Source organism: Ischnura elegans, chromosome 1, assembly GCF_921293095.1.
Source record: "Ischnura elegans chromosome 1, ioIscEleg1.1, whole genome shotgun sequence".
Taxonomy (NCBI): Eukaryota; Metazoa; Arthropoda; class Insecta; order Odonata; family Coenagrionidae; genus Ischnura; species Ischnura elegans.
The window spans coordinates 99340956-99461665 of NC_060246.1; the positions used below are offsets into that span (position 1 = coordinate 99340956).

General features: G+C 38.4%; 1 protein-coding gene across 2 annotated transcripts; it reads left to right on the plus strand.

Annotated features, from left to right (window-relative positions):
* Positions 1-9619: 9619 nt before the first annotated feature.
* Positions 9620-112359, plus strand: LOC124167101 (elongation of very long chain fatty acids protein AAEL008004-like). 2 transcript variants are annotated; one of them, XM_046544900.1, is made up of 9 exons: positions 9620-9986; positions 64546-64660; positions 95777-95845; positions 103486-103676; positions 104178-104258; positions 105638-105694; positions 106424-106529; positions 108626-108762; positions 110973-112359. In XM_046544900.1, exons 3-9 carry the CDS (start codon positions 95785-95787, stop codon positions 111138-111140), a joined length of 801 nt encoding a protein of 266 aa, XP_046400856.1. In that variant the 5' UTR covers positions 9620-9986; positions 64546-64660; positions 95777-95784; the 3' UTR covers positions 111141-112359. The 2 variants fall into 2 exon arrangements, with proteins under 2 accessions (XP_046400856.1, XP_046400850.1); XM_046544894.1 differs by having other exon boundaries at positions 64546-64656.
* Positions 112360-120710: the final 8351 nt, after the last annotated feature.

Sequence of the window (120710 nt, forward strand, 5' to 3'; positions counted from 1 at the left end):
CTAATACTGGGGTGTCTGGGGGTGTGGAATACCCGCCAGCGTAAGCGGGAGGTGCGGGGGCACTCCTTTAGAAAATTTTCAAGATAAAGCGTTCAAAATGGTGAGTTTTACGGCTTTCGGAGGGATATTTTATTAATATTTACACCATTCTGTAAGTAATATTAATCCAATTAAGTAAAATGGATTAAACTTTAAAACATTTCTGAGCTCTGAGGGGGGGGGGGGTTTATACCCCAAACCCCCCCCCCTCGCTGCGCCACTGCTGGTTAGAGTTGGGGAGGAAAGAACACCACTGAGAACTGTAACGAGCAGAAAAGGGAATTTGATAGGGCATGTTTTTGAGATGGAAGGGAATTTTAAATGCAGCCGTCGAGGGAACAGTGGAAGGAGAAAAGAAGGCTGAAGATGACGGACGCGGTGAGGTTAGGAAGACGCTACAGGGAAACTAAAGGGGGGGCCTTGGACAGAGCGAGATGGAGACGACCTTGGTGTTTGGGACCTGCCAGTGAAGAGCAGAAAACCATCTGATGATGATGACGAGGAAGTTGTAAATGGATGAATTAAAGTGACGGAAAAGCCACGCTTAGGCATGCTTTCTTATTCCGGTAACGTTTATATAGGTTTAATAACCTCCCAATTAAAAAAGCGAGAAATATAATCGCAATAAGCCTTTTTTATTACGTTCACCAGATGCATCGGTGATAAAATATAAATAATGTGGCGACTTAGGTGGCATTTTATTCTCTTGACTCCGGAAGAAGTCGTTTTATAAGTGGTTTTATATGAGCACTGTGATTTTTTTTGCTGAAAAATATTGAGGTTGAGCACTTTTTTAATAATTTATATATTAATTTATGTCAGTATTTTTGAGTTCTTGAAAATGCTACTTTGCAGTATGGACACAGTTTACATGATTGCGGTTAATAATTTACGAAAGTGTTAGAAAAATTGAAAATTATGATGAAATATGCTATTTTACATTAACATATGCATATTGTTGTACATAGCACTAGTTCTATTTTGTAATATTGAATGAAAAATGTTTTTTTTCGGGGCACCCAATGACGGCATCGTTAAAAATTTTTATAGCGACAAATTTGTGGTGGGAATTCAATCGTCACGTTAGGGATTAGGTAATTAGCATTAGGAAGCACTACAACTAAGGCAAGGGTTTTAAAACATGTAAAGCAGGGATGCGAATCGAAACTAAACGAAAGTAAAAAACCAGTAAAATTTCAATACTTTCGTTCCCGAGAGCGAAATGTATTTAAACCCGGGGAGCTAAACTCAGGGTCGAAACGAAATCGGAGTCAAAACTACTTCGGGTCGGAGCTAAACTAAAACTCAGACAAAACGAAACGCAGATAATGTTTCGCAGTGGAGGGACCTCGTGCTTCACCTTCAAACAGTTTAATTTCGACCCACACACTGAGTACGAAGTATGGTTCAATGAAGTAGAGGTTTGGCCTACCGCCTTTAGATGCATGGGGCACTCATATTCTTACCAAAAACAGGAGAATGGTGAACGCAAACTAGCTATTTGATTTTTAAGCTCAATGTTTTAACCTCTCTACACGTATGTCGAACGTATTGGGTCGAAATTATTCCTCTTATTCCCCTCCACTCAACTTTTGGGATCGAAACTCAACTATGAGCAGCGGAGTTTCGATTAATTTACTTTCATTCCCGGGATTAAAATTTCGTCTTGAGTCGAAAATAAACTCATTGGATTTTAATTCCGTCCATTAATGAAACTAAACTCATGTCTCATATTTTCGTTTCCCTCCGTTTGGAAACTAAACATTTTCGTTTCGTTTCACCTGCCATTCCTGATTAAAAGTAATGCTTCAACTACATATTTTTCTTAATTTGGGTGATCTTGGAGCTTCGCTTGGCGGCATGAATCGAGCGGATGATGGACGATTCCAGCACGGAACATGTTTACCTAGTTTCACGAGACTCCTTGAAGTCTTATGTCAAATTCTGTGATGCAACAGGTAAGACCTTGTATGGTGATTTGTACAAAATAAAATAACAATGCCGTATTTTTTGTTTCCGTGCATTGTCTTAAAACTTCGATTTGTTCAAACTGGGATGGAGAAATTCTATTTGTAAAGAAATTTGAATTTATTGGGAGTATGTGCTACATTGAAAGCAACGAATCTCGATATCTTAACTATCGTCGTGAGTGATGCTAATTGTGCGAAATAATAAAAATACTCCATTTGGATTATTCTTCATTATTTAAAAAAATCTACCAATAGTTCTGTTAGCTATCACAAATTTTTTTAAAGTAAAGAAAACTTCGTAAATTGGAGTAACTATGAAAATCAGTTTCGTAGGTGGAGGCTTGTTGCTGCCAGCATATCTGCACGGAAGAGAGTGTATTTAATTAAATTCCATTTCTATTTGATAATCAATGGTAATATGTATAAATGTTTGAATTGCGTGGATTTTTCTTCTGCATTTTTTCATAAGTTTATAAGGTTCTAAATATTTACATATAACATGTGTCATCCCAAAATAAAGATATCATATGTTGTTTTTTAATATTAACCCTCCTGTTATTTACTTAACTTATATTTACCGGTATATATTTTACCGCCACTGCAATAACATGAACTAGTATATTTGTTATACTATTCGTATTAAAGGTCATGAAATCGTATTCGGTAACAGGCGATAAAAAATTTTGATGTGTGAAAATATCGCAGTCACAGGGAGTGACTATTAATTCTTCATGACCCCTAACCTGAAAGCTATACGGAAATGAAATTCAAGTTTATAATTAAATAAAAAACTACTTTGAAAGAAGGTCAAATTCAGGCTAAAAAAGCTTTTGACTTGGAATATAAGCCTTTATGGCTGGTTTTTATTCCTATTTAGCTGGCCGATTATTGATGAAGAAAGCCCACAACCAATATTAAAAAAAAAAAAAAAACGGTGCAGCTCCTGCCGTTCAAAGACCTTATAATTATCTATTTTTGCACTTAAATAATTTTTCACGCATGCTGGTATTTTATTTTGTACCCAGATGACATTCATATCTCTCTCGTCTCCACAGCTTCTAGGTTTTTAAAGGGGAAATTCGACCCATGTTATAAATTGAATAGGGTTTAAAATTAGCTGCCTACTTTTCTGAAAATCCAGGTATGAAGTTTGCATAATCTCTTAAATACGAAATTTCGTCTTGAGTCGAAAATTAACTCCTTGGATTTTAATTTCGTGCATTAATGAAACTAAAATCGTGCCTCATATTTTCATTTCCCTCCGTTTGGAAACTAAACATTTCCGTTTCGTTTCACTTGCCATTCTTGATTAAAAGTAATACTTCAACTACATGTTTGATTTGCTCAAACTGGGATAGAGACATACTATTTGTAAAGAAATTTGAATTTATTGGGAGTATGTGCTACATTGAAAGCAACGAATCTCGATATCTCAACTATCGTCTTGAGTGATGCTAATTGTGCATAATAATACTCCATTTGGATTATTCTTCATTATTAAAAAAAATCTACCAATAGTTCTGTAGGTAGTACAAAATCAAAAATCAGCTGCCTCTTATCTGAAGATTTGGTCATTAAAATTATTTAATATTTAATAGCACATAATACAACATTAAATACTACCAAACAAAGTTATAATCACCAAATATTAACCGTTTGAGCAATACAAAGGCATCAGCATCAATAGTACCTACTGATAATCTTCATGCATTCAATTATTTTTAATATAAGTTATATGGATCGATTTAATAATGAAAGAGGATTTTGATTCCTAAGAGGAAGTAGCTTATCGTAATCATCAGAAAACATTCTTTGAGTGATTTTTAGAATTTTTTACTCGTTTACCAATATCGATTTTAGCTGAATACATTTTTAAGTTTTTAAGCAAGTTTCAGGATGGACTTGTGGTAAAAACAATTGCCGATCCTAAAATGTTCTTACCCACTTTCGAGACTGGCAGCTGGGTGGTAACACCTGCAAGGCTTGCGATTTATCCGGTATTCAACGCACTGCTAGTGACGTCGGCGAATGCATTTAACCTGTTCTACCTACTTCAATTGAAACCGGTAGATTTACCCTCACTATCGAAATAATTGGAGCCCTACTAGCCTTCATTTGGGAACCGAAAATTCCGTGATAAAACGAAAGATGGGGTTTTGTTTGCACTCGCGCTGGCTCTAGAGTGACGAGGGGTGAGGGAACAGACATTCACGGTGACTCAAGAGCCGTGGAAAATGTATGAGGTAGAGTGTGTATGACTGGTTCCTGTGGAAATCATAATCCCTAGGGTGATCCCGACATGAATGGCCATATCTGAATACATACTTCGAGTGAAAATTGTAAAATATTATAGTATAAAAGAAGTTTTCATTACCTGTGGCGTTTTTCTCGCGACAATTTTTCAATAAAATTTGCTATACAGAAATTGTTGCCATGATTTCCTACCACTCTACTTCACGCCGTAATTGGTGTTTGGTGGCCATTTTTTCAACTAATCTCCATATCTACTGTTAAATTCTGAAAAAATCAAGATGCAGTTCCAATTATAATAGAAGCATTAAAATATTGCTTATCCATCTGGTTCTGAGTTATCCAGAAATTTTCAACTCTGTAAGTAATCGGAAAGTTGGTTAAAATTGAGTTTCAAGGTTTCAAGGTTTTTGATCCGGAAAAGACGACAAACAACAAAGCGAGTTCATAAAAACTTGAAAAAACATGTCCTTTTATGGATGGCATTCATGTTAGAAGTCAAAGTAAATGTATGCGGAACGTAGACAATACTTATACTTAAAGGTTTATCGTTTTTCCAGCCTTCAGAGCCATCAGCGCCATTTTCATGAAATTAAAGTGATTTGCCTTCAAATACCCGAATTTATTTGATAATAATGAAAAAAATTATCTGAAGACGAGTCCAAGTTTGTATGCATGGTGATCACTACACAATGACGCATCTAGTAAAACTTTGACACCTGCGTAGACAAGTAACACTATAAGGTCTTGTATAAAAACGCTGACTTTACAATGTGTTTTTGAAAAAAAAACTTATAAAGACCACTCTATCGTCAGTCGATGAAGTACTAAGAATTCGATGAAGGAGAAAATACTCAGAAATACTTTTAAGAATGAGATTTCCTTCTATTCTTGGTGGATGCAACATTCCCACTTAACGGAGCGTGATTCATTTCTTTTTCGTGACGTATCCGTCATATAATACGTACCATTGTATTACTACCTTAAATTTCAGGTTGAATAGGACAAATCTTTGCTGACATTTGCAATAATATCAGGAACAAAAATTTTACGTCGGAGAAATTACCGCGATGAAATTTCCAAATTTGATGCACGGATAATGCTGGCAGGTCCTCTTTTAAGCATTCGCTTTGTTTGGTGCATAAAGCACACACGCGGTCATCGACTTCCCCCCGCGGGAATGGAGCTCAAGTGTGCCCGTCTGGAAGTCAAATAGCCGTGAATCCGTGTTTTGATAATCGGTGGTGGAGAATGCCCACTCGTCTGGATGCTCTAAACAAAGGAAGTCGAAGGCGTGGTGCAGTCCAGAAGGGAGAGGGAAGGGAGAAAACAACGGGAAAGGAGGCTGGTCCTCCTCCGGAAAGAAGCGGTCAGGCCCGTCCGTGAACGAGGCCACACACTGAGGGAAAAAAGGGGGACACAAAATTAAGAACGGGTGGAAGGTGAAAGGTTTTGGGGGTTAAGTGGGCAGGCGAGTGTGTAGGTATGTTCCATGGGCAAGTTTTACTTTCGACTTTCGATGGCATAAATTCATGTATGACCTCCCGCAATGTCGATGAAACGATGTTTAGATTTCGCCTATCGTGTGCTGTCAGCAATCTTTGCGATTGAAGAAAAATTTCTCGGGATTCCCACCGGGTGTGGTATTGGGTTAATTCTCCTAACCTTTCAATGGCTAAGTCTGCCATCGTCTTCAGGGGTTCACTTGTAATGGTACTTCTTACGGTACCTACTTATTTATTTATTGATATCCCTGGTTGCCGTTATTGTTGAGTGCGGATATATCGATTTATTATGGCATTCCAGGTACTGCTCAGTTGGAAGCCTTTATCTTTATTTAAGCTCTTCTCCTCAAGGTTAATAGCAATTGCCTCCTTTACAATTCTATCCCAATAGTTAGAAGTGCGGCACAAAACCTTCGTATTTTTAAAGTCCATCCTATGACCCAGGTCCAAGCAATGCTCCGCTACCGCTGACTTTAGCGGATAAAACAGGCGTATGCATCTTTCATGCTCCGTCAGACGTTTTTCTATTGTGCGGCCAGTTTCCCCAATGTAAACGTGACCGCACTCACACGAGACGCAGTACACTCCCGATCATTGCGGTTGATCTCCATTGCTGCCGATTTGTGATAGTTTTGAATGGATACCGATTTTTTTCGATCGTCAAAGGTGTCGACGAACGTACCTTATTGAATATATTATCTTCTGCCTATGATTTTTGATGGTCGCCGATTTTGGTCAAACTTAAAATTCTTTTTTCGCCGAGTATTGTGTCGTTTTCGATGGCTGAGGATCGTCGATTGCCATTTAGGTATTATTCCTTCACAGAAAATTGTTGTCGTCCTCAACCTTCAAACTTAGTGACCTACAAATTCAGTCGAAAATCGACAACCACGGGTAATAAATGATCATAAGTAAAAGCAGTGGTGTGAGTAATAGTGTAATATCTAAGAAAACTGATTATAGATCATCTCAAATGAAGAAGTCGTTTCGTGTCATCTAAGTCAAAAGCGAGTGAGTTTGTGAATGGCCAGAACCATCGACGAGGGCTTCTATCTATGCAACTATTAAAAGAGCAGAAGCGGCGTGTCGGCGCCAAAAATCCACAGTGCAGTGAAAGAGCATGAAAACGGGAGTAGGGGATAAATGGGGCGCGCATTGAGGAGAGAAAGTGAGATGAGAGATCGCGTTTATATGCAATGGCAGCGGGGTTTGTCGGGGAAGGGGTCAAACTGGTTCCATGGTGATTGGTGGTTCCAAGTTCATCATGACCCAAACAGATACCTTATTTCGCCTGGTTGATGCAGTCTGGCGAGCTCTGACTCTCCGATCCCAATGCGTGGAGAGGATGAAGAAAAATATACCGTAGACTGGGGTGACTTTGTGACTGGTGGGGCGACCTTGTAACAAGGGGTCTATTTTTCGTATTTTTCATTTCGCGCCGTGACCGCTCGTCTCATGAAAAAGATGTACTAGGCATTTCATTTGTCAGACATGCCGCGACATGTTTCGGCAGCCAGATGGAGCTTCTTAGCACGTATAGTTCTTTCTGACGCCATTGTCTAGCAATACTATTTTTTACTCTTTCGGAAAAGGAGGGAAACTTTGTACTGTGAAAACGTTTCTGTTAAAGAAACATCTAAAACAGGCATGCAAATTTATTTATGAATATGTTGGGCAAATTATTCCAGAATATCAATTAAATGAAGCCGTTTTTGTTGAAAATATGAGACAAAAACTGGAATGCATGCACTTCGTGTGGTGACTTTGTGACACGTAAGCTTGTCAAAAAGTCACCCCGCCATGATTTTAGGGAAAATTTTATCATGTTTCTTTTGCCTTTGCAACACTGAGAGGAAGATAAAAAGAAGTGGGGTGGAGAGGAGAGAAGAGAAGTGGAGAGGAAGAAAAAAGACCTATAAAAAGAAGTTGGGTGCAAGGGCCTATAGAAATTACCGCAACCACTAAATGTCGCCATATTTAGAGTGCTAAAACTTATTTGGCGTGCAATTTTGTTGGATTGGTAGCAATAAACGTCCAGTAACCGGTGCACGTCCGTTAAAAAAGACGAACTTCCTAGTCTGTTAAAGAATATTGTGGACAAGCTGCAGGAAAACAGTAAAAATATCTCCAGTCAGGATGTAGGAGGACAGGAATTATTCCGCTCAAAAATGGAATTTTTCTGAAGACTTTCGAAGGCCGTCTTGGAAGAGAGCCTGCCTTCAGCACCAGAAGTGGCTGGTAAGATCTTCACAGAAGAGCTAAACATTTATATAGAAGGGGTTACAGGATGCCGTGCGCCCAAGAGAAGGAGAAGCGGGGGTCCTTTAGGTGAAAAATATCAATTAGGAAACACTCAATTCATCGCTTGCAAGAATTCCATGGCTTTGCCAAAGCATAAAACACTTGTAAATTAAGTAAATATAGTTTTTTATTTGCCGAAATTGTGACACTATTCTCTTAGCGTACTTAATAACCCCCAAAAAAATTTGTCATAGTTTTCCCTTTATATAGTTGTTCAAATTAAAGATTCAGATTTTTTGAGGACATTATCTTTGAAAAGAACGTTGAAACTATCATATGACGTCATCCGTTTCAGTTTATGTTAAAAATTGATCTGTGTACGAGCGAAAACATGAAAAACTTGTCACAAAGTCACCGCATTCTACGGTAATTGAAAAGAAGGAGCGTTGGAAAATCGCCTGCTTGATTAGTGGGGAATGAAAACAAAAAATATGGGTCAGGACCCTGTGGTACACTAAAATGTATTTGCAGTGGAATGAAGAGTGTTATTGCAACTGATGGAACCCAAAACGAACTCCGGACATATCCTTTGAATTGAAATCCTTTTTTAAAGTCCCCCGATCGATTTTTGCCACAAGAACTGTCCGAATGCAGTTTTAACGTGTAAAATATTGCTACGGATCAAAATAAAATTAAGAATGTAAATTGATGGTTTACGAAGGAAAAAATTATTTTTTTTCAGATTTATCTGGAATGAACATAGGTAACTTAAACTTGTAGAAACATTTATATGTCTTTGTTTGAATTGCCCAGTAACTTCAAAGATGAAGACGTACTAAAGTTTTAAATTCATAGCCTCTCGCCTTTACATTTACCATATCAGTGAGCTACAGTTACCAAAAACACATGCAAGACATGGGTTGATCTTGTTTCTGTCATAAAAAAATGATTTCGGACCAAGATATACCTTTCGTGGAATTAACTCATTGTGTGACGGTAATCCATCGGTAATACAGTTCTCGTTTCACTCTCGCTAGTAGCGTGCAATAAATCACGATGCATCTCTTCTTCTCAAGTATTTTGACCATAACTACTAACCGAGGTTGAAATCCGTGTTCGCCGCGCCAGCAGAACAAGTGAAAAAAAGCTGATCGAAATTTTCCATTGAAATTCAGTTGGGAAACTAATAGAAAATAATGCACAGGTGCGTATAATTTCCGCTCCAACTCTTGTCGAGAATATGCTGAATTGAGAGTTGATTAATGCCTACCTTTTCATTTTCTCTCTCTCCCTCCCGTAAGTCCTTTCTCGTATCCCAAATTCCCGACAATGATTGTTCCCTTTTACTCTTACAGCGCAAGCCTTCGGAATCTTAAAACCTCTTATCGTATATGTCTTATTATGCTCTGCTTAACGCAAAATTTATTTGATGAAAAAAATCCTTCCAAGTGTATCGTCTTATACATCGTCGTTGGCCGCGCTTAGTCCGACCAATCAACGCGCAGGGTGTGCGGGAGGGGATTGGGATGACGGCGGAGCGGGAGTGGGGGAGGCGTGCGTGGCAGGAGAGGGGTGGGGGTATGAATTGGTCGTCCCTCGAGGAACACCGCGGAAAGCTCAGATCATCGCCGTCGCTGAAGCAGACAGGGCGCCCTAGCGCTTTCGGCTCCTCCCCGTTCGTCGTCTACTCCCCCCGCGAAGTACCCCGAAGTCGACCCTGGCCTCCTTTTCCACTCGCCGCCGCCAGTTGAAGTCTCCACCGAACACTGTAGTTTCTCCACGTGCTCCGGTCGCCGCAGCCGAAATAATCCGTGGCTTTACCCATCCAGAAAGAAGGAAGGATTTCTTGGCCCTTGGACTGTATCCGAGGGAAGCAAGAGACTCTTCGGGGGTCGTCGGAAGGCTGCTCAGGGGATTCCAGGAGAGATAGCTGACCACTTCCCGGGCCGTTTTGCGTTGAAGGTTTTATTTCATTGGAGAGGTAAGTTAGATCAGATAGCTGCGAGGCTGTTTGGCCTAGTCTCTACGGGGCGAAAGGCTCTTTGGAAGTTTACTGCTGTCGCATTTAACGGGATTTGGGTGGATAACGTCGATGAACAGGGCATAGTCCACGGTATCAGTAGTGAGGTGTGCAATTAGGATCTCATGGTAGGATATTTTCGTACAGTTTTATGAACTGGAAAAAGTTATAGAATGGAGTAGTTTGGGATGTCTTTTATGAAGAAAACATCTTTTTGAGAACGATTTCTCGCGTAGATCCAACGTGATGATTATTTTTTATTCATGAAGAACCTAAATCATCTATTTTTTTCTATACTGCAACGCTAACAGTGAAAGAATCATCAGATAAATTTATGAAGCCAATTTTTTGAACTGATCCAATATGAAATTTGTTGTTCATCTGGTCTAGGGTACTATCTTATATTTTATAAATTTGAGTTTTTTTTTCTCTTAAAATCTCATCGAGTATTCTTTCAGCCTGGCTAACTCGGCGTCATCCTCCCTCCTGAATTTTTATTGATGTCGCAGTGTCAGTAGGCTTCACTGCCCTTTCCTCGCTCATTCCATTGAAGGTACGAATCCAGTTTCAGGACCTGCTTTTGAGTTGACCCAGAGAGAGAGAAAAAAAAAACACATTTTATACGCAATGTTTCGCAAGGCACAAAGCCGGTATGGTATATCACCATGAATTTTGTAACATATTTGGTATTCCTTGAATTTATAATCGGTTATAATTTAATTTTGACCGAAAGTTGTCGACTATCTAATCCATCTAATCTTTTTTGAGTCGTAACTTGAGTCACTAGAGCGATATCCCTAAAATATTTCTTAAAAAAATACATTCTTGGGAGTTTTCAATGCAGCGGAGTGCATATGTGTTTCATTGCCTCATATGCGGTTAACCACTTTTGTCAAAGGATTAACGCGAAGGAGGTGGTGAGGACTAGCGAAAAATCTTCGAAGAGCTTCGCGCAACTGTCTTTCGATATTGAGATGGGTTACTTAATGGCAGTTTCGATCTGTTTCGAAATATCGCAGAGTCTCACTTGGCGCTAACCGTGGGAGTAAGCGGGACATCCATCCGAACGCGTGGTTACCCATGGAAATGACTATTTCACTATTTATTGATCCTTACATGTCGTCGCTCTTTGTTTCCTGAGTATCTGTGTGCTCTTTCTGGATACCCTTGGCCGTCACATGAACATGCCGTCGTGGTTTAGGATCATATATGTCTATCTGGAGACCTTGATTTTCCTCTCTCTCCCCTTTCTTTCCAAACTCTCCAGCATATTTCCAAAGGATGCCACTAAGTTGTGTCCGAGGTTCCTCCGTCACAAGGTCGAAGTTTCTCTTTTCGAAATGTGGTAACTCTTAAAGGTCCTCTAGTGGAACACGCCGAAAAAAACTCGAATCTAAAGTGTCTGTGACGGGGAGGATTTGTGATTTCATTTTTTTCTCGTCTTGAAAAATAAGCGTGACGAGTCTTTAATCGTGTTTTAGGGGCGTTTCACAATCCCATAGACGGAGTGATTTAATGGCAATGGCCCAATAAGAGCGCGTTCTATATACGATTGATCTAGTTAACGTTTATTTTACAAGTATCGGCATGAGTTTATCCACGATTTATTTCCGTAATCTCAGTGCTTTACGCTGGCTTGCATAGTCACAGTTTATGTTTCCACCTAAATTGAAGTCATTGAGGAAAGGCTAGAATGAAGGTCTCGTTCTAAGATTATGATGATTATATTTCACAACCTAAAGCGAAAGAAGCATGAATTCGCACGAAAAATCAAGAGTTCCATGGATTGTGTTGATGCTACACTTTCTCTTCAAATGAAAAAATAATAATTTGAATTAAAGATTGTATATGAATAGTTACGACGCATGATATATTCAGGCTCATGTATCTAGGGAAGTTGTTAATTTCAATTCATTGGATCTGCAACAGAAATGCGTTAGTATCAGAAAATTTGAGTTCCTGTGAACTTTTAATAACTTGAAATTGAAATATATGATATTTTAACATTATGAACGTTATGACATTGAGCGTGGACCGGATTAAATTCAGTGTTCTCGAAGTCGGATTGAGAGATATAATTCCTATTCATGCATTTGCACTTTGCGACACCTCAGTATTACGTCGCAACTTTCCCTCGCACTCCGTGTTGTTCTAGCAATACTTTGGCTCCGTCCGACGCACGTGGCTTTTTTATCCGTTAGAGGGTTTAGTGCCGGTGTGTTACCGCTGCATTCCATGCTCACTATGCGCAAGGACTCGTGTCCATAATACGATCTCAAGCACGCGGTGACCGGAAAAGAGAATGAAATATCCGAGTGGACAGTCATCGTGCATCATACCGCGGCGGAGGCGCGACGGTGTTTACTTATTTTGAAAAGGCATTTGACCTCCACTCGCTGACTTACTGCTGGCCACATTCCCAACGCATGTTTTTCCATTTTTTTTTCTTTTATTTTCCCTCTCTCACTCACAGAGTCAGATAGTATTAGAGTGATCACATCGAATACTGTTCAAAGCCCAGTATCTATTATAGATTAATAGGTTTTCTTGCTGCCAAGAGCGTCTGTTAGTTTGTTGAAGCCTTCAGGCTCTGTTGCCCATTCATCAAAGACTAGCCGCGGCATCTCGAGGGTTTAGCAGTTCTCCCCTGAGTATTTTTTCATAGTTAATTCTGAGTGATGACGTAATTATGAACGGCTATACATATGATTTTATTAGCACCTAACCTGGTAATATATATTATCTTTATACCACAAATTTGATTTTCAATAGTTTTTCTTGACCCTCCTTTGCCGGCATCGGTGGCGCCGGGGTAAAGTCCCCGACTGCTAACCTAGAGGTCGCGGGTTCGAATCCCGCCTTGGTGGCTTGATCACCATCCAGGGCATGGATGTATGTGATTGTCGAACAAGTTAATTGTAAGACAGGACTATCTAGTCCTAAATTCGCTTGTGAAATAGAGACGACATTATTATTATTATTACGAAAGATCATACCCAGGATCAAAACTACTAGGGGGGGATGGATTAAAGCCGTGGTCGTTCATGTGGTAACAAGAACGAAGAAACAAGGTTAATGAAACTAAAATTTTAGAGAAAATTAAGACAGTGATTTATTAGTTTTTACTATTATTTGCTTGAAAAAAATAATGATTTAATGTTAGTTCCTTGTGTGATACGAATATAATTTTTCTTCAAAAGAATATTTGTTCAAAACTTTCGTTGTAAACTAAATTTATAATCACTTCTAAGGGGGGGGGGGCAGCTGCCCCCTCCTTACCCCTGTTGGGTACGCCCATGTCTTCACGACTTACACACAGAACATATAATTGGTATCATTTCCAGTTTGAAAAAAGTATTTTCATATTGTCTTGTTTTAATGCGCTAGTATGTGGGCAAATGCCTTTTTCACAGAAATATTTTACCGAATAGCATATTCTTTTTTTCGATTCAGTAATTCAGCCGGGCTTGGTCGAGAGTATTTATGCACAACCCATAACTTATGTTATACGTTCCATTTTTTTCACTCCAACTCAAAACTATTACGTCACAAAACATTGAGTGCAGAAGGTTGAAGTGAAGAGAGAATTCTGACCCGCGTATTCGTTGCCTGTTTTCTCCGTGGCTCCTATCACCTTTTATTCCCTGGGTGTCAGTGATCTTATGGCAGATTTTTATTCAGGGCTGGTATTTTATTTCATTTTATAGATGCCCTTTTGCTAAGTGTGTGTTAGCCTCATGGTTTCGTGGAGCTAATTTACTAGGATCGGCTTTCACTTTTTGCTCCGCCTATATATTAATCCTCTTTAAAGAGCCTGGCATTACTCTTGTTACGTGGAAAGTCCCTTCATGTGTGAAAATGCTCACCGATTTGTGTCAATAAATGCGGATACATTTTATCTATTCCGGCAAGGCTATATTTTACTTGACAAAGTGCGCAAAGAACCTATTGCTTCATTGTCGGGCAAAACTTCCAGGGGAAAATGTTTATCAGTAACTCAGTACACGTAACCTTCCACCGAGTTTAAAAAAAGTGGTTTGCGATATTATTTTTTATCTTTTAAACCACTTCCTGAATGATTACTTTGTATTCGATTTGGTTACTTCAATTCGATAGTGGGTTTAAATATTTCTAGTAATAATTGCAAGCGTACATCCGTGTAGTTCGCGATCCTTCAGGGCGTGCGTTGTTACCGACGTCCCCACTTGAGTGCCAATTTGAACAGCTAAATGCATTAAAACTAACCCTATGCTCTCATACAGCTGATAAGTCGCTTATGCACTGGCGAAACGTTGATTTTGTGAAGGTATTCGTCGTTCAGATTTTTCCAGTCCTCGACGTGAATTCATCCATGCACTTGAGTGCCAATTTGAATAGCTAAATGCATTACAACTAACCCTATGCTCTCATACAGCTGATAAGTCGCTTATGCACTGGTGAAACGTTGATTTTGTTAAGGTATTCGTCGTTGAGATTTTTCCAGTCCTCGACGTGAATTCATCCATGCACTTGAGTGCCAATTTGAACAGCTAAATGCATTACAACTAACCCTATGCTCTCATACAGCTGATAAGTCGCTTATGCACTGGCGAAACGTTGATTTTGTGAAGGTATTCGTCGTTCAGATTTTTCCAGTCCTCGACGTGAATTCATCCATGCATGTAAATTCATTAATGCAGTGGTTAAAAATACAGGCTCTGCAGACCGTGCATTCCGTTTCGATGTTTATCGCAGCAGGGATTTTTCAGGGGCATGGCGGCGAAATGGCTGGTTCCTTTATTTCAGGGTTGTGTTCAGTTTACGCCACCGTAATGACGTCACGGGCTGGTGCTAATTTTTGATCGAGGTTAGATAAGAGGAACGGGAAATCTCGGGCTGCTTAGAAGGTTCCGATTTCGGCTTAACTATTCTCACGCGACAGTAGTCTTTCGTATTTCAACGGTATCCTTTCGTCATCTTGAAAGCGTAAAAGGGAATCAGGAAGAAACTAAAAATGCTTCCTCTTTTTTGCGAAGAAACAAAGGGAAGAGTGTTTTTCCCTTCAAATTCATATGGGAAATAAGAAATGCTGCCAATGGTTAGGTTTAAAATTATGTTCAATGAATAACACGGAGAAAATGTTCTTTTGTTTACAAAATTTGACGATACAGTGAGAGTTTTCAACTATGGAATTGTGATCCATAAAAAAACTCTTTAGTCCCATAGTTACGAAAATTGAGCCCTGTAGTAATACGTCAGCTAAGTTGGGTTCTGAACAGGTCATATCACCAATGCCTTTCATAATTAAAAATCTTAGGACAAACATTTACCCTTTTGCCTTGCGAAAAATGTGGATGAAACGGAGGACGAAAGATGAAAATTACCCTCTCCATTGACGGTTTCCCAATGTTGCCACTCTGATGTAAGTATGCTTATAATTGGAACATTCTGTCCCAGTTCAGCGACTCAAAAGAGGTTTCTCTTCTTTACCTTTTCCTCTGAAATTGATCAGGTTTTTTTTTAAATTTTTGACCACTCTCTTTGTTGAATTTCGGTATCCTAAACTTGAAAGAAAAGCATTAGAAGGGAAACTACGGAATTACTGCGGCCGTAGCATGATTCACAGTACTTTTAAATGCCACTTAAACTTATATAGTCTTAAAGAAGTCCTACATTGATGGAAGATTCATTTATCTCTGACACTGTTTTTCACTTTCAATTAAGGTATTGTGATCCATACAAAAATCTTTAGCCCATAGTTAAGAAAAAATTGGGCCCTTTGAGTGATACGTCAGCTCAGTATTGTTCTGAACGGGCCATGTCACCTATGTTTCGAAAATTCTTCGAAATGTCACTTAATCTTACGTAGTCTTAAAGAAACCCTATATTGATGGAGGAGTCAATACTCCCTGTCACTGTTTTTCACTTTCTCCGAAACACAATGGTTTGGGTACACAGAAAGCACTCGGATGCTAAAAAAATAATGCATGGTCCTGTTAAGGGCGAAAAGTGCGCAAATATGCTACGGTACATCGACAATTGCGCAAAGACCCGCTCGGAATTCTTTTCCTAGCCGGAGTGCCTGCCTTCTCTATGCAGAAGAGGGCAGGTCTGGGGCTAACGCTCGGCCTGTTTTTTCCTTTGCGCAACTTGAGCATTCTGGATGTGACTGCGACAGAAGACGATAGGCAAGGTAATTGACCGCAACAATGGCAACCAAAATATTGGCGCGACTGGATGAGATGCCGAGATTTTGGGCACATCCATGTTAACAAGATAAGAAAAAGAGTGTATGTGACGCTCTAAATAATTTTTCAAACGATAAAATAAAATATTTTTCAATTTCCATACACGGAACTGAAATTATTGCAATAGTTCAGGCACGTTCAATGTTCTTGGAAAGAATTAATTAGGTCTAAATTCAAAGGCATACTGTCAGCTACAGATAATACAGTGCGGGAGTGACATTCATTTACACTCTATGTACCAAGACCTTCACTGAGTTAGTGATTCAAGCTCGTATACGTTTTGTATTGTGACGTGTAATCAAAATTAAAAACCCCTGAATTTTATTGACTTGTCAAGAAATTTTTTTTGTAAGTGACGTTTAGTCCATTGTAATTGTGAAACTTAACATATTTTCATGGCGACTTTAGTTTTCCCTGAAAAGGTTGGTTTTTTTGTGAGTGGCACTTATGGATACCCATATCGCGAAAATCTTTGTTTCGGGCACCGGATGGCTTTACCCGAACTTGAACTCGATGCCTAACACTCTATCCTTGAGGTCAACTCGCTTTCCAAATTTCGAGGTGACTCTATCTTTATCTTTATTCACTCCAAACTGTGCAGAGTTTGACAGAAAAGTATTCGATGCATCAGGGGCGCAGCTAGGAATTAATGCTCGGGGGGAAAGATCTGAGGTTTTCCCGGCGTATGATGTTGTTGAAATTTATTCGGGATTGCCACCGGATAAGGTTCTCCATCTCTGCCGACGTTTCGATGGCCGAGTCGTCCATCGTCATCAGGGCTTGACGATGGACGACTCGGCCATCGAAACGTCGGCAGAGATGGAGAACCTTATCCGGTGGCAATCCCGAATAAACTTCAACAACAATGCTCGGGGGGGTTTTGGGCGCAAAACACTGGGGTGTTGAATACCCGCCAGGTTAAGCGGGAGGTGCGGGGGCCCTCCCCTAGAAAAATTTTCTGATAAATGATTCAAAATGGTGAGTAAAAGGCCTTCTGAGGGATATTTTATCAATATTTACGCAATTCTATAAGTAATTATAATCCAATTATCTGAAATGGATTTAACTTAAAAATTTCTCTGAACCCCCCTTGCTGCGCCACTGCGATGCATGGATTATTGTTTGCCGTATTTAATTTTTATCTCACCATCACAGTAAGTTCGACCGATTCCGGCGCGATATAGAGGGAAAGTTCGACATATTGAAAAATAGTCGCACTTTTCCACAATTATATGATGCATACGACGCATTTCGGTTTACAGAATCATCTGATACAAAACTGAGCAGGTAAAGACAACCATAAGAATGTAGGTCTTGTACCAAATGATGGCTCTGTGAGCCGAAACCTGTCGTACGCATTAAATAATTGTCGAAAGTTGAACACAATTATCATAATTCTGATATTGATGATGAAGTTCCATGGCATTGAAGGAAATACGAGTGGAGAAAATCTTTCAATCATAGCCTTTGTATCGACTGTGGGTCAGGGACTCAGATCATCGCGAAAGGAGGAAGTTAAGCGGATCCTTGAGTTGGATGCGGATGTAAGGGATAGCATGGAATGATAGAGTAAAGACAGAATTATGAGATGACCGGGAAAATTGCTGTCTGTCTGCAGTGAAGTGCGACTACAGGCTCCTTGGTATTGGCTTAGTAATCTATAAACTACCACTCTGTACCTTTATTTTTGAATAAAAATAAGGACAAGTGCGCAAATCTTATTAGCTGGATATTATTAGCTCCTAAGCGATTCTACTTTCCGTTTTGCTATACCGCGTGGTAGTTTTATTGAGGTCTTATCTACCTACATTCTGAAAGACGAAAGACTTTTTTGCCTGAATAAATAATAAATATGGATTAATTAGCTTTTACAGTCATTGTCCTTCAATGGTTATTGCGGCCTTGAGGAGAGGTCATGATAGAGTTACCGCTGAGAGTCTGAGCGTGTCTGCTTGCTCAACTTTGAAAATATAAACGTTTTAGCGTGAGATTCTATTGCTTTTCATTGATATATTCTGTTTTTATTATTTGGTGCCCAAGAGGTGCCCAACCGAATTGATGTGTTTTTTAAATGATTCGTGGGAATTGAAAGATTAGCGCAGATTTTATAGTCGAGACTTTATTGCTATAAATGTAATAAATTGTGTTATTCCCATTTAGGAATGCCACACGATAGAAATTTTTATCAGTTCATTCTTTTCCGCCAAATTATGTTGGTGATATTTTCTTCGGCTTACCCGTAATAGGCCCTCTGGCTTGAATTTTACTATTATTATTACATATTGCTGCAAGTAGGCTATTTCCTGGTGGCAGCATTAAGTTTACACGCACGAATAACAAGTCTATGTATTAACAAAGTAAGAAACAGAAAAGGCACCTATAATAAAAAAATAATACATTAATTCTAATATCATACAAATAACAAATTAACATTCACCCAAACAACCCAAAATAAAACTCTCCATAATAAACCACTATGTCATCAACCAAGAAATGATGCACACTTATCCCTAAAAATTTTGGAATTTGTGGGGAAGATCTAAAAATATCTTCAAGTAAGTCTTTCTACCCCTTTATTCCTCTGTGTAGGAGGGAGTTTTTCAAAATGTCTGTTTTCTGCTTCTTGAACATAATTTTGAATTTATGATCTTTCCTTCCTATGCAGCAGGATGAGTCCTTTTTAGACCTATTTTCTTCCAATCCAGCTCTTTTGTAAAGGCTTCGTCGACCCCTGTTTATGGTTCTCATCACTTTTAAAGGTTTCCAGCCATATTTGTTGGGATTGTGAGATTTAAGTCACCGTGGTACATATATATGTGTGTGTGTCGCAGTTGGTTGATCATGTGGTTATCTTCTCGGAAATTTTCGAATACCCTTGGGTGCAGAAAACAGCTCTTGTCTGACCGGTGAGTCTCGTGGAGAATCCATTTTCATTATTCCAGCCTCCCATTCTCCTTTGAACCCCTTTCTAGTTAACAGGTGAACCAAATCCGAGACTTAATTGGGTAAAATGAGTTGTGCGATGCAAGAGATAAAATCCATTTTTTTTCTTTCCGATCGCAATGAAACAGCGAGATTCTCGTGCGATCGTAAATCAATCGAGGTTTTCCACACAAATGACCACGACGAGAGATTACGTTTACGCCGCCGGGGCGTGAGGTCGTGGTGATTTCTTATTCGCTGAATTTCATCGAAGGTTATTCCTCCCGTCGAAACACTTGACCCCTCACGCGCATCGAACCTTTATCACTCCGAAGAGATTTTCGTGTCTTTCTCCCTTTCGGCGACAGCTGTGACTCGAGGGAGAGCGCCGAGGAAACCTCGATGAGGTGAGCGAGCGAGCTCATGAGGGGAGAGATTGCAAGATTGGGAGATTGCATTCGCCACGAGGATCTGCCCTCGCCAGGTTGCGCAGTCCGAAAAAAGAAAATAGCGGCGGACGCAACGAAACTATTGCGAGCCACTCATCGTGTGTGTTTGTGTCACGCCCACACTACCTTCATCTCACGCGGCTTCTCCTCCCTTCTTTTGTTTTTTTTTATTTCGCTAAGTCTTCAAAGAACGAATATTACAATAGAGGATCCTCAAGTCGGCCTCATAATGTGTTGTGGCCAACCGCGTATTTAAACCCGGGTTTACAGAAGTCGCTGACGGACAAATTGATCCGAGTTTCATGGGGAAATAAGGTATAGTTAGGAGTGTCAACCAACATTTACAATCATGATGGTGTTATTTATCAATTTCATAACTCTTCAATGTTTTTCCTCTCAATCACAAATATCGTGCTGCAAAGTATTGGATGAAAATGGATCGCATTGCACTCGTCACCGCGCCGCGGACATTTTTGAAAACCGATTAAAATGCGACCGAAGTGGCAACAGATATCAACCTTCTGTGGGATGGAATTGGGCCTCCTCTATACGGTCCCCTTGCTTCAAAGGGTGGAATCAGGGCTCCAACCCCGCTGAAACACTCGGAATAATTTAAATAAATGTCTTTGTATTATCCACTCTTCTAAGAGAAAACATTCTGCGGAATCTCAATGGAAAAAACACTTTGGGCGCTGGCGGGTTAATTTTCGGGAAAACCCTGTCGATTTTCCTGCGATGAAATGCCACGTTTTACAAATGGAGAAATCTATAATTTTCTCTCGCAAATATGGAAATCTTAAGTGACTAATCAGTGAATAAAGAAATGCCACTGAACCCGAAAAATGATGGAGAAAGGCATTTAAAAAAATAAGTGCAAACTCTCAATCGAGGAAAATTCATCTACATTTTCACCAAACTTTTCCATGCGTGAAATATGTCATGAACTTTTGTACGCGATATAGCTCTTTCAAGTTTAAAAATGGCATATGACTGGTCCCTGCGACTGCTTGCTTATAACCGTCTCCCTTTGTAACCCGTGTAATGTGTACTCGCTCCTTTGCCAATGGTCCGTCCGTCCCACTTCATCAATGGAGCGGAGTCGCCCCGGGCTCTCGTGTCGGTCACACTGCCTCCAGCTTTCGTAGTGACATTGATTCACGATGTGAAACGTGCACAGCTGGCCGGACAGCTTCCTTTATGGCCGCGAAACAGAAATAAGGAGAATACCGTATTGCTATGATACTGGAAAAAACGACTAAGTCCATCCATTCCCTCGTAAATTGATATCCAAAAGAGCTGTGAAAAAAAATCGAGGTGCTCCCATTATTATGGGAAATATTTCCTTCTAGAGTAGACCATCCCTCTCGGAGAAATTCATTTGACTAAAATTCCTTTGAGATTTTTCAATTAAAATAGTATCTCAATGCCATAGAACACAACTATTACAATGTCGTAACAGCAAAACTTTGCAATGATTATTTTCACCTTTGCTATGGAAATACTTTCTCAAAGATGTTAGAGCAGAGGGCTATTATGTGTCGGGATATTAGTACTGAGAAAAATCTGTGCTCAGGGATTGTATACTTAATATAAGTAGTTGAGGTTATTTGCGTTCTATTAAAATATATTGAAATTTCAGTCACTCTAGTCATTGTAGCCAGTGCCAAACCAACACGGTTGGTGTTCCCAGGTGAGAACTTAGTAGCGTTGAACTTCTGGATTCCATTCCTACTTAGGCAAGATTGGAATCTGCTTGTCGAAGAGGAAAAATATGCATGGCATAACGACGCTATTTCCCCACCCGCGCTTAGCAATGAAAAATCAAGGGAGAACTATATTTGTTTCGGTGAATGACTAAGTGGTCACCCAACAAAAGGGAATTTTCTGTTTTGGCAAGGGAGAAAAATCCTCTTAGAAAATGTGAGTGTTCAAATCAGATTGAATTTCCTTTTGCATGCTAAACGAAACGATGCAATTATCTATTTCTAGAGAGGTCATACATTCCTATTGCTCATTTACGATTTAAACGAATTTAATCAATTATTATTTCGTATGCTTTATATGTGCTGCTGAAAAATACTCTTACATAAAACCTACGTTATACCCATCGAGCTACAATTAGGGTACATGGTATCCTATTGTAACGTACTTGAAAGCTGAGGGAACGTCAGCGATTTGTGGTCAACTGAGGAACTAAAAAATCATAGAACTTTGGTTGAAGAATGATTTGGAGATACAAATTATAATTTCGGCATTCATATCAAATCAATACTACTTTTATTTTTAACACACTTTCAAAAGCTTAGCGCCAGGTTGACTGAGCATACGAGTTGCAACTGTAAATGCCTATCGGTAATTCAAGCAGACTCTCTTGAACGTAATGATGCTTGAATGCTTGTGACATTGTTTGCTAATGGATTGCTGAAAAATTGCTTTACTTTTATTACTTGATCACCTCTACTTCCGTAAATGATTTACAGAAAAATACCCTGGCAAAGAGACCGAAGAAATGAGTTCATTTTCATATCGCTCCTCAGCGCCTCACTCCCAGCAAGGGTGGATTTGCTCTTCAAGAGCCTTTCTTGTACCACAAGAGTGTCGCTCGCTGCTGAAGTAGATGTGTTCGTTCCATCATTGCAGCAAGGCGCGACATTCGAGCGAGCAGCAGTGGGCCCGGCGCGCGTTATTTGTGGCTCAAGGTGGGCATGCGATAGTGGGACGATGCTGTTTTCGCTGTGAATGTATTTACGTAGGCGTGGGCGAAAAGAAATAACTATCACTCTTACACCCACGTGGTTTTTATCTTAATCTCTCTTCGCGTCGAACGATTCATCTTACCATATGATTCTTTCAAATTTTGAAGCTCATCGCAATTATACCATCAACTTGTCTACTTCAACGTAGTGGTTCATTTGGATCTTCTTTATGGTACATCCTTATACTTTTAATACTGTTTGTCATCTTTCTTGGAGTTTATCGTCTAAATCACGCTGCTATAATTTTTAAATGCTCATTTTCTAGTTGTAGCCATGATAAAACGTCTAATCGTTTCTAGTCAATAGTTATGATTGATTTTGATATGGCATTAACAATTTTTTCGTATAAATTTGTTAATGATCGATTCAAAATTTATTATAGAGCGCTAGTGTTGAACCATATATCTCTTGCCAAAGTTACTTAGTGGTTGGCTAATGCAAAACTGGGTGGGTATGATATTTCCTCGTCAAAGCTCATATTCCTCAGTCAGAGGGTAAAGAGTAAATTAAATGGATGCTGTGATTTTTTATATTGTTCTCACTTACGGTACCGGAAACAGAATCAAACAAAATTACTGAAAAAATATGAAAGAATCATGCGCTGTTTAACTTCACTTAGCCTAAACTCCTTGAAGAGTTGATTAAGTTGTCAGTCACAGAAATAGATGCTATGGATTCCAAAACGGCACTAGGCCATTTGGTGAGGATTGGAGATGAGCAGTTAACATTTGTATTTTTGGAAGTGTTAAAGCTATGGCCTCGATTTTTTCATGAACATGCTAACAAAATTTTTAATATATCTATTAAGGGTGAAAAGTCAAAGTCATGGATTCTATGGCTTCGAAGAAGTGCTGAAAAAGTATCAAAACTTCACTGTATAGACTTGTGTTGTATTGGAATCCGCGATATAAATTTAGAGTTTTGTAAAACATTTCCTTAAGTAATAGCCTTATTTGGGATAAATACTTACCGAAATATACCGAAGAAGTTATTAATAGAGGTGAATTAATGGAAGTACTTATTAATTTATTTTTATTTTTTAATCTCCATAACCCCGAAAAGAGCACAAGGAGGTCTTCACATGAACATCATGATAATAAGTGACAAAAAAAACGATCATAAGCGTCTATGCTGTTGATACTGGCAAGTTTTATAATGTAACTGTGACATACTTTCCTAGGTGGGACTCGAACCCACGACCATCGGCAGGAGAGGGCTGCACCCGTTGCCACCGAGGCTGACAATCACTTTACCGACCACTTTATTCGACTGCTTTAGAATTTCGAATCCTATTCCTGCTTCCCGAACTTGAATAGGGTTCAAGGATGTAGCAAATGAAAGAGAAATAAGAAGAAAGAATGGTTATTATCGCTCCGAGTTGCCCAGCTACCCCGAACGGAGGCTCGTGTCATCAGAGTTGGCAGTCTCCTCGCATGAACGTCGCGCGTGTGTGCAAATGTCCTCGCCGCTGTCGCTTCTCATTTCTTCCACTTTCCCTGACTCACTCGTCGGCCAAACCCAACTCCTCCTGACCCCGCCTCACTTGCTCTTTTCCTGCTTCGGACACCGTCCTCCACCACACAATGACAATCCTTCCTCTTACTCGGGTTACTCAACCGCGGCGTGTGGCACATGAGTCGGAATAGTCGGTTAATATTGAAGAGGTGGGACGAAGCCGTGTGGGAAGTTTAAAAAAGTGTTACATAATCTCTTTCTTCGGGGGGCCGAAGGTACCTACAGATGTGGATGTTCACTATGAACGAACTGGGATATAAAGCAGTTATCACATTTGAATAAAATATTTTAACTTAAAATGAGTATGAAGTGATGACTCTACATATTGTGTGTAAAAAAAAGTTTTACTATTCCCGTGCAAATAACGTTTCTTCCAGTCTTTGCTTCATGGAGAAGTTTATCACAGTCATTTGGCCTCAAATATTTTGTTCACTGCCTACGGAATCGCTGGTTTTTATGTATCAGAATGAATTGTTTCCCTCTGCCTCAATTGTGACTCGAGGGAGAAATATGGTAGACCATTCTGCAGTTCCTGATATTAAAAGGATTTTTCTTTATGGGTTTTATAAATGCGGTATAATATTCTCTACTATCACGATTTCCATATCAATCAATTGCAGCAATAGAAAATAATTGACCAACAAAGGAGAGTTAGAAAATTTGAAAATCTCGAGAAGAAACAGTCCGTGAAATCGCCCACATGCAGTGGCTGAATATCGGTGGATATTCGTAGCCGTACGGTGAAAAAGACAATTATCTGCTGTGATAGCTTTCCTTTACATATTTTTACGATTTTTTAAATCAATTCTATGTCAGATTAGGCGTTGGCTTAGTATGATGCAGCGTTGGAGACCTGGCAAAATAACCTGCGTTTAACGTGGCACTCACTGGAAAATAGGAAAGTGCTTGTGTATGGGAACATCACGAGAAAAAATCGTGCTTTTGTCGAATATGGTGCGAGCTTTATTGTATCATAATGTGTTTTTTGGAGGTGACGCGAAGTAAATAAGGTATATGTCGGTGAGACAGACCTCCAGCCGACTGCGAGTGAATGCTTCAGAAAAATAAAATACTACTTTAGCCGGCGATAGTTTGAAAGGGCAACGCCCTCATACCGGGGCTAGAGAAAATCTACAAAGAAAGCAGATTTGAAAGTTTTATGAAACGATTTATTTGAGCCCTTTTGCAAAAATAGATCAATGTTTATGGTAATATACATGCAAGGAGATATTTTCATCCGCGAAATAATTTTAATATTTTAGTTATAGCTTCTGGGAAGCAATCGCTAATTGCTTCTTTTTATTCTGAGTTTTCACTCGCGACAGAAGTTGCAGATCTAGTGTCCGCGTTTTAACGTTATTCACGCACCAGCAAATGCTAAAATATAGTCTTTTTGCGGGTATATACGAGGTAAAACCATGTATGGAATGTAAGGAAAGCGGATACAAGGGATAAGAAAGGAAGGCGTTCATGGGAACAACACTTCAGCACTCCATCCCCGAGAGAATGATATTGGTCTTCCTGTACACGCTTTCTTCTCTAAATTCCATACTTTTCCTTAACCACGCTCTCTCTCATTTGTTATTTACAAGTGGTGACCTATCAGGTACCCTCCATCATTCCCTTGACCTTGCAATATCCTTCTGGTCAGTAACGCGATGTTTTTTCTCTTCTCTTATTCGCCAATCTTCCTCCTCCAATCCCTTTATTCATCCATCGTAAATCTTTCCCTCTTCCTTCCCCGTCCTTGCACTCCCACGAATGACTCCCACGCGTGGCCTTCGCAATCGTCACCTCCTGGTTAGGACGAGACATGGCTTTCGTGGTGAAGGATTTCCCCTGCACCTGTGATACTGTGTAGTGTTTGAGGTAGGCAACCGAGAGTTGTGGTCCTTAATGGCACGAGGGTTAGGGAAGGAGGAGTAGAGAGAGGCCCTGATTTGGTGCTCTGAGAAGATACTTCAAATAGAGTGCTCTATCCATTTTGTGGCTCCTTGAGCTGCTACACATATGTATCTATATCTATTTTATTAATTACGATACAAATGGCATTTGTGGAAAATGTAAGTTTTTTTAGGAAGTTCCGTCTTTGGGATTGGTGTATGATTGTTGAAAACTAACCCCTGTGCGAGCAATTGTGGTAGCACCTACTTGTTGCTGACAATGAGTATATGCCGGCATTGCTCGCCCCCCTGCGGTACACGCAAGAGATGGCTTGCAGACTATCATGTAGATCTAAGGGTAACAGAGATTTGAATTAAAAAAAATGGAAGTATTTATAGTACGAAATAAATCACTTTGTAATGTTTCACAAAAATTTATTATTCCGACCGTGAGCTTAAACTAGTAGATAGTCATTTTTAAGGTATATATTGTTGTGATTATATTGTAGTTGACATTCAGGGTCGGAATAATAAAGTTTTGTGGAACATTGAAAAGTGATTTTTTTCGCACTATATACATGTGGTTCCATTAAGTGAAGCCCGAGCACTTAACATATAATGGTAGTATTGCATTTCTTTCGCAGCTTCTTTCAAGTAGCCAATTAAATTCGCTAATTAGAAGCAAGGCATTTTTCTCTTCCCTCCGCCTGTCGTCTCTCGAATACATCCGTCCATCTCCATGCACTCTTTGAGCGATTGACCTTATTTTTCGGGCCCGCGATGCACCGTGCCCCTCGCCCGCGGCTGCTCCTTCTCGCATAACCACCTTCTATTTCTCCCCTGAGGACGGACACAAACACTCACACATTCCCTTCCTCCGCTGGGCTCCCATCAATTTCTTTCCCTCTGTTCACCGTTACTCTCGTCTCGAGATTTCGGCCGCTTGAATTTCGGGTGGCCATGCGTGGATGGTTGCGGGAACTGGGTTGGATAGAAGCGGACGGGGGAGTGGGCGATGTGCGACCTTATTTGCGTGCTCAAGATAGGGGAGCTGAGATTTGCCGGAAAGAGTCGTGCAGAGATAACTGTTCTGGTGGAGTGGAAGATGGTGTGGTATACGTGTGTAAGCAAAGTGCGCTCACGGTCTGGTATTCGAGCTTGAAAATGAAAATCGACTACCCAAATAAGTACTCATGTAGACAAACAAGTTACTTAGCTCTTTATCTGCATGCTCTCTTTCCAGGTATCGAATGCATGCCGTAGTGAATAGTTAAGAGTTATTATGAGATGCGTGCCCTAAGATAACTTTTAAGAATGACGTATGGTTGAAAATTACGTGTCTGATATCTATCGGGAACATCCAAGCGTATCATAATATGAAAAATAAAATTGAAATATTATTTTATCATTACAAGGTGTTAGTGAGTATAAATGTGCATCCAGTACTGAATAGGTGAGAAGGGTAGTGGATGAAATACGATTATTTATTCATTTTTGACGTAGTGGACTTGGTTAGTGCTGGACAGAACTTAAGCAACGAGCATTAATTCGGCCCTTAGCTTTACGCGTTTAAAACATAGTCAAATTAGGGGATCGAGGCATGTATTTGACACGCACTTACAATTATCAGAAAACCACAACACTGGAATCGCAAGGGAAAAGGCGTAAAAAGTTTTCAATCACATGTGCCTCGAATTGTACGGTCATTGTCCCAGCTTTCGACCATCTTGGCTGGTATATTTTCCTCGTGGTTCCTTCTCTGTTGAGCCACTGGTAATCAGATTGCTCCAGCCAACTCCCTGTAAAATATCATTATTAAAATCTGGAGTATTGAGTCACTAATTTATCCATACCCACGATGGTTATTTGATGTATTAAATCAGCCATGCGGCACTACACTCTCATTTCACCGTTGAGATTTTCACGTAATTGGAGCAGATTGCCTATGGTTTATATGTGAAACGGTTGCGTCACAGTCTAATTGGAGTTTTTGCCCAACGAAGCATTTACGGCTTATGCATGAATGAGGCCTCATTAACAATTTTCGAGCTGAGCTGTAAAATGCTTTAAATGCTTGGATTCTTAAAGAAATAATGATAATGCGAAGGTAGAAACTCGTCCCACAACCCTTATGTATAAATTGCACGTGCCTAGGTGTTGGAACTAGTTCAGATAGGTAATCACCGATCTTCTATCAACTTTCGAAGAGTATAATGAGATAATGATTTTAATAATTGTTTTCCTACTAAACTGCTACGTAAAAAGTATAAGGCGGCATCATGGTAGACATATTTTACGTCGTAATTAGGGAATTTAGATATTGAAATATAAAAAAATTGGTTGCGTCGTAGATTTTTTATTGCTACTGTTTTGCCCTTGATGGCGTAAGCACGTGCCTCTTGGTATCTATTATATTATTATTCAGTTTAAATTTGGTTGAAATGGTATCACGTAGTTTTTTCTTTATACTTTATGAAGTCTCTCGCAAATAAGTTGTAGGTGAGTTAAATATTCATCTATAATTTGGGTTTTCGAGGTTAGCTTTCTGTACTTAGGAGACGAACTGTACTTCCTTCCGACTAAACTTCTTCCCTTCCCCATGGTCAGTTTCATTCGCTAAGTTTTCGACTAAATTTCTATTCTTGAATCAACGATCGTTGAAAATAAATTATCTACTCTTTTTATACATTTTCTTTGGACCAAATGGACTAGAAGTAAGGTGACCAGATTCCCAACGTACCATCCAAAGTGTTCTAGTATTGAACGTATATAGTGTGAAAACCTAACTAGGGTTTGTATTGCACCTGAAAAAGTACCGTCTTGAGTTTTGGACTGGGGTGTGAACCTCGTATGTGTTACGTCATTACTCCCGCCATCGCTCTAATTTGACAGCCTCTTTACGTTCTTTTGTGTTGCCCGATGTGAAAATGCTTTATCCGTTCCAATTAGTCTTGCTCGCCCTCTCTGTGTCCGGTCTTGTCCTCGGCGGCTTGAGCGACCTCAGCATTACGTCACTTCCCCAATTATACTCCTCTTCAGCTTTGCAACGTCGCTGCATGTGAGTCTGTCGACCGCAAAAGTCGTTGGCCCCCATTGTTTTCGTGGATCCTTTGTGGGTGTTTTCGGAGTGGGGCGAAATTGTGAGGACTTCGCGTAAAGAGAGGTAGTCGCTGCTGCCTTGGCTTGCGGTCCACTTGCAGCTCCGAACGCATGCAGTCCTCATGCTAAAAGCGCTCGAAAACAAGAGGTCCACTTGGCGCTCATGATTCTTTGGTGATTTCCTTGCATGTTCAAGTGGATCGGTTTTTGAGGATAGGGTTTTTGAGCATGGCGTCAGGGGACATCATTGGCAGGAGATAGGAATGAAAAGACCGTTTAATTGCTGTTTTATGAGGTATAACCATTGATTCAATAATGATTATGGCAAACTGATGGATCGTGAATAATAATGTTACGAAGAAAGAGTTACCAAAATTTCGGCACTCAACACACATTGAAGGTTTAGAGTGAAATTAAGAACATATTGCGAAAGTATCAATCCATTTATCCAAAAAAGTTTATTTGGATTCTTAGACTCTATAGCACCACAAAGTACAGAATTATCGTGCATAATTCACAGTGTCCGGCGATATCTGGTGGAAATGTTTTATATCTATGAGAATAAACTAAAATGGTAATCTTCCACACAACTTTAATTACTAAAGTACCGACCCGGTTTCGATGCGTAGTGTCATTATCATGGTACAAATTTGGCTTTCAAAGTTCTATATATACCGTCCAGCAAGAGAAGGGGGGGGGGGGGTGGAAAGGATAGCAAAGGAGGGGGGAGACAGTTTGACTAAAAGGATGGGTAATAGGCAAAGTCTTTGAGACCGGGTCGGTACTCTAGTAAATAAAGTTGTGTGGAAGTTTACCATTTTAGTTTATTATCATGGATACAGAATTATCGGTTTAAAAGTTATTAATGATACGGTATATAAGCTAATTAAAGCATTTTTTAAAAATATCTTCATTATATTTGGAGTGAATCATGGGATCAAAGTAAAAACAACTAAATGCGCAAGAGCGATGGCGGATAAAAAAAATGAACCTTTTTTTTTAAACGAATTTCGCCCATATTATGAAGTACTTCCAATTAATTTGGTTATTATTGCATATTGCCATTCGCCATTTCTCGGAACAAGCATATTCTCTGTTAACTCATATTGATTGAGCCAAGGCTGAGGAGAATGATAGAGAAGAAACTTGAACAGACATTTTTTCATTGAAAGCCGGAAAAATAACTATTCTATAACGCATGGTTAAACCATGTGGGATTGCACGGTTGTATCGTCTCTCCATGATATCAAGGAATTCTTCAGAGCGAAGTTGAGCGGAGTGAAAATTGTCAACTTTTCAGCTAATATTAAGCTTATTATTTTTAGTTATGATTTCAGGGACAATGTAACCGCACTTTAGCAGCATTATTCTGGAAATTATAAGTGAAATAAGTCTCATAAACTTCGTGTACCTATATTTTTCTAAGTATTTTGAACGGTGGCTGGAATAATTGTATCCACTAGTATTGACTCCGTGCCAGCGTGGTATACAGTTGGATTGACTGATGTAATTATCTGCCGACGAGGATAATTATATTTACATTGAAATATCGTGACGGGTGACCCACATTATTCATGATTGAAATACGCTTGTGGATGTTTCTGATTCATTACTTTCGTATTTTGTCTTCCGAAATGCGTATTATCTGTTGAAACCGCGTTGCATTCCCTTCACTCTAAAATTAATGATTGGAGTCAAAAAATACGATTTGATTCTCTGCCGCCATTAATATATAGGCATGACGAGTGTATACAGTGATGAAAAAATCTTTTCCAGTGACAACGTCGTGAACATGAGTTCATATAATGATGTTTAAGGTCCCCTAATTATTTTAACAAACAAAATTTAAGGAAAGGCATTGAGAATAATTGTTCTCATAGCAAAATTAACACCAATGGTTTATAGTGCCACAGCCAATAGTTCGCAGTTACAATTCAATTTCAATAAAGGTTTATTTCCATACTGCAAGTTTCACATGAATATTTACATAGTGAGGTACAGTATTATAATACATATATACAGTAGTTCCCCATTCTGGGAATATGTCCTCTTCAGGGCATGTCATAATTTGTTATTATTCATACATTGTTTGTGAGCATACACGTGGTTATTGAATATACCCTTTCCATATGTATGAAAATAACTCCTCTATTGCATTATATGAACACTTATTTTGTGATTATGAGTTAAAATATGCCAATTGCATAGTGTCTGATATATTTCCGTCCCAATATAGAACCATTCCTTCCTTCATCTTTCATTCTGGTTAATGGATTCACGTGAGCGCCGATGAAGAAATAATTACCATTGCTTAAGCTCGGGCCGAATTTAAAAAACAAAAGCATATGCACCAAGCATTTTGATAAACTTCTGTTGGTAATAATGTAAATTTGGAATAGCAATGCCACGGGTCAGTACCCACTGTCTCTGTCTGTTTCATAAATGTAATATTTAGTTGTTGCTCATTACCTATCGACGTTCAGCCCTTGGAATCCTCCATTTATCTTATTTGGCTGATTCCCCATAGAACATTCAGAATACCGGGACAATATTTAGCATATTTATCATTTCCTCCCTCTAAAAAGTAAGCGATAATCGAATATTGTATCGTATGTTTGACTATGTGATAGTCGTTGTTATTGTACAATGATAAATGAAGAGCAAACTCAGTGCATGACACAGTAATTTATTTGGTACGACGCGTTTCAGCGACCTTACTTCGCTATCATCAGGTACAATATAGGATTTTTTGTACCTGATGATAGCGAAGTAAGGTCGCTGAAACGCGTCGTACCAAATAAATTACTGTGGACATGCACTAAGTTTGCTCTTCATTTATCATTGTATCATTATGTTCCACAACATCTCGCCGAACACCGTTGAATACAGTTGTTATTGTATTTAAATTTCTGGGAAGATTAAAAAAAGGCCAAGAGACTTGCAGCTACTTTAGTGGCCTGACAGAAATTTATATCATTTCCCATAAACCTGAAAAGGACCTAGTTTTTCCTGAACTAATTTTTTTACATTGGCTTGATGTTTATTCTCATCAACAATTACAACAACAACAACAACTTTGCGAAACAGCCAAGTGTACAACCTTTATTCACCCACCCTACATTTGCATGTACATTGTACACGGACCACGGAATGTTTTCGGGTCACTATCAAGAAGCAAATATAAGTTGAAGTTGAAGTTTAAATTCGGTGGAATAGAATCGATACTTCTTTTGACTATATGTATAATGACATAACTATATATATATATATATATATTTATAATATATATAACTATATATTTATTTAATATAACTATAATTTACTTCTCTTGATTTTTTGAAGGCATATACCCAACATTATTAAGTAGAGAACAGTGATTTATTTCGAAATTGGAACTTTGTATGTAGACGGGAAAGTTAAAAAAATATTTCTTTATATGGTGTAGTACCGGAGTTATGTATCGTGGATCCTACTATAAAATCTAGCGGGTCAAATTTAGTTTCAAAATGATTTTTCTTGCTGAACATTGAGTCAAGTATCTGAAAAACTGAAATATTTTAGATATTCATGAAACTTGTGTGTCTATTTTTTATGCTGTTTAGCAATATATGAAAAATAAATATCAGATTCTCGGTGAGGATAGATAATCAAAGTTATGGTTCCCATTTGAAATAACCCACAAATTATTCCATTCGAATTTGCTATGTATTGACATTTATTTCTTTAATAAAATACTGTAATTACTTTTAGGTGAAATTAAAAAAAAACTGCGTTCCTGCACTTGACGTATACCTATATTTACAAAGTACGCGAAATAACCTAAGTCATCTTACGAAGTGTAGGGCTACCTGAAGCCGAAGTTCAATGCATGAGCTGAAGGAGAGGTGGAAATTTGCTAAAATAAACTCTGAGATAATGCAAATATGGCGTATTTCTACACGTGAGACACAAACCCGCCACCTCGGCTCTCTAGACGATGCGATGGTTACGAAGATATGATAGATGTGGAGATTAAATACAAGGATTCCATTTTCTCCGCGAAATTTAATAACGTTTAACTTTGGGCAATGTATATGTCAGGTGAAGAAATTTGTATTTGTAAAAAAAAACAATTTTATTGCAATGAACGATGACTGATTGATGTTATTCTTTATTTTCAGGTGAGCTAACAGTTTATGGGTATACTCTCCTAGCCTCCTGGGAAAAAGTGGTATGTGATGATTATTGTCTTTTTATTGATTATGCTGTTGTTTATAGTATGCACGTAAGGGATATAGGTTTTTTCTCTGTGTATTAGAAGGCTTCAGCATTCGTGGTAACGCCACTGAATCGTCGTTAATAATACGATAGAATTCAACTCCTAGATTCATCATTAATCCAGGAAAAGCACTTTTAAATTCTCATTTTTAAATAAAAACCTTTTAACCAATTACAGTAGTTTCGAATATCAAATCATATACATTTAGCGAATAAATTTTTGAAGATAGTTCTGTTAGTTATTCTTTAAGTCGTCATAGAGGCCTTTTTGCTACCTTGATATTATCATGACATCGCCCATTCAAACGACTTTGCCCTTCTTCGAGTGGCAATAATGCCATCGGTCCATAATTTAACCGGTTTCACTGGTAATAGGCTAGAGTAATAGTTTCTTCGGCATCCGAGAAGGACAATTTTCTTGGAACCGCATGGATTGTGAAAATAGGAAAAAAAATGTCTCAGCGATCTGTAAATGGCAATGTCAGAATCGTAGGTTGGGTTAAGGATGGGAGAAAAAATAAATGGGCATATGAGGGGCATTAGTTCCATAAGAAAGCGATACAGCGTGAGCTATTAGGTTGATCTGTAGTGAAGTGTCGTCATACTGCGATTAGATTTTCCCTTTCCTCGGCGAACGTCGATCCGTACGGAATGCATTTAATTTTTCTAAGCGTACGGGAGGGGAGAACCTGCCAGTAAATAGGTTCCCCCTCCCGCATTACTAAATCAGTTGGCTCAAAGATTACTTGTCTGTTTATAATTTGCCATATGCGCTATTCCCTCCACGATCATCCATGTTGACGAAGGTGACATGGAAGTTGGGAAAGAATGTTAACACAAAGTTTTGAGCATGTACTCACATTATTCTAGTTCTCGATCTGTGGGAGTGAAACGATTCTTCAATGATATTTACTGACTCATTTCCGCTTGCCGCGAGGGCTCTACCCCAGCCCCTTCCCCCCTCCCCCCCCAGGGAAAAGACCTGCCGCCTTTTGTGGTCATTCTGCCAGTTCCTACAATTTTTGCTGAACCCTATGACGCAACACCGTATCTTCCTCCGTTGTTGAGATAATAATTCTCGAATTTGTGGAATTGCACGATTCGGTCAAAATTAAAATTTCTACGATCGGTCTGAAAATTGGTTTCTCGAAGTATCACGTGGTCTAAATTCGAAAATTGACATTTTTGAAAATAGATTTTTTGACTCCAAAATGCCTCCTAAAAGTGGATAGATAGAAAATCTAGTGTTTCGACAATTTTTATTATGGAGTAAATTTTATGACTTTTTGTCGTATCTCGTCTCGTTCACCCGAAAAAAATTATGAATCAGTCTGTGGTTGGAAGTGGGTTATAAAATATTTAGATGTGCCCAATGTGCTGTAAGGATCAGTATTTCATATTTATTTTCGGTGTAATGCATCAAATGAAAAATTGCCCTTTTTTGCTTCAATTGGAGATAGCTATTATATTCAACCCTCTCTATCAAGGAGTCCTTAATTACTTATCAAGTAGCCGAACGATGATATCCAGAGTTTCTGTCCATCGAGTTTGAGAGCGACTCGACTGGAACTACACACTCTCGCGGATAAGAAATCAGTCATAGGTCTATAGCCTTTCGAGTGATTATGCCTCGGCTACGCCCTTATTTCCCCGCCATCCCCTCCTCCCCGATCGACACCTTCTAATCCTCCAATTTCCAATCCTTGCGGAACGCTCGTCGTACACGTATGCTGGCGCGGCGCTGTCGAAACAACATTTAAGAACTTAGACGGGCAGTGCGCGAAATTCCCTCCACGATTTCGGACGCTAAGACGCATTCACCCTGCGATGCAACCATAATCTCACGATACCGCTGAACGACAACTCCATGTCGATGAAGCTGAAATAGAACTTCGGAAACGCAAATTTTTGTGAAAGTACTCGGATAAATCTAGATAAGTTTGCTGGAAAGGTAAGTCAATCATATACGCTGATGTGCCGAACATGCTTTAAGAATCAGTATTTCTTAATTATTATTTTTTTTTAATTTTATTACTAATCTACCGACAACAGTACTTAAATTAGCCTTTACATCGTAGTTTATAACTTGTTAACAATTAAAAGTACAAGAAGACCCATGTCCAGGTTAGAGGCGACGTCCTCAGGCGGGACTTGAACAATCGATCGACCTTTGGGTTGGTTGGCAGGCAAGGTCTTTACCCGCCACCCACGAGGTCAATAATGTTCGGTGTAGTGTATCAAATGAAAAATAGTGAAGCTTTCATTGAAAAATGTTCTTTTTTTATGCTTCGATTGGAGAATCTAGCTTTTCCTCTTCGTCAAGGAGCCCTTACTTTTCCTCAAGCATTGCCACAAGTAACACGCAAGTGTATAGTACTATGTCTGAGAAACGTAAGAGGAGAACTCATACACCTTTTTTATCGAAACAGAATTCGCCAATCATTGTTAATTATTCGAGAAATACTCCTCACTACTGAATATAGACGAGTTTCAGAGCATTTGTGGCAAGGTTGTGGATTCTATGTTCTCGTTAACATCTAGTTAAAGATTTTACCATCAGATATATTTCCCCTTGGTTACTGACGTCATCTCAACGCATCCACGGCCCAATGAGGGTGTGATCTTGGCTGAAAAAAGTAACTGCAGCTCTGACAGTTCTCACTGCACGCGCCCTGGTTCTTCTCACGAACCCTGACATACTCCCACTTCACTGTCTCTCTCTCTCTCACACACACTCTGTATTGCACCGGCTTCACCGACGCACAGTTGGTGGGGATGATTGAGCCCGATGCGAGGTTGCGCAAATGCACGGGGATTGGTATAAAAAAAAAAGCGTGCTAGAGAAGTCGTCTTTATAAACCGTTCTCCGGTCGCTTTTGTATGTTCGAGATCTTTCAGCCCCGCGGAGGAAATTCGCTCGCTGAATAATTTTCGCGGAAAAGAGAAATTTTTCGTCGCCGAGGATTTTCAATGCCTCGCGGGCTGGAAATGAAATATGTGTGCACTTACGAGGCATGCGCTCTGTTCTATTGGTGGTACGTAAACACTATTGCCCACTCTTCGCTCCTTCTCGTCATGCTCCTCGGAACGAAGTTGGGGCACCGATCGCAATGCGCCTGCCGGAAACCAATTCAAGTCCGCTCCGCAAGGCGTTGAGTAACGTTTTCTCTCCTTGAGTAATTGTTTTGTGCCCGTACTAGGATTACTCTCGCCTATTAAGCGTTCGGGCGATTACACTGAATCTCCATTTGACTCACTTTCAACACGCTAAGGGCCCTGCTTGCATCGCATGGTGTTTGAAGTGGTGATGCGTGGAGACTGTGTCACAATCCATATGAGAAAGTATAAGCAGATGGCATAGTCCAAGCTCCTAGAGGAAGAGCGGCATTAATTATGGTAAAGATTATCCGTTCAATCTCAGCAAATAGTACGTGAATTCTTTGTTGCAGGTCTAGAATTGGTGCATTGACTCGCCAACTATTGCGTAATTTATCTACTTTGCCCTCAAATTGAACAATTTTAAATCATAAAAAAATATATATATATAATAAGGGGTCGTGAAGTATAAAGTTTGAAAAAAAATGAATTCAATTGGTATTTATCCCAAATATTGTTGCACCTCGGGGAACTTAAAAAAGGCAGTAAAAGTCAAAATTTCTTAAATGATTCTCGTAACTATTGGGATTATTAGGTTAAATAATGAAAGATACACTTAATAAATGGCAAGCTAGTGAGGAACTATTAAGAAAATGTATTTTCAGGCATAGCGATATCATAAACATCTTTAAATTATTCACGTTTCCTTCAATCGCCAATTAACGGGTATTTTAATGTGAAATGCGGTACATTTCCCGGAAGTGAAACTTCAATGGGTTTTCGAATAGTAATTTAAGAATACCAGGACTAGCCACGGTGATATCTTTACGGAGTCACCCGCAATGCACCAATTGTGCGAAAAATCCACGCACAAAAAATCATTCGCCTCGACCAGGATGTCAGGATCAGATGGTGATGATTTTTTCTCCGTGAATTTTTCACGCAATTTTCAAATAGTGCCTGGTCTTTTCTTTCTCGTCCATTCGTTCAAATCTCCGACAGTGGCTGGTCATGGAAATATTTTTTTTCCGCTCTTTTCTTTTAGTAAGCCATTTTTCTCAACAGAGAAGAGTGGGGGGTGGAGCTATCTATTGTATTCGCATGAAAACTATCCTATTTCATTTAATGCCAACCTCGATTCTAATCGGATTTCCCCACGAGCGCTACCTTTTATGCGTTAAAGGGTCTCTATCCTTTCAGTCGCCACTCTCAGTGATCGTGAGAGAGATTTTTTTTCGCAGGACATAAATGCTTCCCCACCTTCTCCCGCGAGCAATTTGAGTCGTCCCATGAAATCGACGGCCCTTAAATGGATTACATACCTCCAGCAGATGTACGCAAGTCTGCTTACAACATCTTTCTGCTCGCCGCCAGTAAATTCTCACTCGGCCGATGCCCTTTCATCGCTGATACACTAGACCACGTGCGTTGCGCTGATTTTCGATAGGACCTTTCAGCGCCTCCGTCCATCGTGGCATAATCAGTTTTGAGGAAACCGTGCAGTTATCCAATCTAGCCATTTGATTGTGGTCGCTGAGCGCCTGGAGTGCTCGTACTCTTATCGTTGACCTGGGTGAAGTCCGCCCAGACAATACCGTTCCCTCCTAGTCCTTTGTGAAAGATTCAGATCGTATTTCTTGTGCTGAGGTAGAGAAAATACAATTAAGATACTCAGCTTTCATCGCCTGAATGTGCGGAGAAGATGTAAGCGTTATTGCCGATAAGGAAGGCTAATGGTGCACTGTAATCTAAGGTTTCCACTTTATGTGTTATGTTGTAATTCTCATGAGCGACAGTTCTCGCGAAATCAAGTACAAGCATGTGCTCCTGCTTATACATTCCATAAAATGGATGCATGATAGTTTCTCATTAATATCTTATGCTTTCGTCATTATCGAAGAATAGAATTAGCCGCCCATTTGGTTGAATCATTTGTTTTTGGGTATGAAATCCTCTAAATTCCATAGCAAACATGAAACCATTGACTCACCGATTACAGAATAAATGCGTTTGCTTAATTATTATGCAGGGCTTAGCTGACGATACATCATGCTAAAACACCTCATTACTTTCCTCAGTATTTCCAAATATCAGAATTCCGCATCTTACGTGAAAATATTTTATTTTTCCCCAGCGGTTGGAAGCGATTTTTAGATTCGTTTTATTTTACTGGATTGTGGAAAAACTTTAATGTCAGGTTATTTAATGATTTAGTTTCACCTCTTAGGCTCGGTGCTGATGATAACTCTATGCTTTTGATTTCGTTCATAAAACTTGCGATGAATATTTACGGTGAAAATCATCTTGGTTAATGCTAAAAATTCTGATAATGGTTTTAATTTGCATTTTGCTCGCACAGTATGAAATTTCTATAGCCTGCGTAGACTGCTGATGGATATTAGAGAACGATTAACAATAATTGATTAAATAACATATCGTTATTAGCGATATCATGACTTTCCTGGACAGTGGTAACTTCCTCCATGGCTGTCAGCACGGCTTCCGGAAAGGTAGAACATGCGACACAGCTCGCGCTCTTTTTCACGACGTCCTAAAATTTGGTGAATCGAAAAGACAAGTTGACGCATTATTTCTAGATGTTAAGAAATCTTTCGACACGGTACCTCACAAAAAAACTTTCATGCAAACTAAAGACACACCGATTAAACGAAACAATACTATACTGGACACTCGACTTTCAGAGTAAGAGTAATCAAAGGTAGTTGGTGAGAAAATAAACTCTGATACAGTTAAAGTGACCAAAGATATTTCACAAGGAAGCCTGGAATAAACTACAACGTCCCCATTTTTTCAATGCATATTTCAATGGCGAATTAGCATTGAGATACATTTATTTACTTTCGACACAGTCATCTATCGCAAAATTAGTGATCACTCCGACTTTTAAATTCTATCATCGAATTTTATTTACGTTCATGCGTGAACCCGAGAGCGGGGACTAGAACTTAATCGGAGCAAATTTATGGCGAAGATAAATTATAAGGTATGTTTTTCCGAACGGATAGGTACAAGAATTTGTTTTTACCCCGAAAAATGAAGGACTTAGATAAACTCTAAGAGGAACCTCGCCGGGGCATTTCCTTTTTATTTCATAACGGCTGATGTCCTAACACCTCCTATTAAGGTAGCTTGCGGGATATTAAGTAGACGTTGATATGATTCCAGTGAGAGAAACTGATAAATTATAATGCTACTAAGAGTACTTTGAGTCTTTTAACTACTGGCCGCTGACTGGCGGTAACTTCCTCTCCATAGGCAGCCTTGAGCAGTGACCAGCTTTCGCTTGCTTAGTCCCACGATTTTTTTCGCTGGTAAGCCCTATGTCTTCCAAAAAGCAACTCATTGATGATGTCACGGGAGGTCACCTTTGGTGCAAATATTCTTCAATGTCGGAATATTTCTCTCCGTTTGCTATTTGAAAAAAAATGACGGTCTGCTTCGAACAGCTACCCCGTAATCTATCCTCTGTTTCAAAAAATTGTAAAATTTGATTAATACTTAAAAAAAACAATCACTTATCATTTTTTAGCTTTTTGGATTGCTCAAAAATGTGAGGGATAGGACATAAGTGATTAATGGCGCTTTTCTTCGAGCTTTTATCGCGCGCTCATTGTAATCAGGTTTCCTAAATTGATAGCTGAAAAGAACATTTAGGAAATGATGAGTTTATCTTCGCTTACCACTCAGGCCTCTATCTGGAGAAAAACGAACTAGTCAGGAAAAGGTGAAAATATCAGTAGTCATATATTTGAAAATGCCGGGAGAACCTATGGATGATAATGTCAACGACGAAACCTGTTCTGTCCATGCTACACTTTGAAATACCTATAAGATTAAGCTGACGCAGAGTAATCACCATGGGATGACATATCTTTTTAAGGACTAGGCTATCAATGTAAATTATGAGGGCACTCCCATTCCTTCGATTGTTATCCCTGCATGAATTATCCTTTGAGTTCAAAACGGATATTTTCAACCTCGAAATACAATTCGGAGGTGGAACAAATCCTCCTCATCAGCTCAAATGATGATGTATGACATCCCACTATATGCAGTGTGTAACGTCGCGTCCTTGATGTTGGATGATGATCCTACTGTTTTTGAGTTTTATGCATTTATTTTTTTAATTGTATTTTTTTTGTATTTATGTTTATGTTTATATTGCTGTTTTGGGGGTTGAGGGCGCTATAGTGATGGGAGTGTAAATGGTTGATTGTTATGAGGAGAGCCATATTGGAGGCTGCAGAGAAAATAAAGCTCCAGAGAGGATAAAGGTCTTTTATTGTTAGAAATATAAAAAAAAGGGCTGCGACATCACAAGTGCAACTCAGCAGTTCATCAGCAGAATCCTCTTGCATCTGATGGATTTCAATCGTAAGAAACTCAAGCGAGGAATGTAACGGCATTCGGCACACAATAGTTTTGCGCCATACACCGAACCTAACGACCTTACATCCCAAGGGGAAGCAGCGTACACAAAAATCAAGATATACTTTTGATTGAAGGCCAAAGAAATAATTATTTATGGGAGAAACTTAATGACTCAGGGTGGAAAGTCCTGTCTTTGGAAAAATTATCAGGGATCCCAGGGGATATCATGATCATTGATCGCCCGCATGTTCTGAAGGTGAAAAGGAGAGAGCTCATTTATACGTAGAAGTAATAGGGCGGTTCCCTAATTGAGGCAAATTTGCAGAATCAACATGCGTATTTTCCCTTCGTAAGCGTACATGATTATCGTGATGGTGTAGAAAATCTGCGCACTTAATCTGAATTTCCCAAGTGCGGCTATTTTCCTGCTCTAGATTTGGTTCAAACGATATAATGTTGTAATATGGGTGCTAATTTACTTGCGCATTAACTCCACTCTTATATGCAACTGTTTATTTGAGAATAAAAAACAGTAATTCGTATTCTGCTGTATTATTACCGTAAATATACGCGAAACATCTATTAGTCCTGGTTGCATGAAAACTTATGTTCACAATTTTAGGTGATTACTCAAAGCACAAGTTCGTTCATTTTGTGATGGAATTTTTACACGAAGGGTATGTTTTAGTAATCCAATTCGTGAATTGCTGCTAACATTTTAAGAATGATATTTCTGTTCATAATTTTATATTTATTTAATTAAATATAAAATTATGAACAGAAAACTATTTCTATTATTTAATTTTATATCTAATTCAATAAATATAAACTTCGTCGCAATGCATTTGTGTTTTCAGTGGTGCCATGAGGGTGTGAAATGATGAGGTAGAAGTTGCGGCAGTATAAACTTGTATTCTTGAAATTGAGTGACGTGGTAGTAATCTGATATATTGTTTATCATAGTCATAAATTAAATGATAAATCATGTTATTATTGAAAATCTTCCTGAAGTCACTTCGAATTTTTTCCTCATATCAAATGTACGAAATGGTAGTGTAGGTAGCTGAATATTAAGTTTCTTCTGTGGCCCTTGAGGGTTCTTCTAAGATTTTATTATAAAAGTATCAGAAATAAAAACACGTTCTCATGGTAGCCTCTAACCATTATGATGGAATATGCTCCTTTGAGAGTGGGAAGGGCTTGCATCCGGCTGTCGCACGTGGGACGTACACGTCGGTTCATTTGCTCCCTCGGAAGTGTCGTTGGCGGTCGAAACGGACAGCCGGATGAGGTCTGCGGGTGTGTCTAGCGAGGGTCCCGGGAAGAACAAGGTCGCCCAAGGGCACCGCTCGGAAGGTGGGCCCTCGAGGTCAGAGTTCTTAGAGGAGGCGTGTGAGATGGGACAGGTCATGATTTAAGAGGCGAGTGTCGCTTTGTCTCATTGTCGTCTCGATGCAAATGAGTCTCATTGTAATTGGGGAGTGGGTATAACCCTCTCTCTGCGATTCGTGAAGTTTTCTCTCCCTCCACCCAAGTCCTATGGGTAGGGGTATGGTTTTTATAGCCAACTCCCATCGGACGACACACGTGCATGTGTAGAGAAAGCCTCGGGGTTGACGATCGATATATGGGTGATAGATAATGTCCTCTCCGCCCTCATTTGTTACGATTGTCGTCCCTGGTCTCTCTGGACGTCTAGGTATAACGACCCGATTATAAACCGTGGTTTTGTTCTCCTACTTTCCATTTCTCCTCAATAAATACCTTACTCCGGTTCTGCTTCGTAGTTGAGGCTTTCTTTGGTTGCTTCGAAATGGTTAAGGAGCCGAATTAAACGTTATAAATATTGGATTGCATAAAACAAGAGAAAAAAACCAAAGCGATTCACGTGCGGAAACGTAGATTTTCTTTTAAAATCTTGAGCCTCTATTTTTGTGGTAATTTAATTAGAGATATTCCATGATTTAGTGTACGTTTTATGCCCTAAAGTAATCGTCTCTTTTTCTTTCATTTCAAGCTTTTCTAATTTCATAAATTATACACCATAGAGTTTAATTGCAATAGATTAGGCTAAAATTTACGATTAAAAAATACAGTTAATAGTTTCAGTTTATGAAAGAAAGAAAATTTACAGTGTTGCAAATTTGGAAAGAAAATCGCTGCAAAAACGAAATGATATCATAGAAAGCTCTCTTGCTGTAGCTCACTTTTAAGCCACAAAAAAGTTAAAGGCTTGGTTTTATTATTCAAGTGATTCTCTTCTCGATTACAAATCCGGGATGGAGTAAAGTTAGTGACTATTAAACAATTCGAAGCAAACAATTTTATTCCGTGGTAGTAGCATAAAAGACGTTGCTCATATCCTCATATCAATTTTTAAATGCATGTTGGAGGTTGAGACCATGCTGAGATGTCGATTGCTTTAGTACCTAATCGGTATATGCTTTACTCATCTTTGAGTGGAAGCAGTATTCGCTTACGTTGAAATTTGGAATTAAGTCAATATTTTGGTACGTACTACGGTGCTACATTAATCTAGAAAGTGTCACTTAAGTGCAAAAGAAATTTATCTCCACTTTTTGCGGGATATAATGACTCGTAAAGGCCCAAGTCTGTCCTTTATGGGGTCAGGTCTCCATGGACATCCACGTCATTCTTAGTCATCGGAGTTCATTGAAGGTAGGCGCTTGTAGTTGAAGGAAATTGACGGCCGTAAATAGGATGGGACTAATTTCCTTCGTCGTAGAGAGAAGAGAGTGTGTGTTTCATTGCTTTCCATTGTGGGAAGCAGAGAAGGGGAAACGTGAAGAGGTGTATCCCGGATGGGTTGAAGACAATGATTGAGTTCAAGGTATAGGATTTCACGCATCAAGAAAGCGCATTTGGAAAGTATTGTTAACGCCGTTCTAATGCCATAGTTCAAAGGTAAAAATGGGAAAGAAGTAACATTTTAAAATAATTCGAGTCAACATAGCGGATGTGGGAATTTACCATTCTATCTGAACCTGGATTTCAGAGGTAGAAAGTAGTGACATATATTGGTTTTCAGTTACTGGGCTCATAAACAACGAATGGGTCCACGGAATGGTAAGGAAAACAGAAGGAACAGGTGTAATCGATGCCTAAAAGTATGCGTCATCCAAGCACTATGAATGCGTTTATCAATGGGTTGCAAAAGTTCCTTTATCACGATACCTTACCCTTACGATTTTACAATTCTTTTGTTTTCAAATCACAGAGGTGATTATCCGATTGAGTAAGAAGGTGCAAATTAAGTTGAGATAACTGCCAGCATTGCAGAATTCGAGAATGGAATTGGGTGCATGATACAATCGTCGGGTGAAGATATACCAAACGGAGGGTTTGAGCTTTTAAAGGAAAATGGAAACAAGACCTCAGCTTTCCCATATTTACTTGCAGATATGAGATTTTTGGGTCACTTACCCGATTAATTTATCTGATTTAACGATAAATATGTATTTTGTGAAGTATCTTACAAAAATGTTGTGCGTTTTCTGAATTTCATTTTAATGAAGGGCTAACTTTAATTCAAAGAAAGACATTATTAGTAGAAGCGTAATTTTGAGAAAATAAGGAATGCGGAACAACAACAACCTTTAGCAAATCAGCCGAAATAGAAGTCGTCTAATTTAAAGCCGTTGAAAGCCATTCATGTGCCTTTGCCCAGTGGTAAATTTGAAGAGAAATGTTGAAGCCTGGAGGTTTGGCCGGTTGCATCGATGTTAGAACTGACATTTTCTTTAGTTCAAGAAGTAATTTCAAATTTGGCTGGTTTGAGATTCCTATATAGGAACCATTAATAATCATTAGGCACCATGGAATTATTTTAAGAATTTTATCTCCATTATGGTACGTATACATCACTTACGTTAAGGTGCCAGTCCAACCCACTAGTTACAGAGAAGCACTCAATGAAGTAGGTAATTAGCCGAAAATTGAATGATGAGATGGTTTATCCGGCGCTTGACTGTTATTAATATCATGAGATTATGTTGCTGTCCTATTTTCAAGAATATTTCCCAAAAAAACGCCCTGGTGAATGAACTCGTGTGCTCTCAAATGGTGGCACTGGTATCGTGACGGATTACTTTACATATTTGGGAATAAGGCCGTGATAATGCATTCACTTTCCCCTCTATATATTTGTTCATGCTTTATAAACCCTTACAATAGTTTAGAAAGCCTCTCCGGAGATAATCAGAATTAATCAGCTCGAGAAATTGTTTTTTTACTATGGAATATTTTTTAAAAGTATGCTTGAGGCCGGATTAAAACACCGTTTCTAACGAGGAAAAAATTACTCGCGAAGGAAATAAACATTTCGATTTCACATAAAAGTCGAAAATTCTCCCTCCACCCATCTTTGCATGCTGGCCGATAATTGTTCCCCCTCCCCCAACGGGTTTTTAGGTCTTGTACCTTGCATTCTCGCTTCAACCTCATGGAACGCTTTTGATTAGAGGTGAGTTGCGAAAGTTTTTTCGGTATCCCGCGGAGCAGCGCGAAGTTATATCGGTGAGCGTCGGTGGTGGTTTTGCGCTGTGTAATTTTGAAAATAGCCCATGCTCAAAGTGTGCCAGACAATCGATCCTTCATCGGCCATTCTTCACCTTTTCTTAAGGCTCTGACTCAGATGCGTGATTGCATACCGTCAGTCATTTGCCTTGAGGTGTGTTCGCTTTTCGGGAGATGAATTCTCAGCGATTATAATATATATTTTTCTTCAGCAGAAAATGACACTGTGCTCATCTAGCTACAGAAAATTTGACTTTTGGTGGTAACGTGGTTTAAACCCCGCTCACCTATCCCGCGATCAAAGGTTTGATTCCCATCTTATCCTTTCTATGCTCAGAGCAAGAGTGTTGGACTAACATAAGTCTCAGCTCCCGAGACTCTTATTCATTTTCATGTATTTATTTATTTAATAATTAAGAAGCAGCTGATATGGACTGAAAATTGTATAAATATCAAAGTTCTTGCAACTAAAACAGTGAATACTCTAAGGCTTATTCATATCTCGTGGGTCAGTTATTCACCAGAATTGTCCGAATGAAAGAGTGAAGGGTGGTAACTTCCTTATAGTGTAGAAGGGTAATTTTAGGAGTGTCTAAGCTTGGTGGGGAAGCGTTTGGCTGCTGGTGGAAGGGTACCACCTTCAAATGCCGGTTGAACCTTTCGAACACTCACAAACAAAAATCCTAGAAATGCGAGGCAACGCAGGAAAAATGAACCACCCTCCATGCCATGAGTGGGTGAAATTAATTCGTCTGTGTTTTAATCTGGGTTGAGCTCTACCTACACCTCATTATCATAGACAGTCACCAAATCTTAAGGCCGTTCACACGGAGCACGGAATTACGCAGGTTAGAGCTGCATTAATTTCTAAAATGGCGTGGAATTGCGCGAATGCATGAACGAAATTAGAACAGGGGCTATTTTGCCGTCTCGCATCCACGCATTCTCGCATGTGTTCTAGCAATTCACCGCTATACACGACGCAATTTTGATTGCGCCTTCGCGCGTACGTCTGATTGCGCAATTCCGTGTACCGTGTAAATCGGCCTTTAGATTGTTTTGACGCAGTGAATTCTCAGTTCTCCTATCGGCCAATCTTTTTGCACCTAGATAATTTTTATGCTTCACATCCTTCAACTCTTTGAATGAATCTCACAGTCCTTTTCTCTATGAATCTCATCCGTGGTCTAACTCTGCAGTTCTTCCCTTCTACGTGTCCCTCAACGACAATTTTCATTAGATCGTCGTGCCTCAAGATGTGGCCGATTGAATTGTTCCTTCTTCACTCAAGATTCTTAAAAGACTTCTCTTACCTAGTAATTTTCTTATAACTTCCGCATTATTCACACGGTATATCCATTTAATCCTTGTCATTCTTATCCACACCTATCCCAACCAAACTTTTGAGTTGAATCACTGACCTCTACATCTAAATGATACCCTGCGAGACACCACTAGGGTGTTTGGCAGGGGGCAATCACCAGCATGCAGCATTAGGCCGGCGGTTATTCTCAAAATGAAAAAAAAAATCTCGAGTGAGGGAAAAAAGTGACTGATTGCCAATCTTACTAAGAATTGTCACAGCATTATCAGGCAAAGTTTCACAATGATTTTAAACACCTTCTTTCGGTAAAATATTAGCAGCAAGCAAAATATAGTGTATTATAACTCAGGTCAATATGTATTGCAATATATTTTGGTACAGAATGTTTCTGATATTGAGTTCATCTCCTTTTATACTCACATGTTGCGTGTATCATTTTAGCATGGTGCGGTTCTGTTTACTTATTACTTTTCCTTCACGGTCGTCGAATCCACGTGCGAGAAAAATGATGCAATTTCGCCCATTAGTTCCCATCACTAATGCTTCGCTGAACACCCTTTTGGCAAAAATAGGTTCGCGCCAGCAGCCATTCCGTGCGCTTTTTCTATGTTGTGCAATGTTCCATTTAAAGGCATTCAGGGGAACGAATACAATTTTTCATCGCCTTCCTTTCGCGCCGTGAGTGTCCGTTTTAAATTTACTCGAGTATGAGGCCCAACAAAAGGCGGATCAACTTATTATTACGTCCCCCTTAATTGCAATATTCGGGGATCTCGGTCAAGCTTCAGACGGACCGTGACGGATCCAGTTGCTTTCGGAGATTCAAACCTCGCGTTAGGAAAAAAATAATGAAGCCCATTTTCCCCTCTCACCAGCGATATGAAGAGTGGAGAAGGAATTGAAAGATGTGAAGGGCTGATGATCCCGAGATGAAGGGGTTGTTTGAAAAATTAAAACCTTTCAGAGTTCAGTGACAATGCTTTTATTTCGTCTCACGCGAAGGCGTTTCGAAATATAATATTTCACGATTCTCAATAGTGTTCTTTTTTTTTCAAAATGTGTGGCATTGGACAAAAAGTACAGTTTCCCCGGTTCACCTAAAATGATTGTATTTTCTATTCCAATTGGGATGAACATACACTTCTTCGTGACTATAAATGTGACAAAATTACTAGGTTTTTCAATATTAATTAGGAATTTTATTATGGAAACTCTTGAGAGGAAAATAAGAATAATGAAATTTGAGGATCTAGTGAGATTTTCTGTGGTATTCCTTATGTGCGAAGATATATTTGGCAAGAGGATAGATAAGGATGGCTATTAAGACAGATTTAATTGAAAGAAGTTAAACGGTTCATAGTCAGACAGCGAATAAATGTAAACTAAGGCATTAAAATGATGATTTGAGTAAAAAAATCAGCTTAAATTTCTCGAATAGGTTACAGAAAATCAGCTGGAAAAGTTCTAAAAGATTGCTGCAAGTAATACAGATTAAATACTAATTGATTAAAGACATAGCATTAAATGGAAGTTGGATAATTAACTATTACATATTATTAAATCAAAGCAAGGGTTGAAAAATCATGTGCCAATGATAAGTTTACCGTGTACATTGAGGTGGGTGACATAGTAAGGCAATGAAGCAAAATCGCTGTCATCGTCCACAAAATAAGAAAACGATGCTTTTTGATATCCTACTGTGGACCGCGGAATAATTCTGGTTCCACTTCGTGCACGCTAAGCTCATCTAAGTTCAAGGTGGAACCCAATTGGTTTCCGTTGTGTCTGAGGGGCCATCTGTGACCTTAAATCTGTCTGGTGAATATTGAAAGACCACGCGGTAAATTAGAAGTCGGCTGCCATGTTTTACATACATCACACGTGTTTTATTTGGATGATGAAATTTGCCGAAAAGGGAAACATCCGGTTAATCACTTCACGGAGCATATTGTTTCGTCTAGCCAGGGATATGAGATATATTATGAGTAACGCTTACTTGTGATGGTAAATGTATATTATGAGAGTAGATATGGGGCTATATTTTATGAAGTTATTTGTGAGATTTAACTGTAAAAAACACCAACAATTACGAGTCGTCTGGGTTTTGATTCCAGATCTTCCATTTGTATGGCAGTAGCATTATTTTCCACTTACTTCATTAGGCCATTCAAATTCAAGGATAATTTCCTACGGGTAGAAGTAAATTTTATATTCTCAGTAGCAGTTAAAAGTAATTTAGCCAGGCGCTTTTGTGGCAAATGTATGCACTAGTTTAAGATAAGAAGAAACAATTTTTGGTTAAAACCATAGGCTTTCGCTGTTGATAATACGCGGAACTGTTTCAGCTTTTGCAAAGATGTTTTAAGGAAAATTATCACACTCATTCACTAAATATACCACTTCATCTGATTAAAAAAATTAAAAGTTGACTATTATTTTTTTGCCAGCGGAAGAATAAGCGGGTATATTTTATTAAAGGTCACACAATTTCTGCTGCACAGGTCTATTTTGGGTCATCTCTGCTATTGGAACTTACCCTCAAAACGGCATAGTTTGGTCATGATGGATGTCACGATTCCGTGATCGAGACGTCATGATTGTGTGTCATCGAACTTTCAATCCATCGAAGCCCTGGTGTTCTCCGGTTCCCATACAGCACGATCCACCCCATGCTTTCATCTTCCTCCTCTGACGTTCGGATTAGGGGTTGCCGAAAACTCAGTCGGCCTCGAATACATTCTCCTCCAGCACACCTCCGTTGCTTTCAGGAATTCGGTCAAATCGGACCTCTTGCATTGCACAACTTCACCCAGTCACCGGTCCTCCAAAAAAGCTAATAAAAAAAGAATATTTCCTTCCACCTGTCTTCATATACCTCTCACACACTCGTTGGTTCAAGGACCCTCACGCTCTGGCACTCAGCTAGCTGCTACATGAGAAAAACCTGTTTTCGGGTGGCTGAATTGTATCCCAAATCCTCCGCATGATTCGGGCAGCCACTCGGTGTGGCTTCCCGCAGTGATGCCCATCTCCATGTGGACTCTACCTTACCGATGTTATCTCCCGACTTGCTTGGTCCATTTTTGAGGCTCCACGCAGAAAGATGGAACGCTCCCCTGGACTAAATGGTGGAACCAAAATAAATCTAGGAGTTTCGTCCCGACAATCGCATTTTTGGCGTAATTTTCATGAAAGTTTCCGAAAAAGCTCCACTTATTACGGCTATAACGACTTTCTTTAAAAATGTAGGCTTCTGTAAATATATTTGTTTCAAATTATGATAAATAGACAGCAAATTCTCTAAGGCTCGTATGCTAATGTTTACTATCTGTGCAATGTATTTCTTTCTCTTGGAATTAAAATGTTGACTAAAAACGTATGCTAGGTGCTCCATGTAAGTACTTAAGTAATGAAAATATGAAAGGTTACTCACTTTCACCTCTTCCTCATCTTTTTTGACAAAGTATCTAAGGTAAATACAACCCTTGACCAAAACCGAGTAATGCTATCTGATGTAACCAGCCTATTGGTTGACACCATTTGTGAGTACGACTGGAGGAAAGCTTAGGGAAATGTAGTTTTAATCGGTAATTCAGTAATTTTTCCGTTGGTTGTTGGAACCCACAAATTAGGAAATTTTACTCTTTAAATCTATACATTCCGTACCATTAATTTAAATAATATGAATCTAATAGTTAATTTTAAGTTGATAATAAAGCCGTGCTTGCTCATATTTGTGGATTTAAACTGTAATGGTAGTCGATGCGGATTTTTACGTAATCCTTAAAAACTTTATCCACTTGATTTCGGTTATTCGGTTACATTCCGTAACTGGTATTACTTGGTAGTAGATAAAAGGTAGACCGAAGTAACCAAGAAGAAACATATTTTATACATTTCTGCTGGTAGCATCATAATCTTCGCGGTTGTTTGATTATTGCAAATTCGTTAAAAAGATTGAAAATGCTACGGTGAGTCCGTATACTTATCAGTGAAGAGGAATTTAAAATACTTAATTATGAATTGTAAACCTAAGAAGGAAATGAGGCAATCAAGAAGGTGATTTTTGATATTAAATCGAACCTTTTCTTAACATCTTGAAGATGATGATACTTATTCCGATAAAATTGACTTAAATGCATGAAGTCTTCTTGTTTTTTTTGCCGGCATAGATATTTTAGTAAGGATGGACTCGACTGTTTTGAATTCCTTTTTATAATTGTTTTCTTAATTTTGTCCACGGGAACAGTACCATATGACTACGAGGGGAGCAAAGCGGCTTAACCGACTGGGTATAGATTCCTTTTCTAATTCGGAAATATGTTTTATTTGGTTAGTAACCCATTTATTGTCAGCGTTAATAATAGTATAAATACGTAAACCAACTGTTAATCCTCTGTTCATCATGTTCTGTGTATTCAATTCACCCCCAAGTATCCATGAAAACAAAACTTTTTTAATTTCACTTTCTTCACACATTACTCTCAGTGATGAAGCCTCACGAAGTTGAATAAATCACGGCGTTGGGGTAAATTGATACCAAACCTTGTCATCTCGTCTCCCAAGGAAGATTGAGGTGAGGTATGAGATTCGCAAACAATGACAAGTAAGAGACGATTCTCCGTCCTTGAAAATAACACCCTATTGACAATATAGTCGGATGCATTTTGACATCCGAGGCCACGCAGATCCAAGGAAAGTCTTTATCAATTTTGTACGGGGAGGAAAAACTGTATGCTTTTAATTCTGCGTAAATATGAAGACAAGGATATCAGTGAAAGCATATTAACTCTGATACCCGATACAGCTGGAGGCAACCATGAGCTCTGTACGCGGTTTTCGATTTCAAAGTTACGTCCAGTTTATTCCAGATTTGTTAATTATTTTATTGAAATGACGTGAAAATGACTCCTGATGGGTTTATTTTTGTCTTCGAGAAATATTATTTACTGCCTCTCTTGTGACGAGTAGGTTACAGCTCTATTTACTTGCTGAAAAAATATAAAAACTGATGAGGTACTTTATGTACTTCCATTGAAAAACATTCTATAAAAATAAATGGTTTTTACGGAACTTATGAAAATGAAAGTTATAGTAATATATCAACGTTTTTTTTACCGAGGAAACGTTATATGGCGTGCTGTTACTCTATTCATGAAAATATTAGAGGAATGGGATGGAATAAATCTTAAAATGACCCAAGCAATGGGTAGGTTTGACCTCAACTCGAATTCATATGCCAAGGTTTTTGAATATACCAAATGTCTAGGTCATTCGTAAAAACGTGTCTTCATCATTGCATCATATTAACAAAGTCCCATTTCAGACCTCTTTTCGTAATTTTTGGCCATGACATGCTACTTATGAACCCTAAATTCATGACAACTACTACGAATAAAATAATATATATATCAGAATAGTTTGCATTGGGAATTTCATCTACCTTAAATTTTTTTCTCCTGCTAATGATACAACAGAATTATGGATACTTATGAGCGATTATTAGTATTCATAAATGATAATGCTGAGTTATCTATATGTGCATAATGATAACTAACGCCTCAAGGTTTTAGTTCTACCGCAAAGATCTATTTTCTGAATAGATGTATATTGTACCAATTACGATTACCATTTCTCGAAATGAAATGTTAAGAATTAGTTATAATTTAAATACATGAAGGAGTTTACATAAAACTCGGATATTATTTTTATTATGAATGTATATTGGTATATTTAGTTTTCCCTATAGAGTTCTATCATTATCTGACACCTAATTTCAATATCTAAGAATTTATTTGAATTAGGGAGAGGTGGATATAATGAGCTTCAGTCTGCCTCGGCTACGTGATCGGCTGGAGCTTATATCTGGTTGCAGGGAAACTATGTCATCCTATCAAGCCGTTATATTTTTGTCCACCTGGAGAACCTTGCCAATTTCATTCCTCGCCGTTCATTCCGCTTTAATACATAAACATTTCTTGGGGAAAATAACATGTTCTGCGATCAATCTCGCCAACCTTGCGTATTGCAATGAATATGGGCCCAGAATCGTTGAAAAGAAAGAGGCAATAAAATTAGGATAACGAGTTATAAAATAAGAGGTAAATGAATTAATGTACAATTATTGATTGACATGCGAAGTTTAAATTATTTTATTTGCATACTGAAGTTAAGGTAAAATTTGTGGTAGATATTTTTATTGGCAGTTGAAAAATAGTTTTCTGAGCATACATTGCACCTACGTATATAAAAAATTAATAAACAAAAATTGTCTTGTAGATCAGGATTATTATGTTGACTTATAAATTAGGTCCGAGTTATTTTTTTAAATATTGAGTGGGAATTTTTTGAAGTGTGTCTTAATTTTTACACCAAAGAAACCAATAATTGCGATGTTTTATTGGTGGGCGTTTTGCAAGTGAAAGTCTTTTGGTGGGAGTTCCCACCTGACCAAACTTCGATGGCAACCTCGCGTCCAGTTAAATGAAAAATGCCTACATGAGCAAAGGTGTCGGACAGTACCGGTTGGAAGAAAATGCTGGATGTGATAATTTCCATTCATGTTTCCGAATTCCATCCAAGGTCGCGAGTATGAGAGTTTCATAATGACGCTTTCCTGAATTGGTATTTTTCATTTAACGCCCTTAAACGATGTGGTGATTATTTGTCACGGAAATTTGTACATAGAAAACGAATGAATTTGCTTTCACTTGACTTCTTGAAAATCGCTGATGAAAGGCATGGTCAGCAATAGGGTAAAGTGGCTCCTCTTCACTTGAGCTAATTAGTGTTCTTCCGGATACGTTTTGCGTTTTGCAAACTCGAAGGTTTTCATTTAGTATACCCATAATCATTTAAAACTATAATTTGTTTTAAGAATTGGTGGCTTCGAAATCATTTGCCTCCCAATTCTCGCAGTTATTTTCAGTAGCAATGTTTTATAATGCATAAGACACTTCCATATTAGATTTTGCACTAATAGTTGCAATAAAAATGGTAAAGTCCCGTTTGTGCTATCTTTTTTCACATTAGGCGTAATCCTGTGTTTGAACTGTTGTTGTTTTTCAAGCCAAGACGAAGAAAATTTTATAGGCATTACATAACTTATAGTTAATGCATGGCTTGGTGATATTGAGCTCCATAAGAAATATAACGACTGAAACTATAGCCTTTCCATATACATGATATAATTCAATGCCATTTCATTGTAAAGTTAACCATAATTATTTTAACATGGTTATGATAGTAATATTAATAGTTAATTCTTTTTCGTATTACATTAATTTATTTGATTAACGTTGCGCGTACATTCACCCACTTTCCTTCTCTCATGAACGTAGCTTCCCAATGACCGGCTGAGTTCTCAGAGTAAATTTGAGAGGCGATATGATCCGCCCGCTGTATTCGGTGTCGGGCGAGAGGCATTACAAGGGGAAATCGCATTAATCCTGCTTTGAATTGACCTGCGTCATTCAAGGAAAAGTCGATTCGCCAGTAGAAAACTCGTTGGCCTTGCAAAAAATCCCCTGGAACGCGAGGAAAGGGACAGCCACCGCTGGGTCGATGCAACATTTGCTCTCAGGAGTAAATGGCAATACATACTACGAAACTTTGATACAGAACTTCAAAAGATATTTTGAATGCCCTGATGAAAAAGGTACACTTATTTCGCAAATTTTCATTTTTTACTGCCTATCAGACTTCTTTTTTGTTACAGCCATTTTAAAGTTCGCTTTGATTTGTCGAGCCTATTTTTATTTCATCTACATCTACATCTACTTAATACCCTGCGGGCCACCTCTAGGGTGTTTGGCAGGGGGTGATCAATCACCAGCATGTAGCATGCAATTGGACTCCTACATGCACACCACACAGTTCAAAAAACGTCACGCATAGTAACAAATTATACTACCATATGCTGTAAGAAATCATAATAAAATTAAGAAACATGCATTAAGTTTTACATAGGTTAGTAGGCCACACTAAAAGTCATCTAATCTATTTATGAGTTTTATCGCTGCCGTTATAATCTCTTATTGATATAAAACTTAATGCATGTTTCTTAATTTTATTATCGCGGAAAAAAGACATTCTGAATCTGTCTGTTCTACAGTCTATCTCTCTTATTTTATTTATATGATCCGATCTTCCGTAATATGCTGGCGTCCGTAAGATATGCAAACTTTGTTAGAAAAGACTCTGCTCTTGAATTTATCTAAATTAAATTTATATGTAATTAGTTTCTCAATCCTTATTTAATAGATTTTGATTTGAGGTTTACTAACTGAATCAAATCTGAAGTGTTTGGCGAGTGATCAGCAGGGGCAGAGTAGATTTAAAGATAAAAATAATGGACAAATGCTCTTGGAATGTTTTATTGGGACAAAAAGCATTTTTCACAAATATCTTTCAAAACAAAAACATAAATCTTTTCTCTCAACCCCTTCATGGTCGCATGAACTCTAAATTACCTTCTATCTCTATAGGGCCCATCGTAGTAAGTTTGGAGCGATTTTAGGGTCTTTTCCATGTTGCTAAGATTGAAACGGAAAAGTTCGGGATCTCCAAACCTTCCTCCATCGATCTACCCCTCTCAGCATATTTCTGATTGATTAATTCCTCCACTGCCATTGCTTGACTTTTAGTGGTGTATTTGTAGCATGTCTTATATTTTGATTGAAAATTTTATTAGCATTAAATTCATAATTCAAATAAGAGGTATTTGATTTGTATTTGACAAGATTTGTATTATCCACTTTCTGGGCTTTGATTTTCTAACCTTTTCACCAGTTTTCATTGTATTATTGGATATTTTAAGGAGCCGAATATGTTCTCAGTTGTCCTCAGATTTTGGGCGACTTCGCTACTGTCTTGAGCACACGGCTTGAACTTACTCGGCGGTGACGCGTAGGAATTATTACAGACTAACCTCGAATTCGCAATTAAGCTCTTTTGCCTGAAATTGTTTTTCGGTAAACGACGACTGGAATTTGCCGCACTTAGTGGGAATACACCCCTAGGCTCGCAAAGCGACAAAAACGAAATATTACCAAGGGAACATGACCTCTCGCCGCAAGAGGCCGTGTCACGACTTACGGCCATATACTTGGATGTCTGGCGTTTACAAATGAAAGAATTATCGCGCCACGAGTTCGAATTCATTGTGCACAGATGACGAAGCGTAGGATTTCTGCAATAATTGTTCGCGGAGACAAAAACTTTCGCATTGGGTCACAGGACCAGCTCAAAAGAAGAGAAACGAATACAAACTCTGATAAATGATGCATTTATGTGGACACTAGCGTGGGCTTTTATGGCAGCTCGGCTATTATAAAACGATTTTTTTTAAAGTTCAAGTTACGTGTTAATCAAAGCACGCGAGTCATTTTGTGGAGCGTGTAATTATGTGCAATTAATATTCGCGCGCGGGATGAAAGGAAGTGTTTCATTGTTTTATCAAGAGAAAACTTCGGCTATTTACCATTCACCACGTACGATGTCATCGGGATGGGGATGGGTGGATGGGTTTTAAGTGCCGTCGTTCCTCGAGCCATGAGCCTTGAAAAACTGAATGGGAATGACTTAATGGCTCGCGAGGAAAACGTCACAATCAGCTGTTGTTTGTCTGGTATTTGATTGCTAGTTACGGAAGTTTGTAGGGTAACTGTTATCCGACGCCTTGACGTAATTTCTCGATAGACGCAAAAATGTCTGTATTGAAAGGCCGAGAGATACTCTTGAATGGTAGGCATGGTTTTTTTTGTTTCGGTGGCTGATACATCATAATAGCATCAGGCACTATGTTTAAAAGCATGTTCACAGATCGTCACTTGTTGGGTGACAAAGTGTTTCCGTTGAATAAATTTGGTACAATACCAACTAGGGTTCAATTTTTCAAGGTCCCGGCATTTTTCCTTCTTGAGCATGACTTAATTTTGACGTGAAGACCTTCAAATTTAAAGTAATAATATTAAAAAAGTAGAGATGAGTCGAAGTTGAGACGTCGCGTTTACCAATATTTTTAAGCTACATTCTGCTTACAGTACTCATTATCGCCTGGCCACCAAAGTTGAGCAACGGGATTTTTTTGATTTGGGTGGATTGTTTTCCTTCTCTGCCATTTGTACACTTCGATTAAAAGTTGCTGGTCCTGGAGTGGGACCAAATGTCTCTTGGGGGAGGCTTTGTTTGGGAAAATTCCATGCTAGAAACAGTTGTGGCTGAAAATTATTTTCATCTTCCACGACCTAGTTTACTCGAATCACCGACTCTAATCGTTCCAAATTTACTTTCCCTGCAATCATAATCCATCGAAGGGACACAAACCTTTTCACCAAGTCATAATGCGGATCCAATCTGACAATCCTGTAAAATGTCTGTTTTACCATAACTATACTTTATATTTAAACAAAAGATGGTAGCTTTTTCCCACAGCATTTGAATGCGTACGACGGCTTTCGGCTCACAGAGCCATCATCTGGTACACCTTGTGCTACCCTCTTTTATTTAAACATTTCGAACTTCCACCATATAACGCCTGAATCTGCGGAACTTAGAATAGTTTATACTTGAATGTGTTCACTTAACTGTTGCCCTCGTGTTCTTGCAAAAAATAGGATTTTTCCAGCTGCATATCCTGCTCAAAAATGTCGCATCACGATGAACTTTTTATTTATAAATTCCTTGGGCGTAGAAACCAGCCACATTTACTCAGCGTAAGTTTCTCCGACTTAGCACGACAGGCAACTCTTACACCCGTGCTCACAGTGAGCTCAAGACGCAGGCGAATCTGAGCATAGGCCAGTGACGCTGCGGTATTCTTTGTTGTACGTCGCATTGGTCCAAAGTGATGAATGAGGCCCACAGGTATGGAACTACGGCGTTGAATGATTACTCGAATCTTAGAATCTTCGGGGATTGGGGTGTTGTGGTGGCTTGAGTGTTGGCTTTCCAACCCCTGGGCTCGGGTTCAAATCCCGGCGTTGAAGAGAATTTTCAGAGATTGCCCGATCCCTGCATGAATGTTGTGTGGAGGACATTTCAAGCACAGCACTCCGTCCATCGGATGGGACGTTAAGTCATGGTCCCCTTGGCGCTTTTCGTTAAGAACAGGCTAATGCCGACGCCTGGTTTCTCTCCACCCTATCTTCCATACCCTACCCTCATGGCGCAGCTGTCGGTCGCCTTCTACAACAAACACCATACCTTAGAATCCTCCATCCTTGTTAAACAAAGATTTTGTAGGACATAAACGTGGTAGTCGGGCCAGGCGCGCACTAGCGCGACCACGACCACGGCCACGACCACGATAGATCTCTGTCGCACACCTTCCGACCAGAGCAAGACCACGACCACACCCACGATAGCAAAACACATTCACCGTCCACTTGCTCAATCGGTATGGTCGGGTCGGAGTGAAGTCGGAGTCAGTGCGCGGCGCGCCATTAGAATGTGTGTAATTTCTGGCCGCAGCGACCGCTGAGTCGGGGACGACCAAATTCAAAAATTTTGGTCGGACGACTCGGGTCCGACCATCGAGTCGGACATGGCCTAGTGCGCGTCGCTCCATTTGTTCCAATGCTAAAACTGGTCGTGTGCCACTGGTCGTGGTCGCGCTAGTGCGCGCCTGCCCTGAAGTCCAACTCTTCCCATACAAATCCCTCATGAATTGCAATCTGTCGAAACGGGAATGAAAATAAGGCGTGGGAAAGTTTCCGGAGGAGGGCGCTCGGGAAATGTGCTCCCCAGGTAAAAGAGGCCGTGGGAGTAACGGATTAAGTGGCAGTTTGAGCACGCGCAGTCGAGAGGTCGAGAGCGGGGACTGTCGCGGGAATTCGGAATGGGTCAATGAGTCGGAAGAACATAATTCATCCGTGGAAAGGAATCAGTAGAGCTTGCATATCTTAACACTTGGAAAATAATGTAAATACTGCAAACTGGAGTCTAGAGACACGTTTTTGATCAAGTCTTGTCAATTTCCAAAACAGTTGACTAGATGAAAATATGATTTTATGTACTAAATACAGGATGAAATGTCCAATATGTGACTTTATAAAATGATAATTGAATGCGGCAACTTATGATTCTCCAATCAATTTTCCGTCTACAACATTTCATTTGACTACTCGCCGAAATATTTTAAAATGGGCTTGTTATGAATAACGAGGGTATTGAAATGCCACGTGGCAGTTCTTAGGTGGCAATAAGGGTTGGTTCTGGGAAAATGATGGTGAATAGCGTGAGAATTAGGTCGAGGATCGGAGAAGTCGAGCTATTTTGAAATTATTGACACGTGGATTACCACGGAGATTGTTTCGATTATTTAATCGTTTCCAGTCGTTTCACTCACGAAAAAACTACGAAACCTTCTCCTGTTTTTATATAATGCCATGGAAAAGTAAAAATAATATCTCGAAAGTGGAAGCTCGTAGAATTGGTAATGGTTATAAGTCTTGAAATCACGAATATTGTGTATACGTTAAAAGATTCATCAAATTATAAATTTTTCACTGAATGCTACTTTTTAATGTTTTTGGGGAAAATATTAACGTTAGTAGCCTTGGGGTTTTGAGAGTAATGAATTCCCATTCCGATGGCTCCAGTTAAAAACTCGACAGTGATGAAGGGTTTTGATTGAGCTCCAGAATTTAAGGGGAGAAATCACCCCGTGCACGATAGAAGGGAGCATTATTTTTTTATGGAAACTGGGAGAGTATGGGAGAATTCTCCACCTCCCTCGGCAGTCGAAGGCTGGAACGATAAGGAGCACGACCAGCCAACTACATGGGCATCATTTCTCTATTGGAAAACCAGCCGCCGGTATTAAGTACAGGTAAATCGCTCTGCTCTAGATTATATTGCGACCTTGCCATGCGCCATCATTCCCCACATCCAGTGTCATGTCCAGAACTTTATGTGCAGTTTGAAGACAAGCGTTTGATATAATCGTTCGTAAATATAATTTGTAGTTACAGCCAAATACCAGCATTCATGTTAGAGACATCAAGCCCGCCTCTTTAACTTATCGTCACTACCTTTTCGTAGCGAGGTCAACTACGGTTCTTAGGCCATTATTAAGATATTGTCGATTCCCAATTCCTCCATTTTTAGCATTAATCGTATACCATTTTGTTAATATTTAATTATTTTATCAAAATGTGGAAATCATGTCGTAGTTTAATATTATTTGGCTATTCTCTTCTCAAATTATCGAATTTCTTGGAGGTCATTTATGGTCTAATTTAGGCATTTATTCCATCAAAGTTAAATAATTCCCGGATGTTGATGTTTTAATTACACTATACTTACAATTTTTACAATAAATTCAACAATAATTGCTTATCTTAGGGAAATTCTTGATGTGAAGTATATTGGCAGTCATAAATATAAGCGGGTATACATTGTATGAGGTTTTGGGGTGATGAACTTTTTATATTTCTCCGTGCTCCTCGGCGAGTGAGTATTCTCTATCTCAATTATTTTCGCCTGTTAGTCTCGTGGTAATTAAACCGCGGCTGATGCTTTGTCCTTGCAGTTCAATATAAGGGCATATCAGACTTCCAGCCCGTTCCTACGCGTAGTGTACGCCCCAGATCCCATTTCTTGTGCTGCCTTGGTGGGGCTCACGGTAGGTCAAACCTTTTATCGCCTACGCTCAACCCCACGATCCTCTCTTATACGTGGCGGAGTTATCGACACGATCGTGAAAATTCGTGGACCTAACTCTGGAATCACCCTCATTAAATGTAATTACACTGATCCTCTCTTCTCTTACCAAATGGTGTGGATCATAGGTGGTTTCGTGCAGGGCCGCAGCCAGGAATTAAGGCTAGGGGGGGTTTTAGGCGCAACTAATACTTACGGGTGTGGGGGTATTGCATACACGCCAGGGTAAGTGGGAGTTGTGGGGGCCCTCCTCCAGAATTTTTTTAAGGATAATGGTTCAAAATGGCGAGTTTTACGGCTTCCTGAGGGATATTTGATTAATCCGAACACTATTCTATAAGTAATACTGATCCAAATATGTAAAATGGATTAAACTTAAAAATTTCTCTGAGCTCTGGGGGGGGGGGGAGGGGTTTATCCCCCAAACCCCCCCTCTCGCTTCGCCACTGGTTTCGTGGTACTAGTGCGACGATTGGGAATGCCAAATCAAAATGTTATGCATCAAATTGACTAAATTAATCTCAAAATTGATTTTACTAAGCTAAGACTGTGAAGGGGGTAGAAAATATAAGTATGTAAGTTGAAATTCAAAATCTGGAAGATACTTCGTTTAACAAACAGACGGATTCTCTTAATTATTTTCAATTTATTTTAAGGTTAATTTAAATTTATAGCCGGGTCATCGCGCAAATAGTGAGCTTTTGTGTTTTATGATATTGTGAGTGAGATTTCGAAGTTATAAGGACGGTAAACATCATTTTTATAACTCCTAAATATAGCGTTCTATTCGTGAAGAAAATTTTCCAATGTTTTTATTTTAATATGCATTGAATCAGCGTGTTTCAAAAAGTAATGCATCAATGGCCTATCTTGCACCTTTTGGTCGTCAACATTTGCGTTTGAATATTCTTATTTTTGGATCCACATTGATGAAATTCAGTTAATTGTTGCGTATTAATTTTCTACTTTTGCGTTTTTCAGTTCAATGTCGAGGATGTTCGAAAGGGTTATCGCTGTGTCTTTCATTCGCTATTCCATTCTAAAGCTTAGTTTTAATAGGTTAGAGTATAGATTACTCATCTAAACCCGGGTCGCGCTTTGTAAAAAAGTAGTGGTATACGTAAAATTGGAATATCCAAGAAACTATGGTCAAAGTATTATTAAATTAACCCTTTTACGAGTAGATATCAAGTATTGTTAGTGAAGGTGCCAGTTCTATTTCCTAGATGAAACTCAGATTTTTTTGCACGAAGGCCTGTCGAGCGATGAATTTATGGAGAGTGAGTTAATTGGCTTCACCCGGACTTGAATCTTGGGCGCAATAGCATGCAGCCAATCGTATTACTCGCTACAGTGCCCTAAAAGTTCTGAAATTTTACGTACAGATCGATATGGAACTGTGGAACATAAGTGCATGGGGCGTGGGGTAAGGACATCGCATAGGCAGCGACCCTGATCGTCCGACCAAGGATGTCTACTCACGAGGACCATCGCTGGAGCTGGTTATGTTTATGCGCGACGATGGAAGCGTCTCAAAGCTGCGGAACAAGTCCCGATTAATTGGCGTCTCGCTATCGCGGCGGAAATTCCTCTTAATTCATTCACTCGTTGTCCTTCGTCCTCTTGCAATGTCGAAGACTTCCGCCGTGCTACCACTGCTCCGCACGCCAGTTCTGGAGCAAGTTCCCTTAACTCCGTTAAATGATCAACTTAAGGCTGGAAGGCGATACTTGGTGGAACTTGGTGACAGGAAACATAATGAAGATACACTTTTGTATGTTCCACAGGAGTTTTAATTACCGACCCAGGTTTCGACAGTACACTATGTCATTATCAAGGTGAATATTCACCTTGATAACGACATAGTGTACCGTAGAAACTTGGGTCAGTTATTGAAACTCCTGTGGAACATACAAAAGTATATCTTCATTATGTTTCTGTTAAATGAGTAACCCCGTTTTAGATTTAAGATTGGATATCGGGTTGGTGTGGTGGCTAGTGTGTTGGCTTCCCACCCCGTGGGCTCGGGTTCAAATCCCGGCGGTGGCAGAGAATTTTCAGAGGCTGCCCGATCCCTGCTTGAATGTTGTGTGGAGGACATTTCAAGCGCAACACTCCGTCCGTCGGATGGGACGTTAAGCCGTGGTCCCCTTGGCGTCTTTCCTTAAGAGCAGGCTCATGCCGCACCGGGTTTCTCTCAACCCTTCCTTACCTACACTTCCCTCACGACGCAAAGGACCTCAGCTGTCGGTCGCCTCCTCCAATTACAATAGCATAAGTAATCAATATCCGTTATCCGTACAGATTCATCATTACCCTTTTATATTGTGTGGAGGAATTTCAAGCGCAACAGTCCGTCCGTCGGATGGGACGTTAAGCCGTGGCCCCCTTGGCGCCATTCGTTGAGAGCAGGCTAATGCCGACGCCGGATTTCTCTCCACCCTTCCTTAACTACCCTTCCCTCATGGCGCAAATGACCTAAGCTGTCGGTCGCCTCCTCCAAATACCGTACCATTTAAGATTATAGCTATCAATTCAGTATTTTCGCTCCATTTGAATAAAAATATTAAAATGAAGAAATATTTCTTATCATTGAATTTTGAAATATTCAATGAGAAAAAAATACTTAACTCAAATTAATGTTGAAATGAGATTTTTGAGAGGGAAGGAAAATTTCAAATATTCAGACCAAGAGGAGAAAACTACTAATGAGTTTTACCGCAAAAAAGTAGATTTAAATATTATTTTATAGCTAAAAATTTAGTAATTTCACACTACTGGAATACAAATATTGAGACATGGAAATAAAAATGTCAATAAGAAATAAATACCTAACTGAAATAGTGCTAATATGAGATGGCATTGAGAAATAAGTAAAACCTCAAATATTCAGGCAAAGAGGAGGTAATTCCGCACACGTTGAATTGAAAAACAATGAATAATTTAAATTATAATAAATTATATTAAATTAAATAACAAATTAATTATCCCTCATAATGCCTTTAAAATTTAACGGAAAATCATAAAGCGCAATACAACATATTCATTTCATGATACATTTTGGAAATGTTGCAGTTATTTGAAGTCGAATATTTTTCTTAATATTAATTGACTTACAAATTTAGTGCTCAACAGTAAGTTGTTGAAAGTTCCGCCACTATATTTTTCCCAAATTCATTTTGGACGCGTATAAAATCAAGTTTGTGTCTGTGTATAACATTTATATGAAAATAATAATAAGTTATTGCATATCTAACCCTGGATTTCGTATTGATGTATTTATTTTTAATGTGGAAAAATCTTTAACTGGTTAGATTGAGATTAAGTTTGGAGATCAATTGGTAGTATGAAACCATGCGGATAGTTTTTACGTAACCTGGTAACCACGTAGAGATACGGTCTGTGGTAAATCACAAGATAGGAAGGGAATAAAGTATAACTTATTATTGGATTTAATATCCATTTAATTGTTTCTATTGTTACTTGAAAATTCTGCGCATGCCTGTGCAAGGTCATTTTAATGACATGAGCGTAGTCCCTGGAAGGTGGTGCTGAGTTTTTTCTCTTGCAAAACCGGACTATATTTAATATCCATGTTCTCTATTTCCGGTAAAGTTGGTATGCAGATGATTATGTCGATCTGGACCTTGATTGGTACTAGTATTCTGTCCACAACCTTGTATCGTAGCTTCTTTCTGCACTTCCTTTTGCTGTTTTTCCTTTCAATCTCAATTGGGTGTTTGATATTATTTTTATCAGTGGATTTTATTCTGAAAAAAGTATTTAGATTCTAAACTATATATACAAATTTATCAGAAAAATTCTTTAGACTAAATAGAATAAATGCTAGCTCTTGCTGGGTCTTGACATCAACGAAATATTCTTTTGAGTGTTGTCCCATTTATTCTCTCTGTAGCATTCAAAATCTACCATTGTGGCCGTGTATCCTGCTGCCTCATACTGATGTCAAAAGCGCGAAAAAATCAAAGAATAAAAATTACCCCATTTTACAGGGGAATTTAGCTTAACGTCACTCTTATGAATATTTTAGTAGCCCTCATTTTGAAGCCCCGTTTCTCAATCTAACTTTTTATGATACAACAACAATTTTTATATTAAACCTCTTAAGTACTCATTACTAATGAGTTCCTTTATCTAATTTTCTTTTTTAGTAACATTGATCAAAATATCGTATTAATAAACAAGGTTTATGTGTTTTTAAATCATTACTTATGTGAAGGACAAGTTAAGGTTGGACGGGATCGTACGTTGGTTTGAATATTTATGATGCGCTCAATATTTTACAGGTATCTGCTCAGTTTAATGCTTTAATTCCTATTAGTATTAAGCATAGTCAACTTGGGAAATGATTATTTTTAATTTTTCCTGTATTTCACAGGCTCTACAGCAGCTCAGCAGGGGAAAGCAGTGGGAGCAGGAAAACAGGAGATCACAATCAGCTACCCAGTGGGGAACCTGAAGTTTATAACGCCATAATAGAAAGGAGCTGGTAGGTACTGATGAAATCCTTTCAATCGTCTTCACCCTAATTGCCCTGGAATTATGAGCAAGATTTCGAAAAGGTCATTATAAGCTGAATATGATCCAAGCTCAACGTAACACGGGTTTTTAGTCATATTGCGTGACATTGAAGCTGATTTTTTAAAACGGCTATTCTGGAACTGGAAATTGTATAATGTCCGCACGATTAGGTATTTCGCTATGTGTTCCAAGTATATTGCGTGAAACAACCTTTCTCGGGTTATTCTCATGGCACTCCCATGCGCTAATTTTAATCGTGTATTGCAGGTTTATTAATAGGTGTGCTGAAGAAGTCACAAAAAACCATCTCGGTGTCGAAGCAAAACGTTTTAATTGCCATCAGAACATTTTTATCCCAAATCTAGGCCTCCTTGTTTAGGAATTGAGTTTTTAGCCATTGATGGCGCAAGAGTTTTACGGCCGTAGTCGCCAAAAGCTTTATTTATCAATAAGTACTTAATTCGCTAATGTTAATTCACCAATACACAGGGAACGGCTCGTATTTTCTTTGAATATTAATGGATTTGTGATGATGAAATGTATTTTTAGGCATCTTACCGCAATAATACGTTTACTAATGCTGTAATTTACCTTTGGTAAAGAATTCCCCAGCATTTTCCATGCATATCTTCATCGAGTTTAAAGAAACTTATAACTAAAACTTTTCTGCAATGAAAAGACGGCATATTGCGAGGTGTGTCATGACTGCCATTAAGGTGGCTCATAGGTGTAGGTTTCTACGTACGTTTATTATTAGGATTTTTGATTTCAAAATTGTTGACCTTAAATAGGCGGAGAAATTTATTTTCCCACGTATCTTAACGTTGCATTGGCTCTGAACTTGATGTTACATCCTGAAGGAAATTTTTAAAACATTGTCCAGCAATCACTCCTGCCCTTGGCCGAAAGACATGACCACTCTCTGATCAGGCACTGCCTTCGATATTTTCTTGTCATTCGGATCCGGATCGGAGTGTACCGGAAATTTTCGGAAAGTATTGAATAATCCTTCGTCCTCATCAACACTCATCCTTCAGAGATAAATCCTGCTTGATTTCAAAAGCATTTAACTAAAACAATGGCGATAATATAATCCCAAGTTATACTTGTGCCTTTTTTAGCAGCCACACAAACAAATTTAAACATGTGTTCACTGAAGGATGAAACTTGTTTTAAAAAAATTCATTTTACTCGCGAAAATCGTTCGAATGAATCCTCTGTTGAAACTAAACGAAGATAATAGCTCAGCAGTGTTGCATGATAACCCCTGACTGAGAATTTAGAGATCCTAATCGTATTTTTGGTCGACACCTTTAATAGTACGAAAAATCCACAGAGAATAAAACATTTGCCTCAATGAGCTCTGTGGATTGTTTGCACAATTTGTGGATGGCGGTTGACTCCGTAAACTTATCACCGTCGCTAGTCCCGGTATACTTAACCCTTTCTAACCCAGAGCTGATTATGAGAGAAATCTAATTTCAAGGTTTTTCATTTTGAAAATTCGAAAATATTGTACTCAATCATAATTATCGTGGCAGCTAAATATTTTTTCATTAACATTTACGCCACAAAATAATATTTAGTTTAGATATTTCCTAAAGAGAGAAGAAAATTTATACATTTTTGATGTAGCTTGGAAGCAACATTGGGTTATAATGGGTTAAACCCCTATGTCTAATGGAAAATTTCATCCGTAGGTGTGTTAATTAATCTTATTGCTCTGTCCCTTTTTATTTTTCAAAAATTGATCGTTTAAGTCTGTGAAAGCTTTGACTAACAAAAGGGGTGCCTTAAATATGGACTCATCAGTTCGGACTCAACGCAGGCATGTTTCAAGATAGCTGTCGTGACGCAGTGAATCGGAGTGAAAACAAGGGAGATGGGGAAGGGAGAGTTTTAAAACACAAACGGGATAGTGGTTCACCTTCGGAGAGTTACTCACTCTTGGAAAGTCTAAAAGGATCTCTCTTTCTCGCCTGTGATGCGAAAGTATGAGATAATACTCCTCGGCTCTCTTCGTCGTCGTTTTTCTTTAACATACGTGTCAGTGTGTTTTTTTTATGACAAGGGTGCATTGAAATTGCATTCCAAACCCAGATGGGTCAAGAGTGAGCTTTTCCTTTCCAAATTCAGCGAAATCTGGGATATATTGCTCACCGCTTCATTTCTCGCTGTACTAACGTTCAGTTGAAACATATTTTGGAACATGCTCCTGAAATACGGTTTGATAACTATTTCACTCCTGCAGGGTGAAAGTTGAAATTCGTTAATTGGGACGGAAGTGCTCATTTTTCACCAAATATGTAAATAAATACATAATCAACCGGCGAAATAAATTTGTAAACTCCAAGTAAGCGTTTCTAATTACTTTTGACATTCACCGCCAACATTTTTATCTTGCAGGTAGCCTGTATTGTATAGCTTCATGAGACATAGAGTCTTGCATTTGTTAAAGCATTTTTCACGTATTAAAAATAAAGGTACTAAATTTAAGATAAGTCTCAAATTTTGTAAATGTGCGTTCTTAAGTAACCATAAATTAATGGGTCATGTGAAATTCAGCACTGTTTTTTTCCCTGAGTGAAATTGAGAAATCGTGGGAGCCATTGAAAATATAATGAGTGATCTCGTTTACTCCATCCAATTCCTGGGAAATTGGAAATCCCGCTTAGTGTGAGTAAAGTCGCGAAAGCCCGCGCGCAGATTTAGGTTCGCAACTCCAGTATTTTTCATATTCGACTTCGCAGCGGCAATAAAACTGAGCGCCCTTTAAACCGTGGGCGACTCTTTTCGTCCATTCGGATCTTTTTTAGCTGATGGAGAGGTGTCTGCCGATAGACAGCGAAGAAAAGGGAGAGTCCCTTACCTTCCCTGAGGGAGTTAAGTGTTTTTCGAAAAAATCCAGTTTATCTGGTCCATAAAGTTCGATTATTTTATGAAGAATTATCTCTACAACGTCTTGTGGCCTGCCGAACATATAATTCTTAGTAGAGGCTCCCGTCGTTTTCTAAATCAATTGGCGGATAATTTTGAGTGTTTTTATTACAGTAGATCACTGTTTTAGTATATGGAACTGATAGAAGCTAAAGGTAAATACATTGGGTGTCATTATTGTGTTATAATTTTGGTGGTTCCAAACTTCCGCTCGGACAAATTAAGATGTGTTGAGGGTAGTAGAATTCGTCGTACTCATGGTGACTGAGCTTCGTACGGGCGAGTAATTTATGGCAGAGATTGTAGTACTTATTAGGATATTAGGATAACATTAGCTTCCAGTCACTCAACATGTGGATCAGAAGAAAATTGAAGGAAGATGTGACGGACAAATAAGGAAATGAAGAACACCGACAAGGAAGTGACCTCGAAAGAAATGAGCCATAGCAAAGAAGACGGTAAACTTATAGTAGTTTGAAATGAATGGTTGCAGTTGGAAGTTTGTGATCAAGGCAAGGACTTTAAAGGGCGATAATGAAGGAAATGGAAAGAGCAGGATATGAAATTAATATCAAGAAATCGGAAGGATTAAAAGTGGACGAAGAAGGGAGGAATTATTTTGAGTTTATGAATTTCCTGCGGAGGAATCGTGATTCATAGTAAGCAACAATTTATCTAGTAGATAATTGTCGAATAAAATTATTTTTGTAAATTTGGAAAAAATTAGTTCTTCGAAGTATAGTAGGTACTATATATTTTATTACAATGGCCATTTTAAGCTATATTGCCGCCAAAGTTTTTTTTTTTATTAACGCATAAAAGTTAAAAATAATTCGAAAATGAGTCGTTTCCAGTAGTTGCATAAAAGGCGTATGCTTGAAATCATGCCGTCGTTGCATGCACGTTTGGAAAGGCGCATTCTCCAGACGCGAGATAAGGGGGTGCGTTTCTGCGCTGTAGTTCATATGCCATTCACAGATTGGCCGCCGAGGCGAAAAATTTGGGGCCGCGCGAAGTAGCAGAGCCGGCGCATTCGTGGAAACTCGCGCCGAACGCCGAAAGGGGGCTCGACGGTGGAGCACCTTGACACTTGGAACGAGTCGTTTTTTTTCCTCCACGCGTAATTCCTCGCAAGCAAAGGATGAGGGCGGTGTGAGCGTTGGGAACTTGGAGGTGGGACGGGAAGCATTTCGGCTCGTGGTGTGGGCGGTTGGGGTGGGGAACTTTGGGAAACCGTATGGAGAGAGGAGTGGGGGAGAGAGGGGAGGATGAGGGGGTCAATTGGTAGTGAGTGTGGTCACAGGGCGAAAGTGGGTCTCGGAGGGGGGGGGGGGGGCTCTTACGTGGGAAAGCAGGCGGGATGGGTTGGAGGGGAGGGAGAAGGGGAGAGAGGGGTAGGAATGGGCGGTGGACGTGGAGACAGTCTAATTGGTCCAAAAACAGTCGTACTTCTTCGTCTTGCAGTTTAAATGGGCCCTACCCTGGAATGATGGAATTTTATATTTTGGGATGGAAGAGGTTGAAAAAGGAATTGCAAAGAAAATTTTCAGGAAAAAGAAGGAAAATATTTTGCTAATTTTATTTTCTCCAGGGATCGAGTTTGGAGTTGCCAAAGTCTCGGGAGGTGATAATATTTATACGTAAAATGTATACTCATGTAATATACTCGGTTATTCATGTTCGGTTATTCGGTTATACAATATACATGCGTAAATTCGTTGGTGGCTCATAAATTAATGCTGGTTTTACATCGAAATTCGTACAGAAAATTTTCCTTTGTGTTGCATTCCAGGTCTCGTTACAAATTGTTTTTTATTTTTGAATGAAAAATGATAACTAGATACCGAAATCGAAAGTATGATAACTTGAAGTTGATGGTTGGAGGCTTCACTTTGTGTAATTTACTCGTAATGAAAGAAAATTGAACTTTGTTTTTCCACATAAATATTTATTCAATCACGACCGCGGTTTCGACGCACTGCGTCATCCTCAGGCCTCTCCTTTTTCAATTTCTCCTTTATAGTCGTTGAAAACACGCTGGAATTGAAGATCATTTTGAATTTCATCCTTGCGTAATCGCATACGTCAGCGCTATTTGTGCGGGCGATCACGGGCGAGTGCTTGTGGCATGAATCAGCGTTTGTCATGACATGTTGATATATTTTGGATAATTTTTTTCATGCCGTTATAGTGATAATTACGGTGCTGTTCTAAAGAAATCCATCCACCGCGACCTCATCCCACACCGAAGGCAATTCCAGAATATTTGTCGGAATGTTGCAAGATTGAGTTTATAAATTATCTATGATCTCCACTAAAAAACGGGATTTGAATGGTCTAAGTTTTTACAACCTTGGACTTGGTAAAGTTGAACTTCTTATGGACTCTATATTCACAGTTCAATTACGAAGTTGAGGAATTCCTCATTTATCTCGTTGTGATCACTGGTGGATTACTGGAACCCAAAAAAGTTTATCAGATTTTTTCACAGTACATAATATATTAAGCTGCTGAGATATTGATGCCAATGAAGCTGTAATATACCTGATAATCTATTATAAGAGCATTGGAAAAATTTCATTGCAAGTTTTAGTGCTCGACAATTCCTGATAATATGCTCTTAAGGATGGGAAACCATCCCCGAAGATATCATTTATAAATTTTATTTTAGGAATAGACACGTGGAATAGTCATCGGTGATTATTAGATAACCACCTGCAAGAGCAATTGGAGGGCGAAAATTGTTAAGAAAAAATTTGACTCAAGCTAACGTTCCGCGCCGAGTCTTAATCAAATAAAACTACTCGATAAATATGTCATGTCTAATTGAACAATACCTTGTGTTATCAAATGGCTGATGGATTTTTTACAGTAACAGCAACTATAATTATACTTTAGTACTGATAATTTAGGAGCCCATTTACATTTTCACAATGGAATACAGGAAGAATGCTTCCTTATCAATTTCTTAGATATACGCACAGTGCATTCATTTGAGTAGAAAAATATAAAAAAAATAAGTGGCAGCGAATGTGAATGAATATAAAACGCAGCGTAATATGGCATACTTTAGTTGTGATGAAATTTATCTCGAAGCCAACTAAATGTTTACATGCACTAATTTTATATTGATGTATCAATATTGGACCCTAAATGACATCTGAATCGAAAATATTTCATATAAACTAAAAAAAAACAGAGAGTGCGGTTTCATTTAATCAAAGTCGCGAAAAAAACGATTATGTCGAAAGCGGGTGCGGGGTACCGTCGTGTTGGTCCAAGTATTTAATGAAAACTTCTGAACTCTCTGCGGGAGACCGAGCTCATTATTGCGGACGGGTCCAGTCGTGCAGAGCCGAGTAGCCGCCGTGAGGAGGGGCGGACTACCTTGTCCGTCATTATTCTGCATTTCCCCTCTTTCGAAGGCCTGGAAAACTAGGAAAAAAATTGAAATGCAGTGGTTTGCATACGCGAGAGTGTTGACGACCGATGGTTATGCTCCAGAATGCAATGAAGTGCTCCATTGATTTCGGCCTCAGAAGGAGGTCATAAGCGAAAATTTCAATATTGCAATCGATATGCGAGTGAAAGGGTAATTGGGGAATTCCTGCCAATTTTGCGGTTTTATAGCAATCAAGTGTTGCGGAGAAAATTTTCTTTGCGTAGGTAAGCGAAACAATTGAGCGTACTGATGGCCAAAGCAATTTCACCCGGTTATGGCTTTCAAAACGTGGGGTAACGAATGTGGAAGTTTTTGCTACCCGTGGGACAAATTTTATGTTATGGTATCTGTGTGAAATTGAATTACCTTATAATTATTAAATAATAAGCATATGATATAAGGGCGAATAGTTACGTGGAAAAACACCCAAGAGAATGCAAATAAAATCAACGGTTACACTCTTCTTACGATAGACTCAACTAATTATTTCCTACAATTATTTGAACTCCGATTGCAATCAAATGTATTTTTCGTGACAGCACTAAAATTTATTTTGATAGCCGTCCATTGAAAACGTATATTTTCTAGAAAAAAACGAGTGAAAATGACGGGAGATTTGTGATACAATTTGTTATCAAAAATATCGTGCTACAAGTTCTGTTGCTACGAGAAAATAAAAATTAAGGTCCCACGCATTTTTATGATCTTTATTCGCGGTCATAGATTTATCTATACGAAAGAAATGTAATCATCTATTTCTACGGTAGTTTATTTTCAATAGTTTTTAAAAGGAATTAATATCTTTAGTCTGCGATCATTCTCTAACACTATTGTAGCAATGTCAGTTTACGGAGTTACATCGAGTTTTTTTCAAGCCTCTTGTTTGCGGATACTCATTGCTAGTAAGAGTACTTTGTAAGATAGGAAATATTCCAAGCACTACGGATTGTATTCAATGAGGAAGTTTCACACTAAATAATATTTTTACCACGATTCGTACGGTATGATTGATTTATAGTCGGGGTTAAATCGCACTACCCTTCAGCGTCACAAGTTAAGCATAGATTACTGAGCCTCGCATCCAAGTTCTTCACTTTTATGAACATAATTTGTTGCCTCCATCTTCGAGATTTTTTGGCGAGACAGTGATGAAGGAGTTAGATTGGACGGAGTTGATTTTTTAAATATCAAAACTATGTATATCGACTGAAGGAAATGGCGTTAAGAGAATGGCTGATATACCTCACGCATCCGATATAATGGGTGTGAAGGGGCATCTGGGGATCGCGAAGAAGGCGGGCTGAAAGATTTGGCGGAGGGGGTTACGTTGGAGGGGAGGTAGCATCCGAAAGGATTGAGGTAAGAGAATGCTCATTTCGACTCTAGTCCCAGTTTCCTAATCTCTTTTTCCCTCCGGCAAGGACGCAGGAAAGCTGTTAGAATTATAATCGAGCGAGAGGACTCGATATTCGATTCAGATATCGCTTTTGGATGCGAAACTACCTGATACCTGATCGTTGAGATCGACTACCAAATCGTTTATCCTACTCGGTATTAAAGATAATATCGGCGTTACAGCGTCTCTGTGTCTGGTGGTATTAAACGAAAGCTCGACATATCTAAGGCATATAGCGTAGAGTAAATTGTTTTTTGTAGCCTGTTGATCAAGGGTTTGCATGATTCATAAGGAGCATAGCGAGCCAACGACTTTTTAGTGCTATAAAGATAATGGAACTAGGAATTAATTAACACTCAAAAGTCAATTATTAGATATTGTTTGGAACAAGTTATCTGCAGCAAAATATTTCTTAGTCATTTCAAATAAATTAATTGATAAAATAATTAAATTTCTATCTCAAAGAGGGTTAGATGCAGTGGATAGAGAAGCTAAAAATTCATTCTACAAAATTGCGTTATAACTTACTAAGTATTTTTTACAGTAGTTCATGGCTATTCTTATTTCTTACAATACATATGAGTTTAGGAGTTCACCTACCTATTTTGCATTGAATCATTCTTATAAAATACCTTGCCTTGGTTGCACTCACTTTCTAAAAGGTCTCAAACATAAGGTCTAGGGTTCCCTTAAGGCCTGGTTACACGGTACATTAACACGTACAGGTTAATGTACGTTTGCGTGAATGATTTTGGTGGACCGGAACGGAACATGTACGAATGCATGAACCAAATTAGAACAGGTTCTATTTTCCGTTCATGCATTCGCACAAGTTGGGTGGTTACGTGGTGCATTTTGGCGTTCATTCTCGCGTTCATACATTTAGACATTAACCCGTACGTGTTAATGTATCGTGTAACCAGACCTTTATGATATTGACGGCAGCAAAATCTGTACAATGGGTCAAGCCTATGTTAAAAATCCATTGTTTACGTGCTTTCTTTTGACTCTACTTTACTAAGTGTCCGATGAATATCATAGATAGATGTCTAGGTTAATAATATTCGTTTAAAATCATTTTTTTTCAGTCATTAGTTTCAAAACTGTGTACCTATGAATCGGACAAAAAAAATGTTGATCATCGTGCAACAGAATTAATGGATGCCTCTGTATTTAGGTCGTCCTTTTTTCACATCCCCGGGCCATGTCTGATATTTGTCTTCGCAGGAGACGTCTACCTGTCAAAATTTCCTCATTTGATAGCTTCTTCTCCATCATTTTCGCATTCTGACGTTCGAGCTCAGCCACTCAGAACAAAATCTTCGAACCGGTTCTTGTATCCAATCCATTATTACGGCGACTTCCTTCGCTATTATATATCAGGCCACTTGGTTCGCCGAATCCGTCTCACCATTTCGATCTGAGGTAGCTGTACCGTTTAGCAAGATTGCTGAAATTCGAAAAACATCATCATAGCGGCCTCAATGTGTTTTGAATATTGATCGATTGTATTCAAAATTTTATCGGACGTGTTCCAAGTTAACTTCAATTATTAAGAATACGTACTTTATCCCCTTAAATGACATTGATTCATCGAGAATAATTGAAATGAAAGTTAACGGTCTCCAAGTGGAATCGGCAAAGTACAGAAAAATTTCCAGAGGAAATGGGCTCATTAGCCTCTCTTTCTGCGCTCTTCAATAATAATACAAGTTTGGACTTGTCCAGTTCAATTGGCTGAAATTTTAACAGCTGATGTAAGAGATTCACATTTCTCGGAAAATGAAAATTTCTGTGGTTTGATAAAAGGTGCGAAAGAAAATGTAAAATGTAACAAGGGATCGATAATTTATTTGAGAAACAGGACGAGTATAACCTGCAGCCCACTGAAATAACTGATTTTCCAGGTTCAAATAAAGAATTGTATACGTTTAGCTACTTGAAAGCTGTGCATACGGTGTTCCACTGTCTGTGTCACCATTCTACAGAATGATAATTGTAATAAGCAATGGAGAAAAATCAGATTTTGATCTAGACGACACGTCACATGCTGAAGGTCATTCCATTTTTGACACAAGTAGGTCCTTTTCTCGGCTGAATCTTCTTGTAAATTCCCAGACAAGTGATGCAAAGTGGAGAGTGGAGTGGATGAGGTGAAGAATTTTGGAGTTTAATCATTCCAATAGTAACTTTTTAACATTTCCCGTACGTCATACACTAAAATATTACATCCAGAGCAAATATTTTGCATTCCTCATGATTTAGTCCCAAGGGAAGATGGAAATCTGCCTAAACATCAAGTTAACCTCTCAATGTTTTTATCTATCTTCAATCGCTACGAAAGGAAAAGTGCATAGGCATGAAGCAGAACAAGTAGTTGCTTGATCTGTTTTTTCTCCGTTATCCGATCTTTTTATTCCAATATCCAGTTATTTTTCTCTTCTATTCACCTAAAAACCAGATAGAAAGGCATATTATAGTTGCCCATATTAAAAATCTGTTAGTTTCCATAAGGATATTTTAAAATTAAAGTCACAAGATATTTGCGCGACGCTATAACCGTGATTGTCCTAGTTTTCAGAATAATTGTCCTCGGGAACCGTTGGTGATTTAAATTAAGCTGACGTGTAATAATAATTCTGCTAAGTAGTATATATAGCGATTTTTGCGTTCGTTCGGATCCTTTATTCCGCCAACTATACGTCTTATACATATTTGATCCTTGAGGTTTTATGCCACACTCCAGTTACGAAAATACTATCCATCCGATGTTCCTCTCTCCTCAGGCAATGATGACTTATTTTCCACAGGCCTAATATTTTCATCTTAACCCCAGCAGCATGACAGCTCTTTGAAAGGACCAGAAAAATATTGGAATACCGTTGCTTCCTCCGTTGTTTTCGCAGGCTTCCCCCGGGGAAAATACTCGGCATTGCTTCTCGAGTGGCTTCTTTTGAATCCTTTTCAACCCCTACGTTCATTTCAGGAAAATGGCTTCTACGAAACTGCGTTCCATAACAAATTGATCATATTACACGCGGAGAGGAATGATTATAATTTGTACCTGACGCGATGGATTCCAAATAAGTTTGAGTTCAATTATTTAGCATAGTTTACCTTTGTTTACTTACTTTGAATGTCAGAAATGAAGATATTTGTCGCGATTTTTAATAGATGAAATTCCACTCGAAGTTATGCCCAAGGCTGCACCCAGTTCCATTATCTCCTGCGGCAATAAGTTTGCGTTTTATTTCCATTACTTACTGTTAATTCAAGCTTCATTGCGTGTTTTACATTTTCATAACTCCCTCTTCATCCTCTAAAAGTTCTCAATATAATAAAATACCACTTTGGTGGCTATGGTCAAAGCACTTTGTGCAAAACTTCGAGGTGAAAACACACTGGTGTTTTTCACGCTGGTGTGAATCCAGCGGGCGACCTCGATAAAATATCACCTGTGGCTGGTTTGCGGTTTGTTTGGATCTTTGGCGATTATAGCTTCCAATTCTCACCTTCATTCTTGAGTGCGGATAGGTGCAAGGCTCTGGTTCTAATTCTTACGGTGACGTAGCATTTTCGGAGAAATATCGCGCCCTATTTTAATGCTGCCCACACTTAGCCACGCAAATAATTACTGGTCATGGGATGGTTAATATATTGAGGGTACTGGGTGATACGGATATTTATCCATCTGGAATGACTTCCAACCTCGGTGCTTTTTCATTTTGAGCAGTTGCTTGAGACTGAAATTTATTCATCCTCCTTACACCAAATCACTTAATTGATGTAGCGCGATACTGGGTTTCTTTGGGAGTTAAAAGACAACTAAAAGCTCAAAGATGATGGATTCAAGTAGCTTAGTGATCTAATGACTTTGATACATTCGAGCCTGCACGCTAGTTGCATAAGGTACAGGAAGGGTCTCATACAAGCCAGTGTCCTAGAACTCATGGCCAATAAGGTGTTGCGTGATAATTTATCAGACTAAATGCCCAATGAAAATAGCTAAAATTACCTCAGATTGTCAGTCACGAAATGCATACCAATAAATCATCTGGAAAGATGGTCAAGCATTGAGTTCCTTTTATATCGTGGCAAGGATATGGAATATGAGTACGTGAGAATTATAAGAGAGGGAAAAATGGAAGGGAAGTCCTGCAAGGAAGACAGGAAGTTAGTATGTACTTTGGTCAGATAAAGGACACAATAAGAGGCTCTTGGCTCTTGTTTGAGTAGATGTTCTTGGCTGAAGGAGTCCCTGGAGAGCATTGCATATTGAGGAGTCATCGTCTCCATTAAGAGTGGGCGTCATGGGGGTCAAGGGGAAGATTCCTGAATCCGTGAGCAGTCAAGCCTCTACCTACCGAACGTTGAGGCTCACCGTTCTTAATGGTCATTGATTAGTATGAAAACTCGACGCCACCAGTAAATTAGAAATTCCCTCAACTCCCTATTTCAGTGATAGTATTTTAGTTTATTTTGCTGGGAATATAAAAGAGAATTTACACGCTCGTTAACAAGGGTCAAACTTGGTCACATGGTTAAAATGAACGGATAAAACATCTCTCAATAATCCTCAAATGCATTACGACTTCCTTTGAACAAAGTTTGAGCTCTAGTGGCACATCTAGTAGATAGTATGAAAAAATCCTAAGGCCTGAGGAAATCGATAGCGGTTATGTGAGATCATTCATCGCTTGGGGAGATTAACAGAGAGAGTTCTGCAGAAAGCTTATATAGCACTATTATGCAGTTTAAGTTGCAAACTGCCTTTCTTAAAACATCGAAATACTTGAAAAAGGTATTGTATGACTACTCCGCCAAAAGGATTATTTTAAATAACGCATAAATTAATCCCGTAAAAGCCTGAGGGTTGCGCACAATTTTGATTCTTTTATTTCTTTTGTCTGTTACAGTGATTGCATTATCACTGAAGTATTAAAATTTTTCCTGATTTTATTAATGAAAAACCAAAAATATCATCAATATGACGGCCTTGCACGACAGTTCATGGAATCTTATATCAAAGCAATATAATAAGAGATGGATAAAAGTCTTTGTGCTCGTCAAAAAAAGTTGTGATATTCCGTTTTAGTTGTCAACTCATTACCACAGTATATTCAAGCTCGAATGGCAAAGGAATATATCCTGGACTAATATGAAAGCATAGTACCCTGAAGATTAGTCAAACCTGCGCAAACCACGATTTATTTTCGGTATCGAACCTTTGATAACCCTAAATGGTCCCTTAAGGAATGATGTTGCGGCAGCTCTCAAAGAAACATAATTTCATGCGACTATTATATGGTGGACAACTTGCATTGTAGACAGTGTCAGGTGAATGTTTTGTTGCGCAAAAATTATGCTTAATCGTGGCACCCTTGGTCAATCGGCTAAGGCTCCCTTCCATGAAAAACGAATTATGATAACAGCAGGAGTGACTGGAAAATGAATATCATCTTCCCCGGGTTTGCATTAAGGCTTCGAATGAAAAACAGGTGCACCAAATGCACTTTCGGTTGGAAACCAGTTTTTCATTAAAGCTTGTTCTCGTATAGTTTTTTTTTAATATTTATTTTACGGTTAATAGCCACCTCGGCGGTTAATATAAAGCGACACTTTCTCTTGACCTCGAAATTTGTTAGTTAATTACGCTGGCTGTGGTGACCGGGTGCCTCTGCGTTGGAACGAGAACGTAATCTCCACCCAAAAAAAGAAATGCTTTTCTGAAGTAATTTCTATGGAATGAAATTGGCAAGAGCACTCAATTGTGGATAATATTGAAAAATGGGCTGAAGGGACAAGTTTAACGTAGGTATTTTATAGTGATAGAGGCAGGCAAAAAAAGACCCCTTGTTGATTGGTCATTCACATTGGTCCACGGCTGGTGCTCACTTGCGTTCAAATGGACTCTTAAATAAAGCGGGAAAGTTATCGTATTTTAGAGGATATGGCAGATCTTAGCTGCTCGCTCAGGAGTTCTCCAGCTCGTAGGACCTATGTCTAAAATGTTTGGCGCTATGAAACACCTCGCCACCCTAGATATCTTGAAGGACGTGCATGTTCGCAAATGCTAACTGATATTGAATGATATCCTGTAATATTTAGGGAACGGGAAGGGGTGTGTCGTTTGCGATGTGACGAAGACATGTATTCAACATCAGGGGGTTACACAGGCTTTATTATCATTATCCTTAAAATAAGTGGCTGAGTATTTGGCTCATAGCTTCATTCCCTCCCAGAAAACGATCACTGTATGTTAGTGACTAATTAATCCCAAATATCAGCCATTTATTGATTTATTACCATTAAACATTAATTGACTGGTTCATTCCCCATAAGGGCTCTCTTTCTGGCTTTCCGCATCAGGGTTAAGGATCAATCAGGTAGCTGAGGGGGGATTTTTTTAAAACCTCAGCCCCCCAGAATTTTTTTCACTTGTAGCAAGTATCCGCTATGCATCAGCTGAGGTAACCACTTGCCCAGGGGCTAACGTTTAACGTCCGACACTACATTTTTCGACGTGAATACATTTCTTTTTGTCTCCCTATATCGAACGATGAATTTAACTTTCAGCACTATGGATAAGAAATATAGCGCCGACTAATGTAAATGTATGATTTTCCTATGCGTTCGGATTGACAGCAAAATATCAGTATTGGCAACCGGTATACCTTCCACTCACCACCCGAAGCTGATGGCTACGTGACCGCAAAGGATATTTATTCGGCCTTTGTATTTTTTTTCTACCCTTCATCCCTTTACATAAGCCCTTAACTTCCTCTTGTTCACTTTCTCCGTTGGACTCACCGAAGGTCACTACCAACAGGACCACTTTCCAAAGTTACCGATGTCTCAATCACGGTGGAGATGGGTGGGCGAAGATTTTTCAACACGCACAAGGCTCGCCTGCGCTAATGAGATTTTTCAACAAGTGACCACGACTTTCATCGAGCTGTATCTTCACGACCATCTATGGAAGCCCATTTTCTTTTGTCCATTGTTGACAACCCTTAACGCAATTCACGACACAATCTAATGATATTGCTAATGAGATTTGAAGGGCTTGGTGGAATGAGGGGTCATTCCACACTTCAGAGATGTATACGTCTACATAATGCACTACCAGCCTTTTTTTTAGGGCATTTGGAAGGTAGTGACTATCCACCAGGAGCAGTAATCCACATTGGCACTTCACGTTTATCAAAAAAAAGTGTAACTAAAGTTAAAAGTACACATATGTGCAGGTGATCCGAGCTGCCACCAAACATGCATGTTTCATGCAACACAAAATTTTGATACAAACCATTTCCGTAGGGGCTCAAAATTTGGTAGCAACTGGCTATTTAGTGTATCTATGGGTTTACCGCGACAATATTAACCCTTTGCGGTTCAACGTCGAGGCTGGCTCGACAGGTCTGGAGCAAGCATCAGGTCCAACGTCAAGTTGAGCTCAATATCGCAGGGTTATATAAGGGGATTATGCAAGGGAAATGTTTCAGGAGATATCACACATACATGATTATTAAATAATAAACTATTTAATTGAACCAATAGCATAATATTACAGTCAGTGGAAGTTAACTTCGACCGCAAAGTGTTAAAAATGAAAGATGAAAAAAATGCAGTACGAATTCAGAAGGAACAAAAAATATGAATTAAACGAGGAAAAACACATGCAATCAATCGTTGCGAGTAGAGCATTTTATGGATATCAGTCATTTCATGAATCGCGCAACTGTTAGTATCCTGATCGTACGAGGAGGGAATGGCATCTAAAAATCTCTTCGTCATGCAGTCTATTTCCTTTATCATCCTATCTTGACCCCTTATCCTATATTACGAAGGTGATCGTAGCATATTTTTCGCATCATCTGACAAAAGCAGCATAAAATAGGTTCAACAGATTCAGGCTTCAATTGGTGGAAGTTAGAAATATTTAAATAAATAAAAGATCGTAGCACTTTTCGACAAAATTTTTTACTGCGCACCACGCGTTTCGGCTCACTGAGCCAACATCTGGTACAAGAACTTGTAGCCTTTTATCAGATGATGGCTCAGTGAGCCGAAACGCGTATTACACAGTAAAAAAAATTGTGGAAAAGTGAAAAAGATCTTTTATTCATTTAAATATGTATAAAATAGGTATGTTTGTTCATTGTATTCCCAATTCAATGGTGTCAATATGTGGTAGTATTACCCTTTTCGAACTCATGTGAAATGAACTTACTTCTCGTAAAAATATTTTGTAAGGAACCAAATTGAGTGACTCATTCGCCCTGCCCCATTGCAACGGAAAAGGATAGTTTGTAGCATATCGAATTGCTGCAGGGCGAAGGAGAGAAACGATCAGGACATTTTCATCCTCAATCGGGGACGGCGCGTCCTCGTCGTTGCCTTTCTGTTTAGCGCCTTTGCGGTAGCTCATCAGCAGTGAATCCATGTTATTCATCGCGAGACGAAACGGATGAGACAAATACACATTCCAGAATAAATATTTTCATTTGGGCATGTCCAGGGGAAAGTGAATTCCATTCCCACTTGGGATATTCTCAAATATTTAACTGAGAATATCTATTTTTTTGATCAATATTCTCATTGTATCGGCAAATAATAGTTCTGTGACTATGACGTAAGAAGTAACGTGACTAAGAAATTAAATTATTTTATGTTATTGCAAATTTTTTAAATTATTATTTCCCAATTTTTATTTGAGCATTCGTCCCTATTTCCTCAAAGAAGCTTTTGTTGCTAGGTGATTGATACGTAAATCTAGGAACTGATGAATTCAATTAAGTAGCCTATAATTATATGACTACGTATTAGACTCGTCTAGTATTCGATAGTACTTGTTCTACTGTGTTAGAATATGATTATAATCCGCTAAGTTATCCTTTGACTATCCCGTTTCATTCACAGCCTACTTAAATTTTCCTCTGACCTTGCTACCCCGTTGTCTCGAATGATTAGTCCATGAAGTGACCACCTCTTCAGTTTAACGTGTCATAGTGTGACACTGGCACACGCTTTCCTCTTTCCTGCGCGACCTTCAGTTTTTTTCTTGCTTTGAATGAGACCTTGTTAATGTATAATACCACATTTTTTAGCGTGTTAAGATCTAGAATTATTTTTTAAATCTATCCGAGCGTATGCATTGTGCCGTGGTCAGCACCCGGCTATGACGTTAAATTGGATGAGACGATACTGGTAGCAAAGGGATGCCGATACTTCCCTCGGCAAACCAGGTAAGGCATAGAAATTCCAAAAACACCGTTGGATTTCAACAGAGAGGACGGATATCTCCTTCACAGGGCCTGGAGAAGACTCATCTAAAAGACAGTCAGTCAGAGAGCCGAACCCAGCCAGCCAATGGTATGTAAGCGAGGCAGAAACCACACGCCGACGCCTTCGACCCGAAGACGCAGGCCGAATAGCCGGCGAAGCTGTTGCCCTCAAGCCAACTGACGCGGAAGAAAATCCGAGAAAAATGCAGAAATTAAGTCATCTCCGCGGAAAACTTCGTTCTGGCGTAAATTAATTTAAAGATACAATTGTGGTCCAGATAAAATCATAGGTTATTGACGTGTCGACCGTATTATTCACCAAAATTGACTTATCCTTGAACCCAAGTGCGAAATATGTGAAGTATTGCGCCCAAGTAGCAAGTTTTAGCGCCAAACAATCGAACAAAAGCAAGGTTACTCTGCTTTTGAATCTCAGAGTCAACGCCATGTGATCGCGCGGCAATCCCGGTGAGAGGTCATTTTCAAGGTCATAACCTTTCTAGCGACTTTCAGAGAGATCTTGAACCGGTTGGCACGTCGCGACGACGCGTCGTTGGATGGCCTGCTCAAGAGTTTGGATTAAGGAAAGGAAATCAGATTTCATCAGACGTTCTATTTCTTTTTATGTAATTTCTCTGTATGTAATTTCATGAGCAACTTGACAATGTATTTAACTGCATATATTTCATGTTTGACGAGGGGTTAGATGGAAGATGGGACTTTCGAGTCCCAATCTCGCCCAATAAAGAAGTTTATTATTATTATTATTATTATTATTATTATTAATCACCGTTTGCGCAACAAATACCGCCTATGCATTATATCGGTTAAAATAGCCATGTTCTAGAAGCGGAATTTGTCTCTTCGGAATAGCTGCACTTAATTGCTTAACAGGGTATGGCTAACCATCAAAGTGCTCAAGGTGAAGTTGATGGGAATGTGGACAATAAGAATATGCATGAAACATAGGATATTTCGGAGAGGAATGGGGGTAGGAAATTGATCGTCTGTTTATTCAATTATTGGAATAAGATGGAAACTTTGAGCGTAAGACTGAACCAGTGACTTAAATTATGATATAGAGTAATGAGCTTAAAAATGAATAGCTCGCGTGGAAAAAAAAGGAAATAAGAATTTTTTTTGCTTGGATAGGAGAAATTATTTGCAAATATTTTATTCAGCTGTTGGACTGCGAAAAAGACCGCCGTGACCATCTTCACATATCTTTACCGTCGCCATCAATTAGACTGATTAGGCAATTTTCGCATGGACTGGTTACGGAACATTAAGTATTTTGAGGGGAAAAAAATACTATAATTTGAATGATAATCATCAGTTTTCGTCCTCGTCTGGGTAATGAATTTGAATTTTTCTTATTGACACGCAATGGTTGCAGGAAAGGGGTCCATTAAATCGTTTTCGACCTCTCTCGTCACGGGGCAAATGGAAAGGATTTTCTCCCTTCCTTCTCGCGTCCTTATGTAATATTCTTGGATTCGAGTACGTCTCTTTGAGTCCATCTCAAGCACCCGACGAAATCCGCCATCATTAAAGGAGTTTTGATGATGGAACACGCTAACCACCTGTTGCATCTCTTCTCCCTGTCTGACTCTCTCATAAAGAGTATTCGAGAATTATTTGGATATCCTTCAGACGGGTTTAGCGCGCAGCCTCATTCCAAAAGTGGAGACCTAATTTTTTTCATGTCTCTACGTTTGAATGCTTTCCTTCTTCTTTACATTCGTCTTTCTTATCGAGACATCGCCCGTTCAAGGTGGTCATGATGTTTTTCTTATTTATTTTTACATTTCTGCTGCACTTTGATAGTGAGTTGTATGTCTTGCAAAAGAAATTTGACAGCATGTACATAAGAAACAATTAGAGTTGCCTCGGGTTCGATTTTGTCGTGTTGCTCTGAGATTTAAAAAAAAGATATATAAGATACTGTCCAAAATCCAAGTTATCATCCTCCGTTGGTGCAGTTTGCTTTGATGTAAATGATTCTCAAATGTAAAATCTATTTGTGCGAAAAATCCACAGAGGAAAAATCATTCGCCTTGGCCGGGATTCGAACCCGGATCCCTCGATTTCCGGCCGAGGCGATCGAGGGATCCGGGTTCGAATCCCGGTCAAGGCGAATGATTTTTTTCCTCTGTGGATTTTTCGCACAATTTGTGCATTGCGGGTGACTCCGTAAAAGTTATCACCGTTGTTAGTCCCGGTATACTTAAATAAAATATATTAAGTTTTCTTTTCTAATTTAGTTTTACTTCTTGGGCGTTGGGAAAATCACAGAAGCATTGACAAAGGGTGTGGAATTAGCCTTTTTATTTTTAGATGATAACGCTGATGGTGCAGATAAAGTTTTAAAATTTATATATTTACCATTTTAATAATAAAAAACACTTTGTTACTTCCACAAAATTCACAATTTCTATTTTATTACCGGTTTCGGCTATTACACCATTTTCAAATACATGTATAAAATAGAAATTGTGAATTTTGTGGAAGTATGTACATGTATTTGAAAATGGTGTAAATGCCGAAACTGGTAATAAAATAGAAATTGTGAATTTTGTGTAAGTAACAAAGTGTTTTTCATTATTAACATGGAGCCCTTCCACCACGTAAATGCTTCAAGTTTCGATTTAATATTTACCATACCATAAATTTACCACAACACCATTGGGTTTGTCGTGCGCTACTCATAACGCACTCAAAGTGTGAAGAAGATCGTGTAAATCTATGCTCCTTAACTACAACTGGGCAAGAAGAAAACCGTTGACGGGGGTTCCTATTATTTGGCGCGGAAATGCTTGGGCGAAAAAAAAAATCGCCGTCCCAGAATCGTTTGAACAAACAGACATGCATTTACTTAACGGGATCAGATTGGATTGTCGAGAGGGACGGTAGTGACCCACGGCCTGAATATGAACCTTTGAGTTTTGGCTGAAGAGGTGATGTCCACTGCCTAGGCATCTTGGAATGGAGTACGTGCGGTACAAACAAAAAAAAAGAACGAAAGGTAGGGATGATAAGGGATTTTTGGGCTAAAAACCACTGGTTTCTATATTATTTACGACATTTCAGAGAATTGAAAAGAAATTTATGCAAAATAAGTTTCTTTAGCACTATACATATTGGCCGTTTCTACGAATTAAATATATGCGGTCGCGGTACTCAATTGCATTGATACTTAATGAATCGCGAAGTTATTTTTAAATAAAAGTATTTTCAAAGTAATAAAAAAGTTGTGCATGGAAGAATTCATTTGAATGCCTGTTGTTTAGATAACTAAATCCGTGTTCAAGTGAATATGAATATTGTAAGGATTTTAACTTCATGTCAGCCGTTTTATCTGGCTTATATTGGTCACAGTTCTGAAAAAAGCGAAAATTCTCTCGAAAATTGCAAGCTATGGACGGTTGCGTATTCTTCAAGACGAAAAAACTTGAACTTTAAATCATTATGTCCTCATTTAATAGTCAGGAATGCGCAAAACGTCGTAAATAGCAAATGAAAAATGCTGAAGACGGTAATTTGGATTATAACACTTAATAGTGTTCCTTCATATCGTGACCGTCGAAAGGGCACGTTTAATTAATTACGATGGTGAAAGGGCTGTAGAAAATTGACTCAAATTGAGTATTTGCACGTTCTTTCTGCATATTTACAATGTAAGTGAGTATTATCTAGCAGAATTACGTCAGGTTATTAGATCAGTGAAGAAACCGCTTACCTTCTTACGAATGCAAGCGAATTAGACTAGAGTGAAGTGCATAGAGAGTCCTGCATCTTGATAATGAAGGTTAATGGGTTGAGATAAATGTTAATAGGAGTGTTTGTTGCATATCAGAAAATTAATTACCGTCAAAAAAGTTTTACTTCATAATTAAAAATGCAGGTCTAAATCAAGGCGAAATATGACGCATGTGCACTTGGTTTAGATGTAAAGCTGTCAAGTAATTGGATAGATGATAAATGAATAATCAGATAGACTATTGGTAGGAGAAAAAATAAGCATGGGCAAAAAAAAATACTTATGAGCTATATCGCCGAGTCAATACTAGGGTGAAATCAAGGATGCTGATTTCATTGACGTTGATGACTGAAGCTGATAGCTATTACATAGATAGAAAAGGTCTCTTTAGGTCTAAAGGAAATTTTTTTCTCTTGAAAATCGACCATTAACGGTTGAGAAATGTTGGCATCACACTTACGTCGACGTGCTGAAATAACCCAAAAGTTATTATTACCACAACGCATATCCTGAAAAGCTTCAACGACAGCTGCAAAGTTAATCCAGCTGCAAACTCTTTTCGGTAAAAAAAAAAGTCACAGTCATCACCTCTTCCACGACTGTGAACAACGAAAATAATAAGGCGTAAAGAGAATGTCGGTGGAATATGGCGAGAAGAGGGGTTTTGACCGCGAGAGAAGGCATCGTGATGTGGCTCAGGCCCTCAATTTTTGGGAGGAAGTGTGGGGGAGGCGGGATGAGGAGGTCACTAGGGCAGACGAACGTTTCGTCAGGAAACGGCTCGCCACGCCGCCGCCATCGCACCTCCGGATAAGCAGACATCTCGTTCGTGTCTATAAAAAAATTTATATATATTTATAAAAAAATTTATAACCATTTAGCCCGTCCTTCTTACACCTAGGCTAGTTTTCGAAGACTCGTATCGCAAGGATTTCCCACCTCCAAGTCAAAACGCGGAATATATTTATGTCCAGGTGTCCATAAATGTTTTAACCAAGGGGATTGCATTGAGGAGGCCCAATTCCATCCCACAGAAGGTTGATTTCTGTTGCCACTTCGGTTGCATTTTAATCGGTTTTCAAAAATGTCCTCGGCGCGGTGATGAGTGCAATGCGATCCAATTTTTCCCGTTATTTTGCAGTATTATGTTTGTAATTGAATGGAATAGCATTGGAAAGTTATGAATTTGATAAATAACATCGTCATGAATCTAAACTTTGGCTGAAACCCCGAATTATACTTCCCTTACTTATCCCTCTGATTATTTATCAATATTCCCTCACTTATTTCCCCGTGAAATTCGGATCAATTTGTCCGTCAGCGACGCGAGTGGCGACTTTTGTAAACCCATTTAAATGCACGTTGATTGACAACACATTTAGAGGTAGACTTGAAAATCCTCTATTGTAATATTCGTGGTTTTAACTCCGCATGCTATCCCCGACCCCGGTGGCGGCGGGGTTAAGTCCTTGCCTGCCACACAAGAGGTGACGCGTCACCTCTTGTGTGGCAGTCATGACGGGTGTGCGTCCCGCCTTGGTAGGTTGCAGGGCTTGGATGTTTGTGTACGTTTGATTGTTTGGTTAAAACCCCAATTTAAAAGGCTAATGGTGCTGTTTTCGGTGGTACAGTGATAAATAAATGATATGTTGTCATATTAATAGAGAGCTGGGTCAATCAAACGATGGTCAGTACGTTGATAAATATGTAAGAGATGAGTGACTTGGCCATTTATAGATAATGGAAGAAGAAATATTTTCCAAAAGAATAATGAGGAGAAGTTATTATTCACAAGAAGAAAAGGCTAATAGAGATTTAGATGGGTAGATAATCTCAATGCAAACATGTTGCTAATGAACACGAGGAATGGAAGAGAAGAGCGAAAGACAAAGGCAGCCGAAAATTTTGGAAGAGGTCAAGGCTCAAGGTGCCACGAAGAGAGAAAAGTGGAGGGAGAGAGTTAGAGAAAGAGGGAAAGAGAGAAAGAGAGAGAAATAGTGAGAGAGAGAGAGAGAAAGAGGGAGATAGAGAGTGTCTATAAAAATTTATAGGATCATTCTTAATCCATAATGAAAGTATGGATACCTACACTATGTGGAACGTTTTTTTATTTATTAGCTAAAAGCATGCCCTAAATGTCCTACATTTTTTACCTTAACCTTGTCACAGTTTTGAAACCAACTAAAAAATAAAACGTTCGATGGAAAAAGGCTAACTATCTTAATCGAAAAAAAGCGTTCCTGTGGCTGGCACCAAAGTATTTCTATCAGTTCTTTTGTGGTCGTACATACATGAGACCCTTGATGAGTTTTTTTGTGAAAGAGGTGGACAAGCACTGATTGCAATTTAACTTAGAGAGTGACAAATTCTCCCCAGTCATGACATTTTGGATTCTCAATGTTCTCGCAATTTTGACTGAATACACCAATCAGTTTTCTCTCTCCTAAAAAACCGTCTACAGGAAAACGTTCGTAAAGATATCTTCAATTAATGCAGAATATCTATTCTTTTTTTTCAACTTTGGTGGACGATGTGAAATGGCGTGGATCTCCTGCGGTAGTCATTGAGTAACACGCTGACACAAATATTTCGGCATCGAGCACCAAGAAATCCGTTAGTATTCACTCGTTCTTCCTTGAAAAGCCTTTTAAACGGAAAGACTCGGTTTCGCTTAAGAGGAGCCAGAACCAAAATTTTTGGGAAAAAACGACCACCACTCATCCGCTGAAATCCCGAACGTGGTTGTCTTTCGGAGTGGCTTTATTGTCTTGGAAACCAGTCGAGGAGAGTAGAATGGGGCAGCGTTATTTTTTCTAATGAGCCAGGGACCGTCACGCTTGGCTGTTTCCAGGTTTCAAGGAGGAAAAGGAACGCCCACATATTGAAGGAGAGGTCGTGCTGAATGACGCGGGAACGTCATGTGAGAAAAGAAATTTGTTTCTTGGCTGTATTTATTTTGGGATTGGTGAATTACTCACAAATGTTTACAATCGGTGCGTAAATTCATCATCATCACTGGTCAGCAATCCTAAGGTTGGTTTTACTCAGCTCTCCAATCCTCCTATCAGCTAATATTTTCACATCTACGCGTTTTCTTCTCATTCACATCCTTCTTTATCAGTTCCATATATTTTGTTCGATATCTTCCTTTATCGTTCTTGCCATTCACCTGTTCTTCGACGATTGTCTTCAACAGGCAATCATGTCTCAAGATGTGGCAAATAAGGTTGTTCCGTCTTCTTATCAAGGCTTTCATGAGCAGGGACGCCGACTTACAAAAAATATTGGGGGGGCCCAAACCGGGGATCTTGCCCCGGGAAATTTTATAAGTAGTGAGTTTTAAGTTTTTTAAGCATTTTAGAAGAGTCATATGATCAACATTAGAACCCTGATAACTAGAATCTCGATATCTGGACACTCAAGGGAAAATCAACAAGCCTGACACATTTTTTCCTCACATCCATGACGAATTTTTGAGGGGGCTCGGGCCCCCTCAGGCCCCATGGAGTCGGCGCCACTGTTCATGAGGCTTCTCTTCTTTCCTGCTCATCTTAGTACTTCCTCATCAATAACTCGGTCGATCCATTTGATCATCATCATTCTTCTGCAGCACCACATTTCGAAGGCCTCTATCCTTGCTTTCTCTGCTGCTGTCATTGTCCATTCCTCACTTCCGTATAGTGCGTAAATTATCAGTATTTTTATGCGATTAGTACATGACCCAAACCTCACGTATTTTTTCAATGAAAATTCTTCTATCGAAGAACACCCAACACAGCATACAAAAAACCAGGCATGTGTGCTAACGATCCCTCATAGCGTATTTAAGGTTATTACTCTAGGCGGCTTGTTGCAATTAGCATAATTCTCATTTTTATTGAAATAAAAATATTTTATAATCTACCTACGACTTTAGGCTAACGGATTTAGTATACCTGTCGATATTAAAGATTTATTCTGATTTATTTTCCCATTCCATTTAAGTAATTGATTATTTCTTTATTCTTAATTAATTGATTACTTTAGATGAAATAGGATAAACATTAAATAATTACACAAGATGAAACAAAATGTTTCCCATCCAGTCCGGAGTGCGATGCTCGAAGCCCTTAAAAATCTCTTGCCCGGTGAAAGTGAAGACTTCTTGATTCTCAAACTGTGCCGGTAGTTGAAATTTGTGGATATAAAATGTCATCAGATGTTACCGTGTAAGGAAATGAAGAAGAAGGTGTTAGTAGTGCTTCTGACCTTAGTATTATAGTATCACTTCAGGTGCGTATGTCAAGTTGGAATATTCTTGACAGTTTCTCTGGAAAAAGGATACCTTTCAAATTCTTATGCGTTCAACAAAATACATCTCTTGCCATGAAGTCGTGCAGATTTCTGACTTATTTGCCAAACTAATTCAACTGCATTTGGCGGATATGATGGGACGGAATAGCGAATCAAGTAAAACGTATTGATTATTTATTGTCAAACATTTATTAATGACTTATTACTTGTCTTTCAAATCTTTCGCTTCATCTTCTGGTGTAGCATTTGGATAGTAAAAAAACCTCGCTTTTCTGGTTATCTGCCAAACTAATTCAGATTACATGAACGTATATGCGTTATTAGCCTCCTCTGGTACTTATGGCTGGAAGGCATGTTTCCTCAAAGTCACGCCCTAAAAACGACATAGATTAAACATATTCAAACGACCTTTCGGCATTTCATGAACGACCTTTCTGGTCGTATATGGCCTTTGTGACCTTTATTTACGCTCCACAGTATCATTCATCTTTCTGTCCTCTCTCAAACCAAAATAGCCGCCAAAGTAGACGAAATATTCCTCACCGTGATCCAAACCTGGCTCACCTCGGCACATATCTCCATTAAAATGGCTGACGTGTTATGGACACTCGCCGAATTGATAAAGAGGTGGGCTTAATGGCTGCCTTCCCGACAGATCAAAGAACGGAAGTGGTCCTGTAGGACTGACGAGGCCGTGAGGAAATGGGCATCTGCTTCGCGCACGTTTCACAGGCAAGGAGAACGTAATTTGCTACACCTACGTCGAGGATCCAGTTCGCGAGCGGGAGAAGGAACTCGTCCGGTGGGTGCGGTGGGGGCGCGGGAGAGGATGAGGTGGACACTGGCCGTCCTCGGAAATGACCGGGTCCATTGCTACACAGTCGCGGGGGAATGTGACCCTGAGAGGACGGAGCACGGAGACGGAAAGCACGTAGCCCATGGAGGAAGCGACTGGCCTTCCGCCGACAACGTGCAATCTCGAGGCGGGCCATTGTGATCACTGATCATCCACGAATTCAGGGTGATTCTGTATCTGTAGTCAAAGTCGCGGATAGTGACCAACCCGACCTTCGCCTTGGTGACATTTCATTGGTTCCAGTATCAGCTAGTTCTTCTTGAGGTCACATCGATTATTTTGTTCTTGAGGTACGCATACTTTACATTTTTTAGGATACAGTTAAAGGGGCAAATCAATTCCCCTTTAATACCCTTTTTTCGCGGCAAGTCCTTGTTTCAAACTTTAATCATGATAATGAGATTTTCGGGCTATGCAGAGGAAGTCCCTATTTAACATTTGACCGTTTCTAAATGTGAATGTTTTGCTTCATAATTCGAGAGACGAGAAAATGCTTAGAAAGTTCGGCTCTATGCACAAAGAAAAATTTCAGCATGATAACTTATGGCCAAGAAATGAAGACCATTACGCGGTTGGAAACCCGAGATGAATGCAATCAAGCCATTCACCGGGAAAAACTCAGATTCTTCACAACGGTAACTTAAGTTTTTCGTCGAAAGAAAGACAAATTTTTACCAATTGAGCGTGCGCCATGCGTCCTGCAAACCTTTACGTCAATAAGTACATCATTATTGTAGCTATAGTCGTCGTCATGCGTAATTGGTGGCATTAGTTCCCAATGTATATAATTTTCTACACCTAAAATTTCTGCAATAACTTATACATTTTTCCGCGTGGTGTAGTGATAGGCATAGCTAAAAATGTAAAAATATGCCTTTTTTCTATCAGACTATCATTTGGCAAATCCTTACATAAGGTCGAGTGTTGTCAATGTAAATGCTGGGTTCCTCGTAAAAAGGATACAATTTTTTGTACATTATTTTCCCAAATCAGTTGATCGAAGATTTTCACGATGGCCATTTACCGCAGGAATGAAGGCAAAAATTGAGCTTAAGAATCAGGGATTTTCTCATCAAATGGGAATTAATCCAATATCCTTGAGCAATATTTATGCTAAGATATAAATTTTAATGTTTCAGGGCATAAAAACTGTTTTCTACTTCTATCAATTAAAACTTGAAGGTGTAAGATACAGTGTAGAAACAACCTTTGTGAAACAACTGTATTTTTCAATGCAATATCGCTATATTAATTATTCAAAGAGCAGCGCTAGCCAGGTAGTCACCATTGGCATTAGAAACTTGGGGTGACGTTATTTCGGTAGAATTTCCGCCCTTTTTGGTACATATGGTGAACCTCTATTGGGGACAAGTGCAGTCTTCCGTCCGTCTTCTGGGATGTCAATCATGTTCACTTAAATCTATGGAAAGTTTTTCTTTTGATAAATGTTTCTGGCATTTTATTATTGATTAACATCGTAAATTACTGATCAGTTTAATAGTATGTGAATTATTATGGATTGCATGAGTAATAGTTATCCCTAACGCATAGTCAGCCAGGGAAAAGAATTCAAAATAAACCATATTGGGTAATTTATTGCTCTCTCTTCGTTCGTTTGAATTAAAAACGTCAGCAAGGTAAACTTAGCAGGCGATGCAATAAACACTTTCCCGTTTTAGTTTCAATTTTATTTTCAAGCTCCAAATCTAATGAATAAATCGCTGCGAACGCATTATGCATGTTTACTCTCAGTAATTGCGGGAACATTGCAGGATATTTTCTTAGACTACTAACTATCTATGACTCTACAGTCTTTCCAGCCAGCCACTCAACAATACCTGCTATGACGTGATAGTTTGAAAATTTTCAAAGTATTAAATAATGCAGTCATTATTACGTCAATTCTACTTCATTTTACACGTCCTCGTACGAATTACTCTAATTTGCAAGCGTAAACGTTATAAGCGACGGCCTAGTTATTAATTTATTTTTAATGAATCCAACGTTTCACAACATTTCTAAATCGCGGCAAATTCCTGCGACGTAACTTTCTGAAAATGGCACCGTAAATCACAGCAATAACTCTGTAGTAATGAAAAGGTTTGCCTATTAAATCAAATTAAGGTTACGACACTGTCCTTGCGCATTCAAGATGTGCGCATTCGTTTGCTTGAGTATATGTCATCGTGCCAATCCTTAATTTCAATATTCTAATGCCGCCGGAGTTTATGGAGGCAGGAAATGCTGCGTAATGTTTCGATATAATTCCGCCTACGATACAGAGAAGTACGTAATTTCCCATAATTTCACTTATAATGAAACTGTATGGCTACCCTATCGAAATTAGTGACGAGGCATAATCATTGAATACGCGACGGTCCGCTTTCGTTTTTTATTGCCAATAATCGCTTCAACTACTCGGCCATGATGTAGTGGCAGTTGAGATTGTTCTAACTTCTCACAGGCACTGTGGTTACGAAGACCTATATTTTTAATTACCCCAGAAACTTCAGAGTTCAAGAGACAAGAGGCGGTGTAGGTCAATAAATGAGGCCATATTTTCAGTGACCCAGAATCGTACATGATATGCATGAAAAATATTCTAATTGAGGATTAATAATTTTAAGGGATGCCGGAGCTCAAGTATTCTCGCGTTTAAGTCGAAAACGCATCGAGTTATGATACGATTATCATATTAACGATGATCCCTCTGGCCATATGTATGAAACCTTTTGTAAACTTTTATCTATTTTTTAGAGTGATTTTAGAACTTCATTGGTAACTAAGCGTTTGACAGTCATGGCTCAAGACTTTTGAATTATCCCACGCGCTTTGCATTTCTTTAGGTTCGTATAATATCTCTACCTTAGCCAATAATGGTCACCCGCAATGCTTTAGGTAATCTCTCTGAAGGACTAGAAGCTAGTTCGGTCGCTTGTCTAGGAACGAATTATCAGAACTCGGTGAAAACAAGAATATCTTGGCAATTAAATTCTAAGAAAGGTCGAAAGAACTCGGGTATGCTTCGGTTGTGTTTTCAAAAGACAAATTTACTGCGATGATGACTTAATCAACGTATAATAAATCCTTTAACGCACGCTTCGGTTATTGGCCTGGTAACAGTATTCCTCTAATTAATTTGTATTCATTCATGGGTCATTTGTATACATGGGCCGTTAAGATAAATGTGAATATCAACCATCGAATCAGGTTATAATCTGTGAAACTTATTTATGATAACGAACAAATAAAAAATAATAATATAATAAAATAAAGCGGATTGCCCAGGGAGCATTTAATTTGGAGAAACTCCATACAATCTTTGGAAGTGGAATCAAAAGAGTAGATTTCATTCGCGCAATCAAATAATTTTGCCTCTTCAAAATCCATAAATCAACAATGAGTAGATGGAAATTAAATCATAGCGTCACAATTAAGATAAGGTAAGAACGTCAATGTCTTAAGTTGCACTAACAATAAGTTAAAGCCGAAAAATTGTCTCAAGCAGATTGAGCTACCGTGTATGATCGAACCTTTTACTGCGAATATTTTTAGCAGTTTTCATTCGATTTTCACGTTATATATTTATATTCGTTGAGAGCTTGTAATAGAAAGAATAGATTATAAGTATCGTACAGTGGTATATAATGGAATTGATAATTCAGATTCTTATTCCCTTTAATTTTTTTTATTTTTGTTTTTCTTTTCTTTTGTTCCTAAACCACCGAATGCAGCGCATATTGGCCATTTTAAATCGGGGTGTTAAACAGATCTAACAGTTACACGTACACAAACAACCGTGCCCTTGAAAGGGGAGACTTACTCAGGCGGGTCTCGAATCCGCGACTTCTTGTTTGTCTGGCGAGGAATTTACCCCACCGCCACCGAGTCCGGCAAATGTATTTAATTGATCTTTAATTTAGTATTTATTTAATATCTATTATCATTACGTAGCGAATACTCAATATAAAATATTAAATTTTAACGTTCAACGCAACCTTTGAAATATCTAGCATTTTAATTGTTTTCTATTCCTTTTCCATTCCATTCGAAAGTGCATTCAACAGTTGAGTTACATTCTTTTGGTATGCAGCCCGTCCTAAACATGGAATTTTCCATTGCGATTCCTTTTGATTTCATACTTGAATGGCCAGAGTCACCTTGTGTTCTTGATCTCTGCGCTTTCGTCACACTGTTAGATACTCTTTAAGACTTTCCCTGGACCATTGAAAAAAGGCCTCTCATAAATGCAAGCGTGGTATTAAATGCATTAATCACGGATTATCAGTACAGCACATCAGTAAAAAGAACTACAATATACCTATTAATTGCGATTTAGCTTCAAGAAAGATATCTAAGTAGATTTCATTACGTTGATGCACTCGTATTAACGGTTTGATTAATGAAGTTCATTTCCTACTTTATGCCTTAGCGCTCGTAGTTTCCTGAAATTAAATTATCATGGTATTTTTCTCTGAAAAAAACCCATTGCGCGTAATATTTAAGAATTGCATTATGTCGGTGCAGCATCTGAATATCTGATTTTGTATTTAGTCAACTGTTTCCTCAGGATCAGTGACGTCATGGCAAAATTAGCAGTGTCAGAACGTACTTTCCTTTAACTTTTTTTTTAGAAATATGTGTTTTTTTATTGCTAGTTATTATTTACGTTTTATTACAATTATTTTTATTTTGTTTACGAATGTATATATTAGAAATTTTTAGACACCAAAATAGATGAAACCACCACTTGCGTATTATGTCTTTTATTAATCAGTGCCAGCAAGGCGTTCCGGCGCATTCCGGCACCATGGAACCACTGCACAGGATCTATAAATAAAATGTCAACTTGGACCTTTATTAACCCCATTCTTCGTGCATTTTGCTTCGAAGACTTCACGGAAGCTGTACCTTATGTACTTTTATCCGGGCATCTTGGCGGCGAGATTTGTTTTTTAACGCAATATTTTGGAATACGAACAGATAAATATAGTTGTTCTGTTGGGAATAAAATTATGATGAAGTATTTTAAGAAATTGTTGAGTACTTATTCATTTTATTGCTAAGTGAATTTTATTTCTGGACATCTAAATTAACGCGAGATTTTTCCTTATTTGCAGATTTCAAGATGACGGAGATTGCTGGACAGGTTGTGGACCAGTACTTGGAGTTTATGGAGTCAAAGAGTGGTAAGTCTCACGGTAGATTTCTCAGCATTACCATTTCGAGTTTATTTTGAAATAAGTATGCTCAACATATAAGATACTCAAAAAATTCCTACCTCGGTATGATGCATTCCTATATAGAGTGGCATACGTAATAAAGATCTGCAAAACGTATCAGGCATGGGAGGTATCAAGATCATAATAATTCTGCTCTTATCTTACATAGTGAAAGAAGTTAGTTCGATATACCGTAACATCAATGATAATAAATAGGTATCGCCTGGTTGTAAATTTTAGCCGTGAGTGATGAAATATCTTTTAGCAGAATTTAAATCTCGATCGGAAAAAAAGGATATCCAATTAGTCAGCGATGTGTGATTGGACTGTACCCTTGATTTTAGCGACCGATTTAAGCGGCATTAAGGCGAACTGTTTTTATTCTATGCTTATATTCTTTCTATAGCCTAAAAATTGTTAAAACGAATTATAAATGTTATGTAGTAGAAAAATTTCAAGCCCGAAATTCGCAAAAGTAGATTATTATTTATTTGAATATTTTGTTTACTACGTGAAATGCCTTTGTGTGAATATGTAGAAATAAAATTTTAATAGCTAAGAGACTCTCAGATGAAGACTTCTTCTCAATGGACCGTTTTTCTATTTCTCATCCGTGACATTTTAGAATTATCATTTATAACTGAGATGGTAGGTGCGTTTAATTTTTCTTCCGTCACTCGACCATTCCAGTCCATTTTGTATAAAGTATGTTTTCTTTGAAAAAAACTTTTTATTTGAAAAATCATGAGATATAATTTTTTTATCATTTGATTATTTTTATATTTCTATATTGGATTAGGACGGATTGCGAATTTCATCTGTATGGAAAATGATATCACGGTTCTCTCTGCGAGAGTCCGGGTAAGAATCAATAAAGAGTAACATATAATGCTTTTGCAGGAAATATTTTATTAAATTAGCAAAAGGAATTATTATGGGGGGTAAAGCAATTTACGATACGCGTAGTGTATCTATTGCTATACTTATCTGTTTATGAGAGTGAATTATCATTGGTATTTATGAAATACGCACTCAAAAGAAATGCGCACTATTGCAATAGTGAAGTAGATCGATGAGGTTACGCTTCATGCGAAGTAAAATCCCCATGAGGACAAGAATATTCATGAACCTTGCAATATATTGTTGTTGTCATCATGCATGGAAATGTACTTGGCGCGTGAATCCTCCCGTGATATTGACTTCCTCGCTTTTACCATGGAGATTTGAAGTGTCAGGGAATAGCATGCGTGGATGTTAATTGCGCGATCAAGGTTCAGAGTCTTATGCAGAATGATCAACGAGGGTGAAGTAGCAGTGGGAGAATGAAATAAGATAAACTACGTTATTCTAATGTGAACGGTTGCGTAAACCAAGCCACAGTGCTTAGAGTTAGTCTTTGAATTCTTGCTTAGCGAAAAACTGGAAGGAATATGTTTCACAGCCTTCTAGTGGTTATTATCGTGCGCTTAAAATGCATTAAATTCCTACCCTTTATTTTCCTCCGAAAGCGCTTCTATATTGAACTTAAATATCCGCTTGTATCCTCCTCTTTTCTACGAACATTACCAGGCAATCTAACGGAGAGAATGATCTATAGTGCGAGTACGAATACATTTATGAGATTAAAAATGTAGTAATCATATTTCTCGGCTGTATTTCATAATATTATTAAGGCATTGCGTTGACATGCGATGTGGTAAGGTGATATTGGAAATGCTACCTACTTCAGTGCTAGTAGTTTTGTTAAGAATTACGTTATTGAGGCTAGCGTGAAATGTGGTTGGATGCCATTCGAAACTTTATACTTATTTACGACAGTGGTGACTAGAAAGGAATACGTAAGACATGAAGTCCATAACCAATGTGGATATTCTATTAGATGCACTATCCATGAAAGGAGAAGCAATACAGCGAAATGTGAATGGATGACGTTAGAAGTTTTATAAGGTTCCATATGCTTTTATAGGAAATTTGATAACTTTATCAAATATTTACCTCTTATGGCACTATGCGTGAAAGCATAATGCAGCTGCAAGTGTATACCCATAAGGTGGTCTATAATTAATACCACGATGACCATACACGTGGAGGAAATACTATGCGTGACCAAAAAGTGAAGGCCAGGTTTCTGATTATAAAAAGGGAAATCATCTACACTATTATGCAGATTAGGGAATATATCGTAGTTTAGACGCACTGATATATCCTGGTGGTATTCTATCATTAATCAGGCTCAGGTTTGAACACAATTTTGTAAATCGTTAAATAACACCGACTCATGTTTTCAAAGGATTCTTTTTGTGATGTTTATCAGATTCATTCAGCTTAGGAGAGAGATGAAACATTTCTTCCTACCACCATATTTTTCAAGACTTTCGACGACAAATTTATCCAGACTGGCATTTATCTAAGACTGAAGTTCACGTAAATTATAACTTATTTTCGGGTATAATAGTATTTTTCAACAATAGTAGTCACAGGTACAAAATTATTGTTACGATGAGATTTTTTGTCATCTCGTGGCAATCTGTGGGGAAGACTTACTTCGATCAACTTGCCCTAAACAGCGGACTGACTATAGAAATAAATTTTGCGGAATCACGATTAGTCACCCTTAAAGTATTTCCGCAGCCTACCATGCCTTTATCAGCTTCCTATCATCGTGAAGAATGTAAATTGACTTAGCTGTTTACGTAACAAACACTCCTCCATTCTCTTACCTCAGTTATATCACTGAAGTCATCATGGTCATCCGTAGGGGTAGTATTAAATATTATTCTTGATATATCCGTTCGTTCATCAGGTTAAAAAATGCCCATACGTACTCATCAATTCTTGAATTAATGGCTTGTTTGATTCAATAATTTGTTATGAAATTGCGTCGCAATGGGAATTTCTTCGTTGAAATGCTGTGTTCTTTGCATCACGTTGGATGTAATGGTTTATGCGTAACGATGGTCGCATGATGCGAAAGATCAGTGTGCATTAAAAAATGAAAGGATATCTCGCCATGTATCCCATCCATGTGCGTCGTAAGATCCCGGGGGGAATGCCAAGCCGTTGGATTGTTGCGTGACGCAAAATTTGACTCGGAACTTTTCCATTACCCACCCTTTTCCTGTTTCCACGGCGATAAATATGCCCCTCGTCTATGCCCAATCAAAGCATAACCATATTTTTAATCCAAGTGCATAGCGGCAATTATTCTTGAAGGGTGGAGAAATAAATGCCAAGGACAGCTTCTTTCTTTTTTCCTTTCCTAGCGCAAGTAATGGCGCATAATTTTCTCTATCGAAAAGTCTAGAAGGTCCTCCTTCAATCATAGTTGTTTGTATGCTGGTGGCAGTGGTTCGTACATTGATATTATGAATAAGACTTAGCGTTTTATTCGAAGAGATATTTACAATCGTCATCAATGGTAAACAATTACGAATGAATTTTAAGAGTGCAAATAATTACGAGCGAAAATTGAGCATTACAGATTTTTTAAGTAAAGATGAACTAGGTAAAATAACAACGGTAGGCATATATTTTTTTCGTAAGTGATCTTAGTGTTTAGGTTGAAATCGTCGTTAGAATCTGCGTATCTGCATGCCTCCGGATCAAATTTATGGAATTATTATCTGGAATATGAGCAATTAAGGTATCTTCAATTACATTAGTATCGTCATGCGTCTATTGTAAACCTGGTCAATTCATCCAGATATAAGATCGTAAATTATGACAATGGATTTCAATACTGATCGTTCTTGTTTAATCCATAAAAAGTAAAGCAGTTAGGTCGTTTTTACAAAATCTTATTACATTGTATTATAAAAACCCTCCTTAAAATATTTGAACCGCGTAAGGTCAGGATAACACATATTTATTAAGGCCGAATGTGCAATCATAGCGATCACTCAGCGAGATTCCTAATAGAATTTATGCTGTAGCAAAGCTTTGCTGCGATATTCAGGAGCGGCCGGCAGAGTATCTAAATGCCAAAATATACCTGAAGAGTGAAGTGATAGACTTTTCACTGGCTTTCCTGAGAAATCTTACGTGTTCAAGGGTGTTGAGAGCCACAACTGCTTTGATCACTGCGATTTTTAAAAGTATGTTGCCTTCATTTGAGAGTCATCCTTATGGCGCCAACTCCGTGGGGCTTGAAGGGGGCCCGAGCCTCCTCAAAAATTCGTATGGGTGGCGAGGAAAAGATTTGTCAGACTTTTCTATTTTCCCTGGAGTGTCTAGAGCTCGAGAGTCAAGAATGTTGATTATATGATTATTCTAAAATGCTTTAAAAAACTTGAAAACCCACTTTTTATAAAATTTCCCGGAGCAAGATCCCCAGTAAGGGCCCCCCAATATTTTTTATGAGTCGGCACCCCTGAATTCTACCTAATGGAGAAGATGAAATGCCATTTTATATTTAATGAAAGAATTAAAGCAGGAAATACTCCTTAAGAATCTGTAATTTATTTCAACGTAGTAATAAGTATCAAACCTTAATAAAAATACTCTAGAAAAGAGATGGGATTAACAACATCATGACTTTAAAAAACTCTTAAGTAGCGTTTGCTATTCCCCTTACATTATTATAGACACTTTTTAGAAAAATGCGGAAAAATTCCTCTCGTGCACGAACGGAAATGAAGCATTTATTCGCGGCCAGGTGATCACATCCTTTGAAGTTGTCGATTGCTGCACTTTGAACTAAGGAGTAATTTTCCCGGGGAAGCCCTGAAGTTAGGTGAAGGTCAGCTCTAATCCCCGCAAAGTGGTGACACGAGGAAAAATACGAGATAAAATACTGCTCAAATCAATGATCGTCATATATTCACATGTTTTGAGTATATTTTTAGCTGCGTGGAGGAAAAATATTCTGATGTCACGGAAAAATGTCAGCTTCTCGTCCGTAATAATGAGGGTAAATTAAATTTGTGAGCAAAGTCATAAAAAAGAAATGGTTAAGAGGCCGTACCATTGAATTTAGCGCGTGAAAAACTTGCCAACTCATTTACTCTCCCCGTAAATAGACAGCGTTAAAAATATTTTATTTCCTTTTCACGCATCAAATACCTATGTGGATTTTTTTAAATCCACCCATTTCTCCAGGTGATGCTCCTTATTTTCGCAATAATAATCCTTAAGTTACCATTTTCCTATATTTATTCGAAAAATGGAGCAGTCTTGAATCCTTAAAAAGGAAATAAAGCTCAAGGGCAGGGACAGCTTGTCAGTTTATTTTTCTCCGATGCAAGCATAAGCTGAGTTTCTCCTGTCTCTGTTGGTGATTTACTGCGTTTCTGTCCCTCCACCTCCTTCATCCGCTTGACTAATTCCTCCCATTAATATATCCCACACCACACGTGGAACGCCAAACGTTCCCGAAGATCATCGTAGGAAAGAGACGGTTGTGGGATGTAGCAGTCACGGGCTTCTAATTTGCTATGGACCTTGAGGGAATACAGGAGTCAGCAAAAGGAAGTGTTGTCATTGTTTTTGCGTTGGAAAATAATTGAAGCAATACTGGCCATGCATCGTGCTATGAATGCATTCTTCTCTGCTGTCTTCAATTTTGCAGGTTGCAGATTTTTATTTAATTGAAAGGACAGATTTTTTCCCAGAGGGGAGATATATCCTAAATGTTTTCGGGTATTAAAGTCACCAAATCGCAAGGAGACTTGAACGTCCTGAGAACATAATCGACGCAGATAGGGGTTTATAAAGTTGAACTTTGGTGCAAGCCAGAGAAGTGAATATTAATGTGGAAAAATATGCTCCAGATATTTAAAAAAATCGTTTAATTTACTGGCGATTGTGGAGCTCTCATCATCACCAAGGACTCTGGAATTTTTTAAACTCAGTATTTTTATTTCCGAGTCCAAGTTTATCCAACTTGGGGTTTATTTTTATGACACACAGAAAATATTTCTATCATGTACGAGTTAATAGAATTAGGGAGAGAAATGAGTTTTCAATCCGTAAACTTTTTATTAACTTCCCTATTATCTGTTCTCTTTCTTCAGCCGACGAATAAAATTGATATAACGATATACTTTCTAAAGAATAAAAATAAGTAAACAACAAGAAAATGTATATTTTGATGATTAGTTATTTGAAAACGATAATTTAGAATTAATAACCAGGAAGAAATCAGTGACATGGAAAGTGGAAGAAGCAATTGAGAAAGGAATGTATTCCGCTATAGCGGAAGATTATAGCTATTATTAAAGCTGTAAATAACACTTTCGATACGATATCCTCATTTTCCATCTTATTTCGGTAGTGTAGTCTGATAGGATGATGCATTATATGGCTGATTTTAATATCTAATACAATCCGTGTGATAAACAACAGTTCAGAGGTACGAGTTTTTACTTCGGATTTAAAAAGTTTTAAGGCAAGGACACTTTAAATCAGACGAAAGTAGTATACTTGGGCGTAATTGCTTATTGACTCTATTCTAATTGTTTTCTCGAAGAATCTTGAAAATATTTTGGCCATCCCACTGAAATCCAAAATTTTTTTTGGTAGAAATAATGTCGTGGCTGTCCCATTTCTTTACTTATACTCGTGCGTAATTTCGAAAACTATATATTCGTGGGACGCAGGTTGAGAAATGCCCATATAATCGACATTTCCTTTCATTTTTACTATTAGTTTTCGGCCATTTTCATTTCACATTGTACATCATTCACAAGTACGTTGCGTAATCTAGCATCTTGATCTCTACGTAGCATAATTGATTTTTTCAGTCCAATACGCATTTTCATTTCTCTTGCGCATATTTTCTTTATCCTTCGCTTTGGCCTTCTTCATTGAACGTAGTGTAATAGGTACCTCAGCAAATGTTCGCGTCAAATTGCTTGCATGGATAGAGTTAGAAGGCAGATAAGTGATGCGATATAGATAAAATCGCTAGACATCAAGGTCTCAACGGAAATAAGAATTCCCTCGGCGACCTCCTGAACCGCACTTTTAATTTATTTTTCTTAACGTCTCGGAAGAAAAGCGTCGCTCAATCTCTTGGCAGGTCTAGCAAGGACGCTATTGGTTCTGTGATAACGTTTATGTGAAAATAAAATTTTTAAATGCTGTGTTGTTTAGTTCGTCCGTTGCTTTCGATAATAACATGACTAATTTTAAATCTGTCATGTATCTATCCCGTTAATAGTTCGCGATGCGTGACATATTGCCTGTATGCAGGCGCCAACAAGGTGAAACTAGTTACTCCAAAACATCACTAATAGCAGCCGCAGGGTAATCCTTTTTACCAGGTTTTACCTTGCATGCCTTTTTTTCTTCTAAGAGTATGGAAATAATTTATAATGTTCTGCAAACAGTGAATGAAAATGCTTTTAGAATATATGGTCTCATTCTTCCAGCCGCTCAATGCTTGCTTGGAGTGGAGGAAATTCAAATTATTATTAATACCGCTGGGAATTATTAAATTATACTCTATGAAATGACTATAATTATTATTTAAAGTAAAAATCACTATTTGCATGTGTAGGTTATTGTTTCTTCTTGAGGTCAATATTTCAAATTTGGAATACCACTTTTTGTATTGGAAATCTCAACCTTACTCTTATTTATTTTCATCTTGTTTATTTTTTCTCCAGACCCAAGAACCAGTGAATGGTTCCTGATGGGTGGTCCTGGGCCTCTTTTCTTCATCTTGGCTGTGTACCTCTGGTTTTCCAATAAAGTTGGGCCGCAGCTGATGGAAAAGAGACAGGCATTCGACCTGAAGCCCTTGCTCATAGCTTACAACCTTTCACAAGTACTGTTCAGTGTGTGGTTGGTTTGGGAGGTAAGAAGTTAATTACCTTTTACAATAATTTCCATGTTGACATGGTTAATATTTTTGGAGAAATAATATTTTTTCTAGAAAACATTCCATCTGATTATATCCACACATGTATTATACTTTTCATGGTTGCAAACTATGCATGGTTTTAATTATGTAAAAATTGACTTTTTCAGTGTTGATGGCTCAATTTACTTTTGAATAACTATAATTTAGCTAATCATTAGATACTGTAGTATCCTTTAGCAACTTTGAGCATTTTTATCTCCGGAAAAAAGCATTACCTAGCCCTCTCCTTTTTTGCTTTGTGCAAGATTCATCTTCTTCTATCTCCTGTATTTGTTCTGAAAAATCTACAAGTTCTCCATTACTAGCTGGGGCATAAGAAATGCGACGAATGAGATAATGATATCAAAGTTGTTCTTAAAAAAATGTCAAAGTTGTTGAATATAATTTCTGCAGTTTAACATAGTGCTAATGCTTCCTTTTTTTCATTTTTCCCAGGGTCTGCAAGGAGGATGGCTTCATCACTATAACCTGAAGTGCCAACCTGTTGATTACTCAAATAACCCTGTAGCTATTAGGGTAAGAAATTTTTTAAATAATAAAAATTACCTTGTAAACATGTATAAAATTTAGATTTTATTGTGTGAGTGTCATGAAAGTCTCATTGGTTTTTCATAATCATAAAATTTATCGTCCAAAATTCTTTTGTAATTCTAATGAAATTATTTCCACATATTAAAAAGGTGATATAAATTTACTATATACTTTATTTTTATTTTTAATCAAGATAATGCACATTCTCATTAAAAAGGCATTTCAGATGATAATAGCGCTTGCAAAACTTTTAATGTGTACTTGGAAGATGAACTGAGAATTTGATATTTGACTCATCATAATATGATCAATGAGAGGAGAAGACCAGCATTAAGGGATGCGTCACTCTTGCTTGGCTATATTTGGTGACCTATTACTGAATCCTAAATCTTAATTTTTTCCGCAGTATTTTACCAGAAGTAATATTTTCATATTTGAGATACATGAACATAGACGGATCTAGGGGGGGGGGGACACGGGCACGTGCCCCCCCAGACCCTTGGAAAAATATACAAGATTTTTAATACAGTCCCATTATCATTGCGTTTGTTTTGTATTACGGGGTATCCTTGTGCCTCCCCCAGAAAGAAATCCTGGATCCTCCCCTGTGCATGAAGATTAATTTTGACAAGTCTGGTCATTTTTACATCAAATCAACTGAATGTGGTTTGCTACTTTGTGAAAAAATTGATAATCATGTTAGAACAAAAGCAAACCAAAACTACTGTTCCACAAACTTTTTTAAATGTTGTTAACGAGTTTCTACGGCCATAGCGTCATTATAGAGACAAACGGTCTTCATTATCATCACATTTTCTCATTAAGTGATTCAACCAAAAGGTTTGCGTGGATGTGTGAATATAAGGCTTCCAAAACTAAGCTTCTGGCTTGTGAATTACTCTCATTCAGGGAAAGAAAGCCTTTCAAAGGTAAACCTTTCACTTTGAGATTTCATTTTTGATATCCAAAACTTGCATCTAGGAACTGAACCTGGGATTCTTCAGACTTAGATGGCAAGCCAAGCATTCGGTAGCCAACACTCTACCAACTAGGCTCCCCCTGTATATACATGCATACTCTGAAATTTACAAAATGATTTTAAATTTATAATAATAATAGTAATAATGGAGTATTATACTACAATAAAATACAAAAGAGGACTGTTTAAGTAGGGATGATGTATCTTCTCAAGAGTACAATGAATAGGTGCATTTCTGATTTTGCTTAAAATATATTTATAACCTTTTTTTTAATTCCAAATAAGAAGTTATAATTTACAATTATGTTGTATTTTTTTCATTGATACATGTTGCATTGTTTCTTATTAGTTTCCTTCTAATTTTTTATTTGTTCATAACTTGCAGATGGCGAATGCATGCTGGTGGTACTTCTTCTGCAAGCTTGTAGAGTTGTTGGACACTGTAAGTTTGATAGATGTAGCATATCTTCTGGTACATATAATTTTTTTATCATTTTTACTCAACCATTGAAGTATTATTTTTGGTGATTTATATCTAGCATAATACATGTCATAATCTTCTAAACGTACACTCCTGGTCACAGTTTTTCACATATCAATCATCCACTAGTCAATCTAGAGTGATTCAATCTTCAGAAAGTCTGAATTTCACTCTACCTTTGTAATTATAAATTACTTACTTAATATTAAAAGTTGCGGAATTTCCTTCTGAAGGTTCCAAGTATAGTAAGCTGAATTTTTATCACTTCTATTGGAAGGGGCAAGGAAGTTAGAAATTTACTGGTTCAACCCCTAATTCTTGAGGAAAAGGTTTTTTTTAGAAATACTGAAGCAGTTAATCCAAGAACAAGCCTAATCGAAATATGATTCTCATAAAAAATAATTTAAAATGATAAAATATGTAATCCGCAAGACCTAAAATCTTCCTCTTGCACTTTATTATGAATGGTAGATTGCCTAAATTTTCTGAAGTTCTCACACTCTCATGTTCAATACTGGACCAATCTTAACTTTGGTTGCAATTGAATTCTATAGTTCCTCCTACAAACTCTAAACTCTAAATCTCAAGCTCTCTATTTAGCTGGTATCTACTAATACAATCATTGTTAGAGCTATGCACATTCCTTGGGAAATTTTACCCTGCTAACTTGAATTTATTGTTTTTTTTCAGGTTTTCTTTGTGCTTAGAAAGAAGAATAACCAGGTGACCTTCCTGCATCTTTACCACCATACTCTTATGCCCATTTGTGCATGGATTGGAACTAAATTCCTTCCAGGTTGGTGCTTTACCTTTAAAATTATGATCTATGAATCCATAATGTGCTGGCAATCACTTTAATGGTGTATCATATTGCTTCAATCTATTGGTGGGTTTGGATAGCTTAGGGTAGAGGTCTCCCTGGAATGAATCTCAAACATCTGAATTCCACTCATTCAGAATGGGGAGTTCCTCTCCCTGGACACACAGTGAACATTTTTAAATTTTAGTTGTCTGAAGATTTCACCCTAAGGTTCTTGCTGGATAAGATGGTGAAAAGTGCCCCCAGATGTTTTGAAAAATAAAAATATATGTGCTTAAAGTGTATCAAAATTATGTTTCCCCAAAGTTTCAGGCCTTTTCAATTTTTTTTCCCCTAGTTTCTAACAAGTTTCCCCTAACAATGGAAATTAACCCAAAACAAATTGAAACACGGTTTTTAATTTTTAACCATATCACCAGTTTTTATTTCTGTAAAATCAATAATTTTAAAATGCATACATTAAGTCTACCTTCTACCATCCTGATTTTTTTTCAAAAAATTTTGACCGAAAACTAAACTTTTGCATAAGTTTGAAATTTTCAAAATTAAATTAAAAATTTTAGGAAACAATAGACACGCCAAAAAAAAAGATTTGTTACCCCTACATAAAAGTATAATCCTAATTTTTATTCAGATTTTTAAATTGGTGAAACACTGTCAACAAGATGAGTAACTGCTTTGCACCATTTCTATCTATGTATTCCAGGAGGATATTTGATTTGATTGTTGAGAGATTGCTTAACAATTGTTGATCAGTTTGTAATATTATTGATTAAGAATAAAGATTAACATAAACAATGCCTATCACACTAAGATTAATCGTAATTATTGGTTATAACCATACTGTACATTAATGCAGTGGGGTAACTATGAGGGGGATGGATCCCCCCCAAAGCCTCAGAGAAAGAAAATTAATATTCAAAACTATTGTATAGTTTTGACTTTTAGTAAATTTTTACGTAACCTTTTACTGAAACCCAAATTTTAAGTGCTAAAATTATGTAAAATGTATTTTCAAGAATGTCATTTTTCCAAAATTTTCCTAAAAGGGAGGGTCGGGGGTAGGAGGTTCCCTTCCCTATCCCCTCTCATCCCCACAAAGCATATTCCTAGTTACGCCACTGCATTAATGTATACATTTTAAAATTAAGAAAAAGATTTTACAAAAATAAAAACTGGAGATATGGTTAAAAAACGAAAAATCGTGTTTCAATTTTTTTTTTGGGGTTAATTTCCATTGTTAGGGCCTGAAACTTTGGGGAAGCTCATAATTTTTTATGCAATTTAAGTGTATATTTTTTATTTTTCAAAACATCTGGGGGCACTTTTCATCATCTTATCTGGCTAGACCCTTTATAACCTGAGATTAAAACCAGGCAAAGCTTAATCATGCTACACCTACTATGTCACTCCTATCAATTTATACCTATATACCTCTACCATCATTTAAAGAGAAGTGTTTATTTGCATCCCTTAAAACATAATGCCAGGGAAGTTGAATTTTGCTTATCACTTCAAATGCATAATTGCTTAAATTACCTCATCAATGATCAAATTTCACATTTGTATTGTAACTGTAAGCATGATTTTGAGCTAAATATTTTTGATTCAATATAAAATTGGAAATTTATAGTTTTCCATAGTTTACCTACAAATACATTAACATAGGCTATTTTAAATAGATTATAATGACCCATTTTTAGCTATTACATATTTTTGTGGCCTTTTAGAGTAAAAGATTTTACTAGTATAGGTATTTGTTTAATCAATTCCTAAATATAGCCCTCTTAATGAAAGTATAGACATAATTTTCATTACAATCGCATATTCTACAAGTAATGGTGAATTTGGGATTTAAATAATGGGAGACTTATCATTGACTGTGATGCTATAGGAAAATTTTCTTATTGTAATTTATAAATATATATTAACTTTTGCCATTAATTGTGATACTGATAGTTGTGATTCAAAATTAATACTAAGCTGCTCGATACGCTCTCTTGGATGTTAAAATATTACATGGAAGAAGCAGTTGTTTTCTTGCTAATTTTTCTGAACTTCATCTTTTGCAGGAGGCCACGGTACCTTCCTTGGAGTTATCAACTCCTTTGTTCATATTATCATGTACTTTTACTACATGATGTCTGCAATGGGTCCCCAGTACCAGAAGTACCTTTGGTGGAAGAAGTACCTCACCACTCTTCAGATGGTAAGCGATTTAGGTCTCCCTAAATTGGAGTATAGTTAATCAATTTGAAGAAGGTTTTAATAAAACCCTTCCAGCTATTTTGAAGGGTGATATGGATGCTAAGTACCCATCAAAGTGGCCAAGTTGTCATAACATTTTTGCGTTATGTCTGTTATTTTTTTGCAGATATCCCAAAAATGAAACCATTGTTTTCACTACCACCATAGCCAACTTTAATTTCTTGATTTCAATTTGCAATATTTTGATGTCTGATGCCATATTGGTGAGGTGTGCTCATTATGATGTCGTTCCAGCTCTGATAGATCTACACAGAGGACACTTACAAAATAAATTCCATCGTATAAAGCTTTCAAAGCAATGTCATTTAAGTTTGTGCATTTATGGTCATAAGAATGGTTTCAGCAATCACACATCATGGACTTAGGTATATCTGATTTTGAGTGATATTTTGTAGGAGCTGCATGCAGGCAAGGGCATTTTCAATGTTACCGACTCATTTTTTTTCTGCATATTGACAATTACATTGCGTTTCAAACCAGTTGGCTGAGGTGATGCCAATCGAAGAGCAAATCATTTTTACATGCGAATTCCTGTTTGCTTCTTCAGAAGAATCTCTTGCTCAAAATGGGCTAAAGATATTGTTTAAGTATTTCATTGAAAAAATTAATGCAAAAATAAATGCAGCTGCAAAGAAAAGTTAGAACAAAGTAATTTCTGGATATATGCACATTTATTTTATTTTATTGAATCATTAGTGGGCAGAAAATATGCCAGAATTAAGAGATATATTTGCCCCAGCAGAGAGATTATTCCACGAAGTATCATTAAAATTGGCCAATGCATGTTTTATCTGCCTTCTTCTACAAGATGGAAATTTTCTTATGTGAGCGGTCAAGCTCAAGAAATTCTTTTGTCTTCCTCTTCCATATTGGCAAGCTGAAATTTAGTGCATTCCATTGGGCATTGATCCAAAGCAATTCAAATTTGCATTATATATGACCTTTATTCTTATTCTTGTCTGTTATATAGTGACAAAGTTGAGGGCAACGCACTAAAAGCCAAAAAAATGAGTACTATTTTGAGAAAAAAAGAAATAAGCTGGTTTAAGGAAAGAGAAAAAGAGAGGTTTTGGACCATGGCTGTGAAAAAACAAATTCAGTGAAACTTACCGAAGTTTTGGGCAGGTACAGATTATGATCGTGATTATGGGGAGGGGGAGGGTAAAGACTTTCCGTGGCATATTGGCGGTATGCAATCCCAGTGATAGTGCCTCTACTTAGAAAAGTGGCTTTTTAGATATTCTCCAATTATCTTTAAATATTATTTGGTGATCTGGTAAAATAAAAATTACTTGCAAAAAGGCTTAGATTGGAGAGCCACCCTAATAATTACCATCTTTAAAATTTTTTCAGTGGTATAGGAGTAACAGGGGGGAGGGGACACTCCTCCATCCACTCCCATTAATCTGCCTTTGACTTGGAGTTTGCATTCTGTGGTATTACTGCATTGTGCAAATCTGAATTTGAGGAAGCATCATGTACTATTTTGTTAAACCAACTTGCACCCAAATTTGCATTAATCGTCCTACAGTTCCCCCGCCGATGTTGTTGTTCGAATTGTCGGATGACTATGGTAGACGGATCTAGTTTGGGGTATAGGACAAGGTTGCCAGGTCAGAAAGGGAAACGCCCACATCATACGTAAACAAAAGGTTTCCGTGAAGAAATGAGCCAAAGGGGACGACTAGTGTGAAGGACCCATTGGGAGAATCCTTGGTTTTGGTGAATAGAAGAAAGGGCATGTTTTGGTGCTTCATATGCATGTGACAACGTTTTATGACTAGGCGAGGGTTTTAGGTGCATTTGGGGGACATTGATTGGCTGCAAACTGTGCTGACACTGGGTTCTCCACCCCTCTTTTGTACTGTCATTGGACAACTCTCACAGGCCAGACTGTAATCAATGCTAATCACCTTATGTTTGGGAAATTAAGCACATTTAATGGAACAGAGTATCAATTTAGAAACTTCATAAATTTGAATTCACATCTGCCCTACCCACATTTTGGGAAGTTTCATGAAATAGTTGACCACATACTTCAGTTTTCCTGAGTTCTGTTCAGCTCAGTGAAATGATTGCAAGAAATCTGTTTGATTATCGAGTTTCAGTCAAAATTCTGATATTTAATGTCTATTCTCCTCTGTATTACAGGTGCAGTTCTGCATGATCTTTGTGCATTCTTCTCAGCTTCTCATTTATGAGTGCAACTATCCAAAGACCATCATTGTCCTCCTCGGAATCAACGCTTTGTTCTTTTTGGGACTCTTTGGCAACTTCTACAGGAAGTCTTACAAGAAGGGAACCTTTAAGCTTCATTGATGAACCAAATGTGTCATTTTGATGGACTGAGGAAAGAAATGGAGTACAAGAAGGCATTAACTTCCCCAGTGGAAATATCACACTGCATTTGTCAGACAGAATGTGATGATATGACCTGTGACACTTTGCATAAATTTTACTTCAAATATTGGAGTTGAGGTTATATCCATGTGACTCTAGATTTGTATGGTTAGATCATCATAAATTCCTAGATGCACAATTTCAGTCATATCATCAGTTGATCTTGCCAACTACAAAAATTTTAAAGGCAATTTATCAGTGAAGTGTTTTGGCCAAATGAATAGTTTCCAAGGAATTTATCTGAGGAAGAAAGCATATTCAAAATGGGTTTTCAAGATTTTGATAGTAATTTTATTGTCTAACCTCCATGATACCTGCCTGACTAAACTTTATTCTTTGATCCAAGAGTGTAGCATAACAAGGCATTGATATGTCCTCTCACTGACATATTGGTACATGTTTGTAAAACTCTGTGTAAATCTTTTTCATTATTTGGTTCATGAGTTACCTTGTTTGAGTTTAGCTCATGACTTGGTGAGTTTGAGAGAAAAGTAACATATTTTTCTCTGATCTCATTGTTTGTTTTTTCTCCGCAATGTGTTTTCTATAAGCCATTCACATTGCAATGCAAATTTTGCACTTGTTTTTCCATTTATGAGGATGGGCCATAATTGTGCAGTATGTATACTATTAAGGGAATAACTGAGGATGGGAAGATATGAAATAGCATGTAGTTTTTGAAATGATGTTTTATTGGACATCTTTCGAACTGTGTGCATGCACCTTTTATTTGGAAGTTCGACTGGAGATGATAAAATCATTTTCAATTGGGTGTTTGAGTTACCTATACCATTTATAACACCTATGTAATTATGATTTGAGGAGTGGACTTCTTGTGATGGACATAAAGTGTTGTGGTATATAATGTAAATGTTTGAAAATCATATGTTTAAAAAAATTTTGGATGCTGAATTGTATGTCAATAACAACTTGACAGTATGGAGTAGTTATGAAGCTCAACCATTTTGGTATGGCTCAAAATTCTGAACATAATGATTTGACAATGGAATTATGATTCTATTACCGCTTTGCCTTCAGAGGTAATGTTGTAATTACTATGTATTTATTTTTTCAATATGATGTATATACTTGCTTATTGATTGTAACTGTATTGTACAAATAAGAGTGTTACTCTGAATAGCTTTCTTTTCAATTCAGAACCCATACACGTATCCCCTTTTTTATTGTGAAAGAGAACATTTTTCTCGTTTTTTTTTGTCTTTGGTAAGTATGCTCATAAATGGCTTTTTTCTGTGGGAATACATAGTTTAGAAACATTGATTTAGATCGTTGCTTTTTTTCTACAGGCCCATAATCAAATTAATTTATGTTTTCAGCTGCAATGATATCATGGCAGGGATGCCGACTAACAAAAAATATTGGGGGGGCTCAAACCGTGGATCTTGCCGTGGGAAATGTCATAACTAGTAGGTTTTAAGTTTTTTAAGCATTTCAGAAGAGTCATATGATCAACATTAGAACTCTGTTAACTCGAATCTTGATATCTGTACTATCCACGGAAAATCGACAATCCTAGCACATTTTTCCCTCACACCCATAATGAATTTTTGAGGGGGCTCGGACCCCCTCAGGCCATCGGCGCCACTGTATCATGGCCATGGTTGAAGGGAATGTAACTACATAATAAGAATTATTCATAGTGATTGGAATGACTAAAAAGGCATGTAATTTTTACATGCTCATATATTTTTACAGGAACAGTGTCCTAATCCATACACATTTTTTATGCTATGCAATCCATGGAAAGGCTTTGTGGAATGGTATTTACCTCAAATTATATGTTTATTTGTGTTTTATTTGTGCATATTCAATGCTAAGAGACAAAAGGTAACTTGGCAAGGGGTAGGGTTTAAGAGTAAAGGGTCACCAGAGACTAAATTTTGTTTGCTTATATGTTGTACCTACAATTTATTTATTTATAACTCTAATTTTGCTAAGAAAACAAGTATTATTTATGGCCCCTTGAGCAGCCTTAAACTGCCACTAAAGGTACACTCATAATTAATTAGCATCACCGCAGAACACATAATAGGCACTCATTAAACATTTAAACTCCAGTTGATGTCTATGAAGCAAATTGATTTCTGGAATACCTATCTTGACTGCCTATTTAAAGGAAAATTTAGAGGCAACACAACAATTTTTTAAAGGATTGCCTTCTTTACTCTAGGAACAGAAAATTTCACTTTACTAGGTATCTGTGACTAACTTCAGATGACAGAGTCATTTCCCTTCCAAATGTTTTTCAACCCTTGGAATTCATCATGCATCATAGTGATATCCCCTTTCCTTTTTCTTCCCCATCTTCTTTCCAATTTCTTCATATCATTCATTAACTCAAGATAACAAAGAATTAGTGACTCTTGCTGCAATAGTTACTCTGCCTTCTGAGCACTAGCCATTTTTAGCTGCAGCTAACCTTTAGCAAATAACTAGAATAAGTGCTCAGGTTGGGGTAGTGAAAATGCAGTGAGGCCTGAATCGTACAATATTTGGAATGGAAGAAGGTTGGATTGTGTTTGTTGTCATGTTGCAATAGGAAGTTTGCTTTTTGATGAACAGAATGGAGTCTAAAAACATGACAACTGAGATGACACAGAATTTTCAGTATCTCAGACGTGCATTGCATAATAAGTACTAAAAATCTTATGCTCATGGGAAATTGTCTGACTTGAACTAGGTGAACCATCACATCCTTTGGGTCAAAGACCATCCTTGGCTGGAAGAAACATCACCCGTGTGGATAGCTCATATCCTTCAACTGCCTAGTCATATTTGCCATTTAAAATGGGAGATAAAAATATATATATTTTCATGAATGTATATGAAATACCTATATATTTTATCTTGGCTCTTACATAATCTGATCGTGCACTTCACATGCGTGGCCTGAGCTGGTGCTCTGCAGCTTTCTTCTTTTTTTGGCAGTGGAATTAGAGCTGTCTTCACAAAATTTTATGAAAGACCCTCTCTCTTAGATCCTGCTTACCAGTTTTGAAAAACCTTCTCCAGTCAAGTTCTCTGAATTCTTCTGAAGCTCACTTGGGATACTGTCCATACCCACTGATTCCTTAGCCTTCCTATGGCAAAGAATTCTCTTTATTTCCACATCTAAATCCCCCATTCCAAGATTATCCTCATCCACTACACTTTCTTTCTATATATTCATTCTCTCTGCCCTGTTCCTGCTGTCAAATGGATCCTCTGCATATTCCTTCCTCCTACTATGAAACATGTTTTGCTCCGTCATCATCCTTACATTCTTACCTTTAATTTTTGAGGTGGCTCACTCTCTTTTGCTGGCAAATAGCAGCTTTACATTGATATGTAGCATGCCCAACTCTTTTTTATTCTGAAACTTTTCCATTTCATCACACTGTCTTTCCATCAAGCCTCCCTTGCCTTCATGTTTACCTGCTGTTATTGATTGTTTGTTTCCCCAAACATCCTTTTGCCTTGCTTTGTTTCCACGCTCCTCCACTTCATTTTTACATTTCCTTTATCATTTCCTCCATTATTCACGGTTTCTGTATCTTTCTGTTATCAACACATCCAAGTGAGTTCTTGGCCACTTTGAATATTCCAGTCTTATCTTATCCAACTATACTACCCCAAACTTCTTCTATACTCCTCATCCAATCTTCCTGATATTAGTTGTCTATCTATATCTGTGACCATTGCATTGGTTGACCAATAAAATAAATAAATGTGAACAAACAGCAAAACATCAAGATAAAATTATTAATTAGACTTTGTAGTGCAAAAGAGGCGAATTGTTTAGGCAACATTTTAGGGAGGATTCCATTCGAGAACTTTTTGTGGGCCAACTCTTTCTTCAAAAAGTAGACTTTTATCACTCTTTTTACCATTATTACATGGCATGAGTCAACTTTTACCATTCAGATCTTTTATATTCAACTGGATGTGGACCAAATGAGTGCTGTTCAATTTGGTAATCCAAAGAGCAGAGGGAACTCGTAAAAAATATATGCTCACCCACACCTAAAGGTGTTTCATGGAAAATACTATGCAAATATTTGCATGAAAATAGGAAATTGGATTTGTAATGCTGATCCATAATTAATTGATCTAAAGCATAAGATCAAACATGATGTCTACATAATGGGTCATATAAAAGGTCGTATAAAAGGCTCGATTGAATTGGGGCATTATGCTGACAAGCCAACTTCTCCTTGTTGATAGTTAGCACTTAGTTCTTCTGGAGGAAATTTTAAAGTATTTTTCTATGCTTATATCCTCAGCCATTCCCAATCTATGATGAATGAAGGGGTTTGGGTATATGTTGATTAACCTCACTCGTTAAGTAAGGGGAAGTAAATGCAACCATGCTCATTTGGATGCCAAGCAATACGGATATCATCTCTCCATGTACTCTAGTCTCTCACCTTCTCGGTTGCTGTTCTGTGTGCATCTCTCTCACAGTGCCTCTCTGGCACCAGGCTTTGCATACCCTGGTGGCATGGACAAGGACCTCAGGGCCCCAGGGCAATGACCTCAGCCAGGTAGCTGTCCTTGGTGGTGGCGCTTGAAACTAAAAGCTCTGCCACAATGAATATCATATAGTCCATGCACATTTGCTTTGAACTTTGCTACTTGTGGCACTAAATATCACATTACCAAATAAAAACGCCAAAAACAAACTCATTCAATGCAAAATTTGTAATCTGTATATGGCCCAGACTGCACAAGTGAGGGTAGCGAACGGAGAATCTGGGTGGGCAAGAATTAGCTGAGGTGTGAGGCAAGGCTGTCCTCTATCGTGGATCATTGCTTCTATCAATGCTTTTTAACGTATATGCTGAGGAGATGGTAAGAGAAGCATGGGACGATTTGGAAGGTGGAGTGAAAGTGGGAGGAATGATGTTTAAATCGGTAAGGTTCGCGGATGATCAGGCACTGATTAGCCAGTCAGCGAGAGGACTGTATGCTCTAATGGATGCATTAGACAAGCGGTGTGAGGAGTATGGGATGAGAATTAATCACATGAAGACTCAGGTAATGCGGTTTTGTAAAGCATCGCAAGCAAGGAATGTGAGACTCAAGATAAAAGTAGGTGGGGAAAAAATTGAGCAGGTAGAGCAATTAAACTATTTGGGCAGCACATTAGAGGAACACGGACACAGTAGCAAGGACATCAGGAAGCAAATTGCACTAGCAAAGGAGGCTTTCATGAACAGGAAGGAGCTTCTGAGAGGATCGTTATGTAAGAGTTTAAACAAAAGGTTAGTGAAGAGTTTAACCTGGAGTGTAGCTCTCTACGGTGCGGAAATGTGGACACTGAGGAAAGAATTCGAGAGAAGATTGGAGGCATTCGAGATGTGGGTATGGAGAAGGTGAAATGGACGGAGAGGAAAAGTAATGACGAAGTGCTGGATATGGTTGCGAGGAGAGGCAGCTATTAGATGAGATATGGAGGAGGCAGAAGGTATGGAAGGAAGGATTACTTCGAAGGGAGGGGATGTTGAAAACGGTGTTAGAGGGTAGAATGTTAGGGAAACAAGGGGGGAGGAGGAGGATAGGATTTTTAGATAGATTGAAAGGGAGTAGACCTTACAGTGAATTGAATAAGGCAGTGCTGGACGGAAAGGGAGGCTCCCTGACCACTTCTTTAGTACTCCATGGAAACCTACCTTAATCGGTAGAATACTATAATAAATTCAATGCAGGCCCGATTTTCATTTCATCAAAATTGGCCATTAAAATAAGAAAGAAAAATAGAGGGAGGTTTCGGCAGATCCAGGTTTCTTTTCTGGGGGGCACCAGGGTCTGACAGGCAAATTTTCTTCTAATATTTGAGATTAAAAACTACATGCAACATTTACTATACGAAATATGAAATTTATTGATATTTTTATGAAAAATGTCGTCTATTTTTTAAGCGTCTGAGGGAGGCATGTGCCCCTATACCCATAATATACAAAACAAAATGAATGTAATACATAATAACATATTAAAAATCTTGTCTATTTGTTAAGGGTCTGGGGGGGCATGTGCCCCCAAATCTGCCTATGGTGACAGATAAGCTAATAGGGTGGTTTCCTATTATTTTTTTATTGTCTGAATTGAAATATTATTACTCCTGGAGTACGCATTTCACGCTTTTAGATTTTTAAATGACGATATATATTTTTTGCGATTAAATAAAAAGTGAAAATTTTCAAGCACGCTAACGCGACGGCTAAGTACGAATGCTGGGAAAACCCTGCGTGACGTCATTCTGGTTCCTGCTTCCACCTTGTGAGGTGACCTTGGAGCGAGGATATTGTGCGCTGCTGCGATGCTGGCTGCTAGCAGGTAGCGCTTGGCTTAAATAAGGATTATTAATACCTTATCAAACGAATGAAACTTTCCAGCCATAGGTCCCTGTGACGTCATGCGGAGTGGCATCGCATGGGCCTCAAACTGGCCTTTTTCATATGCAGTTAAAATTGAACATTGCCATTCGTCTAAATTGGGAATTATAAAACCAAATAATTTGTATATTTTGAATACACTAATGGTGGGTAACGAATCGCAATCAATGCCTTTTGTTTTCTTTGATGAAGGAAACTACCCTATTCAACAAAATGAAAAGCTCTTTACCCAAAACCTACAAAGTGGGATCTACAAAGGTAGGAAGAGCTACAGTAAGGAAACATATTGAGAAAAGGAAATTTTAGGACCTGGAAATTCAATTGATGGGTTTGTGTTTGAATCAACACATGTGAGAAAATGAGAGTTCCTTTAAATTGAAAAACATCCTAAAATGTAACTCTTTCTGATGTCATTCTGAGAGTAATTTCCTCTGTATATTCACACAGCATAGCCGGATTAAGGGGGGAACACAGGGGCACATGCTCCCCCCCCAGACCCTTAACAAATAGACAAGATTTTTAATATGTTATTATTACATTCATTTTGTTTTGTGTATTATGGAGCCTCAGTTATTTAATGTCATATTAATAACTTTCCTATTAAAATAAATATTATATATCATGCAGTCATTGCTGTACATATGTTTTTTCAATTTCAATCTCATATATGAGAAGACCATTTGCCCGGGAGACCTTTGCACCCCCCCCAGAAAAAATCCTGGAGCCTATGCTAATGACATGGAATGCAATCAGATTCAATTGAAATTCTAGCAAAATATTCCAAGATTTGGTTTTCTATAAGTTGCTGTTTCAACAAATTTAGAGTTGGATTGAAACTTATTCTTATCTACAGGGTCTAGCAGGTGGAAAATTAGTGTTTTCTTTCTATATCTGGTACCCGAGTTCAAATCCCGCTGGTGGTAAAGCCTTTTCAGTAGTTATCCAGTGCCTGCTTGTCTACTGCATGAAACAAGTGACTCTCCTTGTTTCTGGTCCGACCGTGTGTCATTGTATGTACTATGTGCTTGGTCTGTGTCTGGCAAGCAAGCATGTTTATGATTAAGGCGTGACACACCCTTTTGGTGGCTTGCACTGTACTTCATAGATGTAGATGTATCTTCATGGTTATGACACTTGAGTCTCGTTATTTTCCTGGATTGACTGACCTTACTGAACCACAGTGGTGCAGCGAGGGGGGTTTTTGGGGGATAAAAACCCCCCAGAAAAATCTTCTCGGAGAGGGCACCCGCACCTCCCGTATTCCATACTACTCCCTCCCCGGTATTAGTTGCTCCTAAATCCACCCCTTCCCTTAATTACTAGCTGCGCGCCTGCTGAACGAAAGTTAGTTATGTAAATGATTTTACGCAACTAAATTACAATGATCGTCAAATGCTCTCGTCAAAATATATCTTAAGTAGCTGGATTTGTGTGCATCTCATTAATATTCTCGGCGTCTCTTCCGGCGCATTTGAATTCAGAACGCTCCCTCTCACATCCAGTTTACTTCTCGCTGCCATTCATGTCGAGGCAGGCGCTTTGTGACGCATCAGTCAATCGCTTCGATTTTCATGACCACGTCCACTACCTCCATGGTTTTCCCCCGACCATTCCAATATTCTCTCGTGAAAACGATGGGGATATTGAGTAATTGAGAAGTCATCGTATTTCTTTCCGCTGGTATTCCCAGACCACGACCTCTGCATTAGAAAATAACAAGACGCGTTTCTCGCCGGTAACTTCTTTTTTTGTTGCAGAGTCGGCGCTGCTGGTATCTTCAGGGTGAACTTCGAAACTTTATGGCACCGCACGTAAAGGCCGTTTTACACGGTACACGGAATTGCACAGTCTGACGTACGTGTGAAGGCGCAATCAAAATTGCGTCGTGTAAAGCGGTGAATTGCTAGAACACATGCGAGAATGCGTGGATGCGAGACGGCAAAATAGCCCCTGTTCTAATTTCGTTCATGCATTCGCGCAATTCCACGCCATTTTAGAAATTAATGCAGCTCTAACCTGCGCAATTCCGTGTACCGTGTAAAACGGCCTTAAGTGTTCCTTGAGCAAATAGAATTTTTTGCTAGACGGCATTGTGATGCAAAATAATCTATTACTTAAGGTGGCGTAATTAGGAATATGCTTCGGGGGAATGGGATGGCCCGGGGTGGCGACCCCTCTCCCACGTAACGGGGGAAATATATTTGAAAAATGACATGCCTGGAAATACATTTAGCATCATTTTGAAACAAAAATCTAACCTTAAGCAGATGCAGTTATTTAATGTCTAAACTAGAAAATAGTTTTAAATATTTTTTAATTTAGTTTTGTCCAAATTTCATACGCAGCATATATGGACCTATATCGTAAGATACGAAAGTTAGCAGGCGATTGATTTTTACCCTGCAAAATTCCAGATTTTTCGTCCGAAAGATATATAAACACACATAACAACGTTGAAACTGAATTATGAACAAATTAAAGTTTACTAGTATGGAAAAAAATGTGCTATGAATATTTCCTGCAAGTTTCAACTTTATACTAAGAACAGTCTGCCGGAAAATGGATTAGGATTATAACCTCGGAAAAGTGAAGTAACTAGCCGAAATTCGAGAAAATATTTTTATCACAATTGTTATAAACAAAATCGAATAATTAATGTCTCCACTTAACGTAGCAACCCTTTCTGCTTCAGAATATATTTTTAGACTTGTGGAACGAGCAAATTAAAAAAATTGCCAAAATTCTTCTAGTGACATCTGGTTAATCGCTCTAGAACTACACCAAAAACGTATACGATTTTTGTACGTGCGGTGAGCTCTCTATATATACTTACTCTATGCTTATACTCATGGCCGTAGAGAGCGCGGGGAAGAGGTCCAGGGGTTCAAATCCCTCTGGTATGCCAGGGGGGCACAACGTAAGCGTACTACCTTCTCTAACTCACCCCCGCAGAAATGTAATCCCTCCTCATGAGAACTCTCCGAGACCTTTCAGTGGCTATTGCCTTGCTTATGCGGTGGATTGCGAAAACGAAGAAGAGATTGCCGGCCGGTCCTAGGCAGTGGCGTACCGGAGGGTCCGGACCTCCCAGAAA

Bases quoted from the DNA above. Each gene is read 5' to 3' on its own strand.
- LOC124167101 (XM_046544900.1), top strand. From the start codon at position 95,785: ATGACGGAGATTGCTGGACAGGTTGTGGACCAGTACTTGGAGTTTATG. The intron at 104,259-105,637 runs GTAAGAAATTTT...CATAACTTGCAG, and splicing joins ATAACCCTGTAGCTATTAGG to ATGGCGAATGCATGCTGGTG. The intron at 105,695-106,423 runs GTAAGTTTGATA...GTTTTTTTTCAG, and splicing joins TTGTAGAGTTGTTGGACACT to GTTTTCTTTGTGCTTAGAAA.